The 115,383-nt window shown below is 45.9% G+C and overlaps 2 protein-coding genes across 2 annotated transcripts; one reads left to right on the top strand and one right to left on the bottom strand.

The window, feature by feature from the left end:
- Nucleotides 1–22,083: 22,083 nt before the first annotated feature.
- SMCO4 (single-pass membrane protein with coiled-coil domains 4) lies at nucleotides 22,084–92,048 on the bottom strand. The gene is made up of 3 exons (XM_082845226.1): nucleotides 91,974–92,048; nucleotides 41,946–42,016; nucleotides 22,084–22,863 (listed from the first exon to the last, which is right to left on the bottom strand). The coding sequence occupies exon 3, from the start codon at nucleotides 22,777–22,779 to the stop codon at nucleotides 22,600–22,602; it is 180 nt and encodes a 59-aa protein (XP_082701352.1). The 5' UTR covers nucleotides 22,780–22,863; nucleotides 41,946–42,016; nucleotides 91,974–92,048; the 3' UTR covers nucleotides 22,084–22,599.
- A 21,028-nt stretch (nucleotides 92,049–113,076) lies between these two features.
- LOC309964763 (germ cell-less protein-like 1) lies at nucleotides 113,077–114,401 on the top strand (the record flags this gene model as incomplete). Its single annotated transcript, XM_082843917.1, is given in 3 exon segments — nucleotides 113,077–113,709; nucleotides 113,711–113,916; nucleotides 114,095–114,401. Coding segments are annotated over 3 exon segments (1,146 nt in total).
- Nucleotides 114,402–115,383: the final 982 nt, after the last annotated feature.

Raw genomic sequence — 115,383 nt, 5'->3', positions numbered from 1 at the left:
GACTGTGATTTTGGCATCAGAGCTAAGAAATATTTGCTTGACTCAACGTCACAAATATTTTCTGCTACATTTTCTTCTAAAAGTTTTACAGTTGCAGGTTTTACATCAGGTTTATGATCCACTCTTAGTTAACATTTTTGTATAGTGTAAGGATCTAGATTCATTCTTTTACATGCAGATGGATACCCCATTGTCCTAGACCACTGTTTGAAGACTATTCTTTACCCCCATTGAATTATCTTGGTACTTTTTGTTGAAAAATCAACTGACCATAAATATAAGGCTTTATTTCTAGACTCAGTTATTTTCCATTGATCTATATATTTATCCTTATGCCACTACCACAGTCTTTTTTTTTGAAAACTTGAATTTTATTTTTTTATACAGGAGGTTCTTAATAGTTATCTATTTTATACATATTACTGTATATATGTCAATCTCAATATCCCAATTCATCACAATACCACCACCCTCCTGCCGCCACTTTCCCCCTTGGTATCCATTCGTTTCTTCTCTACATCTGCATCTCTATTTCTTCCCTGCAAACCGGTTCATCTGTACCATTTTTCTAGGTTCCACATACATGCATTAATATACGATATTTGTTTTTCTCTTTCTGACTTACTTCACTCTGTATGACAATCTCTAGATCCATTAACGCCTCTACAAATGACCCAATTTCATTCCTTTTTATGTCTGAGTAATATTCCATTGTATATATGTAGCACATCTTCTTTATCCATTCATCTGTCGATGGGCATTTAGGTTGCTTCCATGACCTGGCTATTGTAAATAGTGCTGCAATGAACACTGGGGTACATGCGTCTTTTTGAATTATGGTTTTCTCTGGGTATATGCCCAGTAGTGGGATTGCTGGATCATATCGTAATTCTATTTTTAGATTTTTAAGGACCCTCCATACTGTTATCCATAGTGGCTGTATCAATTTACATCCCACCAACAGTGCAAGAGGGTTCCCTTTTCTCCACACCCTCTCCAGCGTTTCTTGTTTGTAGATATTCTGATGATGCCCATTCTAACTGGTGTGAGGTGATACCTCACTGTAGTTTTGATCTGCATTTCTCTAATAATTAGTGATGTTGAGCAGCTTTTCATGTGCTTCTTGGCCATTTGTGTGTCTTCTTCGGAGAAATGTCTATTGAGGTCTTCTGCCCATTTTTGGATTGGGTTGTTTTTTCTTTAATATCGAGCTGCATGAGCTGTTTATATATTTTGGAGATTACTCCTTTGTCCATTGATTCATTTGCAAATATTTTCTCCCATTCTGAGGGTTGTCTTTTCGTCTTGTTTGTAGTTTCCTTTGCTTTGCAAAAGCTTTTAAGTTTCATTAGGTCCCATTTGTGTATTTTTGTTTTTATTTCCATACTCTAGGAGGTGGGTCAAAAAAGATCTTGCTGTGATTTATGTCAAAGAGTGTCCTTCCTATGTTTTCCTCTAAGAGTTTTATAGTGTCCAATCTTACATTTAAGTCTGTAATCCATTTAGAGTTTATTTTTGTGTACGGTGTTAGGGAGTGTTCTAATTTCATTCTTTTATATGTAGCTGTCCAGTTTTCCCAGCACCACTTATTGAAGAGACTGTCTTTTCTCCATTGTATATCCTTGCCTCCTTTGTCATAGATTAGTTGACCATAGGTGCGTGGGTTTATCTCTGGGCTTTCTATCCTGTTCCATTGATCTATATATCTGCTTTTGTGCCAGTATCATACTGTCTTGGTTACTGTAGCTTTATAGTATAGTCTGAAGTCAGGGAGCCTGATTCCGCCAGCTCCGTTTTTTCCCCTCAAGACTGCTTGAGGCTATTCGGGGTCTTTTGTGTCTCCATAAAAATTTTAAGATTTTTTGTTCTAGTTCTGTAAAAAATGCCATTGGTAATTTGATAGGGATTGCATTGAATCTGTAGATTGCTTTGGGTAGTAGAGTCATTTTCACAATATTGATTCTTCCAAACCAAGAACATGATATATCTCTCCATTTGTTTGTATTGTCTTTAATTTCTTTCATCAGTGTCTTATAGTTTTCTGCATATAGGTCTTTGGCTCCCTAGGTAGGTTTATTCCTAGGTATTTTATTCTTTTTGTTGCAGTGGTAAATGGGAGTGTTTCCTTAATTCCTCTTTCAGATTTTTCATCATTCGTGTATAGGAATGCAAGAGATTTCTGTGCATTAATTTTGTATCCTGCAACTTTACCAAATTCATTGATTAGCTCTAGTAGTTTTCTGGTAGCATCTTTAGGATTCTCTATGTATAGTATCATGTCATCTGCAAACAGTGACAGTTTTGCTTCTTTTCCAATTTGTATTCCTTTTAATTCTTTTTCTTCTCTGACTGCTGTGGCTAGGACTTTCTAAACTACGCTGAATAATAGTGGCGAGAGTGGACATCCTTGTCTTGTTCTTGATCTTAGAGAAAATGCTTTCAGTTTTTTCCCATTGAGAATGATGTTTGCTGTGGGTTTGTTGTAAATGGCCTTTATTATCTTGAGGTAGGTTTCCTCTATGCCCACTTTCTGGAGAGTTTTTATCATAAAGGGGTGTTAAATTTTGTCAAAAGCTTTTTCTGCATCTTTTGAGACGATCATATGGTTTTTATTCTTCAATTTGTTAATATGGTGTATCACATTGATTGATTTGCATATATTGAAGAATCCTTGCATCCCTGGGATAAATCCCACTTGGTCACAGTGTATGAACCTTTTAATGTGTTGTTGGATTGTTTGCTGGTATTTTGTTGAGGATTTTTGCATCTATAGCCATCAGTGATATTGGTCTGTAATTTTCTTTTATTGTAGTATCTTCATCTGGTTTTGGTATCAGGCCTCATAGAATGGCCTCATAGAATGAGTTTGGGAATGTTCCTTCCTCTTCAATTTTTTGGAAGAGTTTGAGAAGGACGGGTGTTAGCTCTTCTCTAAATGTTTGATAGAATTCACCTGTGAAGCCATCTGGTCCTGGACTTCTGTTTGCTGGAAGATTTTTAATCACAGTTTCAATTTCATTACTTGTGATTGGTCTGTTCATATTTTCTATTTCTTCCTGGTTCAGGCTTGAAGGTTATACCTTTCTAAGAATTTGTCCATTTCTTCCAGGTTGTCCATTTTAGTTGCATACAGTTGCTTGTAGTAGTCTCTAGGACGCTTTGTATTTCTGTGGTGTCTGTTGTAACTTCTCCTTTTTCATTTCTAATTGTATTGATTTGAGTCCTCTCCCTCTTTTTCTTGATGAGTCTGGCTAAAGGTTTATCAATTTTTTTTATCTTCTCAAAGAACCAGCTTTTAGCTTTACTGATCTTTCCTATTGTTTTCTTTGTTTCTATTTCATTTATTTCTGCTCTGATCTTTATGATTTCTTCCCTTCTACTAACTTTGGGTTTTGTTTGTTCTTCTTTCTCTAGTTCCTTTAAGTCTAAGATTAGATTGTTTATTGGAGATTTTTCTTGTTTCTTGACGTAGGCTTGTATTGCTATAAACTTCCCTCTTAGAAGTGATTTTACTGCATCCCATAGGTTTTCGACCATCGTGTTTTCGTTGTAATTTGTCTCTGGGTATTTTCTGATTTCTTCTTTGATTTCTTCAGTGATTTCTTGGCTATTTAGTAACATATTGTTTAGCCTCCATGTGTTTGTGTTTTTTTAAGTTTTTTTCCCTGTAATTCATTTCTAATCTCATAGCATTGTGGTCAGGACAGATGCTTGATATGATTTCAATTTTCTTAAATTTATGGAGGCTTGATTTGTGACCCAAGATGTGATCTATCCTGGAGGCACACTTGAGAAGAAAGTGTAATCTGCTGTTTTTGGATGGCATGTCCCTATAAATATCAATTAAATCTGTCTGGTCTATTGCATCATTTAAAGCTTGTGTTTCCTTATTAATTTTCTGTTTGGTTGATCTATCCATTGGTGTAAGTGAGGTGTTAAACTCCCCCACTATTATTGTGTTACTGTCAATTTCCTCTTTTATAGCTGTTAGCAGTTACCTTATGTATTGAGGTGCTCCTATGTTGGGTGCATATATATTTGTAATTGTTATATCTTCTTCTTGGATTGATCCCTTGATCATTATGTAGTGTCCTTCCTTGTCTCTTGTAACATTCGTTATTTTAAAGTCTTTTATCTGATATGAGCATTGATACTCCAGCTTTCTTTTGATCTCCATTCATGGAATATGTTTTTCCATCCCCTCACTTTCAGTCTTTATGTGTCCCTAGGACAGAAGTGGGTCTCTTGTAGACAGCCTATGTACGGGTCTTGTTTATGTATCCATTCAGCGAGCCTGTGTTTTTTGGTTGGAGCATTTAATCCATTCACGTTTAAGGTAATTATCAATATGTATGGTCCTATTACCAGTTTCTTAATTGTTTTGAGTTTGTTTTTGTAGGTCCTTCTCTTCTCTTGTGTTTCCCACTTAGAGAAGTTCCTTTACCATTTGTTGTAGAGCTGGTTTGGTGGTGCTGAATTCTCTTAGCTTTTGCTTGTCTGTAAAGCTTTTGATTTCTCCATCGAATCTGAATGAGATACTTGCCGGGTAGTGTAATCTTTGTTGTAGGTTCTTCCCTTTCATCACTTTAAATATATTATGCCACTCCCTTCTGGCTTGCAGAGTTTCTGCTGAGAAATCAGCTATTAACCTTTTAGGAGTTCCCTTTTATGTTATTTGCCATTTTTCACTTGTTGCTTTCAATAATTTTTCTTTGCCTTTAATTTTTGTCAATTTGATTACTATGTGTCTCGGCACATTTTTCCTTGGGTTTATCCTGCCTGGGACTCTCTGCACTTCCTGGACTTGGGTGGCTATTTCCTGTCCCATGTTAGGGAAGTTTTCAACTATAATCTCTTCAAATATTTTCTCGGGTCCTTTCTCTCTCTCTTCTCCTTCTGGGACCCCTATACTGCAAATGTTGTGTTTAATGTTGTCCCAGAAAAACTGCAGAAGGTAGTGGAACAAAAGGATGAATACGTTGTTCAATCAAGTACTTGGTGAAAATGAAAAATGTGCCTTTTATTTTTACTTAAAAACTGAAGGCACTTTTAGCCAGCCCAAATATAATCAATTTCTGTACATTGGTCTTGTCATCTGTGACTTTGCTGAGCTCATTTATTCTGGGCGGTGGGGGTTGGATGTGATGAACTGGCAGATTGGGATTGACATGTATACACTAATATGTATAAAATAGATAACTAATAAGAACCTGCTGTATAAAGAAATGAAATAAAATTCCAATATTCAGAAAAAAAGACTGCGGTGATGGCATAAGGATAAACATATAGATCAATGGGAAAGAATTAAGAGTCCAGAAATAAAGCTTTATATTTATGGTCAGTTGATTTTTCAACAAAAAGTACCAAGGTAATTCAATGGGGTAATGAATAGTCTTCAACAAATGGTCTGGGACAATGGGGTATCCATCTGCATGTAAAAGGATGAATCTAGATCCTTACACTATACAAAAATATTAACTAAGAGTGGATCATAAACCTGATGTAAAACCTGAAACTGTAAAACTTTTAGAAGAAAATGTAGGAGAAAATATTTGTGATGTTGAGTCAAGCAAATATTTCTTAGCTATGATGCCAAAATCACAGTCCGTAAAAGAGAAAATTTTCTACATAAGGATCATGTTGTCTTTAAATAAAGACAGCTTTTACATCTTCCTTTCCATTCTGGGTGCACTGTCTTTTTTTTTTCTTTCATACCTGATTGCACTAGCTGGAAACTCCAGTACAATATCAACTTGAAGTAGTGAAAGCAACCATGTTTTCCTTGTGCCTGATCTTATGGAAAATGTTTCAGTCTTTCACCATTAAGCATGATGTTAGCTGTAGGTTTTTTTGTATATGCTTTTTATCAGGTTAAGGAAGTTCTCATCTATTCCGAATTTGTTGAAAGCTTTTATGATTGGCTGTTAGATTTTGTCAAATGCTTTTTTTGCATCTATTGAGGTGATCATGTGGTTTTTGTTCTTTATTAATATAGTATATTATATAAACTTATTTTTAGGATGAACCAATCTTGCATTCTTGGGACAAATCCTGCTTAATCATAATGTATAATCCTTTCTTACATGCTGTTGGATTTGGTTTACTAACATTTTGTTGAGGATTTTGTGTCTATATTCATAAGCAATAATGGTTTGTAGTTTTCTTGTCATGTCGTATCTGGCTTTGGTATCAGGGCAATTTTTATTTTATTTTATCTTTTTAATTTTTTTAAAAAATTACTTATTTATTTTCGGCTGTGTTGGGTCTTCACTGCTGCATGTGGGCTTTCTTTAGTTGCCTCGAGCAGGGGCTACTCTTTGTTGCAGCACGCGGGCTTCTCATTGTGGTGGCTTCTCTTGTTGTTGATCATGGGCTCTAGGCACACAGGCTTCAGTGGTTGTGGCACATGGGCTCAGTAGTTGTGGCATGCAGGCTCTAGAGCACAGGCTCAGGAGTTGTGGCACACGGGCTTAGTTGCTCTGCCGCATGTGGGATCTTCCTGAACCAGGGCTCTAACCCGTGTCTCCTGCATTAGCAGGCAGATTCTTAACCACTGTGTCACCAGGGGAACCCCAATTTTTACATCATAGAACAAACTGGGAAGTTTCCCTTACTCCTCTATTTTCTGGAAGAGTTTGTAAAGGACTAGCATTATTTCTTCAAATATCTGATGGAGTTCACTAGTGAAGCTATCTGGGCCTGGGTTTTTCTTTGTGGGAAAATTTTAGTTATTAATTCAATTTTTCTCCTTGTTATAGATCCATTAAGGTTTTCTATTTCTTCTTGAGTCAATTTTGATGATTGGTGACTTTTACATTAAATGTAATCTTTATAATAATCCCTCAAAATAATAATTAGGCCCATGTTATTTTGAGACTTAAAAGATTGAGTGATTTATCTCAAGGTAAGATATCTGGAAAATGTCCAGTCAGTGGGACTGCAAAGTCCATGCTGCTTCTACCAGGTCACACTGCCTCTAAACAGACATGGGGCTTTATAAGGTGACCCCCAACCCCCAGAGTCACCACTAAAAACAACCCTTTTGTGTGGATGCCTTAATCTATCCACGTTTGGGGTTTTTTTTAAATCAAAGACTTGTGACTCCCTGCAGTACGAGTTGCTGGCAGCAGGGATGCCCCCCACAGCCCAGGGTTCTCCCTTCTTTAAAGCCCCATGGAGAATCACTGCCTTAGGAATCCCACTCAGCAGGATACAGGTAAACCCTCTTGGGAAGGCACCCAATGGCAGAGGCTGCACTTAACAGTTTAAACGGATACACCTTCCTCCCCTGCCTGCCAAGGAGGGGAAAAACAAAATATGCCCAAGGACATAAGTGGTTAGACTGATCCACACTTGTTTTGACAATGACAGCTGACAACTGATAATCAAGACTGCTTCTAGATTAAGAGAAGCCTGATGTGTGACTCCCTAAATTTTGTTTACTCACACAGAAATGATACGGTTGCTCCCTCAACAGGAAGAACCATCAGCGATAAAATTTATTGGCTCTGTGTGCTTCACATGAAATAAAGAACTAGGCTTCTCACTTATCGGGTCAACACACCTTTTGTCAGGGATGGTGAACCGCCTAAAGATTATTATATAAGATGAGGCCAAAGGGCCCATACTAAGTTGATGCTATGCTGTACTTGAGGTGTGCATAACAGATCTATATCAGAAAATTTTATACATTAAAGTGACAAAATAGAAAAGAACTGAGCTGGCCTTCCCTGGTGGTGCAGCGGTTGATGGTCCGCCTGCCGATGCAGCGGACACGGGTTCGTGCCCCGATCCGGGAAGATCCCACGTGCCGCGGAGCGGCTGGGCCCATGAGCCATGGCCGCTGAGCCTGCGCGTCCGGAGCCTGTGCTCCGCAACGGGAGAGGCCACAGCAGTGAGAGGCCTGCGTACCGCAAAAAAAAAAAAAAAGAACTGAGCTAACATTCTTCCCATTTTGGTATGATTTCTTTTTTGTTTGTTTGTTTCTGAAAATCAGAACAGCTTTGAAATTCCTCATTTTCATCAGCTTGAGGAAAATCTTCCAAAAGTCAGTACTGTTTCAGTTCAAACCATTTCCAATCCCAAACATATCTCTCAGCTGAGATAAATTATTTGATGAGTCACTCCCAAATGACTCTGATGGATAAAATGATGAGTAACCAAATTAAAACAGCTCTTTGGCTTCATTTGCTGCATTAAAAGTTTAGCTTATAATAAAAGGTTTTTATATTAACAAGAGTTGCACCCAAGAATTTCAGGAAAATAAATATATACATATATATGTATATATATGTATACACACAAATGTGTGTATATGTACATAGACATGTATGTATATGTAAGCAACGTATACACATACATACATATATACACACAATGTTCTGAAAATAATCATCAATAAAATAATAAATAAAGAGAGGGAGGAAACTTTTGAAGTTGATAGATAAGTTAATGGCACAGATGATTTCACAGATGTATACTTATCTCTAAACTCATCAAGTTGTATACATTAAATATGCACAGCTTTTTAATATGTCAATTATATCTCAATACAGTAGTTTACAAAAACAAGCACGAATCAAGAACAGTCTCAGTGGGACTTCCCTGGTGGCGCAGTGGTTAAGAATCTGCCTGTCAATGCAGGGGACATGGGTTTGAGCCCTTGTCCAGGAAGATCCCACATGCCACTGAGCAATTAAGCCTGTGCGCCACAACTACTGGGCCTGTGCTCTAGAGCCCGCAGGCCACAAGTAATGAGCCCGCGTGCCACAATTACTGAAGCCCGCGTGCGTAGGACCTGTGCTCCACAACAAGAGAAGCCACCGCCATGAGAAGCCCGCTCACCACGAGTAGCCCCTGCTCGCCACAACTAGAGAAATCCCGCATGTAGCAACAAACACCCAATGCAGCCAAAATGAATAAATAAATTAATTAATTAATTAATTTTAAAAACAGTCTCAGGGCTTCCCTGGTGGCGCAGTGGTTAAGAATCCGCCTGCCAATGCAGGGGACATGGGTTCGAGCCCTGGTCCTTGAAGATCCCACATGCCACGGAGCAACTAAGCCCGTGTGCCACAACTACTGAGCCTGCGCTCTAGAGCCCGTGAGCCACAACTACTGAAGCCCGCGTGCCTAGAGCCCATGTTCCGCAACAAGAGAAGCCACTGCAATGAGAAGCCTGTGCACCAAAATGAAGAGTAGCCCCCACTAGCTGCAACTGGAGAAATCCCGCGTGCAGCAACAAAGACCCAACGCAGCCAAAAATAAATAAAAATAAAATAAATTAAAAAAATAAGTCTCAGAGCTTAGAAAATAAAAACTTAGTTTAGACACTACTTGAATATTAAAAATATGAGGGCTTCCCTGGTGGCACAGTGGTTGAGAGTCCGCCTGCCGATGCAGGGGACACGGGTTTGTGCCCTGGTCCGGGAGGATCCCACATGCCGCAGAGCGGCTGGGCCCGTGAGCCATGGCCGCTGAGCCTGCGCGTCCGGAGCCTGTGCTCCACAGCGGGAGAGGCCACAGCAGTGAGAGGCCCGCGCACCGCAAAAAAAAAAAAAAAAAAAAAAAAAAAAAGAGTATTTTAGGAAATAAAGAATTTAATGGCCAAACATAATAGCTTCATTTTGGAGAAAATGCATTTATTTAATTGAAGACACTATGCTAGATGTATAAGGCACTCCAAATTTTGCGTCTATTATTTAAGCCACCCAGTTTGTAGTACTTTGTTACAGGAGCCCAGGCAAACTAATCCACTTATATATCCCAGACTTGGAGCTGAAAACGCTGACAACCTTGAAAGGGCAATGGGCCCAAACAAAAAAGCCCCCGCAGAGTCTGCTCTCTCTAGACAAAAGACAAGGAAAGGGGCAGCAGAGCAAGGCAGAAAACGTCTAGACAACAACCACTCTAATTGAGCCAAACACCACAGAGCAAACAGGAGCCCCTCTCCCACCACACCAGCAAAGGTAGGCGGATCACCTAGATTTCCACCCTCAACCCAAATCCCCCACCAAAGTGGTGTCAAGAAGGCTAAGTAGGGCAGCAGAACAGCAGCACTTTCATCCCCACCAGCAGGTAAGGAGGCATCACCTCAGCAGTACCAGTGGAGACTAATGTGGGGAGCCCCCAGGAGGCAGTAACAAAGCATCCTTACCCTTCTCCACTAGGGGCATCAGTGAGGTCTAGTGGAGAGTCAGGATATTAACCACAGCTGGGTGGTAATGAGGCCACCCTCCTATGCCCCACAGTGAGACTGGAGTCCATGTCAGAAGCAGTAATGAGGAACCCCTGCCCCTCTCAGCCAGGGTGGTATCAGTAACAGACTACCAGGGGGCCAGAACTCCCACCCATCCAGCAGTAACAAGGAGCCCCTCTCCCCAGGTGTCAATAGAAGCTGAGTCAAAAACTGGGGTTTCCACTACCATCTGACGGGAATGACGCTGCACCCCATCTGTGCTCTAACATTGTCAGAATAGGCCCACTGAAACACAAGCTTTAATTAAGATCCAGAATCTCATTATATAATGCCCGAAATATCCAGGTTTCAGTCAACTGTCATACCAAGAACCAGGAAGATCTCAACCTGAATGAGAAAAGACAATCAATGAGGGACAACACGGAGATGACACAGATGTTAGAATGAGCCAACGAAGATTTCAAGCAGCCACCATAAAATGCTTCAGCAAGCAATCAGAAACATAACAGGAAAAAATGAAAATAAGGGAAGTTTCAGCAGAGAAATAGAAGATGTAAAGTAAAACCAAATGGAAATCTTAGAACTGAAAAATACCATATCAAATAAAAACTCAGCAGAGGGGCTCAAGCAGAATGGAGGAGATGCAAGGAACAATCAGTGAACAATAGAAATTACCCAACTTGCACAACATGGAGAAAACAAGGAAAATTAAAATCATCAGACTCTCAGGAACATGTGAAACTACAACAAGGGACGCAACAACTGTGTCACTGGAGTCTTGGAAGGAGAGGAGAGAAAGGGCAGGGCTAAAAAAGTACTCAAAGAAATCATGCCTGAAAATTTCCCAAGAGGCTGAGCGAACCCCAAACGGGATAAACCCAAGGAAATCCACACCGTGACATACAGGTGTCTCCTGCTTTTCGCAAGTTTGCTTTAAACCACTTTGCTTCTACAAAAGACCTATGCTAGTACCTATGCTAGAAAATCTTTGCTTTTATGAAAAAAAGAATTGCTTCTTTGCTTTACACCATTTCGGCTTACAAAAGGCTTCATAGGAACGCTCTACTTTCAGGTAACAGGGGAAGCCTATATTATAGTCAAACTTCTGAAAACAAAACAAAACAATCTTGGAAGCATCAAGAGAGAAACAACACCTTAGCTATAAAGAGAAAACAATTTTAATTAAAGCAAATTTCTAATCAGAAATCATGGAGACCAGAAGTAACTGGCACAATATTTTTGAGGGCTGAAAGAAAAGAACTATTAACCCAGTATCTTATACACAGTGAAAAAGTCCTTCAGGAATGAGGGCGAAGTCAAGACGCTCTCAGCTGAAGGAAAACCAAGAGAATTTGTCATGCTTTATACAATAATTAACTTTTTTGGTAATTAAAAAATTATAAAATTAATTATACAAAAATGGATGATGGACTTAAATGTAAAACTATAAAAGTTTTGGAACAAAACATACGAGAAAAGCTATGAGACCTAGGGCTAGGCGAAGAGTTCTTAGATGTAAAGGAAAAGCACATTCCATAAAAGGGAAAATTGATAAATTGGAAGTCATCAAAATTTAAAACTTTTGCTCTGCTAAAGGCCCTATTAAGAGAATGAAAAAAGCTACCACCAGGAGAAAATATTTGCAAAACACACATCTGAAAAAGAGCTAGCATCTGAATGTATACAAATCTCTCAAAACTCAACAGCAAAAAAACAAATAATCCAATTAGAATATGGGTAAAAAAATGAAGACACATTTCACTGAAGAGGATATACAGGTTACAAATAAGCACATAAAACGATGTTCAACATGTTTAGTCGTTAGGGAAATGCAAATTAAAACCACAGTAGGATATCACTACAGATCTATCAGAATAGCTAAAATTTTAAAATAGTGACAACACGAAATGCTGGCAAGAACACAGAGAAATTGGACTGTATTGCTGGTAGGAATGTAAAGTGGTACCGCCGCAACTCTAGAAAACCGTTTGGTAGCTACCACATGACCCAGCAATTGCACTCCTTGGCATTTATCCCAGAGAAGTAAAGACTTATGTTCACACACAAAAAGTTATACATGAATGTTCATAGCAGCCTTATTCATAACAGCCCCAAACTGGAAACAACACGGATGTCCTTCAACAGGTGAATAGTTTAATGGGGGGAGTGGTACAGGGTACATCCTTATCATGAAATAACCACACAGCAATTAAAAAAAAAAACTGATTTATATAAAACCTAGAGGACTCTCCAGAGAATTATGCTGAGCAAAAAAGTCAATCCTAAATGGCTACATTTTGTTATATAACAAATATATACATAACAAAGCCATTGAAATAGAGACCAGGTTAGTGGTCACCACGGGACAATGGAGGGAGTGGGGCAAGAGGGAAGTCGGTGGAGCTATAAAAGGGGAACAGAGCATCCTTGTGGCCTCTGTTGACTGTGCCAGTGTCAATATCCTGGTGGTACTAGGTCATTGTACTACAGGTTTGAAGAAGTTAATATTGGGGAGAACTAGGTAGAGGAAACATAGGATCGCTCTGTATTACTTTTTACAACTGCATTTGAATCTACAATTATCTCAAAATAAAAGGCTTAATTTTTAAAAAAGTAACTATTCTTAGCTCTCCATCTGTTCAAAAACAGGTGGTAGGCTGAATTTGGCCCGCAGGCTGTAGTAGTTTATAGAGCTTAATGCAAACAACAAGAAACACTACATGTTCATTCAATGCTGTCTTAGATGCTAAAACTTTAGAGAAATCTAGACACAATCAGAGGTCTTAAGATGTGTTTACAGTAGTTAGTTCTTACACTTTTTGCAGTGGTATCCTAGGTGGCAAGTGTCCATTCCCAAAGCTAACTTGGAAGGGGATAAGAGCAGTGGGTATGTAACCCCCTCTGGATTTGGAATCTTCAAAATCCTCTTTCTCTTATCGTTGCTCTCATATCAGTATTGTGAGCGCATCTTCTCCAGTTATATGCTACCCCTACTTTCCTACATCCTGGATTTTCACTGCATCATGGACGCTAGTTGTTTGTTTTATTCAACTGTGTTGTGGTCCATGTAAATATGATTGCTCTCTGAACAGGAGTTCTGTTTGAATTGCATGGACTGGTATTAACTTTCTCAGTCTTTCCGTTAACGATCTCAGTTTTGTCCACTGTGCAGCACACAAAACAAATTTAACACCATATTTAAAGCAGCCGTATTCACATTCATGTTAGGAAATCTTTCATCCAATACAGCAGTCATTACCCAGCCATTCGGTGTGGCCTCTGTTTCCGCTGCATTGCTTTGTAATTGTTTATTTTGGCCTCTTAGCAATTGTATTGTGATCCTTAGCTGTCTGATTGTATTTAAGGGTGAGGCACTAAAAAGCTCTGTGTCCATGGGTGAGGCTTGGTAGAGCTTACTGAAGCCCAGGGCTCTACTGAAGGCTGATCCAAATAGATCGCTTCTTTGGGGAGCCCACAACATTAGTCCTTAGGTCTTTTCTCCTGGGTCTATTAAATTACCTGGAGAAGACACTCTTCTTTCTGAAGTTTATGATCCTCCTTGACGCATTCTGGGGGCTAGATGTGGGAATCCTGGGAATTTAGTTCCTTTTCCTTCACTGTTGTTTTATCATCAGGAGGGAGCATGTGTTTGACTCGCCTTCATTAACCAGAGGTCTTTATTTAAATAATCATAGACTGAGCCAACACATGAGGAATGAAAGTGGTTGTAAGGGTTTAACATGACATCTGGGTTTGTCTTCATTCTTGTGCCCCAGCCCCATGGTTACTTCAAGCACATGGACTCACATTACCACTGTGGATGTAGCTGAGATGAGCTCTCATCATAACTGGAGGTGGTTAGACAAGAAGGCAGGAGGTCAAATCCCAAGCCTAACTTGAAGGAGGAAGTATTTGGATGTGGAATCTTCTTCAACATCCTTTCTCCTGCTTTTTATTTTGTTTCATTAATACAAGCATTTGGGGCCCATCCTCTCCATTGTAGGCTCTCCTAATCCTAGATACCTAATCAGAATCTATCAGGGTGATACAGGAAGAAGTAAGTAGGCGATTAAACCAGTCATTTCTATAGAGCTTTCAGCTCTAAGGTTCTAAAATTCAAACAGTTTTTTGTGGGCCAGTCTGGAAACGTAACCATGAAATATGCACCTTTATTGCTATGTGGAAATGCACTCTGAGTTTCATGTAGCAAATTTACACGTCAGCTATAGGCTAAACGTCAGCCTGGGGTAGATACTCCCTTGGGGGAGAGCACCAGAGCGGGGCAGACTCACAGTGACGGGCAAGAGCAGCTAAGCAGAGAGTTCCTGGGCGCTGTTCGGGAATGGGTCGACCTCAGCTCTGGGCCTATCAGGATGAGATGCCATCCTGCCTGTGGCCACGCCACCCACTGAAATAAAGGGAAAGTTAGAATGTGACCTAACACAAGTGGTACATTTCCTCAAGGTCATGGCTCACCTTGGACGTTTGCGTGAGAGGATCTGGAACTGGGAAGAACCGTGTGTGTTACCTGTTCTGCTTGACATTTTGCAGAGCTGACACAGTATCTAGGTATGCATTTATATATATAAAGCAAGGATTTAGAGCATGTTTTTTTTTTTTAAGCTTTGCCAACTTGATAGGTAAAATGATATTCTTTTGATATCTGAATAGAAATAACTTTGGTTATAAAGTTGTGCTTTTTTTCCCCCATGAGCTTATTGACCATTTATGTTTTTCTTTTGTGCATTGTTCTTCCACTTACTCAAAAATATTTATTGGTCACCTCTGTTACTTCCTGGGATAAAGGGTTAACAAGACAGACAATTTCCCTTTTCATCTCATCATTTACAGGAAGTAGACAAACATAAGTAACAATTTTTGTAAATATTTCTGGAACTTGAAAAGACATAGCCTCTATCTTTAGGACAGAATTTGCTATATATGAGTCAGGTCTATTTTATTATGTCGTTTAGGTCTTATAAACCCTTATCTTTTACTTACTTGCTCTGTCATGGGCTGAAAATGGTGAACTAAAGTCTCCATTTACTGATATGCTTCTATTGCTCTTTGTAGTTCCTGTAATTTTTGTTGAGAAAAATGTGATTTTTATACATCTCCATAATCTTTAGATCTTCGTCATGAATTATATACTTTATCATCATGTGTCCTTTCTCCCTCTTATATTTTGTTCCCATTCAACTTTAACAGTGAGGCTGTGAACACTTCTTCTCTGACAGTGTCATTTTTTCATGTTTACAGATATAAGTATTTAAAGCTGTGAATGTTCCTCTCAGCACTCCTTTAGTGGTATTGTTATTTTCCACATGTATCACTGCCACACATTTTGCCCATCCTTTTACTCTCAGCTGTTCTGAATCACTTCAAGGTGTATCTTTTTTTATATAGCATATACTTGGGTTTTCCTTATAATCCAATCTGAGCCTTTTTCTTTAAGTATATCTGGACCGTTTACATTTACAGATAGGATGGCTGTTTGGTCTTGTTTCTGTCATCATGTTTTACATTACACGAACTATTTCCATTGATGCTTTAAAATAACTTCCAATATATGGCTTGTTTCCTTTGCTCATTTATGTGTTCTGATCATTCAAAAAATTTTTACGTTGTCTTACCTTTCAGCGGTTATCTTATTGATGAACCCTCTATTTCTTAGCTTCTATCTACTGACACCATATATAAAAAATAAAATAATAGTATGCTTTTACTTCCTCATACTCTCCTCTCCGCTAAATTAGCTGATTATTTCTATTTATTCTTTCAGTACTTACCTTTATACTTTAAAGTATATTACTGGATTTTCCTGGTGGCGCAGTGGTTAAGAATCCGCCTGCCAATGCAGGGGACACAGGTTTGAGCCCTGATCCGGGAAGATGCCACATGCCGCAGAGCAACTAAGCCCGTGAGCCACAACTACTGACCCTGCGCTCTAGAGCCCGCGTGCCACAACTACTGAGCCCGCGTGCTGCAACCACTGAAACCCGCACGCCTAGAGCCTGTGTTCCACAACAAGAGAAGCCACTGCAATGAGAAGCATGCACATCCCGCTTGCTGCAACTAGAGAAAGCCCACGTGCAGCAACGAAGAAACAATGCAGACAAAAATAAATAAATTGAAAAAGTATATTATGACCTTTTTTACTCCTAATAATAAAAGAGTAAGAAATCAGAATACTTATGCCATCTCTTACCTTCTCTTACTTCCAACTTTTGTAACTGTAACTTCCACTGTGGATCCTGTCTTCATCCTATAGCAAATTCCTTTGCCGTGATTTCTCATTTACCGCTTGTTTGGAGCTTATCCTCTCGCAGTTTTTTCATAAAATGCTCATAAGAAATACAGTCCTTAATTTTCCCATGTTTATAAACGTCGATGTATTACACTCAAACATAAGTGGCAGTCTGACATATTCCCTCACTAGAGTATACACTACACAGGCAGGAACGTGTGTCTGTTTTGCTCACTGGTGTATCTCCGATGCCAAGAACAAGAGCTGGCACATAGTTGCACTATAAATATTTGTTAAATGAACAATATACAAAGGAAAATTACAAAAAAGGTTTGGGGTTGGGCTTTTTCCTTCTGAGAATTTTGTCAGCATGGCTTTTCTAGTGCCAAATGCTAAAAGAGAGAAGTTTGAGGCCTCTCTGATTTCTACCCCAGTACAATTTAGTTTTGGTTTTCAGCAATTTGACCTTGAGGTGCCTAAGTGTCATTTTCTTTGTGTTTAATCTTACTTGAAATTGTTATACATCTTGAATCTATGGGTTTATATTTTTCATCAAATTTGAAAATGTTTAAGCTAGTTTTTATTTCTGTACCATGTGTGCTCTTAAAAAAATCTTTATTCTCTCTTGAGTGAAAAGATCCATATCTACTAGATCAAGTTCATTAATTTTACAATTCAAATCTATATCTCTGCTCTTTTCAGCTTTTGATCTATCCATTTCTGCACGGTATATCTTAAAATCTTCAACTAAAACTTTCTAGTCTGGTGATAGTCACTTGCTTTATATATTTTGAGGCTATATTGTTAGCAACATACATATCCACGATAAAATATCATTTGTTACTACTAATATATGACATCCTTTGCCCCTTATGGCATATTCATCTTATAATTGTTTTGCTCATGTTAAAATTGCTGCCATGGCTTTTGTTCAATCTGCCTGACATATATTTTTTCCATCTTTTAAATTTTCAATCTTTAGTATACTTTTGCTTTAAATATATCTTTTGTAGATATTGCTACATCTTTTAAAACCCAACCTGGGAGGACTGTGTGAGGCAGGGAATTACAATGTCTCTGGAGAATGTGGGTGGATGAACTAAATGGAAGACTTGCAATGAACCAGTAATGCAGTAAGAGGCAGAAGTAACTCCAGGTGGAGGGCCTTGCAGCAGGAGTTCATCGTGGGCTTTCTTAATTTATTCCAATCCAAACGAGTTGATGCCTTGGGAGTTGGGCCTTATCCCAAAGAGTTCACTGTGCTTTCTGAAAGAGTGGCTGTGATCCGTGTGGCCAGCTGTGCTTTGTTTCAGTTGGAAAACGAACAGTCACAGGTTGGAGAAGTTTCCCTCCTGGGAGGGTTCAAAGAGACAACCTTCACGCAATGATTAGGAAGTGAACAAAAGAAGGAGAGAGACCCTGAACCGTGGCATCACTGAGCACCCAAAGCTCACTCTGGTCTACCTTCCTGAAGTTATTACTCAACAGCTCAAGTGATTAAAAGCTTTCTGAAAAGACTGGCTCCTTTCCACAGAACTGGCAGGCGGGGGGATAATACAGATGACCCAACTGACATACTCCGAAGTCAGAAACCTTTGCCTTGTAGAGTAATGAGAAAATACTCAGAACAGAAGAGGACAGCCCGGCTACTGCACGACATAGACTCATAAGGAAAAATTAAGCCTGATGCAGTGGGTGAGGCAGAACATATGTGCACAACTGCTCTTCCCTGATCTCTGAAGCACAGGGGCAGGTGGGACAGGCCTCCGAGGATGTGCAAGCCCCTACCCAATCCTAGTACAGATGTTCTGGAAGGGTTGAGGAAGGTACTCATCTATCTCCTTGATCCAAAGATTCTGTATCTGATTTTTAATGCTTAAGCAAGTCCATGACAAATATTGTCGAGCAGGGGTCTCCAACCCCAGGGCCTCAGACCACTACCGGTCCACGGCCTGTTAGGAACCAGGCCACACAGCAGGAGGTGAGCAGTGAGGGAGCGAAGCTTCATCTGTATTTACAGCCGCTCCCCATCGCTCCCATTACCGCCTGAACCATCCCCCCACCCCCAGTCCACGGAAAAATTGTCTTCCACGAAACCAGTCCCTGGTGCCAAAAAGGTTGGGGACCGCTGTTGTAGAGAACACAGAATTAAAGGTGGTTCCCGAAAAAGAAATTGCATTCAAAGTAAGGCAGACATCTTCCGATGACAGAGCATGTGGGGCATTTTCAACACGGAGCTATAAAAGATAAATATATTCATGTATATGCACACACACAAATACATACACACACACATATATGTGATGGCAGCCTTCCAAAACGAAATCCAAGAGCCATAATTGACTTCCTTCTTTTTCTACCTCTAGCAAGTAAATAATGATGTAAGATCCTTTGGGGGAAAAGGGAAAGACAATCATCTCTTTAAATCTTCCTAAACAAACCTGAGGCAGGTGTTAAAAACCATCTCCAATTTACAGATGAGTCTGGCTACAGGTTTCCTTCCTGTTACCTCACGAAGGATGCAGGAAGGAAAGACGGGAGTGTGCTGCTCTGCCTTTGAACCGACTGAGAAGGAATTAAAGCTGGTGGTTTTAGAACCAGCAGATACACAAATACATCTTGGTATGATTTTCTTAAAAGACAACAAGTGACGCCTTTCAAACCGATGACAATGGTTTCTATTCCTGTTTCTAATCTGATCCCTCTTTTGGAATTTGCCCTTCGAGAAATGTTAGGCTTTGAAATGAGGACCCCGAAAGCCAAGAGCCCCAGATCCTGCTGCAGAACCCCAGCAAGAACTGTGAAACTCCTAATAAATCACTCGGTTTTGCCTTGAAGCCATTGAATAACTGAGCACAATTTGGAAGCTGGTGTCTCAAATCATCACCCAGTGCCTCCACATGAGAGTACCATTTACCCTGAGAATTGTTCAATTCCACCCAGCAAGTCCACAGTAAATTGGCACCTCGTTCCTGCCAGGAGGGGGCTCACATCAAAGTTATGTTAACTTTCAGAAGTCCATCTTCAGCCTGCTTTCACCAAGCCTGCCTGGTAATTGCCTTCACCTGAAAATCCAGTGCAACTCCACCAGGCTTCCCGATGGACAACAAAGAGAAAAACAGTGGGAGAAAATAAGGGCCAGAAGCACCTCAGGATCTGTCATCCAGTGTGAGGTCTTGTGTCAGTCTGGCAAGCGACACCCTGGGAGGCTGGCCTTCCTTCATGCATGTCCTGTGAGGTTTGAACGCACTGACAAACAGAGAATGGCTATTTATTGAGCATCTACAATGTCCTAGGAACAATGCCACACCCCTTTTTTATTTCCATTTATCCTCCCAACATCCTCTACATAGTTAAAATGAACCTTACCTGACAGATGTGGGGCAACTACAGCTCAGGTCATGGGACCTGACTGAGGTCATCTGGTTAGCAAGTGGTGGGGTGAGGATTCACACGTGTCTTTGCTTCCCAAACCTCATGCTCTTTTCACATCACACCCGAAATGTCCTAAGCACGAATACTGAGATGCTTTTCTAAGGAGCCCACGAAACAGGTATTTCTCCTTGATCACTACAGGGTGAGAGATTGAGCAGGGTGTCAGACACTCAGTGGGTAAAGCTAAACTATGGCCTGTTGGTCCAAAGATGGCATCTAAGGTTGTTCACGGCAGCTGTGGGCAAGTGAGGGCTGTTCACACACCTGGGCAGGAAAGCTTACTTTAGGCTGGGAGAGTGGAGAGGGGGAAATTAGTGTTTATTAAGAGGTAACAGGTCTTCATAATGAAGAGCATGGACTCTGGAGCCAGACTGCCCACGTTTAAATCCCATCTCCTGTTCTGCTGCAGAATAATCCGGTGTGCGTGTGCCCAGGAAGGTGTCTGGGTGTGAGGGGCAGTGGAAATGGGTGAGAGGAGTGGCCATGTGTTGCGGTTTGCTGAAGCTGGTCGAGGTGTACGTGAGGTATATTGTATTACTGTTCTATTTTTGTGTATGTGCGAAACTTCCCATAACAAAAGCATTAAAATAAACAAACCTGGGTTCCTCCGCTGACTAGCTGTATGACATCAACAAGTCCTTTGGCCCACCTCAGTTTCCTCAGCAGTAACACTGAGCGCTAACAGTACCTACTCCTAGGGCTATATGAGAAATAAATGAGTTAATACGTGGAAAACTGCATATATACATTACCTGACTACATGAATACATGTCAAATGCTAGAAATTACTACAGAGTAACTACTACATCCCAGGTGTTAGACTTGGCATCACAAATGTATTATTTCAATTGATTCCTCCCAACAATCCTACGAGGCAAGAGAGCCTCCATTTTCACAGGAGGAAGTGGACTGAGAGGGGCTCTGGCAGCAAAACCTGCATAAAAAGTCAGGTTGGCTCTAAAAGCCTTGTTTCCCCTAGAGGCCCACTTCCCTGAAAGTGCCTGGACTGCCTATTACACATGGGGAAACTGAGCTCCGGGGGTTTGGGAAATCCACAGCTCTGAGGGGTAGGCTGGAAACTGAACACAGATGAGGCCAGGACCCAGCACAGCCTGGGCTCTTCCTTCTGGAGCGGACAGGCTGTCCTCACACAGGCTGTCCTTGGGGAGGGAGGGGGCGGAGCTCTGCATTTCATGGCTAAGTGGCCATCGTGAGGGCGGGGATGGTGCAGAAGCCCCGCCCCCTCCTTCACCCCAATGAGCCGTCCTGGGGGCAGCAGGCTCCAGGCTTTCTCAGACCAGCAAGCACTAAGGCTCCTCAGAGAACCAAATAAGGGGGAGGAAAACAGAAACCTAAGAGGAACTTGATGCTAGCAGCCTCTGCATTTGATAAATGTTTCAGCGAATCTCTTTCCAGGGCCACAGGCACTGGAGTGAACGTGGGGCAGCACAGGGTCTCCCTCGGAGGCCCGCAGAGCTCCGTCGGCCCTGCCCAGCCCGGCATCCAAGCTTCAGCTGGAGCCCTTCCTTGCAGCAGCTGCTTCGTCTTCTTAGAGACTCACTCTAAGACGCTCCATACCCCCAGAACACACCTGTGCAATCAGTGAGCGAGTCATGCAGCCACCGAGATTAGACAAGCACTTGTCTCCCCACAGATCTCCCCCTAATCAGCAATGACAGAGGAGCAGACACCCTCAGAGCAGTTACCATGAATCTGACTTCCAAAAGGGGCCCACTCCACCAGCCACCAGGATGGCTAACGATGCCCTAAAATACAATGAAGCAACCCTTCCAGCACAGCCAATTTGCATCCCAAACTCAGCTGGACTGTTGACAATTTGTACCCCTGCAGGAACTGAACCAAGCCTGACCTTTACCTCCAGGACCACGTCTGTGCTGCTGCTGTTCGCTAAAAGCAGTTGTGGTCTCATTCCAATTAGAACTCTTATTTTTGCTGAAATGGACCAATTCATGCATCCTTTCTGGCTCTCTCAAGAGTCTCTCAAACTTACAATGAGCCAGTCAAAAAACACAATGTTACCGGAAGTGATTCAAAGCAGGGAGTGAAGGGGGAGACGGAGAAAGCCCAGAGGACTTTAGGTGAGAGGGACATACCTCCCAGCCAGGGGACCCGCACGGACAGCACCTTCCTGTGCTCCCGGGAGAGCAAGGCCACCTCCTGGCAAAACAAGATAAACATCCAGTTTAAGGCTATTATCTCCTTTATTCAAAAAATAAATATTTCACTTTTGAGTCGACATATTTCAAATCACATGAAGCACAGAGAAGAAATACAGTCCCTTTGGAAATCATGAACACGTGTAGCAAAGAGTCATGTTCAAAGCAAAGGGGATGGGGTGAGCACTGATTCCAACTGATCCATGACCCAGAGATTCCTCCTCTCACCAGGTGGAGCTACATATCGATTGTAAGCGAGAAACACACACACACGCGCGCGCGCACACACACACACACACACACACACACACGGCTTTGAAGTCTGAAAGGCACATGAAGTGGACCATAAGGTGTGTGGCACATTCACTGATAAAGCGTTCCCTATTCCCTCCCAAGAAAAGTGGAGAAACTTTAATCAAGTCACAGACCAGAGAAGACGAGGTCCTCTGGCTCAGAGCTCAGCATCACGAAAATCTCTGTGGATGAAAGCCATTCTTCTTCTGCTCTCCCCTCCCGTGCCTCCGCTCTGGGGGGGAGGTCCCTCACTCGGTGATGGCGGGGCGCGTGGCCACGTACACGAACACCACGATCAGCAGCACGACCACAGCCAGCGTGGGCAGCACCACCGTAGTGATCTGCTGCCGGGCCTCCTGCATGGCCTGCTTTCGCTCCTTCTTATCCTTGGACGTCTCCTTCTTGGGCTTCCCCTTGAGCTGCCGCATCTTTCCTAGGGGATGCTAGGAGGGTGCGTCCGGAGAGGGATTTGAAGGAAGGGTCACGCTCCTCTGGTCAAGGTGCAGAATCTCCTGTAGAGAGAACCATGATCAAGAATGAACGGAGTGAAAGGAAAAGGAATCGCAAAGGCAAAGGCAAACGCTAAACCAGGAAGAGTATCTGCAACTTAGCAGCCCAAGGAGTAAGGACAGAAGAGGTCTTGTAGCCCCTCTGAGTGGTGGGTGGTGGAGCTAAGCAGGATGCTCCTGGGGCTCTATCACCGTCAGCGCTTCTGCAGGTGTGCTGTGCACAGGTGACCGGCACACTGAGACAGGGCCTCTCAGCTCCAGGGGCAGCTGGCCAGGCGCTGGGCACCAGATGAACAAGACTGCTTTCATGACACGAAGGGACTGGGAAGCACTAACTATGCCGCCTCCACTCAGCGGAAAGGGGGGCACCCTTCTCCGTTCCAAGGCTCCACCTATTTACTTCACTGTTCTAAATCCTACCATCTCCCCAGCTAACCTCCAGCGCTGAGCCGCCGGCAGCCTGCAGATCCCAGGACCGTGGCTCCCTTCCTGCCCGAGCCCAGGGCCCGATCGCAGGCTGTGGCAGCCTCACTGGGGCGGAAGAGAGCCCGGAGGCACCGACTTTTCTGATCTCCATTTGATCCTTTACCCATCCACCCAAACCTTCCTGAGCACCTCCTATGTACCAGGCTCTGCTCGAGGCGGGGAGGAAGAGGTGGAACACGCGGGGCTGTGCTCACAGAGCCCACGGTCTAGGGGTGCACCCTAGGTTGCGAGCAGAGTCGAGAGCTGGGTCAGACAGACGATAAAGAGAGACCAGCTGAGCCTTCGGTCCAGCCACCCACTCAGCCTAGGATCTCGTAAATTCTGTGCCCCGTGGAGGTGCTCAGGCGGTGAAGCGGTGCTGTCAGGGGCCTGGGGGATGAATCGAAGGCCGTGGGTAACTATAGAGCAACAGCTCCATACGAGTCCGATTCTGAGCTTTACGCAACAGAAACAGACTGGCTGATTCAAGTTGAGATGGAGTTTACACAGAGGCCTTTGGCACCTCGTAGGATCCCCAGAAAAGAGGACCTGGCTCAGGAAATGAGCAGGGCAAGGAGCTGTGCAGCCGTCACCTGAGCCCCACTCACACCACGAGCCTGGAGGAGGCCTCAGGCTGTATCATCACCTGGACACTGCCGCTGGAGCGGGGGGCACTGAGGCCACCACTACTGCCCCTGGAAACCAGACGGAGCTGCTGTCACTGCCTTCAGGACGAATTCTCCAGGGCCCTGGCTTCTCTGTGTCACCAGGTGCATGTGACCAGCCCAGCTGAGACCCAATATACCCGCAGCCTAGCCTTCCAACCTCTATAAGCAGGGGGAGTGTTTCTAAACACAGTGAAGGAGTGGGGGGGGGGGTTGGCTACTGGGCAGGGAAATGAAAAAGACAAATGTCCTTCATAAAACATCCTGGGGGACTGGTAGAGAGGCGCTCTCTGAGGCAGACGAGCAGTGTACACCAATATTCCTCTAACAGAGAGACTTTTGTATCATGACACTGTGTACCCAGTTTTGCCCCAGGACAGTGGGTGGCCTGTCACCACCCTGATGAGGAAGATGACATTTACACCTAAGTGAACGTGTCAAGTGGCAGGCAGGACGTGGAATGTGGGTTCCGAGGCGGGAAAAGTCTTGTGCGAATCTCCCTGTCGGTAGAGGGATCCTAATCTCACCACTCCTCTCATCCCCGATTGGACCCCGGAAATTTTTTCCTATTCTCCATAATCAGGTGGAGTTCCTCCTGGTGCAAGAGGGCTGAAATTATTGCCCTGGAATGACATGATGCCAGCCAAAAGCAAATATTAAAGTTCTGGAGAGCCCCATTTAGGCAAATTTACGCCTTCCATCAGGCTTTTGAAAACAGCCACTCTTAACTTCCTTAAGACCTGACAGGTGTAGGAACCCCCGGCTTTACAAATTCTCCTTTTCAAATCTTTCAGAGAACTTGCAGGCAGGCCTGGGTTCAAACTAAGGACATACAACTTCCGGGCTGAACGGCTTTGGGCTTCAGGAGGCCTCAATGTCATCATGTGAACAATGAGGACAATTTCTCTCTCGGAAGGAGTGACTGAGGATTTGAAAAGGAAACACTCCTCATGGTCCTTGGCCCGCCCACACCTGGCAGGACGGGCCGGACAGCCGGACGCAGCCGCTTCCTCCCTCCCCACCACTTGCCCGCTCCGCTCCGGGGCCCTGGTCAGAGCTCACGGAGCTCACCGGCCTGAGCCGCCCCCCCGGGGAGGTGGCATAATAGCAGTACCCCGCCCGCAGGGCCGTGGTGAGGAGGAGACAAGAATCCCGGTAACACAGCACCTGGCACGGAGAAGGCACCGGATCCACGTGAGCTGACGCTCCCGAAGCCCACCCAACAGACAGCCTGCGGGGAGACGGGCAGGCTCATTACCCCCGCTCAGAGATGAGGACACCAAGGGGCGAGAGGAAAAACGTCTTGCGCACAGTCAGCTGGTCTGTAAAGAGTATCTAACAGAGAAGTGGATGGCATCCCTCGTCCAAAGCTATGAGCCATGGTCTGTTCTCTCCCTGACACAGCTGCACGAGATTGTCTAAAAAGAGGCCATTGGCAGCACCCTGATTTGTAGCCATTTCCCTGTGGACCTAATGGCCTGTGAAAAGAGGAGGACCCCGCTGTGGCCCGTCGCCCAGCCCCCCACAGGGCCCCTCACAGGACCCCTCGCTGGACTCTTCCACAGGACCCTTCACAGGATTCTCCCACAGGACCCTCACAGGGCACCCCCCCCCGCCCCCGCCGAGGACTGGCCACAGGCAGGTAGCCCCAGAGGCCCAGAGTTAACAAGGGCCCCAGCCCCGCTCCTTCGGCTGCTGGCTGCATCCTCCCACAGAGGTGTGGTGGACATACATGGGCAGCAGCCCCCGTGACGACCAGCTCTTGACACCTGTGAGATGCATTCAGAAGTTCTCCAAGGCTTAAAAAAAGGCCTCGTCACTGGGGACAGTGCCGGTCTGGTCAGGATTTAAAGGACAAACACGCCAGCCTGAAGTCTGGGGTCTTGGTCAGGCTCCAGTGGGTGGCCTCCCTGATCTCACTCACCTGTGCTGTGGGCCTCAAACCGCAGCCCCGCACTTTCCCTGGGGCTGAAGAGAGAGTGGTGACGATGGAGGGAAAACACCTCTGAGATGACAGCTGAGGCGAGGGAAAAGGGCCCAGCAGGACACAGGCTGGGGAAGAGCCGCAGGCAGAGGGAGTGGAAGGAACCAGAAGGGTGACAGGAGGGGAAGTGCAGAGGGCGCAGAGGCCAGGCCATCCTTAGGCTGGCGGGCCACCGTGAGGAGTCGGGTTTCACTCCGAAAGCAGCACGAGGCCCTGAAGGGCTTCACACGGGGAGGTGCAAGTTTCAAAAAGCTCCTCTGGCCGGTCTCTGGAGACTGGGGTACAGGGGAATGAAAAGGGAGGCCCTTAGAGCAGGGCAGGCAGGGCCCGTGGTGATGGACAGGAGGATGGAGTGGGCTTTTATTTGGGGGGTACCTAATGGCAGATGAGACATGGCGTGTGAGGGAAAGAGAATAACGGGTGGACCTAAGGTCTGGAGCTTGGGCACCTGGCTGCATGGTGATCCGGCCTTATGAGGTGAAGGGAGAATGGCAGGAAGGGGCGATGGATTTGAGAAAGGACATTAAGTGCTCTGTTCACATCTATCCATGTGTGAGGATGCCTATTAGACATCACCATGGCAATATCAAGGAGGCGGTTGAGGACATGAGTCAAGAGCTCGGTCTGAGCTGAAGATCTATATTTGGAAGTCATCAGCCACGGATGAGGTGAGCTCACCAAGGACAAGGTAGATGGAGATGAGGGCCAGGCCCGAGCCCTGAGCATGTGACAGTCAGAGAACAGGAGGGGAAGGGCAAGCAAAGGAGCCTGTGGAGAAGACGCAAGTGAAGAGAGAACAGAAGTGTGGACCCAGGGACCAAGAGTGAAGAAGAGAGCACGGCTTCCAAACGCCGCCGAGACAAAGTGAAGGTAAGGCAGCGGCCATTGGATCCGGCGGCTTGGAGAACTGACCAGAGGAACTTCAGTGGAGTGGGCCAATCAGCCTCTATCTCAGACATCTAAACCAAGAAACATGAAGGCACACAAGCTGGAAAATCCTGCAGATGGGGGCCATCCGATGCCACGTGCGGAAGACAACAGAGGAAGCCAAGCTGGGGAGAGGAGACGGGAGGCGAGGGGAGCGCTCTGAGAGCTGGACACTGGGGACTCTGCTCTTACCTTTCCAGCACAGCCCCGGCAAGGCCCAGCTCTATACAGGCTCCTGAGTTGAGTTATGCTGACCTGTTTCTGACTCTTAGGATAGACATCTCTTTGAACTTGAGCTGGCTCCAGTGAGTCTCTGTACCTTCCAGTGAAGGAGCCCCGGCTAAAATGATTACTCCAGTTTTGCAAATGAGGAGTCCAAAGCCTTGCCACCGTCACAGAATTAGGGGTGTCAGAGTCAAAAGTCAAACACACATCAGCCTGACCCCGAAGCCTGAAGAGTCAGCATCCTCCAGTGCCTTCCCCACGTACCTTCCCGGCCCTTTACCCACTCTGGGGCCACGTCATTGCTCACCAGCCCCTTGCAGAGAGGAAATCAGAGATGAAGCTTGTAAGGTGCAGTCTGGCTCTTTCCCAGCAAGCAGCCCAGGCAGGACAGAGAAGCCGCTAGCCGAGTTCCAGCTTCACAACCTGACCACGACTGCCACCTGGCCACCCCCTGCCTCTGGCTCCCCTAACCAAGGGATCGGAAACTTCACAAACACTTGAGTTCCACCAGTGCCCCTCCCCCACCAACAAGCCCATGGCAACTGGTCAGCACTGGAATGTTCCAACCGGTCCCCAGGGTGCGTGGGCAGGGGGGCGGGGGGGGGGGCAGAGAGGAAGGGGAAACACATCCTTTCCGACAGAATCATTTTATGATTTTTTGGCTCAGCCTTCCAGTCTTTTTTCTATATACATATATATATACGTATACTGTGCACACACATGCTTATTAAAATCCTTATGTATATTTCTTCCTACTTAGAAATCATAATGTACATGACAGCCTTAGAACCTATTAGGGAAACAGCCAGGAGCAGAGGTAAGAACGTGGGTTTGAAACCAGGTTTGAGCCTCAGCTCTGCCATGTCTAGTTATACAACCCCGGGCAATGTACTTAATCTCTCATGTCCTAACTTTCCTCCTCTGTAAAATGGGATAAGGAAACCTGCTTTGTAGAGTCATCGGGAGAGAAAGGCTGAAGTATTATCTGAGGTATTGATTAACAGGCCAAACCAGATGCTCAGTAAATGATACAGAGTAACTCCCTTTCCAGGGAGGTTTTTCCAGTGCAGATGCACGTACGGAGGGAGGTACCAGGGAATGCTGCCCTTTTTCTGGTTTTGAATCATATAACCCCTGGGTGATGGAACCCCCCCAGTTTCTCTCTCTTCCCTGCTGAAAACCACCGGTTACCAGTCTGCTGCTGGGCAGGTTTTCCCAGAGGCTTGATGGGAGAAGAAGCTTGGCTTGGGCAATTGAGGGAAGGTTCAGAATCACAGCGACCACCCCCAGCTCCCGGATCCCAGACAGGCTGATGCTGCACTGCCCAGTATGGCAGCCACTCGTCACATGCGGCTACTAGCGCTGGAAACGTGGCTGTGGGCCAAGCTGAGCTGTAGTGTGAAATACACACCGGAGTTTGAAGACTCCATACCAAAAGAGAGAATATAAACTGTCTCATTAAAATCTTCCATACTAATTGCGAGAAATGATACCATTTTGGATATACTGGGTTCGATAAAACGTATTATTAAATTAATTTCCCCTGGTTTTTCTTCACTGTCTTAATGTGGGCGACTCAAAAGCTTCAAATTCCATGAGTGGCTCACATGACACTTCAACTGGGCAGTGCTGTGCCTGCCCCATGTAATAAGCACCAGGTCCAGCCCCCTGATAAGCTTCCCACATCACAGCCTCAACTCACAGCGGTGAGGACGCCGGGGCCCTCACAGCCACGCCCTAATGGATCTCTCCAGCCTCATCATACCTCACATGACCATGGCTACCAACACGCCTGAGTGCCCACCCCACACGCTCACATCCCATGCCCGTGCCCTCCCCCATGCACCAGCATCCTCCTGGTATAGACGCTCGTCCTTGGTCACCCCTGTGCCTGGCCTTCAGCACTCCCTCCTCAGTGCCGTCTCGGCACTTGGTTTATGCCTTTATTGCAGCACTGACCGGTGGCCGCCGCCTAACTGGCTGGGCCCCTGATGTCCCCACTGGACTAAGTACTCCTCTGGGAGCAAACGTGTCTTGCTAGGAATAATACTGCCCTGGGCTGGCAGGACGCCTCTCACATAACAGGTGCTCAGCAAGCATCTCTGGATCGAACACCAAAGCTGGAGGACAAGCAGTCACCTTATGTACTAAGCACAGAGTTACAGCAGAAAATTCTACAGAAGAGGAGAAAAGGTTATAGCAGAAGATAATAAACCAGCTAGCTACCACTTAGAAATGTGCATTTCATTCTCAACACAAGACTGGTATTCTCACTCCCATTTTACGTGAAGAAGATGAGATTCAGAAAAGTATGGGGACCTCCCTGGTGGTGTAGTGGTTAAGAATCCGCCTGCCAATGCAGGCGACACAGGTTTGATCCCTGCTCTGGAAAGACTCCACACGCCACGGAGCGATGAAGCTCATGCACCACAACTACTGAGCCTGTGCTCCAGAGCCCGTGAGCCACAACTACTGAGACCGCATGCCACAACTACTGAAGCCCACATGCCTAGAGCCCGTGCGCCACAACAAGAGAAGGTACCGCAATGAGAAGCCCGCGCACTGCAACAAAGAGTAGCCCCCGCTCGCCGCAACTAGAGAAAGCCCGCACGCAGCAACAAAGACCCAACACAGCCAAAAATAAATAAATAAAATAAATAAATTTATGAAAAAATAAAAAAAGTAAAGTATGGTGACTTGCCCAAGATCAAAGACCATTAGGAAACCAGCACAGTCTCAACCCTAGTATAAAATCCATAACAATCACTCATTAAATATTGAGGGAATGAATGGACTGAGGATCTGAACTCAGACCTAATTCCAAAGTGCACCCATCCTCTCTGCATGACCCCACAGTGACAGTGCCTCCAGGTCAACCCACAATTAGGAACAGTAGCTATCACATCCCGAAGGCTCACTGCCTGTCAGGCTACCGCACTAAAGCCCTCTACAAACACGCAAACCGCACTGCGGCTTTTATCCCATTTTCAGACAAGGGAACTGAGGCTCAGAGAAGGGAAGGGCCCAGGTAGTAAGTCAGAGTGCATCTGGGATTCAGACCCAGCTCTGTCTGCCTCCCATCCAACCCAGCTGCCTCCCGGTAGCCGGGCCATCCCATGGAGTCACGGGACACAGGGTCAAGAGTCCACGGCGGGTTCCTGCCCGTCAACTCTGGAGGCTGAGGACACGAGGAGGGAGGGTATGTGAGCACAAGCACAGGCCCTCCAGGTGCTTGTCTCACTTGGCAGCGGATAGAGCCTGTTCCTTACTTGCTCTGACTCCCAGAAGCTGTCCTGGGCTTAAAGACGTACTGCAGGTTGCTTGAACTCTCATGGTGGGCCAGGCTGCTCAGTAGGAAGGCCCCCAGGATGTCCCAGGCTGTTGCAGGCCCGCCCATTAAGTGGCTGCAGACTGTGTCGGCTGCCCCCGCTCCTCCCCACACAGTCAATGCAAGGACAGACACCCGGCCCAGGTGGCGGCCCGCCTGGAGGGCCGCTCCCAGGGATGGAGGCCAGAGACTGCCCGCCCATCCTCCACGCTGTCCACCTTTTCAAAACCCTGCAGCAATCCTGTCTCCAGAAAAGGCGGTGTGAGACGCTCACTGAGAAAATGGCTGCGTTTTTCTCCTACTGCAAAATCAGGAACACAAATGAATAAACAACACGTAAGAAGGGTGTATGTGGGGCAGATCTCCACCAGCTCTTCTCCTGGCTGCGTCATTATAAACATGAGGCGTCAGGAGGGCTGCACCACTCCATGCTCTACGCCGTGAGCCCAGGGAAGCCGCCCTGAGTTCAGGGAAACCTAAATTGCGCGCCGAGAACAGCAGCTCTGTGGCTCATGGAGCGTGCTCACTTCACTGTACGTCCCTGGGGTTTAGCCGTAATGGGCCGTGATCACCTCACTTCTGTCTGCCGCAGAGACGGGGACAGGGGTTGGGTAGGCCGCCAGGAGAACTGAGCGGGATGGGGCTCCCGACACCCGCTAGGCACCAGCTGATAATACAAGCACCTTCCCGGGAACACAGACGTGAGCAGTGACAGCCACGCACGCTGGCTCCGGCGCCCCGCTGCCGAGCGGCCTCAGAGGTCGGGGAGCTCCCGATCGGCCGGCCTGTGGGGAGGGTCAGAGCCACAGACGGAAGCTGACAGGCACAAACACGTGTACATACTTCTCTCACCGAGGGTGAAGGAAGAAGAAACTATGTAATTCGGTGGCAGTGTCAGCTACTCCTAAATAAAAACCCGAGAACACAAAAGAACTTTGGGGTGGGTTGCTGAATAACACAGACATAAAGAGCTAGGGTTCTCAATAAATCAGATAAGTAACATTCCTGCAAAGTGCTTTCCTGTGCAGTAATCCTTTCCTCCTCATGGTAACTCTTTATCTTACCTATTATTGTCCTCTTTCACAAGAAAAAGAGCAGACAGAGCAATTAAGCTCACGTCTGGGTGTTAATCCCCATCCTGGCTCTTCTGGGGTCTGTGGCCCTTAGACCTTCAATTACTCTGTCTGTAAAACAGGGATAAAAATACCTAGCATTTAAATATTTTTTGAGCATCAACTGTATGTCGGGAGACATGCTGGGTAGTTTACAGGGAATGTGGGAGACAGACAACCAACAAATGAACAGAATATGTGTCAGATGATGCTACGTGTTTTAGAGAAAATAAAGGTTGGGGGAACAGAGGCTGCAAAATTAGAGAAATCAATCAAGGAAGGCTTCATGAGAAAGTGACACCGGACCAGAGGCTCAAAGGAGGTGAGGAAGTGACCTGTGCGAGACGGGGGCCACCGGGGGGCTCTGCGCGTGCTAAGGAAAAGCACTGCTGGACGACTGACTGCAGGGGGCAAGGGCTGAGGCCAGGAGCTCGGTGAGGACATGAGTGAATTATTCAGGAGGTACGTGGTGGCTTGGTCCCAGGGAGGGGCAGATGTGGGGAAAAGTGGTCGGGTACTTTGAGGGGACAGCCAACAAGATTCACCAGCAGATTGGAACTGGAGTGTGAAAACATGAAATGATGAAAGGCTCTATGGCCCAAGGAAGTGCAGGAATGGCGGCGCCACGTAGGGGTGTGGGGACAAAGGGATGCGTCAAGTCTGAGACGCAATTAGCTGTCCCCAGTGGACACACTGAGCAGGCAGCTGGATGCATGAGGCTGTGCTTGGGGAGAGAGCTGGGCTGGAGACAGGAGCGTGGCAGCTGTCAGCACTGCAAGCCGCCAGGCTGGGGAGCGAGCACAGTCAGAGAAGGGCCAGTGCGCTCTGAGGTTTAGGACTTGCAGAGTTGAAGAGCAACGAGTAAGAGACTAAAAAGGTATGAAAGGAAGAAAACTGGAAGCGTAAGGTGTCTTGGAAGGCAAGTGCAGAAAGTGTTCCAGGAAGAAGGAGCCGCTTATCAGGCTTGGTCACGTATAGGTAATCGGTGACCTGAGGGGAGAGTTTTGGTGGGGTGGCGAGGTGGGGAGGGGGCCCGGATCTGAGGGGGTCGCAGGGAGGGAGGGAGCAGGCTAGAGAACGGAGACCAGGAGTCGCCAACGCTTCTCAAGGCAGGACCCGGGGGCTGAGTGTCTGCACTGCAATCCCAGTCCTGCCGTTTATCAGCCCTGTGACCTCGGGCAAGCTCCTTAATCTTTCCGTGCCTCACATTTCTCATCTGAAAAATGGGGAGAATAATCCCTTAAGGAACTGGTATATGAGAAGAATGCCTGGCCCGTAGTATTTACTATGTAAGTATCGTCATCCATCAGCAACGTCATCCTCATCGTCACTATGAAAATAGGGTCAGAATCAGAAGGGGATATAAGGACAAGAGTTTTGTTCTACTTGTTTGTTTTTTAAGGCACTTATAGAATGTTTGTGTCACAGGAGAAGATGGATCAGGAGAAGGAAGGAAAAAGAAGTGCTGGCGAGCCGCCCAGGGGAGCTGGAGCACCAGCTGGGCTGGCCCCGGATGGGCCCAAGGTGACGGTGGGAGTCTGCGCAGGTTCTCGCAGGGCTATTGCTGGTTCTCGGTGAAATGGGAAGAAGGTCATCAGCTTGGGAGGCAGGAAGAGGGAGGAGATGCTGGAGTCTGAAGAGAGAGAAGCTGTGAAACAGCGGGCAAGCGGGACGGATGCATCGGAGCACGACGGGTGACCACCAGCCTGCAGTCAGAGGCCTCAGCTTAGAGCAAGGCGGTTGGGGGCTGGCACCAACGCGCAGGTGCAGGTGCAGGGGATGGAGTCGGGGGATGTTAGACTTAACCAGGACAGGATTTTGTCAGGCCACTATGACACAAGGTGAGGGTTACATGAGATTGCAAAAGAAAAGCACCTGGCCCAGGACCTGGCATCTGAAGCGCTGCCACTGTTCAGGCTTCAGTGGCCTGTCCAAGGAGCCCCGCTCCCTCCACGTGAGCCTCCCTGACCCCCAACACACACAGAGCTCAGGAGCGGAAAACTCTGCAGGAGCCTCAATTCTGTTCGTTCCACTAAGCCCATTCCCTCCCTTTTCTGTTCAAGCTACTGTCACATTTCCCAGGCCTCTCCTGCTGGTCTCAGAGAACAAAGAAGGTCATGTGAGGGCAGACTAGTCCCCGCACGCTTCTTCCAAGAACCAGAGGTGAAGAGGCTCTCCCAGCCTTGGGGAAATATTGGCTTTCCGGGACCTGCCTTGCAATTCCACCAAGCTCTGCAGGTGCGGCTCAACCATCAGTTCCTCCCACTGAAGACGGGTGGGCAAAAAAGCCTTTGACGGATCTCGTTATGTAACCCAGACAAGTTAGAGTTAAATTCACAGCGATCAGCAACTTCAAGCACAGTAATTTGTTTTCACTCGTTGACCTGAAGCAAACTCAACCACGAAAAGGACAAAGGAGATGACTAAACAGAAACGAAGTTAAGTGAAATTCCCGTAAGAAGGTACAAAGCAATGCTTTGAAACGGTTAAGATGCACAGAAAGAAATACAATTAACAGCACAAACTAAAACCAAAGTTTTATGCCATGGCATGTAAGCTTATTATGTGCAACACACTCGGAAATTTTCTACTTTGTTTCATTTCATTAGAAAAAAATGTCAGTTTAATCCCATGGAAAGTGACTTGCCTTCGAAAAACACTGGATGGAGAAGACCTCAAGGCAGGAAGGGCTGGTAAGTGTTTCAATCCCATTCCCAGGAGAAGTCACTGAAACACCCTGACAGTCTTTCTACCTTGATGAATAATAAGCTCCTATGAGAACGAAAGGAAGTAATGAACGAGAAAATTTACAAGCTCTTCTAGGTGTGGTCATTCCTTAAATAGCAATTCTTTATCCAAACCTGCAGCTTCTCTCGATTTCATGTGCTACTCAATTAGGTACTTTAAGACAGCAGGTACTAAAAGCAAGAGTCACTAATTTATCCCTTTGTTATTGACAGCTCAACTCTGTGGCAGCTCAAGGCTAAGGCGAGGTTGGGGGGAAATTCATGAAGACATGCACACCAGCCAATTGTATGCACCGTTTTGGATTTTTTTTTTCAGGCAGTGCTTCTCTAACTTTTCCATCTCAAATATGGAGAGGGGACATTCATTCCTGGAGGCCAAGTCTGGGGCAAAGCCACTGCAAGAATAAAATTTTAATTGTGTCTTATTTTAAATGTCAAGCGATCATATATAGCATTATCCCCTGCTGTTTACTCGTAACGGGCATGGCACTGTGATAAGAGCCTGCCGTGGCTCTCACTGTGTCCCAGGCTCCCATCTTAGAGGCGAGAAATGGGGTTTTGAGAGGTTATGTAACTTACCCAGGACCACGAAGCAAATAAGTGGTGGGACAGATTCAAACGCACCCAGCCTGGTTCCAGAGCCCTGCTTGTAACCACAAAGCTATGTTGAATTCTTCTCCAACAACCAACCATATTTGTTTTAATATTCTTTAAATGTTATTTCCCCCAAACCTGTGGGTAAACAGGACCCACGCGCACCCCAGGGCTCTGCCTACACGCTGGGGAACGCTTCCGGCATGCAGAGCCACAGGTCCGCCAGAACTCCTCTGCCTTCCTCACACTCCTGTGGCCGGGAGCGGGCTCACAGCCCTTCTCTCCCAGACGCGGAGCACCGTCCTCATGTTCTCTTAGGCATGAGCTTCATTAACAACCAACATATCACAAGCACCAGTTGTTTATGGCATTTTTAAAATGAAAAATTCATCCCTAAGCTAAATTACAGCAAGTTAATTACAGCGCCTGGCTGATGGCACACATACTGAGAGACAGTGAGGGACTGGCGGAAGCGTCAAATGCAAACAGCAGCCGCAACTAACATGCGCCCAAGGCTGCACGCCTGGGCCTTCCTCAGATACAGAGACTGGGGCTCACCCCGCCCAGAGGGCCAGCTTCAGAAAGAGACGGGCAAGCTCTCACATCCATTCATTTATTCCACAGACACCTGCTGGGCACCTAAGTGTTGGGGACGAGCCAATCACACACAGAGTCACTCACTCACCAATTCATTCCATCAAACACTTAGCGGGCACCTACCACAGGCCAGGCACTGCTCAACTGCTGTGCATATACAGACGGATGAACTGACTGGTCCATCTCATCAGGTACTGATTCACCTCGATGCGCTAGGCACTGTCCGGGCAGCGGGGATGGAATAATGAACACCACAAAGTTCTGGCTCTGACGGAATGTACATTCCAGGAAAAGGAGGCAGACGAGAGACAAATAAATATGTAGTGTGTCAAGGAGTGAAGTGCTATGAAGGAAGACAAAGCAGCGTAAGGTGACAGAGAGCGGGGGACGTGCTGTAGTACAGACAGCATTACAAGGGGCTGCACCTCTGATTAGAGAGCAGAGGCCACAAAAAAAGGTGGGAGCAAGCCTCGAGCAGAACTAGGGCAGGAGGACGCCTGAAACGAGTGTGCCTTTGCAGCACCGCGATGCGGGGTCACGGGGGCCTGCGGCTGACAGCCGGTGAGCCAGAGGAGGAGCAGAGGCGAGCAGATCACTCCAAAGAGGACGCTACAGACCCGCTGGCGAAGGCTCCAAGCCCATCATCTGTGCTTCACTGCAGGCCCTGACCGCTGCCAAAATCCAAATACTCTGCAAAAGGCAGGCGGTAAACTGGGCTGCTATCCAATATTTACCCGGTGGCATGCCAGGTGTTCTCTGGAGTCTCCAAAGGGTCAGCTTGGGGTCGGGGGAGGAGAAGGACCCCATCAGACAATGAACTCGGGCTGCTGAAGTGGGGTCTGCCACTAACAAAGTGATACATATTTGATCTTTAATTTGAAGGCCGCCTTGTTTGCTGAACCTTAAGCCTGTTTACCAACCTGAACGGTTGATGAGGACGGTTTGGGCAAAGGGCACAGAACAAGAGGCCCTGGAGCGCTGAAGACGAAATCGGCCTTGCTGATTCTGCCTGTGGCCCATCTGCAGGCGCCACAGAGACCCCGCTGACCACGGTGAGGCTGCTTCCTAAGGCAGCCCTGGTCTCCTTCACCTCCGCTTCCCCCCGCCGCCCTCACCAGGGCCTGATTATTCTCCTCCTGCCCCGACTCTAGATCCCACCCCCCACCTCCGAGTGAAATCAACGCTGCACCCATACCCAGAGCCCGTCTGTCCTCCCCGCCCTCACCGAGGCCTCACCCCGCACGTCTTCCTGCTTCCAGCCTCCCCATTCCTCAGTGCAGCCGTTACTCCTGTCCCGCTGCACGTGGTACAGAACAAGCCAACGTGCATTTATGCCTGGGGCTTCTCGTCTTGGCCTGCATCACACACTCTCTCTGCTGAGAAAACTTGTCTGATCCCCTTAGTCAAAATTAGGTGCCCTTTCACCTACTTCTACACCTTTAAAATAACCCTTCTTCCGTTCCACCTTTTCTTTTCAGAGTTCATCATTTCTGTCCACCTCCCCCACCAGGGGTTCAGTAAGTATTTCATGAATGATCTAAGCCTGTTCCTCTTGCTAATGATGCCCAGGCCAGAGGTTTGGGGGTTTTCCTCGATGTCTCCCCTCCCCCCATCCCCTGTATCAAATTGTCCCCCAAGACCTACCAACCCCTCTTCCTAAACATCTCCCAGCACATCCTCCCGCTTCATCCCCACTACCAGTAGGCCCTCGTCTGGTTCATGCGGATTTCTGCAACAGCCTAACCTGTGTTTCCCTGCCTTACCTCGCCGCTTTCTCAAGCCCTAACTAGGACAAACACTTCTAAATCCCTCTAAAATCACTGCCCGTGGATGGGTGTGGACCCGCCCCACACACTTTCCCCTTCCCAGCAAAACATATGCGGTGGTTAACTGTGAAGAATCACCGTAGAAGCAAATGCAGGAGAGGTGCACGTCTGCTTCAGGAAAGGGGTATGAATGACTCGTTTAAATCTCACACGTGTTTTAAAGTCCAGTTGTTGGAAACCTGTTAGCCAAAACACATCCCTGGTGTAAATATGCACCACTTCCCTCTTCAAGGTAAACAACCAACCAAATGGTGCTAAACTAATAATGAGAAAGCTGAGCTAACAGTGATTGACAATTAAACATCTAGATTCCTAGCAATTAAAAACTGTCACAAATTCAAGACGGTGGTGACAGTGCACTCTTAGGGTACTGTTTCCAAATTCTACGGGAAATCCAAGGGCCTGTGTAAGTCCACGCTCCATGGGAGCCTGGAACACACCGCTGCGTGCGTGGCGAGGCAGCCAGACTCCTAGTGGAGGATGAGGCAGTCATCCAGAAACTCCAGCCTGCAGTACAGTCATCCCTCGGGATCCGCAGGCGGTGGGTTCCAGGACCCCGCCTCCCCCATGTACCCAAGTCCCTTCTATAAAATGGCATAGTATTTGCATATAAGCTACGGCACATCCTCCCATATACTTTAAATCATCTCTAGATTACTTGTAATACCTAATACAATGTAAATGCTATGTGAATAGGCTGGTATGTGGCAAATTCAACTTTTGCTTTTCGGAACTTTCTGGCGTTTTTTTTTCCCAAATATTTTCTATCCATGGTTGGTTGAATCCCCCAGTGCAGAACCTGCATGGAGGATGGACTGTAATTTAACATCAATCACATTTTTTTGTGTGTGGTTTTATCTAGATGAAATTTATTCAAGATAACCTTAATCTTGAGATTTATTCTTAAGATTATGTACAACTTTATGAATTATTGAAAGTTCATGAAAATAGAAAAGTTCAGCATTAGCAAACAGTACATAGTATTACGTATTAAATTCTCATTAAATTTAAGTAAGTTGCACTTTGCCATTTATTTTATATTGGAAGTAGTTTTGAAGATGACCCATTGAACCCTATTTAGGAGGTTGAGAACCCTGTGACTGACCTTGGTGGGCTTCCACTTTAGATGCAGGTGGGTTTTGCCTCTTCTGAGGGAGGAAGGCATCTTGTAAGTTAGAGACAGTGGCCATCGCATCATATCCAATCCTTGAAATCGCACCATTACCCTGTTTGTTTGTTTTTTTTCCAGTAACTTTTAATGACATCCCTGTGATTACTAGTAGATAGCCTGCAGTCATGCCTTAAACTTGGGAGTCTGTGCAATTTTGAGTCCCACACCTGTGGGAATTGATGAAAGGACTTGCGTGTCTGAATCAGATCACCGCCATCCAGGAGGGAGCCTCAGAAGTAGAGACCCAGCCTACAGAATCCCTACTGTAAAATCAAACGTCCAGGATCTCCCCAGTGTAAAGTCCCCCGGGAGCATTCCACTGCATGGAATGTGACTTGGAAAATCAGTCACTGCGATCTGCCGAGGAAGTCAAAAGTGAAAGGGCAAAGCATCTCACAAGTTACTTCAACATGATGGCAACAATGCTGTGGGATCTCCAGCCAGGCCCGGAGCCCAGATCGCACAGTCCCCTCTGTGGGCCATGCTGGGCACGTGGGATCCATCCCAGTGCGGGAGGAGGTCACTGACAGCTTTGAGCAAGGGAGTGAAATGATATGACAAGCATTGTTAAAGCTCCCCTGGGCCCAACATGGTGAGCAGAATGGAGGGAAAGTGGAAGCAGGGCAACCGTTCAAAGGCCTTTGCAGTGACTCAGGCAAATGACGATGTCACTGGACTTGGGAGACGGATGTGGAAGGGCAGCCAGAAGAATTCAAGATCTGCTTCAGAAGCACCACTAGGACTTGGTGATTTGGAGGAAGAGAAAGGTGAGAGATAACAGATGACTCCCCAGTTTCTGGCTTGAGAAAGTGAATTAACAGCTGTGCATCTTAATGAAATGGGGGGAAGGGAGGTCTGGAAAGGGTCTGTGATAGGAGAGCAAGAGTTGAAATTGAGGTGCCCATGACCTATCCAAGTTCACTAGCTGCTATCAAAGGTATAAAAGGAGCTACAAAGCACAGAGGAGTCGTGTGGAGTGATGGACGCCTGGGGCCGTTCTCACAGGTGATCCTTCCCACCTTCCTCTCGGGGTGCTCGTGTGTTCACCACTGTGCCAGCTGAAGGTGGGGGGGGGTGCACCACACAGGGAGCTCATGGGGCCAAACTCGGCCAGGACATGTGCAAGCTGCTTCTAAGATGATCTCCAGTAGTAAAGCAGATACCACCAGGTTTGGGGCTGAGAAAACAGTGCTGTTAACAGTAAAATGGGATTTGCATCACACCACAATGGGAAGTAAAGTATGTAGCCTGATAATTCTTCAATTACAAGCATCATAACAGGTCTGCTGATTTCTTGACACTGATGTTTTCAAGGAGTCCCGGCAGAAGGGTTTCGGTATCTAGCCCTGTGCCCTGACAGTTCCGCTGCTGGGTTGTACCATCCTGTTTGGGGGATTCCAAGTAGAATCTCCCCCAGGAAAATGTTAATCTAAGGCGGTACAGATGTAGAGGAAGGTCTCTCTCTCAAAAAAACACCGGAGAAGACGGCCTATTTTAGGAAAACAATGACTCACTGAAATCACATCCTGCTCTTAAGTTAACATGCTCCCTTCTGGACCGGAACCTGGTTTCCTATCATGATGGGTCTATTTTCCAATCTCTTTGACAATCTGCTTTCTAATTAAAAGTTGAGCCATTTTTTTAAAAATCACAGTTAACTAAACAATTCTACATGGCAATAAAGCAGTGTGCTCTGCCACCCTGACTGATGGTACCATCTGCAATTATTTAGAGGAGAAGGCAAGGGAAGAAAATCATTAGATACAGCTAGATTAAGCTGCTCTAGCCCCTGTGAGTGTCTTCCTATGTATTCCTAGAGTAAGACAGCACAGCATTCACGTAAACTAATTAAAAGTTCCTGCATTTAAATAAACCCCAACCAAAATAAAACTTATAAGACTGATTGGAAGGTCTCGGGAGGAAGAGACCTACTTTTTCAAGAAAGCGGCCTGGCTGGCGGTAGAGGAAACACCAGGGTCAGACGGCATCTCTCCACAGCAGGCCAAAGCTCCCCCCACTGAGAGGAACACTGGAGTGGGTGAGACAGAGCCCCTGGGTTCTGTGAGAGCAGCGGCTGCTTCCAAGGGGAATGCGCAAGGTGGCGCAGGGGAGAGAAAAACCAGATGCCATTCGCATTGGCGACGTGGCTTCACGCAGGACGCCTACCTGCTCTGAGCCTGTTTACTGAAATGGGAAGTTACCGTTTGCCCCTGTCTGTTTCCTAGAATTGGTAGGAGAAGAAACGCTGGTGCTGTGTATAGAAGCACCCTCTAAAAGGAGAAGAACTCCTCACATGGAAGAGACAACGGCTGGTTACTGTCAGGTGGGAAAGGCTGGGACAAGTCCTCTTAAGAGGATGGTGACCAGCAAAACAGATAACATTACATGACATTCCTACATTAGTGAGGAACGTCTTCGGGATATTCAGCAGGTGCAGTAAAAGCAGGTGAGAAAAGGAATCCGCTGACTCAATGATTTAAAGCAAAAAAGGTTTGGAGCAGGGAGGTGGGTTCAGGTGCAACTGTCTGTTGATTGAGGTAGCTCGGAAGATCATACAGATGGATGGATTGATGGATGGATGGATGGATGGGTGGATGGATGGGGGAGGGCATCTGCCATCCAGCAGACAAGAGGGGCATGACCAAACCCCACCTCGAGTAATCCCATTCAACCACAGGGAGGCAGAGGCAGGGTGGGGAGCCATGCTCCCACCGTCACTGGTTCCCTGACCCGCCTGTCACCTCCCTTCCCCTCCCGCTTCTGGATTACTCCTCTTAACATGGACCCAAATTGCCCATGGAAAATAAAAACTAGATATAAAAGCTTTGCTTCATTTCACCACCAGCCAAAACACAAAGGACAACTAGAGAAGATTAACAATTTCTGATGCATGCTCAAAGAACAGAATCGATTTGAGAAGGATTTATAGTACAGGCCCTACAAGGGTGTAGTGGTGGAGGTACAAAGCGAATCCGCCTGGGAGCTGACCGTCTAGAGTGGAGGCCAATTCACTGTGAATTCAATAAACGTTTACGGAGCATCTACTATGTCCAAGGCCCAATTCAGATATGTCTCGAGGAAGTAACTGGGGAAAACAGGCAACTACAATCAAGTGTGGAAGTGCTACGACGGGGTGGGGGTCACAGAGAAGGAGCGCCTGCATTCCATACAGCCACAAGAGAACGGTCAGAGGAGGGGCACGAATGGTAACGTAAAGCCCGTTGGGATACGTGTCAGTTAGAAGGAGAGAGTATTGTGGGGTTCAAAAGAGGCAGCACTTGATAAAGGCCTTGAGGGATGACTAGGAACTTGGCCAGGCAGAGGAAGGTAAAATAATACATACAGAACTGGGTGTGTTTAAGGAACGACAGGGACGGTCAACCCTCCAAACATGGTTTCCCTCTTAAGAGAATTTCAGTAGGACACAGATTCACTTCTATTTACCTTTTCTTCAAGAACTGCTGTTTCAATAGTTTCAGCAAACTGATTTCCAGGAAAGGTGACTTGGGTTATTCCTGTTGAGAAATCAGAAAAAGAGGTATAATAGGTTTGGTGGGACTACCCTCCACAGACCTCTTTTTTGTGACACCCCCGCCAAGCCCGTTCGCGTCAGTCACCCCCCTCCCCCGAGGGACTGGCGTGTTGCAGCAGCCACACTGCCTCCCTCCCTTCCTTCTTTCCTCATTTGAGAAAAAGACATGCAAACTTAGGCAGGCAGCAGTGAGCCCTGATCCAGAGAAACACACACACACACACACACACACACAAACACACACGCACACACGCACGAGATGAACAGGACCGCACAGCCCCTGAACCAGAGGAGCCTTCCTGCTCCAGCCTGCTCCCTGCATTCCTGAGATTCCTGCAACAGACCCTCTGCTAACTACAGCTGACACGAGAGCATTTCTGTTCCTTGCAAACAAAAATTACTTATTTAAAAAGAAGAGATCCAGGGTTGGGACTAAAAAAACAAACACAAGCAGAGGGTGAAGAAATAAAGGCTTCTGAAACAAAGCCTTGGGAAAAATAAAAGATGAGAGAGAGTGACCCGGGCCTCTGAACTACTGTCCCATAACACCTGAGAGGAAAGGAGGAGAGAGATGTGGGAAACCCAGAGAGTAGATCCCACAAATAATTCATAAAGTCCCGGTAGTATTAAATATTAAGATGGAGACCCAGATACTGGGGAAAAGGGGCTCTTAATATGGGTACTATCCATAACAAAACAAAATAAGAATTTCAATGAAATACAAAGGTGGGAGACTCTGAAAGTGTCTATAGCAAGTAAGGAATAATTGAGTAACTATACAATGCCTATCATTACTAAAAAGAGAAATGTAATAACTCAAGGATAAGTCTTGATTTACTGCACTGTGCTTTTTTTTGTCTTAAACAATCAACATTTTATTTACTCATGGTTTGTGGGTCAGCAATTAGTGCTGGGCTCAGCGGGGTGGTTTTTCTTCTGGTCTACTCATGTGGCTATAGTCATGTGGTGGCTCAACGGAGCCGGATGGTAGACCAGATGACTTAGCTCATATGCTAGTGATTGGTACTAGCTGTTTGCGCTGCCTTTAGAGTCTACTTTAGTAAATGTGAACTTTTTTTTTTCCTGAGATCTTGAAAGATTTATGCCCTCTAACCCCTTGACCTACTTTTCCATTGGTTCTTGAGTTGGTCAACCATGAACTCACCTACTGTAGGGCTTCAAGACTCTTAACACCTTCTAGTCCCCTCTACTAGGGAGCATGGTTTTTGTGAAGTTCAAAGATGAGGGTGTGTGAAACAGAGGGCTGGGAGGCAGGGCTGGAGAGTAGAAGGGTCTTCAGGGGGTCTGAATGCCAGGTTAAGTTGGACGGACTTTATTCAAGCAGCATTAAGAGTCTAGATGACTGTAGTCTAATCCCATATTCTCTAAGAGATAATTACCCCTCCGAAAATGTAGAATGTTAAAATTGGGCTACAGAGAGAAAATATGACCCAAACCACAAAGACAGCAGACAGCTAGAAATTAAGTCGACAGCGAGCTGTGACTTCTACCCTTGACAGGGTGCTTCGCCTGCTACTCTCAGCTCATTAGCTGCAGCAAAGGCTTCACAAGTACCTCCTGGCTTCTGGGCCTTCTAGGCAGCTCAGTGCTCCAGGGGCTCATTGGAGCATCAACTTTCACTCTGCAGGGTGCAGAACAGCGACAGGGACACCAGCGGGCCTGCAGGACAGGCTGAAGGGCAGCAATCCTGTCCGCTCACCCCAGACCTGGCCCCCGGGAGGCTGGTGCCACATCCTATCTGTCCATTCCCAGCAGCAGAGGCACCTGTGCTCTAAACTCAGCCCCACTTTCTCCCCTCCGGGCCTGTTTCCTTGTCCACAAAACCAGGGAGGGAGACAAGACCTGTGGCACTCAGAGGGTGGTCTGCAAACCAGTGCCATCCACCACCTCTTTGCTGTTGGCTCACAATAAGTACAGAAATTAAGAGCAGCTTTGAAGCTTTTACTGTTTATGACATTGCTACACAGCCAAGCACGCGATCAGTGGAAATGTCTTGTTGAACAGATCACAGACTGGTGTACAAGTTTCCTGCAGATGCCATGATACATTACCACAAACTGGGTGGCATAACACAACAGACATTTATTCTGTCACAGTTCTGGGGGTCAGAAGCCTGAAATCAAGGCGTCGGCCGGGCCACACTCCCTCCAGAGACTCTAGGGAAGAAGAAAATGCTCCCTGTCTCTTCCAGCTTCTGGTGTCTGCTGGCTTTCCTTGGCTTGGGGCCACATCGCTCCTCCGCTTCACTGCCTTCTCTGTGTGTGTGTGCGTGTGTGCATGTGTGTGTGTGTGTAAAATCTCTTTCTTCCTCTCTGTTATAAGGACACTTGTCATTGCATTTAGGGCCCACTAGAGAAGTCATCCAAGATGACTTCATCTCAAAAATCCTTATCTTGGGACTTCCCTGGCAGTTCAGTGCTTAAGACTCCGAGCTTCCACTGCAGGGGGCACGGGTTCCATCCCTGGTCAGGGAACTAAGATCTCACAGGCCGCATGGCGGGGCCAAAGAAAAAACAAAGGACAACAAGATTTAAGCAATGTTAATTAAATCATGTCACTCCTTGGGTAGAAATCTTGGTGGACTCTCATTAGAATAAAATCTAAATTTCTTTAAAAAAAAATCCTTATCTTAGTTACATCTACAAAGACCGTTTTTCCAAATAAGGTCACATTACTTGGACCTTATTTGGAAAAGCTTATACAACTTTTTCTGAAAAGAAAAGCATAGCAAATAGCAGTTGCTAAGGCAACGTAATGACGTGGTTTAAGGGAGATCACCCTGGAGGGAGGGAGCAACAGGGTATACTACACTTCCTAACACAGGTGTACAAAAGACATAAGCTGCTTCTCAATTCCTGCCTTCCAGGGCCCTGATATGAGTAGGGACACACATAAAAGAGTAAATGAAGCCAGTGTAACATCTCCTCATTCTCAAGAGTTCTGATCAAATACTCAACAAGATACTCACAAACCGAATTCAACAGCATATTAGAACCAAACTTAAATATACAACAATAATATAAGAAAATGTAAAGAGCTAAACCCATCTGGGCCACCATACCGCCGACTACAACTGCTTTGGATATTGTGGAATTCATGCGTGACCAGTTGTACCTGTTGTGCACTGTACACTCATATCAGTTCACTGCTGGAGAAAAAAAACGTTGCCCTGCCTCTCACTCAGTTGTGACCCCAGCTCTTCCTCTGCAGCCCAGGAGCCCGGGCAAGACCAGACGGCAACGGACACCCCTGGTAAAGGAAAGGAGGCTGCCGGGTGGCAGGGCGGTGAGGGGCAGGTGCACACTGTTCCCTCAGCCCTTCCCAAGGCTGGTCTCCCACCTTGCCTTGCAGGCAGTGCAGGAGCCGCTCCCTCCCTGCCCCATCCTCCCGTCCCTCAAATGGCTTCAGTTGTAAAGTGATTAAATTTATCAGGGTTTTTTGTTCAAGTGTGCCTCCCTCATCCTATCAAATGCTCAGAGTTTTCAATGTCCAACTTTGAGAACAGAAACAAAACTGGTTTATTAAAATCCCTGTGTACCTGTCCTGCTGCTGTCATATCCTCTCCCCCAACATCATGCCCTGTAACCTCAGAAAACACTCAGGAAGTTTCCAGACTTCATAACAGGATGGAGGCAGCGCTTGGAAATTTGACAAAGCAAGGATTTCATTTCTCATTAGAAGTTTTCTTGCCTTGCAAGAACACTCCTTATCAAAGGAACTACTATGTTGACTCCTTTTGCTATGTTACATTTCAGCCTTAAGGGGCAGACCATGTCAAAATACCAGAGAATGTTTAAAATGATAACACTTGATGCAGGTCTGGCCACAGCAAAGCGGGCACTCTCATCATTCAACTACTGGTAGGAGTGTGACAGGCACAATCTTCCTGGAAGCAATTTGACAAATTCTTATTAAATGGCTTAAAATTGTATGCACCCTTTAATGATGTAATTCCATTTTCAGACCTCTACCCTAGGGAAAGAATCTGAAATGGGGACAAAACTTAATGCTCAAAGATATCCATGGCAGGGTTATATATGAGATTTAAAAAATTAGAGATGAAGTTAATAGCCAAGAAAAGGAAATGATTAGACAAATTATGGTAGATTCATGAATCAAGTTTTACGCAGCCATAGACATGACATTTTACAAAGTATTTCTAATAAAAGTAACAACTACAATAATAACAGTTCATCCTTACATGGGCCAGGAACTGTCCTAAGCTTATCAGGCGCTTTACATATATGAACCTTCTTAATCTACTTAGGTAGATACTGTTATTTTTATTTTTAGGCTGCGCTGCAGGCATGCAGGATCTTAAGTTCCCTGACCAGAGATGGAACCCGTTCCCCCTGCAATGGAAGAACACATCCCTAACCACTGGACCACCAGGGAATTCCCAGTAGGTACTGTTATTATTCCCACTTTACAGATCAGAAAATGGAGGCACCAAGTGTTAAGACACTTGTTCAAGATCATCCTTCTAGTAAGAGACCACACAGGGATTTGAGCCCACACAATCTGACTCAAAAGTCCATGCTCTTACATACAGATGGTCAAGAAGCACATGAAAAGATGTTCAACACTGCTAAGTATTAGAGAAATGCAAATCAAAACTACAATGAGATATCACCTCACACCAGCCAGAATGGCTATCATCAAAAAATCCACAAACAGGGCTTCCCTGGTGGCGCAGTGGTTGGGAGTCCGCCTGCCGATGCAGGGGACGCGGGTTCATGTCCCGGTCCGGGAGGATCCCACATGCCGCGGAGCGGCTGGTCCCGTGAGCTGTGGCCACTGAGCCTGCGCATCCGGAGCCTGTGCCCCGCAACGGGAGAGGCCACAACAGCTAGAGGCCCGCGTACCGCAAAAAAAAAAAAAAAAAAAAATCCACAAACAACAAATGCTGGAGAGGGTGTAGAGAGAAGGGAACCTTCCCTCCTACACTGTTGGTGGGAATGTAAATTGGTACAGCCAATATGGAAAACAGTATGGAGGTTCCTTAAAAAAACTAAAAATAGAGCTACCATATGATCCTGCAATCCCACTCCTGGGCTTATATCTGGAAAAAACATGGTCCGAAAGGATACATGCACCCCAATGTTCACTGCAGCACTGTTTACAATAGACAAGACATGGAAGCAACCTAAATGTCCATCAGCAGAGGAATGGATGAAGGAGATGTGGGACATATATACAATGGAGTATTACTCAGCCATTAAAAAGAATGAAATAATGCCATTTGCAGCAATATGGATGGACCCAGAGATTATCATACTGAGTGAAGTAAGTCAGACAGAGAAAGAGAAATATCATATGGTATCACTTATATGTGGAATCTATAAAGAAATGATACAAATGAACTTGTTTACAAAACAGAAACAGACTCACAGAATTAGAGAACGAACTTATGGTTACCAGGTAGGAACGGTGGGGGGAAGAGATAGTTAGGGAGTGTGGGATTGACATGTACACACTGCTATATTTAAAATGGATAACCAACAAGGACCTACTGTAGAGCACAGGGAACTCTGCTCAATATTATGTAACAACCTAAATGGGAAAAGAATTTGAAAAATAAAAAAATATATATCCATTGAAGAAAACATACATTAACATGATATTAAATAAAGCAGACCATCATAAGCTAAAAAAAAAAAAAAGTCCATACTCTTAAATCCTGTGATAGTCTGAATACAGTGATGGCCCCAAAGGTCCTAACCCTAGAACCTGTATGTGCTACCTTAGCTAGAGAAAGCATCTCCGCAGATGAAGAATCTTAAGATGGAGAGATATCCTCGATCATTGGGTGGGCCCTAGATGCCATCACAAATGCTCTCAAAGAGAGACAGAGGGAGATCTCACACACACACACACACACACATACACACACACACACACACACAAGAAAGGCATGTGAAAACAGAGGCAGGTATTGAAGAGATAGGGCCACAAGCCAAGGAATGCCAGCAGCCGCCAGAAACTGAGAGGGTCAAGGAATGGATTCTCCCCTAGAGCCTCCACAGGGAGTACAATCCTTATACCTTGGTTCAGACTTCTGGTCTCCAGAACTGAGTGAATAAATTTCTGTGGTTTTAAGCCAACCAGTTTGTGGAAATGTGCAGTCACAGGAAACTAACACAAGCTCCCATGCTGTACTGCTCTCAACGCAAGATAAAATATTCATATGTTAAATGGGAAAAGTAGAAATCAAAATTTATACACAATGATCTTAATTATGCATATAAAAATGCATGCAAATACAACAGGACGTTTTGTAGTGATTATCTCTGAATACTAGAATTATGGGTAATTTTCAGCATTATGCCTTTTGGTATTTTTCCAAATTTCTACAATTAATGTGAATTCCTTTTACAAAGAAACGAAGAAAAAAATTTTTTTAATTAGCAACTCATCATACTTCTGCAACTCTAACTCAATCATAAAAATCAGAAATCAAGAAAACTCCTTGAGAATTTTCTTAATTCAGTTTCAGAACAAAACCTGAAAAATCAGCCACCCAGGTGCATTCCATTCCCTAAGTGACTCCACTCAACCCTCAGCCTCTCTAAAGCCTATTTGTTTTCAGACGCTGGCAGGAACATGACGTGGCTGAAGAAGTTTCAGGCTTTGAAACAAGAGGATAATCTGAGCTGCTGCATGTTTTCCTGTCTCTCTATCCACACGTGGCAGTGGGGAGGAGGGACCAGACGGAGGTCTTTACGCATTCCCAGAGCTCAGCCAGCCCAAAGTGGTGTGGGCCACACACCAAAAACCAAGAGCTCTGGTTAATAAGCATGGAAATGTTTGATTTCTCTGTAGGTGACTTCACAGAATGAATCATCACATTAAACACCGGCTTAATCTTCTTACCGAAGTTCCGGAATCCAATCCTATTGTGTTGCAAAACCCTCCTGCTATCATCTGTCCAGGCCGTCAGAGGACCAAAGCCCAATTTTCCTGTATCAACATCACATCCTCTGATTAAATATTTTCATATAAAGAGTGTATTAACATTTTCCCGCAATATATGGGCAGAACTGGATCAAAACAGAAAGGAGGATGTGCTTCGTGTGTTGTTTTTTGGGGCAGAGAAGGTAAAAGTCACTGGTTCCCTCCAACATGGGCCAGGTCAGAGCCGCGAGGCATGAAAAGCATATATACGGCTTTATTCAGCCCACCCTGTACGGCGCAGCAAGCTCGGGCACTGGAGTAATGGGACCACAGCGTGGGGTTTATCCTTTAGTCTCTGAGCACATTTATTCGCTCTTTGTCCAGCCAATCAACATATAAAAGCACCTACTATGTGCCAGGCACTAAGAAGAGGTTGGCTCACATTTTAAAAGACCCTATCTCCAACACGCTATACTCTCAGATGATACGGCTGGGCAAACGGCCCCCGTCATTACTGAGCTTCTTCATCAGTCTTTTGGATCACAGGGACGCCAGCAGCAGCAAAATGCTGGGAGGGATACCTAAACAGGACCGGCAGAGCTTTGAAAATGAAAACAACAGAAAGCAAATGGTTTAGCACTGTGTACAGTCCACCCTCTGTGTCTGCAGGTTCCACATCCACCGATTCGACAACCACAGACCAAAAATATTCGAAAAAAGAAAAAAAATTTCCAGAATGTTCCAAAACGCAAAACAAATTTCCCACACACTGGCAACTATTTACATAGCATTTACATTGTATTTACGACTACTTACGTAGCATTTACATTGTATTAGGTATTATAAGTAATCTAGAGATGATTTAAAGTATACAGGAGGATGGGTAGAGGTTATATGCAAATATTACGCCATTTTATACAAGGAACTTGAGCATTTGGGGATTTTGGTATCTGCGGGAGTCCTGGAACCAATCTCCCCTGGATACCAACAGACAGCTGTACCTTCCAACATACTATCAACACAACACTTGTAATTTCGGGGGATCAGTTGATGATCCTTGAATCTCCCACTTAACCATCTACTTCACACAAATAGTGTATTACCATTTTCTCAAAGTCTGTTTTTTTCTTTTTGCTTGCCACTGTATGCCTAAACCTACCAGCGTCTAACCTTCAGAAGTACTCGTTAAATACCTGAGGTATAAATTAATGCATGAATAAACATGGGTGATCAATTTAATAATCTGTAAAAACGGAAAAGCCAGTCTACGAAATTATTTCCCAAAGAAAATTCCAAGGAAACTAATCCTATGAGATATACCAAGAAAAGAAGGTTCACGTGCTATTCAACAGGAGAAATATTACATTCTGTAGCCTCCCATCTCCCTTAAAAATTCACAATGCATATTATATAATAAAGAATATGGGAAAGCTTTCAATTAAATACCTATTTGAACTTCCCAAATCAACTTAACCACAGAAGCCCTTTCATGATTAACACTTACTGATATCAGAGAACGAATGTTCTAAGGTAACCCTGGGAAAATACTAACACAAATTCTTCATTTGTTCAAAGACCATTTATTAAGCCCTTGAAATGATAATAATATGATGTTGATGAAGACAGGCAACATAAAACAAGTTAACATTTAATAGGCATGGTACCTGGTGCTACTGCCACCCAAGATAAATACGAAACCTGGCTCACAGTCTACCGTCTACTGGAAGAGACCCACGAGCACATGATGAGTACAACCAGTATTAACTGAAGTGACAGACAGACACATGCACATATATGCATGTATACATACATATATACATACATATGTGAATATCTGCACTCTTAGACACAAGAAGGGAGAGAGTGTTCCAGGCAGACGGGAAGCAAGAGCGTCCAATGTGTGCAGAGGAATGAAGACAGTTTGTTCTTCTCCAGTGGTTTTCAAAGTATGGTCCAAGACCCTCTCGGAGGGTGCTGCCAGGTCAAGACTAACTTCAACGGTGTGATATTTTCACTGATGGTGCGAAAACAATGGTGGGGAAAACTGCTGGTGCCGTAGCAAGAATCAGGGCAGTGGCATCTGACTGTATTAGTGGTCATTGTGTTCTCTACTGCCATACTTCCACGGTTTAAAAAAAAAAAAAAGGTCAATTTCAACTAAGAATATCCTAATGAAGCAGTAAAAATTATTAATTTCATTAAATATTAACCTCGAGTACACATCTTTTTAAAATCCCTTGTGACAAAATGAGAAGCACTCATAAAGCACTTCTGCTACAAGCCAAAGTATGGTGGTTGGTTTTCGGGAAGACAAAGCACTCGTACAACTGAGCTGCAAGCTGAATTAGCCACTCCTTTCCACCAAACACCATTTTAAACTGAAAGAATGACTGACAGAAAAACTACGGTGACTCAGATTTGGGTATTTTTAGAAGGAATAAAGTGAGCTTGTTATTTCAAGGAAAACTGACAGTATCTGTTGCTAAAGAAAAATTTGAGCTTTCAAGCAAACATTAAAATTTGGAAAAACTTGTATTGGCCACTGTGAGCTTTAGAGCATCTCAGTACTTGGCTTTTCAGATGACAGCAGCAGTGACATTAACAAACGTGATATTATCCAAATAAGTCATGCATGATGTTACAAAATGCATAAAAGATCCTTTTAAAGTGCAAGACAGACCAAAAGATTTTAATGTAACAGAATATGAGAAGTTCACTGATACATGGTTTCAGATTCTATACTGCAACAAACCTTTAAGAAACTATCCCTTGTCAAGCTCCGATGTAGTTTCAAAGACTCTCCACAATTAACTGAAAAGGTTATTAACCATGCCTCCCTTTTCCAACTACATTCCATGTAAGGCTGTATTTTCCTCATACAGTTCAACCAACACAACATACTGCAACAGAATGAAGGCAAAAGCATTGATGAGAATCCAGCTGTCTTCCATTAAGGCAGACAGTAAAGATACCTGGAAAAGAGTAAAACAATGGCGCCCTTCTCATTAAATGTTTTTTGCTTTAGAAATAGTTATTTTTCATTAAAAGTGCTATTTGTGTTATGTAATGCGTTTATTATTGCTGTATTTAAACTAATTTAATGAATACTTTAAAATCTTTTCAATTTTGATTGCTAATATTGTAAATATTGCTAAATATAATCCACATAACTGAAAGCTCTTTGAGGGTCTCACTAGTTTTTAAGAATCTTTAAAGGGGTCCTGAAACGAAAAGTTGGCGAGCTGCCGGTCATGGGTGGTGAGGAGGGAAGGGTGAAGAGGCAGCAGGAGAGGGCTAGCAGTGGCCTCCCGCACTGTGATGAGGGGTTCAGAACTGATCAGACAAGAACCAGAGAAGGGGTGTAGTGCACCAAAGTGACACGGGCAGATCTGCCTTCTAAAGAAAGAGCAAGGACAACATAAAGCTGCCCTCTGCTCCATGAACTTATGATTCTAAAAGCAAGTCAGTCTGATGGGAAGTCAAACTGTAGCACACTGAAGGTCCATTACTACAATCTAAAAAATGAAATATAAATTTCTATAAAAGAGTAGGAACAGAAATGTATTAAAATTTAATGATGGAAGCGAAAGAAGCAGGGTCTTGCAAAATAGACTTGCAACCAACTAGAATACTGCAAAATGAGGGAAATCATCAGTAACAGAGTCCAGGGCTTTAAAAATCGAAAGAGACCAAAATCAAGATGCATTTGGGGCAAGTCTGAAGAATAAAAATAAAGGAGCCAGTAAGAGCAATAAACCGCAGCAGTAAAGAGGGAAAATGGATGCAGCCCAGAGAAGACAAACAGAAGCCTTTAGAAATAAACAGAAGTCGGGAGGAGGGAAAATCAGCTCCTATTTCCAGAGCGTGCAATCTCTCCACTCCACCACAGGGCAGGGGGCAAAGGGTGCAGGAAGCACCTGGAGAGGAAGGCGGCCCGTGCAGAGTCCACCACTGGAACGGAAATGCTCGCCGGGACGACAAGAGTCTCACCCAGGAAAAGGTGGATTTCGCCAATCGAGAACACAGACCACAGAGAAGAGACAAACGGCAGCTATTAAAATTTGCTCTCGAGGAGCTTAGAGTCATTATTTTCTAAGTCAAGAAAACAAAAACAAAACAAAAAATCAATAGGATAGTTATAACTAAAATGAGAATGGTGTGCTCTAAAGAACTCAACTAGAAGAGCTTGGCAAGTTTCTCGAACTTGGCCTCAGTTTCCTCTTCAGCAAGACTGGGAGTCCACCACGGACTCCCCAAAGTTGGTGGGAGAAGAGGGAAGTGAGCGTGCAGCTGGCATGTGACAGGTGCTCAGTAAACGCAAGCTGTAATTATTCTCACTGTAGGTATGATTTCAGGGCCCATGTAGAATACAGAGTTGACACTACGCTACTCTAAGCCAGAAAGCTCCCAAGGTCAAAGATGATGGTTTGAAAAATTACCAATATGTGAGCTTCAAGAAGGAATTTGAATGGCTTTGGCCCAGGGCTACACTCACTCAACAGATGAGAGAACTGCCCTTGACCTTGTGGGCCTGTTACCACCGGGCCCCGAGGGCGTCTCCAATCTCAAAGGGACATGCCAAGCACTAGAAGTCCCAAGTAAGAAGGGAGAAAAAGTCAAACCACCACCTTCCGAAACAGCCAACGCCGCTGTCATGTAACTTTCATGCACAATTTATCTCCCCTGATAGTCATAATCAGCCAGGATATGGATGGGTACAGTGTCATCACCCCATTTTACATCTCAGGGCTGAAATGCAAAGAAGTGGTGTAGCCAGGACCCCTATCTCTCTTTTTTTTTTTTTTTTTTTTTTGTGGTACGCGGGCCCCTCACTGTTGTGGCCTCTCCCATTGCGGAGCACAGGCTCCGGACGCACAGGCTCAGCGGCCATGGCTCACGGGCCCAGCCACTCGGCGGCATGTGGGATCCTCCTGGACCCGGGCATGAACCCGTGTCCCCTGCATCGGTGCCACCAGGGAAGCCCCGACCCCTATCTCTTGATGTGAGGCCCAGGACTCTTTCACTCGACCACACTGCCCACCCTCACGGGGATTTGAGAGCCCACCCAACAGACGTGGACCAACAGCTCTTCAAGCCAAACACGAGGCTCCACCTTTCTTCACCACCCATAGCTAATGGAACACCAGCCTCTGCACCCCTGGACCCCAGACAGACATCAAGTGAACAAGGAACTATTTCTTTATAGAGGTAGTAGGTGCTGGGAACTTGCAGTCCAGGGTACCATGGGGGCAGGTCATGCAGGGCCTGAGTCTGAGAGGTCATGGGAGCACAGGCAGGGGTCCCGGCGGTTCTCAAAGCCTTCCTTCGAGCCAGGAAGAGCTGCGAGGCTCAGGAGGTCAGCAGGACCAGGCTGCGCAGGCAGGCCTTGTGACCACATAGATTGCACACCCTCCTAAAAGCGTAGGGCCTTGCTACAGAGAAGCAGCAGCATCCAATCTGCAATGTAGAGTACTGGGGCTGCAGCTTGGAGAGGCGGAGAGGATAAGAGTAAAGGTACAGATGTCTGTCAAACAGAAACTTTCCAACTTTTGTTTCTACCACAACTTGCAGAGTGAGAAAGACCCTTTACTGTGTAACCCAGTATGTGTCCACACACACAGGGTCTGAGAGGCAGGCTACCAGCCTGACCTGGCTAGTTTCCCTGAGCCTCAGTTCCTCTCCTGTGAGGCAGAGATGACAACAACGATACCACTGCATCAGCTGTTGCAGGGAGAAGTAAGTCAGTGTATGAAAAGCCCTTCACAACGTTAACCTTTTTCTGTAAAACTCTTATTATACACAAACACAACTTTCACAAAATAAAACTCAACCTTACTATGTGTACTCCACTCTCATGCTTTCCATTCTACTTTTTTTTTTTTTTTAACGCTGGTAAAGACCCTCTAAATTAATTTCAGAACCCAGTCACTGGGGTCATGACCTCCAATTGGAGATGATGGCTTGGACCTGGGTGATGACAATGGAGGAGAGAGAACTGATAGGATTGGGGAATGATTAGTCAGTTACAGGGGAGAGAGGGAGGTGTCAGGTGACTCTCAAGCCTCTGGATTGATGATGGTACCATTTGACATGGGAACCTGGCGGTGGCGGGGCGGGAGGGAGAACCAGGTGTACGTCTGTGGGAGGAGATGGAAAGATCAGACCCTACGTTCTAAACTTCCTTCCAGGAGGATTTGGGTGAGGTGACAAAGGGAGCCTTCACTTAAACGCTTTCCACCAAGCAGGGAACCACGTAGAGAGATCTCACACCAGAACCACAGCTACTGATACAGAATGCGTTTTTCCAGACTGTGCTGGGGAGGTGGACAGCCTTTGTGAACCATGCCCAGAAGTCAGTGAGTGACTGATGGAGGACCCGGGGACTTGGGGCTCCCGCCAAATGTCTTTCCTTATCTGACCAACATCCAGCACTAAACACGTTTAATTAGAGTCCGTCTGCCCAACTGTTTCCTCTACTAAGTGAGCTGCTTTAGGGCAGGGACCACCCTGGCTCACCCCACCATCTTTCTGCTCGCCAGGCCTCCCCAGCACGCTGCCCTACCCACTGCCTCTGGTAGGTGCTCAATTCAGCGATGCAACAGGATAAAACTCCCGAAAAGGCCACTTACAGTTCAGGAAACTGAGACAAGGCACGGCAGATGGGAGTGGGGAGGCAGAATCTGCCAGGAGAATTCTGGTCACTTAAGGGTGTGAGCCAACAAAAGGCCAACTGTTCACAGAGAAAACGAGTCTTCAAAAAATGTTAAGACTCTGGAATGCACGATGGGTGTGGGGATCTTCATCATAATGATGAGAAACACTAAGCGGGTCTGGGAGAGAATCAGGAAGACCAAATATAAGACAGGAAACGTCCAAAGGTCATGCTGGATGTTTAACTCTTTACATCACTTCGCTTGCTACATTCTTCCATCGGCTCAAGGCCTTCTATGGCATGCCTCTCTGTTTCCAATCCTCTGCCATCTCCAAAGCCCAGTTCCTTGTATGTCACCTGTTTTTCCTACATATACATGACCTATACCCCCAACAGACAGGAACGGTATTACACGCCTTCTTATTCATCCACCCCCATCCCTTGCACAGACAAGGCACCCCATAGTAGTTGACTGATTTTTATACTGATTAATTTATTTTGGCATTAGATTCCAAATAGATTCATGTTTTCTAGTCTTACCCCCTTTAGTTGCAACTGTTACTAAAGCTGTCATTTTTAATAGTAACAGTTGTATTTATTAAGTACCTACCACATACAATGCACAACTAAGGACCTTAACTACATCTCCTACAATCCTCAATCTGCAGGGTTGGGATTATTATTTCCATTTTACAGATGACAAGATTGAGACTCAAAAAGACAACATAGTTTAGTAAGTGGCAACACTGGGATTCAAACCCAAGGCTGCTCAACTCCAAAGTCAAATAAGCACGCAATCACTCTAGAATTTTAGCACTATTTTCCCTGGCACAGAGGCTGGAAAACAGCCCATCTGATATGAAGTCCACACTCCATACTCACCAAAGACATAAACGGGGCTCAACTCGGAGAAAGCTTTTTTAGGCTTGAGAAGGCCACAATTTAACAAGACCCATTCATTCACTTCCTACAAATGCATAGGTCAAGATTATTTTAACTCCATGACTTCAACAAATGGAACGTGCTAAAGGCATCACTTGTTTCTGAAAGAGTGTTTAGGGAATGCCCTGGCATCCCAGTGGTTAGAACCCCGCACTTCCACTGCAGCGGCCCCCGGTACTAGGATCCCACAAGCGGGGCCAAAAAAAAATAAAAATAAACTTTTCAAAAACAAGAATGTTTAACTTCAACTAAGAAACAAACAACGCTCAGAATAATCAAATCATTAGTGTCAAGTAGTTAATAAAATAATCACAAAACTCGTAACGGCTTATCTCCTATTATCACTCTGCCCAACGCTCTCACATACGTTATTTGAACATCTCAGTAACAGGCAATTATGGTTACCTGCTGCACACGTGAGAGAAAACCAGGCTGAGAGAAGTTCAGTGAGTCGCTGAGGGTCACCGTGCCTATTACTCAGAACTCTGTTATAAGCAACAAAAGAAAGCACCTGCGAGTGGTGCGGGCACAAGAGAAAACTAGCTGTAGCGACGGGATCGTGGGGCAACTAGGGACTCCCAGCGACCCCGTCCCTCTCCCGGCCTCTCTCTGCCTGCAGCTTCCTCCCACCCCCGGGCAGCCCAGCTTTCTCCTCCAGACAGGAAACCAGGGCCACTGGAGTGCCAGACCCCCATGTCCCTGGCCTCACCACCCCAGACGAAGAGGCTCGTGGGCCTCGAGTTCAAAACTCCAGGGAGATGCGTTTGAAATGATGTCCTAGGACATCCCTCCATCAAATCCTCTCCCCTCTCCACAGTCTGCACCGCCTCCCCTTAATTTCTTTGATCTGGCTGAGGGCTCCCAAAGTGGTAAAACCGGTTTTACGCTTTTCCTTTGTAATCTCCACATAGGAGGCTGCCTCACATTCCCTTTGGTACAGGATAGCCCTGCACTGGCAGCTCTGTAGAAACAGGCGGGGTCAAGCCCCATTTTAACCTCCTTATCACATGGCTGAAATTACTGCCTTGGAGTCTCTGAGATACCTGGGGCCTCATAGTAAATTCTTCCCTTTTACAAAAAAAAAAAAAAAAAGATTCGAGGAGGGCCCCGACTGGCCCAGCCGGGTCAGTGGTCCACAGATGGCACAGGGGACCAATCAGGAACCACACCTGGCAGGTCCCAAGAGTAGGCAGAAGAGAAGCACTTCTCCAGAAGGGGGAAGAAGTATCAGTTCCAAATGAAAGAAGAAGGCTTATTTAAGGCAGATTAAATAATAAAAAGAAGTAGAAATCCTGCACACACAACTGCTAAGCCACTGCTCTTCAGACCCCAAGTCCAGTGACCTCGCTCGTTCTACACCACAGCTGATGTTACTTGGCACTAAAATGTGAAGCAACCGCAGTAAAGAACAGCCAGTGCATAATACGGTGCTAATCGCGCGGTAAAGACGCTTAGTACAAACAGAATTAGAAAAGAGAGATCAACGTACCCATCTACATCTGAGTAATATCCTAAAGCTAGAGATCTCCACGCCAGAATTTTGTGCTGGGAAGAAATACACATTGTGTTTCTTCATCAGTGAAAGTCAGACTTTCCTCCCCTCCTCCCTTCTCCGTTCTTACAACTGAGTGAAGGGGGTCTCTCCTTAGGTCCACGTCTTCTTAGTCCTCTACTCTGCACAGAGGACTGCTAAAGTCCCTTCTGAGGAAGGAACCAGGAATCAGAAACACAAACCCAAGTCCACCGAGCTGAAGGCGGGAGCGCAATTCTCTGCAGAGACTGACGGGCTAACGCACTCAGCCCCCAGAGGGGCCCCGCGTAAGGGAAAGGAGTGGGCAGGAGGCACGGACCCGGCCGCTGCCTCGTTAGCACGGCTACAACCCACCCGGGGTTTTCTTCCTTCTCCTTTTTTTTTTTTTTAAGAGATCTACGTGTCTCTCTTTTTATTTATTTATTATTATTATTATTTTTGGCTGCATTGGGTCTTCGTTGCTGCGCACGGGCTCTAGTTGCGGCGAGCGAGGGCTACTCTTCGTTGCACTGCGCGGGCTTCTCATTGCAGCGGCTTCTCTTGTAGCGGAGCACGGGCTCTAGGCACTCGGGCTTCAGTAGTTGTGGAGCACGGGCTCAGTAGTTGTGGCTCGCGGGCTCAAGAGCACAGGCTCAGTAGTTGGGGCACACAGGCTTCGTTGCTTTGCAGCACGTGGGATCTTCCCGGACCAGGGCGCAAACCCGTGTCCCCTGAATTGGCAGGCGGATTCTTAACCACTGCGCCACCAGGGGAGTCCTCTTTTTATTTATTTATTTGGTTGTGCCGGGTCTCTTAGTTGCGACAGGCAGGCTCCTAGTTGCAGCTTGCGGACTCCTCTGTTGTGGCTCGCTGGCTACCTAGTTGTGGCGTGTGGGCTCCTTAGTTGTGTCATGCAAACTCTTAGTTGTGGCATGCATATGGGATCTAGTTCCCTGACCAGGGATCGAACCCGGGCCCCCTGCATTCAGAGTGCAGAGTCTTAAACACTGCACCACCGGGGAAGTCCCTCTTCTCCTTTAATTTAATCAAACACTTCTCTCGCCCTCGCTACCTGCCAGGCACAGTTCTTCGTGCTCTACAAATATTCTTTGTTGTCGCTGGCTCCCCTGGACGCACGTGGTTATGGTGACTTCTAAAAGGAATCTAAGAAGTGGGAGTTTTTGATACTTTTCTCAAAGGTCTAACCTAAACCTAGATGACTGAAATCACCCCCATTTCTCTAGTTCCAACATTTTGCTTCTCTCCCTGAGCTGAGTCCACTTCATTGTCTCCTTCCACAGACCAGAGACAAAGGTTGGTATTTACTGACCACTTACAGGGTGCCAAGCTCTTCCTCCCTTGTCTCATCTGATGCTCACGGCAAGCCCTCTTTACAGAAGAGGGAAAAGGCTGAGAGGAGCAGGGGAGGGCAGGCAGCCCTCTGGACTAACTCCCTGCTGGTGATCAGCTGAGGCTAGGAGCGAGGCCCAGCCCAGCCCCAGAAGGGGGGCCGCACACTCCCTGCTGCACCCGCACTGAAGAGCCTCACTGGAGAGCGACTCTTGTGTGTTGGCACTGGAAAAGCCACCCTTGGCAAGGACACATATGGGCTGGCCCTCCAAAGATTTTTTCACCTGTGGTGAAGTTCACATAACATAAATTAACCGTGGTTAAGTGTCCGATTCAGTGGCATTTAGGACATTCCCAATGCCATGCAACTACCGCCTCTATCTAGTTCCAAAGCATTCTCATCACCCCAAAAGAAAACTTGTACCATTAAATGGTCAATCCCCATGCTCCCCTCGCCCCAGCCCCTAGCAACCACCTGCTTCCTCTTTGTCTATAGATTTACCTACGCTGGATATTTCATATAAATGGGATCATACAACATGTGGCCTTTTGTGGCTTCTTTCACCTACAGCATAACGTTTTCCAGGTTTATCCATGTTGCAGTATCTTCCTGTACTCCATTCCCTTGCATGGCTGAGTAAGAGTCCATTGTATGGATATACCACAGTTGGTTTCCCCATCTGTCCACTGATGGGCATCGGGGTTGTATCCATTTGGGTATTGTCAACAGTGCTTTTATGGACATGTGTATAAAGATTTGAATCTCTGTTTTCAATTCTTTCACATATATACCGAGGGTGGAACTATTGTATCCTACGGTAATTCTACATTTAACTTTTTGAGGAACCCTTTAAAATATTTTGAAAATATGAAATACTACAAAAAGCCAAAAGGACACTGAAAGCAAAATGCCAAACCTCAGTGAGATCAAAGAAGTTTTTTAAAAAAATGTTTTTCTAGTCTCACCCCTTCTTTCTATAAGTTTGAATCTGGGCAGAAGGAACCCAAACGGTACACTTCTTTTTAAAAGGCCAAAAACACTAAGAAGAGAAAGTTAAGAAATGCAGTTCTAGCAAATAATTAACAAGGGTTGCAGTGTCTCCACAATATTTTTAACAACAAAATCACACGTAAGCCAAGGGTCCACTCAAAACCACGAGGTGGGCTCTGAGACTTCTGAACCAAAGAAAACAGCTGAGAGGACCCAGCACAGGCCCTAAACTGGGAAGGCTTCCTGTTATCAGGGAACACTGGATTCTCTGCTCTGGCTCTCATTTTTAGTAAAACCATTTTTCTTTTGGGAAAGACAAACCCTTGGTGCCAAAAAACCCCCCCCAAAAAACCCCCCAGCACCCTTTAAAAAACCATCTTGCCACATCATTTGTCATCAGAAAAATGCAAACTAAAACAACAAGATTCTACTACACACCTATTAAAACGGCCAAAACCCAGCACACTGATAATAACACCAAATGCTAGCGAGGATGTGGGACCATAGGAACTCTCATTCACTGCCGGTGGAAATATAAAGCAGTTTGGATTGGAAGACAGCTTGGCAGTTTCTAACAAAACTACACACATTCTACCAGCAATCCAGCAATCACACTGCTTGGCATTCACCCAAAAGATGTGAAAACTTATGTCCATACAAAACCTGCACTTGGATGATTATAACAGCTCTATTCACGACTGCCAAAAATTGGGAGCCACCAAGACGTCCTTCAGTAGGTGAATGGATAAACTGTGATACATCCAGACGATGGAGTATTATTCAGCTCTAAAAAGATATCAGCTATCAAGCCATGGACAGACATGAAGGAACTTTAAGTTCATATTACTAAGTGAAAGAAGCCAATCTGAGATGGCTACATACTGTATATTCCAACCATACGACATTGTGGGAAAGGCAAAACTATGGAGATGGTAAAAAGATCAGTGGTTGGGCTTCCCTGGTGGCGCAGTGGTTGGGAGTCCGCCTGCTGATGCAGGGGACGCGGGTTCGTGCCCCAGTCCGGGAAGATCCCACATACAGCAAAGCAGCTGGGCCCGTGAGCCATGGCCACTGGGCCTGCGCGTCTGGAGCCTGTGCTCCGCAACAGGAGGGTCCACAACAGTGAGAGGCCCGCGTACCGCAAAAAAAAAAAAAAGGTCAGTGGTTGCCAGGGGTTAGTGGGGAAGGAAGGACGAACAGGCAGAGCACAGAGGATTTTCAGGGCAATGAAAACATTCTGTATGATACCGTAATGATGGATACATGTCATTACTCATTTGTCCAAACCCAGTGAATGTACAGCACCAAGAGTGGATCCTAAGGGAAACTATGAACTCTGGGTAACTACGATGTGTCAACATAGGGTCGTCAATTGTAACCACCGTGCCACTCTGGTGGGGGAGGCTGATAATGGGGGGATTATGTATGTGGTGGGGACAGGCAGGTAGAATGTGGGAAATCACTGTGCCTCCTGCTCAAGATTGCTGTGAACCAGAAACTGCGCTAAAAAGGTAAAGTCTTAATAAAATAAATTGTACGTCCTGTCCCTTAAAGTAATATTTTGAATCAGCTCTAAACCACGAGCACCACTTTAAGAATGACTCGCTTGAAACTTAGTCTGGGACCAAGGGAGAGTGAAGCGAGCCTGAGAAGCAGCCCAGGGTGCACATATACCCCCTCTCTACATCTGCTTCCAGAAGCTTTTATGACGCTGATAATCACCAATGATTTTAGCTGGGAGGACAGTAGCAAGATGGGAACGCAGAGGGACTGTACCAAAAGAGGACACGTCGACACCTTTAAATTAAGTGAAGAAGAAAATAGCTCTCTGAAGGCACAGTCAGCTAACCACAAATGACAAAACCAACTCTTCTGATACAAGCAAGACACCGACATGACTGGGACGGCTGGCAAGTCAGGAAACAGGCAGGCGTGCTGGTGGCATTCGCTGGGCAGGTGTTCGATTAGGAAGCGGGCTGACAACAACTCAATTAATTCACTGTGCACGCCTGTCCCAGAGAACACAAAGATACACCTGAAATACCAGCGGCAGGCCAGAGATTAACTCCACAGCTCCACTTTTGGCAAAAGCAGAGTCTAGCAAAGATGCAGTTGCAAAAGATAAAATCACACCCAGATTAGTTCTAGTAAGCCCTTTGAAGTTCGAACTAAACCCAGGAAGGAAACAAAGCGAGAAGGTAGCTTATTTTGAATCAAACAAGTCATGCTTTTCTTGTGAGTGGCTTTCCCTGGTTGCTTCAGATACAGGCAGCCCTGGTGCTTGGACAGGGGAATGTGATAAAGACAAACACAGACGTGATTTAAAAACCAACAGCAGTGATGGGATCGCCCTTACAGCAAAGTGATGGGATCGCCCTTATCTGTAACAACCCTTACATGCAAGGCTCTGTCAAACTGAGACTTGAGAATTCCAGCCCACCAGGCATATGTATGGTCTGAATACACTGGAAGGAATATAGAAAAGCACAAGGAGTCATTTGACAGAAGCTAGCGGAAGAGATATTCGCTGAGAATATAAAATCTAGGAAAGAAAAACAAAGGTTATCAGGACCAACAGCTGGCAGAGAGCTACAGTTCCTTCACAGAAAATGGGATCCTCCTGGCAACCAGCATCACATCACTCGGGCCCAAGAAAAAACAGAATGCTTGGCATGCAAAGCCGAGTATTAGAGCCAGAAGGAGTGTGAGGCATCCGTGCCACTCCTTTGTTTTAGAGAAAACAATACCGAGGTACAGAGAGGTTCAGCAACATATCCAGGACCAACCGTTAACAATGGCAAAGCCAGGTCTATAATCCTGGTCTCCTGGAAGGCCTTCCTCTAAACAATATTCATGACGATGATGATGATGATGACGATGACGACGACGATAGCACCCATGTGCTGAAGAGTTTACGAGCAGACATTACAATGAGGGCTTCACATATATTATCCCATTCAGTCCTCAACAAACTATAAGGCAGTAGTACTATCATTAGCCCATTTCACAGATGAGGTACAGAGAGGTTAAGCTACTTGTCCAAAGTCACACAGCTTGTTAGAAGCACAGGCAGACTTGCAACAGCATAGATGAACCTGGATAGCATTATGTTAAGTGAAATAATCCTGACACAGAGAAACAAATACTGTATGATCTCACTTATATGTGGAATCTAAAAAAGTCAAAACTCATAGAGAAGCAGAGAACAGAATGGTGCTTGCTGGGGGAGCGGGGAGACAAGGAGATGATGGTCAAAGAGTACAAACTTTCAGTTATAAGATGAATAAATTCTAGGGGTGTAATGTACAACATGGAGACTAATTAATAATACTGTGTTGTATGTTTAAAATTTGCTACGTAGATCTTAAACGTTCTCGCCACACACACAGAAAAGTGGTAACTATGTGAGGAGATGGATGTGTCAATGTACTTAACTGTGACGATCATTTCACAATGTATATGTATATCAAATCATCTCACTGTATTCTTTAAAAATATACACTTTTTATTTGTTAATTATGCCTTAATGAAGCAGGAAAAAATAAGAGGGAAAAAAGGCTACACAGGCAGGATGGAAAGCTAGGTCTAGCTGAAATCCGTGCTCTTAACATTTATACTTGACTGCTTTCAAGCAAGGGAGGAAATCACATTTTCAACTAAAGTATACACCAGAAACTTTCTTTCACCAGATAATTTTTAGTGTCTATCACCTTTCCCTCCAAGACATAAAAAAAAACCAATTAACACTAAGGGATAAAAAGAACAAAAATATTTTTAACTATGGGGAGAAAGAAGGCTCAAGGCTCTCCAGCCCAGACAACAGAACTGATCAGACTCAGACCTGAAAACTTAGAAGCTGAAGCCAAAATCGCGTCCCTTTGGGATTTTGCCCAGTGTCTTACACCTTCAACAAGTCACATATTTATTTTCACATAGTTAATTCTGACTGGACGGTGGTGCTGCCAGGCCCAGGTGGCGATTTCAGAAATCAGTATGTACCAGATCTTGGAGCTTCGAATATGACAAAGTGAGAGAGAGGCATGGACATATATACACTATGAAACGTAAAACAGATAGCTAGTGGGAAGCAGCCGCATAGCACAGGGAGATCAGCTCGGTGCTTTGTGACCACCTAGAGGGGTGGGATAGGGAGGGTGCGAGGGAGGGAGATGCAAGAGGGAAGAGATATGGGGACATATGTATATGTATAACTGATTCACTCTGTTATAAAGCAGAAACTAACACACCATCGTAAAGCAATTATACTCCAATAAAGATAAAAAAAAATTACAAAATCACCAGTTTAATCATATACATGGCTATGTTCAGTTTCAGAAAACAGTTACTTTTTGAAAATTGTGGTTTAAAAAAAATAACATTACGTTGAAACTGATGCCTTTTGATTAAATAAAAAGCACCTGACTTTTCTAAGAAACGCCATTATATTCTCAGATTTTACAACAATAGTGCCATCCCATTGTATGCGGAAGATGCTTTGTTCTCTCGAAACTATGAAACCAGAACATCTCCCTGCACAGACACCTGCTCCACTGCAACAACCACGTCCTTTTACTACACAACCAAACCACAGGGTTGGGCTGCTAGTTCCGTTCAAGATCCACAACCATCACAGAACTGGAGCCCTAAAAAGGGGCCACCTGCAGTAGGTCCAGCATGAGTCACTTAATCTCTCTTAATATGAATCATAGAAACAAGAGCAGCAGATAAGGCTTCCTGCCACTCAACAGATGCCAAGCACTGTACTAAAGGCCCTCAGCTCAAGTTCTCTCTTCTCATCCTCACCATACTCTGCGGTAGGTGCCCTCGTTACTACGCCCAGCTTAAACACAGAGGAAGTGAAGCTTAGTAAGAGAAGCTAAGAGAGTGACCCAGGGCCACACACCTGGGCGTTGCCCACACAATACGAACCCAGGTTGCTCGGACTTCAGAGCCGAGCTCTAAACGATCACACACTGGGTGGCTCTCTGCTCTCCTCACACACAAAGCCCAGGAAGAACCGCCACTGTCATCTCTTCCTGAGGAGAGTGCAGGGCGGGTTCTGACTTCTTCCAGTTTGAAGGGAAAATTCTAACGAGTTCTCCCAGACAGACCAACTGACCAACTATGTACCCAGCACTGGGTCAAGGATGGTGGGAGCATAAAAAGGAAGAGGAAGCAGATCCCTACCCCCAAGGACTTTACCATCTAACCTATACTGATCTAAATGAATCCCTATCTCTCTAGGGCATTTCTGGCCATGAAATGTATTTCCAGTCAGAAATGTATTTCCATCACAATCTGGGACACATTCACATATACTAAGCCTTACCATGTGTGAGGCACTGATATTTTTAATTCTTTCCTTTTCTTTTTTTAATTGAAGTACAGTTGATTTACAATATTACAGTTTCAGGTGTACAACATAATGATTCAATATTTTTATAGATTCTACTCCATTGAAAATTATTATAAAATATTGGCTATATTCCCTGTGTTGTACAGAATATCCTTGTTGCTTATTAATTTTATACATAGCAGCTTGTATCTCTTAATCTCCTACCCCTAGGTCCCTTTCCTTTTTTTTTTTAATGTGTCAACCCACTAAACTCATTCTGTGACTATGGATTCTGGATGACAGCTTGAAAAGTCCTGCTCTAGAATGCCCCATTAACTCTAAGTTTTTTTTTACAAAAGGCAAAAAATATCAGAAAGTTCTCCCTTACGTCTAATTTAAGTTTCTTGGGCTGTCAGGTTAATTAAATATGTATGGTTGGATATGCCTCCAGGGCAGAGGCAGCAGCGTGTCATGTTAGTTAAGGGCCTGGGATCTGGAATCTGTAGACCTGCCTGCATATTAGCTGGGTGAGTCCTCCAGATCTTGGCCTATAAAATAGGAGATAATACTACTCACCCCTTGGGCTTGTTATAAGACACCTGCCTGGTACCTGGTTCCACGTTCCGCAACAGAGGTGCTATGGGCATGGGGTGGGGAAGGGAGACAAGCCTCTTCTGTGGGACTGGCCTGAACATCAGAGGACTGTCAGCCTCTCTGGGCCCACACAGCTCCCAACGCCCCCTGGTGGTTGACAGCCAATTCTGCAAAATAAACGGCTGCGGTTGACGACTCCCCCGACAGCCTCTCCGCCATGTCAAGTGATCCCAACGCCTTCAAATCTTTTCTGTAGGTAACTGTTGTGTCCCACGTGAAAGCGTGACATGTAAGCTGTAACAGGGCCGAGGCCAAGTGCCTGCCCCTGCAGAGCTTGCCGTCAAGCTGGGCAGACGGAAAGGTAAACAGGTGACTGTAACCCACTGTGCCAGGCGGTGTAACTGAAGCCCAGGAGCCCAAGGAGAGAGCAGCTCATGCTGAAAAGTCCACTCCACAATCCTATTTATAATTCTTGTAGTAGAAAAAAACAAAGCTAACAAATTGCTCATGTATTAAGAATTAGAAACCACCACCACCAAGCCAAGACTCAAGCCTGGAAGAAAAGCATCCTTGTCTGCACCCACAGCAATATCAGGACCGTCACAACTCCAGGGCTGCCCCCCGATGAGACGACAAGTTCCTTAGGCTGGACGTAAGGTGAACTGCTCAAGATCACATGACAAGTACTCACAAAATTGGAATCACCAATGATCGAAAATTGCTGACCACTCTTCCAGTTCCTCTGGAACTTGCTCTATACTTGTCTAGACTCAAACTTACAAGAGGTAGGGAGGGTAAGTAGGATGAAAGGCCTCCCATTAGATGGTCAAAAATGTGAGACTGGGGCTTCCCTGGTGGCGCAGTGGTTGAGAGTCCGCCTGCCGATGCAGGGGACACGGGTTCGCGCCCCGGTCCGGGAGGATCCCACGTGCCACGGAGCGGCTGGGCCCGTTAGCCACGGCCATTGAGCCTGCGCGTCCAGAGCCTGTGCTCCGCAACGGGAGAGGCCACAACAGTGAGAGGCCCACATATCGCAAAAAAAAAAAAAAAAATGTGAGACTGAATCTGCTAGATGCTTAAGTAGGCCTTCTGAGAGGCAAGTCCAGAGGCCGCAAATTTAGACTTTAAAAATCATCTCTAGGAACTTCAAGATGGCGGAAGAGTAAGACGTGGAGATCACCTTCCTCCACACAAATACATCAGAAATACACCTACACGTGGAACAACTCCTACAGACACCTACTGAACGCTGGCAGAAGACCTCAGACCTCCCAAGAGGCAAGAAACTCCCCATGTACCTGGGTAGGGCAAAAGAAAAAAGAAAAAACAGGACAAAAGAATAGGGATGGGACCTGCACCAGTGGGAGGGAGCTGTGAAGGAGGAAAGGTTTCCACACACTAGAAGCCCCTTCGTGGGCGGAGACTGCGGGTGGCGGAGGCGGGAAGCTTCGGAGCCACGGAGGAGAGCACAGCAACAGGGGTGCAGAGGGCAAGGCAGAGAGATTCCCGCACAGAGGATCAGGGCCGACCAGCACTCACCAGCCCGAGAGGCTTGTCTGCTCACCCGCCGGGGCGGGCAGGGGCTGGGAGCTGAGGCTCGGGCTTCGGAGGTCATATTCCAGGGAGAGGACTGGGGTTGGCGGCGTGAACACAGCCTGAAGGGGTTAGTGCGCCGCGGCTGGCCAGGAGGGAGTCCAGGAAGAAGTCAGGAGCTGCCAAAGAGGCAAGAGACTTTTTCTTCCCTCTTTGTTTCCTGGTGCGTGAGGAGAGGGGATTAAGAGCGCCGCTTAAAGGAGCTCCAGAGACGGGCGCGAGCCGCAGCTATCAGCGCGGACCCCAGAGACGGGCATGAGACGCTAAGGCTGCTGCTGCCGCCACCAAGAAGCCTGTGTGCGAGCACAGGTCACTCTCCACACCCCGCTTCCGGGGAGCCTGTGCAACCCTCCACTGCCAGAGTCCCGGGATCCAGGGACAACTTCCCCGGGAGAACGCACAGCGTGCCTCAGGCTGGTGCAACGTCACGCCGGCCTCTGCCTCCGCAGCCTCGCCCCGCACTCCGTGCCCCTCCCTCCGCCCGGCCTGAGTGAGCCAGAGCCCCGAATCAGCTGCTCCTTTAGCCCGTCCTGTCTGAGCGAAGAACAGACGCCCTCAGGCGACCTGCACGCAGAGGTGGGTCCAGTTCCAAAGCTGAACCCCGGGAGCTGTGCGAACAAAGAAGAGAAAGGGAAATCTCCGCTAACAAACTCAGGAGCGGCGGATTAAATCTCCACAATCAACATGATGTACCTGCATCTGTGGAATACCTGAATAGACAACGAATCATCCCAAATTGAGGAGGTGGACTTTGGGAGCAACGATATATATATATTTTTCCCTTTTTGTGAGTGTGTATGTGTATATTTCTGTATGTGATTCTGCCTGTATAGCTTTGCTTTCACCATTTGTCCTAGGGTTGTCTCGGTCTGTTTATTTTTACTTAAAATTTTTTTTTCTTAATAATTATTTTTTATTTTAATAACTTTATTTTATTTTATTTTATCTTCTTCTTTCTTTCTTTCTTTCTTTTTTTCTCTCCCTTTTATTCTGAGCCATGTGGAGGACAGGCTCTTGGTGCTCCAGCCAGGCATCAGGGCTGTGCCACTGATGTGGGAGAGCCAAGTTCAGGACACTGGTCCACAAGAGACCTCCCAGCTCCTCGTACTATCAAATGGCGAAAATCTCCCAGAGATCTCTATCTCAACGCCAAGACCCAGCTCCACTCAATGACCAGCAAGCTACAGGGCAGGACACCCTATGCCAAACAACTAGCAAGACAGGAACACAACCCCACCCATTAGAAGAGAGGCTGCCTAAAATCATAATAAGGCCACAGACACCCCAAAACACACCACCAGACATGGACCTGCCCACCAGAAAGATAAGATCCAGCCTCATCCACCAGAACACAGGCACTAGTCCCCTCCACCAGGAAGCCTACACAACCCACTAAAACAACCTTAGCCACTGGGGACAGACACCAAAAACAACAGAAGCTACGAACCTGCAACCTGCAAAAAGGAGACCACAAACACAGTAAGTTAAGCAAAATGAGGAGACAGGGAAACACACTGCAGATGAAGGAGCAAGATAAAAACCCACCAGACCTAACAAATGAAGAGGAAATAGGCAGTCTACCTGAAAAAGAATTCAGAATAATGATAGTAAAGATGATCCAAAATCTTGGAAATAGAATGGAGAAATTACAAGAAACGTTTAACAAGGACCTAGAAGAACTAAAGAGTAAACAAACAATGATGAACAACACAATAAATGAATTTAAAAATTCTCTAGAAGGGATCAATAGCAGCATAACTGAGGCAGAAGAACGGATAAGTGACCTGGAAGATAAAATAGTGGAAATAACTACTGCAGAGCAGAATAAAGAAAAAAGAATGAAAAGAATTGACGACAGTCTCAGAGACCTCTGGGACAACATTTGAATTATAGGGGTCCCAGAAGAATAAGGGAAAAAGAAAGGGACTGAGAAAATATTTGAAGAGATTATAGTTGAAAACTTCCCTAATATGGGAAAGGAAATAGTTAAGTCCAGGAAGCACAGAGAGTCCCATGCAGGTTAAATCCAAGGAGAAACACACCAAGACACATATTAATCAAACTGTCAAAAATTAAATACAAAGAAAACATATTAAAAGCAGCAAGGGAAAAACAAAAAATAACACATAAGGGAATCCCCATAAGGTTAACAGCTGATCTTTCTGCAGAAACTCTGCAAGCCAGAAGGGAGGGCAGGACATATTTAAAGTGATGAAGGAGAAAAAACTACAACCAAGATTACTCTACCCAGCAAGGATCTCATTCAGATTTGACGGAGAAATTAAAAGCTTTACAGACAAGCAAAAGCCAAGAGAATTCAGCACCACCAAAGCAGCTTTACAACAAATGCTAAAGGAACTTCTCTAGGCAGGAAACACAAGAGAAGGAAAAGACCTACAAAAACAAACCCAAAACAATTCAGAAAATGATAATAGGAACATACATATCGATAATTACCTTAACTGTAAATGGATTAAATGCTCCAACCAAAAGACACAGACTGGCTGAATGGATACAAAAAAAAGACCCGTACATATGCTGTCTACAAGAGACCCACTTCAGACCTAGGGACACATACAGACTGAAAGTGAGGGGATGGAAAAAGATACTCCATGCAAATGGAAATCAAAAGAAAGCTGGAGTAGCAATTCTCATATCAGACAAAATAGACTTTAAAATAAAGACTATTAGAAGAGACAAAGAAGGACACTACATAATGATCAAGGGATCCATCCAAGAAGAAGATATAACAACTGTAAATATGTATGCACCCATCATAGGAGCACCTCAATACATAAGGCAAATACTAACAGCCATAAAAGGGGAAATCGACAGTAACACAATCATAGTAGGGGACTCTAACACCCCACTTTCACCAATGGACAGATCATCCAAAATGAAAATAAATAAGGAAACACAAGCTTTAAGTGACACATTAAACAAGATGGACTTAATTGATATTTATAGGACATTCCATCCCAAAACAACAGAATACACATTTTTCTCAAGTGCTCATGAAACATTCTCCAGGATAGATCATATCTCGGGTCACAAATCAAGCCTTGGTAAATTTAAGAAAATTGAAATCATATCAAGTATCTTTTCCGACCACAACGCTATGAGACTAGATTTCAATTACAGGACAAAATCTGTAAGAAATACAAACACATGGAGGCTAAACAACACACTACTTAATAACCAAGAGATCACTGAAGAAATCAAAGAGGAAATCAAAAAAATACCTAGAAACAAATGACAATGAAAACACAATGACCCAAAACCTATGGGATGCAGCAAAAGCAGTTCTAAGAGGGAAGTTTACAGCTATACAAGCCTACCTTAAGAAACAAGAAACATCTCAAATAAACAACCTAACCTTACACCTAAAGTAATTAGAGAAAGAAGAACAAAAAAAACCCAGAGTTAGCAGAAGGAAAGAAATCATAAAGATCAGATCAGAAATAAATGAAAAAGAAATGAAGGAAACGAGAGCAAAGATCAATAAAACTAAAAGCTGGTTCTCTGAGAAGATAAACGAAATTGATAAACCAATAGCCAGACTCATCAAGAAAAAAAGGGAGAAGACTCAAATCAATAGAATTAGAAATGAAAAAGCAGAAGTAACAACTGACACTGCAGAAATACAAAGGATCATGAGAGATTACTACAAGCAACTATATGCCAATAAAATGGACAACTTGGAAGAAATGGACAAATTCTTAGAAATGCACAACATTCCGAGACTGAACCAGGAAGAAATAGGAAATATGAACAGACCAAGCACTGAAATTGAAACTGTGATTAAAAATTTTCCAACAAACAAAAGCCCAGGACAAGATGGCTTCACAGGCGAATTCTATCAAACATTTAGAGAAGAGCTAACATCTATCCTTCTCAAACTCTTCCAAAATACAGCAGAGGGAGGAACACTCCCAAACTCATTCTATGAGGCCACCATCACTCTGATACCAAAACCAGACAAAGATGTCACAAAGAAAGAAAACTACAGGCCAATATCACTGTGAACATAGATGCAAAAATCCTCAACACAATACTAGCAAACAGAATCCAACAGCACATTAAAAGGTTCATACACTATGATCAAGGAGGGTTTATCCCAGGAATGCAAGGATTCTTCAATACACGCAGATCAATCAACGTGTTACACCACATTAACAAATTGAAGGAGAAAAGCCATATGATCATCTCAATAGATGCAGAGAAAGCTTTCGACAAAATTCAACACCCATTTATGATAAAACCCCCCAGAAAGTAGGCATAGAGGGAACTTTTCTCAACATAATAAAGGCCATATATGACAAACCCACAGCCAACATCGTCCTCAATGGTGAAAAACTGAAACCATTTCCACTAAGATCAGGAATAAGACAAGGTTGCCCACTCTCACCACTACTATTCAACATAGTTTTGGAACTTTTAGCCACAGCAATCAGAGAAGAAAAATAAATAAAAGGAATCCAAATTGGAAAAGAAGAAGTAAAGCTGTAACTGTTTGCAGATGGCATGATACTATACATAGAGAATCCTAAAGATGCTACCAGAAAACTACTAGAGCTAATCAATGAATTTGGTAAAGTAGCAGCATACAAAATTAATGCACAGAAATCTCTTGCATTCCTATGCACTAATGATGAAAACTCTGAAAGAGAAATTAAGAAAACACTCCCATTTACCATTGCAACAAAAAGAATAAAATATCTAGGAATAAACCTACCTAAGGAGACAAAAGACCTGTATGCAGAAAATTATAAGACACTGATGAAAGAAATTAAAGATGATACAAATAGATGGAGAGATATACCATGTTTTTGGATTGGAAGAATCAACATTGTGAAAATGACTCTACTACCCAAAGCAATCTACAGGTTCAATGCAATCCCTATCAAACGACCACTGGCATTTTTCACAGAACTAGAACAAAAAATTTCACAATTTGTATGGAGACACAAAAGACCCCGAATAGCCAAAAAAATCTTGAGAAAGAAAAACGGAGCTGGAGGAATCAGGCTCCCTGACTTCAGACTATACTACAAAGCTACAGTAATCAAGACAGTATGGTACTGGCACCAAAAGAGAAATATAGATCAATGGAAAAGGATAGAAAGCCCAGAGATAAACCCACGTACATGTGGTCACCTTATCTTTGATAAAGAAGGCAAGAATATACAGTGGAGAAAAGACAGCTCTTCAATAAGTGGTGCTGGGAAAACTGGACAGCTATATGTAAAAGAATGAAGTCAGAACACTCCCTAACACCATACACAAAAATAAACTCAAGATGGATTAGAGACCTAAATGTAAGGCCAGACACCATCAAACTCTTAGAGGAAAACACAGGCAGAACACTCTATGACATAAATCACAGCAAGATCCTTTTTGACCCACCTCCTAGAGAAATGGAAATAAAACCAAAAATAAACAAATGGGACCTAATGAAACTTAAAATCTTTTGCACAGCAAAGGGAAGAAACCATAACAAGACAAAAGACAACCCTCAGAATGGGAGAAAATATTTTCAAATGAAGCAAATGACAAAGGATTAATCTCCAAAATTTACAAGTAGCTCATGCAGCTCAACATTAAAAACACAAACAACCCAATCCAAAAATGGGCAGAAGACCTACATAGACATTTTTCCAAAGAAGATATACAGATTGCCAACAAACACATGAAAGAATGTTCAACATCATTAATCATTAGAGAAATGCAAATCAAAACTACAATGAGAAATCATCTTACACCCGTCAGAATGGCCATCATCAAAAAATCTAGAAACAATAAATGCTGGAGAGGGTGTGGAGAAAAGGGAACCCTCTTGTACTGTTGGTGGGAATGTAAATTGATACAGCCACTATGGAGAACAGTATGGAGGTTCCTTAGAAAACTAAAAATAGAACTACCATACGACCCAGCAATCCCACTATTGGGCATATACCCTGAGAAAACCATAATTCAAAAAGATTCATGTACCAAAATGTTCACTGCAGCTCTATTTACAATAGCCAGGACATGGAAGCAACCTAAGTGTCCCTCGACAGATGAATGGATAAAGAAGATGTGGCACATATATACAATGGAATATTACTCAGCCATAAAAAGGAACGAAACTGAGTTATTTGTAGTGAGGTGGATGGACTTAGAGGCTGTCATACAGAGTGACGTAAGTCAGAAAGAGAAAAACAAATACCGTATGCTAACACATATATATGGAATGTAAAAAAAGAAAAAAAAAATGGTCAGAAGAACCTAGGGGCAAGATGGGAAGAAAGATGCAGACCTACTAGAGAATGGACTTGAGGATACGGGGAGGCGGAAGGGTAAGATGGGCCAAAGTGAGAGAGTGACATGGACATATACACACTACCAAACGTAAAATATAGCTAGTAGGAAGCAGCCGCATAGCACACGGAGATCAGCTCAGCGCTTTGTGACCACCTAGAGGGGTGGGATAGGGAGGGTGGGAGGGAGGGAGATGCAAGAGGGAAGAGATATGGGGACATATGTATAACTGATTCACTCTGTTATAAAGCAGAAACTAACACACCATTATAAAGCAATTATACTCTAATAAAGATGTTAAAAAAAATCATCTCAAGATAATTATACAGTCATTGCATGTGTGTAGGCTAAAAGTATTAATGTGTCCAGGGTGTAAATTTAAAATACCTGTTTCTAAAATCCTGTTTCAGCATCTCTTCATTTTTTACAATACTGGGCCAGGGCACTTGAGAGTGGCCATGTGGTTATTAATAAGGACTCCTCAGAGCTCTGGTCCCAGCAAATGAAGCATACATCAGCTACTCCACTGCAAAACCAAAAAGAATAGGAAAATCTTGGAAAAATTCTAGTTAAAATTAGGGTCCTTATAGTTCATCCTCTCCCTCTTGCTTTGGAGGAGGGAGTTTACAGGAGAGGTCAGTTACTAAGACTCTTAGGGAGGGGACAGTTTCCCAGGTCGCTGCTCCTATAGCTGAGGACTGATTTCTCCAAGTCATGCTGGTTTAAAACAAAGACGGAACATGTGTAGAACATGGGTTTAATATTATAATAGATTGCTTATGGTGTCACATAGTTTATATATCTGCTCAGAATTCTGTAAGAATGAGATCCAATAATTGTCTTACTGGTTGCTTCTGAATTGAATTTCAGGTCTAGAATGCCATTTTCCTTTCTCTCTCTTTTTTTAAGAGTGTCATTTTCTACATAATGAAGGTAAATTAAAACCCAAATTAACTATAAAATAAAATAAAGACAGAAAATAATAACCTGTTCATTGAGTTCTGGGTGATTTCATGTATACTGTGTCATTTACATCTCACCCAGCTCTTTTAGATATTATTATTATGCCCAATTTATAGGATACAGACTCAGAGGTTAAGTAAAAAGCTAGGAAATGACTGGGAGGGAAACTAGGTTGGGTCCAGCATCCAACTAGGTTGCTGCCCCCAAGCCCCACTGCATACCTGCCAGCGGGGACAGCACTTGAAGGGGGCATGCTTTCACTTTCAGAAGACAACTGATTTTATTTTTATTTATTTATTTAAATTTAGTTATCTATTTATTTTGGCTGTGTTGGGTCTTCGTTGCTGCCCTAGTTGCTGCGAGCAGGGGGCTACTCTTTGTGGCGGTGCTCGGGCTTCTCATTGCGGTGGTTTCTCTTTGTTGCGGAGCATGGGCTCTAGTTGCGCGGGCTTCAGCAGTTGTGGCGCGTGGGCTCAGTAGTTGTGGCTCACGGGTTCTAGAGCGCAGGCTCAGTAGTTGTGGCACACGGGCTTAGTTGCTCCGCGGCACGTGGGATCTTCCCGGACCAGGGCTCGAACCCGTGTCCCCTGCCTTGGCAGGCGGATTCTGAAGCACTGCGCCACCAGGGAAGTCCCCAGACAACTGATTTTAAATAAACTCCTCCTCTGATGTGTCCGATACTTTCAGAGGAGGCTATGGCGTATGCTACCTCAAAGTCTCAGGTCTGTGATGTCCCTTGAGAATCCCTGTCTGTGAACTGGGGGTGATGAAGGCTCGCTGGGAACATCAGGTGAGGCCATGTCTCTGCAAAGCACCCAAAACTCCAACACATCTACAAATATAAACAACCTCGAGCAGCGGCATTGCTGCTGGGACTCTGTAAGCAGCTCGGGGGAAGAAACTGCAGAGCAAGACAAAGCAAACGCATACCCAAAAGCTTGTGTTTCCTTCTCAGAAATGTAGGGAAGATAGAGGGATATTCAGGTGGACAGCCCGTGCACGCAGGGGAGGAGGTTGAAATGACTCCATCACCACCTACATTTTCTCACGGACCTCACCCCCTCACTGCACTCACTCTAGGTCTTAGGCAAGAACACCTAGAGCAAAAGAGTGAAACGGAAGACAAATCCAACCAAGAGTAAAAATTCTGAGGATTCTGTGGTCCAGTTATAGCAGAGCGATAGCTTAAAACATAACTCCATTTGCACACAGAAGCCCCCTTGAGTTGGGGGGTCTGCAACCTCAACACCCACGGCTGGCCCCTCCTGGGAGGAAGGTCACACCTTGCCTCACAACAGGCCCAGGAGCTGCTACCACACTCCCCACTCCCAACTGGGCACGTCTTCCATTCCCAGGGCTCCCAAGACCAGTGTGGCGTGGTACAAAAGGCCAGACTCTGGTCAGAAGGACCTGGGTTCAAATCTCTGGCCCTGTTACTTACACAACAGGTCTGTTGGCAAATTACTGCATCACTCTGGTTCTGTTTCTTGGCCTACAAAACGGGGACAGTAATCCCCATTTTCGAAAGTTGTTGTGAGGATTAAAAAAAAAATAATGTACATAAAAGGTCCAATCAGCAACTAGCAGCTCTTACTAATATAAACAGAAGCCAACCGGCTCTGGGTACTAACTAAATTTCATTCTTTAAAAGAAAAAGGTTTCATGAAGTTAGTGAGGACCGAGCATTTTCACAAAATTCAAGGAAGCAGCGTGGGAAGACTACACTCCCCTGGCTTCTGGAAGGTTTCTGAAACCTCTCCACCACCGGCGCACCTACAGGAACGGAGAAGTGGCTGGCATGTCTCCCTACCTCCAGACTCTTCACACTTTATAAATATACAACACGACTGACCAGAGAATGCCCGTTGCCAACCTCCTGGGCAAACAAGTCCAACAGGATTTGATCCGGAAATTAAATGTCCAGGCAGCCCAGCCACGCTCAGTTCAAAATAGATCTCCGTGACCTACTTAGTCTTCTAGTACCATTCCCAAAGCCAAAAGCAAGCAGGCGGTGAGATGGGACCACTGACTTCCGCAGGGCCCTACACAGAATCCTTGGCTTTCCTGTCATTTGAAATGTGCACTGAAACAGTGATGGCTCAAAAAATTATCTTGGGGGTAGCCAGACAGAAGCCCTAGCTTTAAAACAGCTGATTCAAGTGGTTGTTAAAAAGCAAAGAGTCCCAAAGTCATGCTGACGATTCACCCCCCTGACCAGCCCCTATGATGCATTTTCATTCATTTAGACAAAGGGCTACCACCTCTCTTGACAGTTGCTTTGCAAGCTACCTAGCCCTCACCCTCCTAGATGTTTCTGGAGTAGCCGCGTCTTCTCCAGGACACAGTGGGCTCTTTGAGAGCTGAGACCCTGTCTTCTTTATTGTGATATTCCACAGTGTCTTGCATAGCACGGTGTCTTGGTGCAGAAAGACGCAAGCACTGCATCCACCGTAAGATGGGGAGAGCCTTCCCTCACCAGCCACAATCCTCCAGGCCCCACCCACTCCTGTGTTTGTCTCCTCAAGATTAGGGAATAGAAAGAGACAGACTGGTACTTGCTGTAAAGACGAGGAAGACAGACAAAACTAGGGAAAGTTGCTGCATAGTTTCAACCACCATGTGGCTACAAAATGACCTCCTCCATTACAATTCATTTCACTAGGCGGATGTGAGTCTTGGGGAGGTTGGGGGGTGGGGGGCGTGGACCAAGGACCTTGGCAGAGTCACATGCCAGTAAAATCCCAGAGCATCCCAACATACAGGCAGGCAACGGGACCCTATATATCACCAACTAAGCGATGGTGGAGGAAGCACGCTGATGGCCCCAACCAAAGAAAACAAGCCAAAGCAAAGCTGCCACTCTTCACAGCCAAATCCTCCCTTCTCAAGTCTCTGGGGTCAGCCACAGACACTCCTCCCCCCACCACTGAGCACTCAAAATTCCCATCTTAGACATTTCCTTGGTAGGCCTTTAGTTTACTTAGCGCTTTTCCCCCATCATGACATTTAATCCTCTGCAATCACGGGAGGCAAGCAGAACAAGCATTTTTATCACCCACTTAGAAATATGGAAATTGAGGCCAAAGCGTGTCAACCACGTGGTAAAATCAGGACTGCAGCACAGAACTTGTAACTCCAAGTGCAATCCCTTTCTCTAAAATCACCCCGCGCCATGCGCCCAGACCCGAGGAAGCCAGGTACCTAAGCTCTAGGCCACTGCTCCTTCCACTGTCCCCTACGGCTGAGCACCTGCTGGAGACAGAACTCTTAACACACAGGCCTCGCCACCCTGCCACCCCACGTACACACACGCTTCCACGGGTCGAACAAAGACAAACAGGATTACGGAAATCATCAACCCTGGTGTCACTTATGTCAGCCACTCGTGCCCCGAGCCAGGCTCACCACGCTCCTCCCTGTAAAAACGCAAAGCCCAACCCTAGAGCTGTCAAAGGAGACACACACACGAGACACACACAGGCTCTCTGCGATCAAGCGGCGATCGTGGGGCAGGGTAAGTAATTACAGACTCCAACAGCCACAAACCAGAGATCCCAGACCTCCGAGTATCATCGCCCTACATCCACATCCCGCCTCTGGAACTCCTTACTCTCTGTGACCTTAAGCAGCTGTGTTTCTCCAAATCTCAGCTTCCTCGTTTATAAAATAAGGAGTTTAAAGAAAGGATCTCACGCTGAATGTACTTCATGCCACAGAGCTTAAAAATGGTTAAAAAGGTAAGTTTTATAGATTTCGCCACAATAAAATAAAATATGTCAGCATTTGTATTTTTTTAAAAAGAGAACCTTACAGGTTCATAGTGAGGGTCAAATAAGAGTGTAATGGCAAGTTCTTACAGTGTACAGCACATACTGGATCCTAATAAACAGCTATTTATTATTTGTAGCAATTTTTATAGCTCTTATTATCTAGACAATACATGCTCAACATGGAAAATGCCAAAAAACAGAAAGATAAAAAACCTCCTGTAATACCAAAATCCAGACACAACCACTGAAATTAAATTCTTTGTAGTATTTTTCTAATGCAGAGACTTTTCTTAAATTTGGAATATATAGACAACTCTGTCGTCATGATCCATTCTTTTCTGCCTCACCAATAATTGCAAAAACAACTCTCATGACAACATCCAAAAATAAAGGCACTTTGTTTAGCACAAGGATCAAAAGTTGCATGAAACTTGAGACGGGAACAAGGAGCTCACGCTGAACAGCTGGGGACGCCTGCCCCCAGAGCCAGGAGGGGGGTTCACATCAAATCCCCCCACCTGTTCCTCCTTCCACCTCAACGCTCACCCAGAAAGCAAGACACTGGGGATCTGGCCAAGCAGGACAAGGGCCGCAGGGAAGCTCCTGGAAGCTCCGCATGTGCCAGGCTCCCACTGCCCTCAGGGAGCTCCCACCATAGGTGCAGGCGAATCACCCCAGGACCTGTGCAAAGGGCTGCGAGGAGCACAAGGAAGGAGACACGTGTGACAACCATGTCATCCAACCCCCAGGTTAAAGATGCCCCAAGGCTGCAGGGATGAGACCAGTCTCGCTGCGGGGCCAGGAGACTGAGCTCTCAGGGTCCTGAGCTAACTCACAGATGCCCAGTTTAAAAAACCAAAACCAAAACCAAACAAACAAAAATCAGGGCCCATATCTTGTACTTACGTACAAGCACTTCTTTACCAAGTGCTTGAGATCCATCAGCACAGAGACAAAGGCCACCTGGGCACAGTACAAGTAGCCTGTTCTACGAGAACCCTTGGGGCCCTGCCTGGCTCCCACTCTTGGACATGGCCTCCCTGCCTCTAATGCGGAATCGAGGCCAGACTCCACAGACTCCTGGGGACGCTACCTGATTCAAAGTTTCCTGTAGCGTCTGGCAAACAAGGAAGCTCTTCTGCTGTACTGGGGAAGCACCCTCAGAAAAGACTCTGGAGAGGAACTACAGTCCCACAAAACACACTCTAACGCTCTGTCTCTAGCCAGGCACAGTCTGCCTCACTTTCATTTGGCGTGGGTGTGTGTTTTGCTGGGAGGCAGGGGTTAGTGAGTGACTGGTGCCCAAAGGCAGCTCCTGAAATCCTACAGAGGAGCAGCTGCTCCTAGCGCCGGGGAATTCTATTTCCATCTCCGCTTACACGGAACTATCTTCTAAAGCGGTGCTCCCTGGAGGGCGGCGGCACCAGGGGCCTCCCGGATCACCTCCCTGGACGGGCTGCTCCTGGCACCGCCCTCGCAGGCGGAGGCCGGGAAGAGCGCCTGAAATCAAGGCCACCCGTGGCCCGCTCCTCCGGAGCCCCAGTCACAGACATGCCAGGCCCTTTCCTTTGGAGGCCTAGGGAGGAAATTAAATGTGAGCCAGATAAGGAGATTCCCTTCAGCTCTGACGCCAGGGAATCCAAAGTTATGATTCCCCCCAGGACCACGCAAACCAAACTGGCACGGGCCCCGGACCACGGGGCCAGCCACACCTGGAGTGCCTTCTTCTCTGTAATGACGGCACTCGCATCGCAGGCCTGAGTGTTTTTATAGCAAATGTGAATGAGAATGTAAAACTCTGCAGGCCAGTGACAAAGTGGGTGGCAGTGAGGGCCCCGGGCCGAGTGAGTGCAGTGACTGCCCGACAGGCTCCTGGGCTCTCCACAGGTGCTTCTGCAAGTCCCTCCCTGCCCTGTATTTTCCAGGCCAAGGGAGGCCGCTGCCCGAGGCGGCTGACTCACCTCTTTTCACGGCATAGTGACTTGATCCACAGATGGATGTGGGGAGCTGAGCGCCCTGAGCTCGCACTGACCTCGCACTGACCTCAGCAGTTTCTAAATCTGCCAGGGCGAGGAACACCTTCACCATGGGCACAGCGTTCACCAGATGGCCCGGGGCTGGCGGGCAGGCGCAGCTCCCACCAGGGCTGCCACGCGTGCCGGGCTTCCCAGCAGCCCTGGCCACCCCCAGCCTTGTCTACTTTCTCTTCTTCATGCTTGTGGTTTCAGTGTGGGGAAGCGGGTGGGTGGAAAGGCATCCAGAAGGAACAGAGAACCGACTGGAAAGGGCGGTGGATCAAGGGTCAACAGAGCACTGACGTTTCAAAAAGAAACTGCCGAGTAACAATCACTGCAAAACATCTCGGCGCACGGACGAGGCGCTGCGATGGCCGTCTGAACTTGGAAAAACCCTTGACGAGCTGGTCCACACGCCAACACTGCTGTCGGCATGCTCGCAGACTCAACAGTGGCTCCCGTCTCGCGGGGGCAAAAGGCCAAAGCCTCACGAACACACACGCGTGCGTACGTGCATGCACACACACACACGACTTCCACGTCACTGTCCCCATACCAGTCTGGCAGGCGCACATGCCCACCTCAAGGCCTCCGTGTTTGCTGTTCCCTCGGCCTGGACCACATCCCCTCCATACCTCAGCTCCTCCACCCCTCCCCCCTCCTCCACGTGGAAGCTCAAACACTACCTGCTCAGCAAGGCCTGCCTGCACCACCTTTCAGCACCTCACTGACCCCCTGCCCCAGGCACTGCCCGGACTTTTCAGCAGCCATTACTACCTCGCATACCGTTCTGGGTCGGACAGCGTCCCCTCAAATCCACGTCCATCTGGAACCTCAGAATGTGACCTCATTTGCAGAGAGGGTCTTCCCAGAAGTACGTAGTTAGGATGAGGACACACTGGAGGGGGGTGGGCCCTCATAAGAAAAGAGGGGCCACAGACCCGGGAAAGAGGCCGTGTGGTAAGGGAGGCAAGAGAGCAGAGCTGTGCAGCCACAAGATCCAGGCACCAGGCATGCCGGCACCACCAGACGCTGGGGCAGAAGCAGGGAACAGGTCCTCCCTCAGAGCCCCAGGGCACAAGGGGGTAAGGTCCTGAGGTTTACGCCATCCGGCTTGTGGTCCTTTGTCACAGCACCCTAAGAAACTAGGACACGTACCATCAACTATAACCAGCTACTGTCTGCTGCCCCTCAGGAGAAAATAAGCTCCAGGAGAACAAGATTTTGACATCCTTTGCTTGGTGCAAAACGCCCGACACACAGAATAGCATCCAGCTGAATAAAAGAATGTATTTGCCGAACAGCTCTTGAGTGAACAAAGACAAGCCTAGAAGGGAGACAGGGGTGCTATACCCACCCTACAAGAGGGCAAAACTGAGGGGCTAACGTCCCAGCTCTGCTCAGAGACAGCAGAGCCAGGACCAGAACTGAACTGGGACCCAGCCTGCTCCTTTGAGAAGTAACCCTGAGCAACTCCAGGTGCCGAGCAAACAGCTGCTATATGCGGCACTCCGTGAGCACACGTGTGGAGCGGAGGGCAGGCAGGGCAGGCTCCAGGCTCGCCTGTCCTCGTTAGGGCTGTGACCCCGAACCAGGGAGCTCACCGGGTCTCAGGGTCTGCATCTGCGAATTGAGGGTGGATCACAAGCCAGGGCGACTTGCTCTCCAAGGAGCAAGCAAGGCTTGTTTTAATCTGTGCCGCTTCTGAGAGGCCCTCTCAGACCCCGGGAGCCAAGGTGACATCTCCGTGCCACTGATGCCCACTTAGGGCAGCACCTCCGGCACGCACCACGCGCTACTCTGAAACCTCTCTCACACCGCAGGCCACTTGATCTTGCTTTCGTAGTTCCCTTCCACACACACTACTGGACTCACGTCTCGGGCCTCTGCACCTGGCATTCTGTAAGCCCTGCAGTCTGCCCAGGCCCTGCCTGTGTCCTCGCCAGCCAGCTCTGGTCCTCCCAGGCCCGCAGACACCAGGCTCCTCCACCGAGCTCCACTCCCAGGAGTGAGGTTTCCTTTTGCCCACCTGCGCCTGGGCGGCCTGGGCGGCTCTGCAGCCTTGAGTACAGTCCTCCCCACACTCAACCGCAGGTCTCTCCAGTTTGGGTGAACCATCAGCAAACAAATCAGGGACTTCAGACGAACCTGCCGTCGTACACGCACAGGCACACGTGCGTGGTCGGGGGTATGAAGCAAGCACAGACAGCATCCCAGGGCCAGCACTGTTAGGGCTGTGACGAGGCAGAAGGTAAAGCGTGAGCCAGGCAGACCCAGGCGTGAGCCCCAGCCCCGCCCCACTATGGGTTACGCTTCCGTTACCTTCCCTGCACTTGAGCGACCTCAGCTCACAGCGAACTCAGTAGCAGCAGACAGCAGGCTCTGCAAAGCGCCCAACGCCGTGTGCTTCTCTTTTCCTGCATCTTGAAATGGGCAGCACGTGGCCCATTCACCCTGCGTGGAGAGCAGGGTAAGGAGCCTCAACCTCCCAGGGCTTGGAGACCTGGTCCCACCTCTGCTCTGAACGACCAGGCCCGTAGCTGCACCTCACCTCTCAGGGCCTGGCTCGGCCTCCTCCAGAACAAAAGGGAGAGGCAGCACGAAGGATCGCCAGCACCCAATCTACTTAAGGAAAGGGAAGGCCTCTGCTCTGGGGCCTCGGCGTCTCACAGCAGGACTGGTGTCGGAAGAGGACATCCAGTGTGCTCTCCTGCCCAACCTGCTACCTTCGCCGGCTACCCTCCCACAACCCCAGCTGATCCAGGTCTGCCTCTGCCCTCCTTGACATTCGTTACTAGAGGATGTGCATTTTTACATTTAGCAAATGTGACGCTCATTCATGCATTTAAAAAACACTTATTAAGGACAGGAGGACACAAACAAGCGTAGTAGTTGCTTGCAACTGCTGAGTACTCACTGGGTAATAGGCTCAGAGCTTTACAAACATTATGTTCTGAATCCCCGCAACAACCCTGTGAGGTGGGTACTGATACTATTCCTGGTTTACAGGTGAGGAAACCGAGGCCCAGGGAGAAAGGATAACCGTGCTTAAGTCACACAGCCATAAACGACGGAGTGGGAGCTGGAAATGATCCTAGAGTCTCTTCACCACCCCGGGCTGCCCCTCCATCACTCCTTCTCCCTGGCCCTCTTTGAACCACAGGTAAAGGACGCTGTCATTCAGTAAGTCAGAGCCTCCCAAAACCCACTGGGCTGCTCAGCCTGCAGGGACGGCCCAGGTGACGGCCTCCAGATGTGTCCTCTACCAGATCAGGCCCCTGGAACACCTTCTAAGGAACCCTGCTCAGAGACAAACCATCACAATATTCCCATAGCAAACCAGGGAAGTGGGGCACGGATCACCACACTGCTGGAAGGAAAGCCCCATCACACGCAGAATCACGCTTCACTACATGCATGGAGGCTATTTCAGAAGCAAGAGAGTCTGATTTTCCACCATGTGATCCTTATACGTTCCCCCAGTTCAGCTCACCAGCCTGGAATCCCTGCCTTGGCTGTGCAGAACACAACTGGTATCAATGTGCTGCTTATAAGCACTTGCTTCCTCGGGGAGAGGCTCGCAGAAAGACTCTGGCAAGTGACACCAAAATTACAGTGCTCTATTACAGTGCCCAGCCTCTGGGAAAAGCGGAGAGAACGTGAAACCAGGAGCGCTGGCTTCCAGGGCCACGTTGCCACCCCTGGCGGCAGGACACCCTGAGCAGAGCCTTGGTCCTCGGGGGCTCAGCTCCCTCATCCTCCATGGTTATGATAGACACCTCCCCCCCCAATTAAGATCCGGAAGCCAAACGAGTCTCATAGCCATACCAGTGATGGGTGAAAGGCCTACTAAACACTGTCCATTTCTATCACCTAGCAGAATGGCAGCCTGTGGGAAAATGGGCAGCCTCATACACTATTGGTAGTTTAAACCAGTACAGCCCTGGCGAGCACAGTGTCGGGATTTGCTGTAACAGTTTAAATGAGTAGAACCTGTGGCATACTGATTCCACTCTTAGAGAAACACACGCATGTGTGCATAACAGCATGTATGTATGAAGATATAATAGCAAAACTAATGAGTCCCTTCATATGCCTATCAATGGGGGACTGACTCATAAATTATGATATATCTATACTATAAAATGTTTTGTAGACAAATTAAAAGAGAGAAGAACTACATGCAAGAAAAGATCTACAAGATCCATTATGTGAAAAGATAAAATAATGAAACGATATATATCATGCAATCAGATTTATGCTTACAAAAGAAACAAAACTGTATGTGTTTGCGTCTGTATAGGCTGATGGAAATTACAATGAGTTAGTGCTGAGGACCCAGCAGGGAGGCGGCACGGGGGGAAGGGTGCCAGAGGAGGGAGGACTCTACATCTGCTGTTCACTTCTCCACTATTTGGATGGGAGGGTGAGGTGCACGAGCATAATATATTCATGTATCACCTATATCATTTAGAAAAAAGCCATCGAACTGATTTCAAAATAGCACCACAGCCACCGAAACAGGGTTTCGTGTTCTGGTGTGAAACTGACAGAGCAATCTGGACAAGTTTTGGTGCCACACTCCAAGGTCTTCCCAAGAGTGACTGATAGAGTTCAAGTGCAGTCTCTAAGCCACAGATGACAAGACTGGATCGGGATCAACAGGGAAGAAGGGAAATGCCGGGTGCAAGGAAAACTTTGGGGTAAGCTCTGTGGAAGCTGCAAACCTGTCCTGCCCTGAACCCGCTTGGCTCCAGGACGCACTTTTCTGAGACTCTCTTCCCTCTCACCTCCATAGGATGAGAAGAAAGTAAAAACCAGATGAAGAGAGAATTCCCTTTCCCGCAGCAGAGAGGAGGCCACCTGCTGTCGCCAGCAGAGCTGCTCCCAGGAGGAACCAAAGAAAAAGCCTGGCCAAACTCCACCTTCCCGACAGAGGCACTGCGTGTCAGGCTCCTGGGGCTGCAGGGACAGCCAAGGCTGGCAGCCTGAAGCCCACCCATTCGAGTCCCTCCACTTCAGCAGACAACCAGGCCAGCCGCTATTCACATTCAACAGTAAAATCCAAACTGAACCAGGATACAAATCAGAGGGTTCTTCCAACAAAACAGCAACAAGGTGGAATAAGGAGAGAGAAATCAGTGGTATCCTGGATAAACATATAGCTACTATTTCTGCTTGTCCATAGTAACACTTCTGTAAATTCAAACATTTGATAAATACCTTTTTTGGCTTCCTAGTAATAATTAAAACAAACACGCAGCCCAAACACACACACGCAGCTAAACATGGAGCAAAAAAGGAAAACAGAGGGGCTTTGCTTAGGACATACTGCTCAGGAGGCAGCCTGACAGTTGACATCCCCACACAAAACGCTCTCCTCCCATTAAATAGGTACCCTGTTAGTGCGCCACACTCACTGGGCACTTCAACAGTCCACGGCTGGGGGCTACCCACAGGACAAGGAAAAGAAGTCCCATCTCGGAGGGAAAGGGGTGACCATCGAACAGTAGGGGAGCGGAGTCCTTGTGCAGTGACTCACCGCAGAGATGGCCGTGACTATGGACACCAGGAAGCAGGCAGACCAATAAAGTAACTCTCAGCCGCCTCTCCATGAGGACGCAGCCCAAGCAAAGCCAGAACCCGACCAACTGGCCAGAGCCCAGCAAGAACAAACTATCTGAAGGGCACGGCTATTATGCACTCTGGAAAACGGACGCCTGGGCAAGTTTCTTACAGACTCTGGCACTGACTAGGGGAGAGGGCACGGCACCAGCATATTTCTGATGCGGCAGTGGTGCGTCCTATGATGGGGACATGCGGACGCTAGCAACCAGGACCAACCGTGTCCCCTCGCTCTGACTCCGGTTCTCCTGAGTATGGCTCAGCTCCCCACCGAGGCTGCATCCTTCAGGGGAGGGTGTTCTTCCCTCCTTGCAGGGCTGGCCACCACTGAGAACTCGCCCACCTCCACTCCCCGTTCCCGACCAGCCCCTGCATGCTTGGTGACCACAAGTCACCCCCGCCTAGAGGCACATCAGCCCTTGGGGAACAGCCCGAACTGAGGACCACAGCCACTGTGGTCCACTGGGTCCACCAGGGAACTGTGGGGTGCCGACTGCACCCCAGGGAGACTTCCTCCTTTGGGGGCTTTTCCCCTTCAACAGTTTCACTATACATTTGAATGTTCAAACCAGCACTTCTCTGAATGGGGCCTGAGAACCTGACTTCCATCCTGAGATGCTCCAGAAAAGGCAGAAACTAAGGCCAGGGTGGGTGTGCAAAGACAGGGGAAGGCGCTTTGGGGTTTTCCTCAGGCACCTTTCTCTGGCTGTCATGAGAGACCAAAGGAGGCAAATTTGAGTTTCTACAGAGATGCTTGCAGTCTACAGACAGTGTCTCCACTACCCAGCTTGTGAGGATGAGAGGGGCAACAGGGAAGGGGTGAGGAGAGAAAAGAGGGCTTGACTGCTCGTTCTCTCAACCCCAGTCCAGAGCACTGAGCACCATCCATGCTGGCCCGTTCCCTCTGCTGCATCACCCCTGCCACCATCTTAACGTCTTGAGCTCAAGCCCTCATCCTCTCTCATGCCCATTGTCTCTCTTCAGGGCATTTCATAGTCCACACAGCCTACGGAGCCACCCTTCTAAACCACAGCCTCCGGACGGAGTCCAACCTTGGCAGGGTGGGCGCGACTTCTGCCTGCCCAGGCTGTGCCGTCACAGAGATCACAGCTGCTGCTCGGACTGTGACACATGCCACCCCGCCCCCAACTATGAGGATGCGCAGGCTTCTGTTTCCTCATCTGTGCAACGGGAGTAACAGGATCGCCCTCCAGAGCTTCTACGGGGGTTAATCCAAGCTGAGGAGAGCCCGGCTCTCCAAGAATGACCACGACTCTCCCTGTCCCCAAGCTGGCTCCAGCCTCTCTGCTCTTCACCACCTCGCGGTGCTACCTCCTCGTAGCGAATGAATACGAGTAAACGCAGAAGACGGTATATCCGAGATCTAAAAATGAAGGGGCGTCCACATTAGGCTACCAAGATGTAGAGGACCCCAAAATTAACTCATTATCAAAATAATGTGAGAGGAATGAAGGGATGGGAAGAGAAGGAAACATTACTTTGGAGGGACTGCTTTTAAAATAGACAGCTCTGTGATTTTTTTTTAAAGACTTCATTCTTTCCAAAGATTTAGGAAGATTACATTTCAAAAGCTCACAAAGGAGACCCTTCTGTTTTTTTTAAAAAAACTATTTCTTAATTAATACCTTCAGAGAACTAAGAAGTACTTTTATAGACTGACTGAATCTTAATAAAATTCTCAGAGAAATTCTGGCATCAGTCACAACAAACACCCTCCTGGAATTTAATTTCCTTTTCCGCATACAACTTACTATGGCAACTCATTTATGATGCCACCGCAACCAGTCAAACTCTGCTTGGAGCATAAGAACTTCCAAGCCCCACAAGACAGCCTATAGCACTCGATACAAATTGGCCCCATATTTAGCCAAATCCTACATCTAAAACAGACTTCCCCCACACCAAACTGTCCAGGTTTTACTGGCAAAGTCAACTCTTCCATCTCCTTCCCAGACCACATCTGCACTGCCCTCCCACCTTATACTATAGCTCTAACAATGCCTCCTACCAGCTCGAAGTCCCAAAACTCAGTATCTTTTCCCTGTCCCACAAAATGAATAAAAGAGGAGAGAAGGGCACACAATGGGCAAAGGGGAAACTAGCTACATCCATCTTCAGCCTCCTACCAAAGACATGTCCCTTCTGGCTTCTGGCTTGGTTTAAGTCCCTCCTTTTCTTTTTTTTTTCTTTTTTTAAAATTTTTATTGAAGTATACAGTTGATTCACAATGCTGTGCCAGTCCCAGCAATTCCCTCCTTTTAGATGACGGTAGGTCCTAGAATATCCACTGCATGTGCTGAGGATGGAGTGGGCAGCTAAAAGCTAAAAGAATTATTTATAAGTACAAAAATGTACTTTAAAAGCCTTTCTCCCTCGAGGACAATTCCTACTGGAAGACTTAATCCCATTATCCCAAGTGCCCATGGGCGAGGGGAGAGAAAGGGCTGGATGCCAACCGTCACTGAGCACCCACTGCAACTCACAAGCGCATCACATTTAATGCAAGGCAGATACTATCATCCTGATTTTACACACGGGGAAATCGGGCTCAGAGGGATCAGGCAATGGGCTCAGCATGTACACCAGGCCCATCAGACATCCAGACTCATGGACTCATAAGCTTTACCCTAAGCACCTGGGTGTCCCCAGGTGCTTAGGGTAAAACACTGTCCTAGGTTGGAGGGCACTTTACAAGTTTCCACATTGCTTTTCATATACGAGATCTCATTCAATATCACAGCCCTGTAGGATAGTTAAGAATTACTTTTCCACTATTGTAAAACACTGTTTGGTTTCAAAGATCACCGGTAACTTGTGAAAGCCAGTGGTAGCACTTAGAGTTGTACCCTGTCTAAGCTTTGTTTCCACACCTCACAGCGCCAGATCAATGGTAGGGGCTCAAATGACAACTATTATTAGCAACACGATTTTTATTCATTTAATAGCCCTCAGCTAAAGTAAAATTTATACACACACATATAAACTACAGATATTTTAAAGATTCAACTTAATTACCTGCTAGAGAGGATATAATTTTACCACTACCTCAAACTTAGAGATAACCACTAACTGCTGCTGCCAAGAAACTGACACAAAAGGATTACTGAACGTGATGTGGTCAAACCCAATACGGACTTTGACAGCTACGAATGGAAGAGAACACGGCAGGAGCATTCAGTTATGATAAAACACACAGAAAATCCTCCTCTCCCTCCAGCATCATGGCTTGATCATGAATGTGCTGTGTGACCCAACCATGTCATTTCAGCTCTGTGATGACCCTCAATGTCCAAAACGAGATGGCCGTCAAGTGACACGGATGTTCTAGTGAGAGGCCACCCAGGAGGTCTGGGGAATAGGGGTGGGGCAGATACATTATTACCTTGAGCTATTTTTAATGTGCTGCATCTAATGCATTGTTTGCCTCACTTAATTTTACTCACTTGGAAAGAAACCTGGGAAGTTCAGAAATGCCAGATGCAACAGGGATCAGCTCCCCACTTCTCAAGCTAAAACGGAAAAGATGACAGAAGTGTGTTGGTACAAGGAAGGCAGCATCAGTCAGACAGGAGGAAATCTAGGCTACTATGGCAATGAGAGATCCTGGGGAGGTTCTTCGAGAAAGGCTGAGCCAAGACCCATCCAACTGAGCATCTACTCCAGGCTTGAAGGTTCAAACAAAAGAATAAAATTCAGGTCCACAGATGAAACATACGTAATTTTTTTAAGCACAGTTAACAGCTTTATGGTAATGACAACTGGACAGCCATGTACACTAATTGCCTACATGAGAGCAATGTCCATACTGTAAATCTAATACCAATTATTATTAGTTTTGGGGTTTGTTTTACTTTATGCAGCCTTTCTTGCTTCTTAGCTGTGTTCAGTCCACCCTAATTTCTTTGTAATAGGCTGAGTTTGATTTTGTGTGGCCGATCTCGACCTACAAGGAAAAAGATGTCAGTCTCCCTCAGACACCTTCTCCTGCGCCATCAGACTGTCTAGCTCTTTATTTATACACTATTTTGCAGATAAGGAAACTGAGTTCCAGAGAGGGGAAGTGATGCATCCAAGGCCATAATCCTTGCTAATATATCTAGGACTAGCACAAGGGCTCAAGGCCTACAATGTAGATCTCCAGCTCTATCACTGTTGCAAATGACCTGGCATACTTGTGTCGTGAATATGAAGTTTATTTGGAAGGGGAAGAAAAAAAAAAAAAAAAGCTAACATGAGTCATCTCCTTTGTCAAGGGGCACCACACAGATTGTTCTAATAAAGCATCCAGCATCTCCAGAACCACTTGTTTCTGAAACAGCCAACCTCAGTCCCAGAGAATAAAAGGCCATGTCTTATGCCCCTTTTGGATACCCACGATCCTGTGAGCAGATGCGCTGCAGGGCTTTGGGGATCTGCTAGCCCAGCCCAGGGAATCCAGACATTGCCGGTACTGGAGAGGGAATGGGGGGGGGGGGCTAGGGGAGGGTCAGAGTTGCGTTTTCTCCCGGCAACAGTTATGATTTCATGCAGCCCAATCTTACTCCCCTGGGAACATCTAAATATCCCATCCACTCAGGGGTCCCTCCTCAACTTCCCCAGGACAAAAGCACTGCAGTCTGGGAGGTGAATCTGGCAGACCAGGAGGGACGGTATTTGACCCAAGCCTTAGAGGAAGCACCGCTCCGCTCCCTCCTCCACCAGTTACTGGAACTCCCTACCGGATCTTCAGACGCCAAGAGGCGTCCCCCACTCTGAGCCCGACCCCTCTTTCAGCGTCTGCCCCAACAGAGGCGCGAGGAGGCAAAGCCCACTGCCCATCGCTCTACCCCACCACCCACTCGCCTCCGGTCCCCCCAGTGGCCGCCCCCCGTGGGCCTCCCTCCCTCCTCACTCGCGGGGTCCCCGCCGGACACTTGCCTGCTCCAGCCCGAGAATCTGAGCGCACCCCTTTCTCTCCGCCCGCAGAGGACCCGCGTCTCCTGCCTCCGGCCCAGACCCCCTTATCCCCGCGTCCCTCCGCGCCCCGGGTGTCAGCCGTGCACCCGCACTTCCCGCCCGGCCCGTTCTGGCTCTGTCCGCCCCAACTTTTCCCGGCCGCGGCGCCGGCCCCGCAGCGGCGGGGATCCCGCGTCCCGCGCCGCGAATGGCGCGCGGGCTCGTGTCCCCTCGGCCCCGGCCCGCCCCGCCGGCACGAGTTGCGCTCGGGACTCGCTCGGCGCCCGGGCCTCGGCTGTCCGCCCGGCGCAGAGGAGGAGCCGGCGTGGCGGGAACCGCGCTGTCCCGGCGCCGGCACGCTCGCCCGGTGCCCGGTGCCCGCCCGCGGCGCTCCCTGCCCACCTGCCCGCCCGCGCCGCCGCCGCTCACCTCCTCCCGCGCCGCCGCCGCCACTGCCGGGAAGACGTGGCAGTGGCCGCCGCTCGAGCTCCCCGCCTCGCCTCTTCTCTCGGCGTCCGCGCGGGCGGCTCCGGCGCGCCGGACCGCAGCGCCAGGCGCCCTCTGCCGCCGGGAAGGCGAATCCTCTCGCCCTAACCCTAACTCGCCGGCCGCCCCCGCCCCAGGGCTCGCTCCCAGCCCGGTTCCGCTCTGCCGGAGACCCTCCCTTGTGGCGGCCCCGGCCCCGCCGCTGCCTCCGGGGAGCCTGCCCTGACCAGCCAGCCTCTCGGCGCCCTTCCTCCGTGCCCCACCTGGGTCGATACATTTCCTGCTTCTCTAAATCTGAATGCCTCGCCTACGAAAAAGTAAAATAGGGTTGGGGAACAAACACCACGTCTCTCGTGTTCGTCATTCTCTCTCCTAGGGCTAGGTTAGCGCCCTGCCTGGAGTACCCAAGGGCGCAACAAATACTTCCTGAAGCAGTGAAAGGGTGAATGAAGGAGTAGATTTTGGCCGCTCTCCACCCACGTAGGCTTCTAAACCTCCAGAGGACAGATATCCCCACCTGGATTTTTTGTTGTTGTTGTAAATTACACACACACACACACACACACACACACACACACACACACACACACACTTGAGCAGTGTTGCATGAATAAATAGGATTCACAATTCCCCACCTCACACTAGCACCAAAGTTGCACAAGGCCCGCAGCTCAAAGTTACTCAGGGCCTTTAGTCAAACAGACTTAGGTTTTACATAGATCTACCACTTAAAAGCTGGGAACTCTCGGGAAAGCTAATCTCCCTGGGCAGTTACCTCATCTATAAATTAAGAGTAATAAAATCTACTTCATGGAGTTGTTGTGAGGATTAATTGAGATCCTGCACTCTGTGTAAAGCACTTTGCTCAACCCCTCCACCCCACCTATACTGTATCTAAGTGGTAGCTGCGGTTACTATTATTACTAATCTAGTAGGTAATAAAACTACAGGCAAAAATTAAAATAATGGCTACCTTTCCATCTGGGGACACCTTAATACCCTTGTATGTGGGGTATTGTCACCTACCCAGGAGAGCCAGCCCCGGGAGCAAGGCCTTTCCAGTCACTCTTCTTCCCCACCCCAAAGAATTAACGGGTCTTGGGTTTTAAGACCAGTTATGAGCTGGTCTTAAGAGCTGTAGAACTGGCTCTCCTGTAGGTTTTCCCCCGGGGTTTCGGTGGCCAATCTCTTAATGAACAAGTGTTTATTTTATTGCAAAGGCAGTCAATGTTTAAGGGCCCCTGTGGTCTACAGATTCTTCCTGTTTTCTCCTTGCCCTCTCTCAACACCTTGAGGCTGTCTTTTCATTTTTAACAGTCTCCTTCCTGCTCTGCACATAAAACAGCAGTGAGTGCAATGAAGTGGCATCAGACAGGACTGGGCTGGAATCCCAGCCCATCCGCCTTGGGCTTTCTGCACCTCAGTCCCCTCAATTGTAAATTGTGGAGAATGATGCTTATCTGTGACATTGAGAGAATTGGTGATCCAGTCTGTGAGTGAAGTCCCTGGAACATATAGGGTTTAATAAAAGGCAACTATCGATTCATTTATTTAACAAGCATTTAGGGAGCATCCACTGAGTGTTGTAGGTGCTGGAAGAGTGAGGGAAACAAACATTGGTGAGGTACGATTCTTGCCCTCAAAGGAGTCTGAGGTCTAGTGGATGAGACAGGCACCCACACGCTAGGGCAGAGGGGTTGGAAGGATATACACGCTGCTAATATGAAATTAGCAAGCCTCAGTTCCAAATTGGGGCAGTGTTTCTGCAATATGGATTGCTTTAATTCATTATAATTGTAAATGCCATTTTCCTCTAAATATGGACATAACTTTCCAAGACCACTGCAAAAAATTAATGGATAATTTTGTGAGGCAAACAGAACCATTTGATGTAGGGTTCAGTCCCTTAATAAGGTGACTCCAAATGCTTCCTTATACTAGAAATAACATGTACATTGTGTTTTTGTGAGAGTACCAGAATTTATAAGTTAAAGTTGCATATCTTGCAATGCATATCTAAGAGGGAAAGTCCACATACTGTGGACCTCTAATGTATCACACCGCCTACCCATGCCCATGATGTAGCCCCCTCCCGTATTAACCCTGGGCTTGGCCACACGACGTGTTTTGGCCACTGGGACATCAACAAACATGGCAAACGCAGGGATGTTTGATGAGCACGTGTGCCTCACTCCTTGCCTTCTTGAAACACTGTGAAGAAAGTGAAGAAATCTGGTCCAACCTCCTTAAAAATGAAAGACTCAGGCAGAGAGAGGCTCACCATCCCAGCTGTAGCAAACCCCAGCCAACCCACCAGCTGAATGTAGCCACATGAGTGAGCCTAGGCGCTGCTAGCCAAAATGACCCAGGCAACCCAATAGTTGTGAGAAATAAAATGGGGGTTGCTTTAATCCACTAAGTGCTGGCAGCAATAGATAACTGATAGACACATCACACACAGGCGTTTCGACAGGTGCAAGGTCTCGGTGAAATTCGGCCAAGAGTCAATACTCTCACTAGTGCTTTCTGTCATGAAGCATTCAATTGAAGTTAATGTGTCTCCGCTTAGCAGAGTATCACACTTTAAGTCATTCCTTCTTTCAAAGTTCTTCATTGAATGGCTACTGAGCCTAGTACCGGTTAAAATCCTTTTGCAGCCAACAGGACAATAAGCTGGCAAAATCAGCTTAAAAACCACGTTAAACATTATAACTCCTTGGAGCACAGCAGGTGTTACAGAGGTTGGGTATTTATCTCTCTCTCTTTTTTTTTTTTTTTTGGCTGCATCGGGTCTTAGTTGCGGCATGTGGGATCTTTTGTTGCGGGGCGCAGGCTCTTCGTTGCGGGCGCGGGCTTCTCTCTAGTTGTGGTGCGTGGACTCCAGAGCGCGTGGGCTCTGTAGTTTGCGGCACGTGGGCTCTCTCGTTGAGGCATGTGAGCTCAGTAGTTGTGGTGTGCAGGCTCAGTTTCCCCGTGGCATGTGGGATCTCAGCTCCCCTACCAGGGATGGAACCCGCATCCCCTGCATTGGAAGGTGGATTCTTTACCACTGGACCACCAGGGAAGTCCTTATCTCTCTATTTTATTATTAACTTCTTGATAATGGACACCCTGTCCAATTTGACAAGGTTTGACTATAGATCATGAACATCAGAGAAGGAAGGGAAGTTAGATCCGCTAATCTACCACCTCATTTTATAGATAAAGACACTGGGGCTAAGTGAGATTAGAAGAGCCTTACAAATTCCTAGCGTCCTGGAGCTGGCTCAGAGCAAAACTGAGATGACCAACTCAAAGATCTTTACACTGTTTCTTGAATTGGATTGTTTGGTGGGTTGTTTTTTCTTTGTGACATTGGTTGCTACTAAAAATATCCTCCCCATGCTCAAAAGAGCTTTACAACTTTCCTTTGCATTTAGGATAAAATCCAAAGTCTTCATCTTGCCCCACAGGGTCTGGTGCAGCTAGCCCTCCAGAGGCATTCGTTTGGCAAACCCATCCCTCAGAACACTCTGCCCACTCCAATTTTTTTCTGTCCTCGCATCACTCCACACAAGATTCCAAGCCCTGAATGAAAGCCAGCTTGACCTGGCTTGGTCACATGACCTAGCTTGATCACAACCCCAACCCAAGAAGAATGGGGCTCCCCGAATGAAATCCCCCAAAATTAATCATCAGGTGTTGTTACCAAAGGAAGAGAAAGTGGATGGAAGGTGACCAACGCCAATGAACGTCCACTATGTTATCTCTCAGGCCTCAGCTTAAATGTCATTTTCTCAGGGAAGCTTTTCTTAACTACTCCATCTGTGATACTCTTTCATGACACTCCTGATTTTTCACTGTTCTCATCACATTTTATAAATATACATTTATTTGTTTGTTTGTTTCTGTCATGGTCTCCCTCCACGAGAGAAGGGACTGTGCTTGTTTACCCACTACTATATCCCCAACACCTGGTGTGGAGCCTAGGGCATAATCGGCTCTCAATATTTATTAAATGAATGAATGAATGAATAATATGGGCCTTATGATTCTTCTGACTCAGTCCGCATGACATTAGCTTTGTAAGAATGGTGAAAAAAACAAAGAGAACATGAGGGTATAGGTCTGTGGAAGACACACCTTGTTGTGACACTGTGGAGAGGACAGGAACTCACACTCAGGATGAAGGAGGAAACACTACCTTGTGCATTAGATGTGCCATGTTGCGCTGGGCTGTGCCAGTCTTGAGAGATAAATTATAGAAGCAGTGAAGTAAGAAAGGGGAGGTCTAGAATGGTGAAGGCAGCGTGCCTCAGAGTGTGTTTGCAGAAGTAGGAAGCCTCAAAGCTAAAACTGGGTTCGTGGCCTGGCTGCAGCTGCCAGGAGCACAGGTTAGCCGCGTATGTTCATAAAATTGCTCCCTCGGCCCCTTCCGTACCCGGCTGTGTAGCTTCTACAGCAGGGTTCCAGGCTCATCTGCTGACGGCCGCAGGTCCTTGGAGATGTTTTTACTACTCAGGGGCAAAACAAGATCTTATTAGAGCAATGTAAAGCTAAATGCATTCCATTTTTGTATCAATGAATATGAGACTTGTGATAGCTTGGGGTTTTGTCTTCAGCCATTTTTCAGCAAAATAAAAAGTTGGCAATCTCAGTACCCCCCTAAACGTCTTTGTAATGTTACAGGGCCATGCAATCTGAAAGCCTTGGACGTTACTACCTTACAATCTCAGAGACCTGGGTGACCCCTGCAAAGGCTCAGCAGACTCAATAGACCATCACTCATTCAACTGTTGTCGTTTGAATCGTGCCTCTGTTTCCTTTCCTGCCTGTCGCCTACATGGCAGACACATTAGCTGGTTAGAATTAGCTGGTTAGAAGCCTAAAGAGGCTTCACTCCCAGGACCACGTCTGTGGCCGTGGGTCAGGAGGAGATTGGTGGTGGCTCCGGAGATGTCCGGTCAGGAATGAGGCTCTGGGCTTGGGGTCTGGTCAATGACAGAGTACGTGTGTATGTGCGTGTGCACGTGTGTATGCATGCAGGCATGTAGGTGTGTGCTTGTGACAAAGGGAGTCCTCCTTAGGTCACCAACACTGTTCCAACAGAGGGGGGCTACTTACTCCTAAGAGGAGATATTGTTTTTAATCCCTGTGTTACAAAGGGGAAAACTGAGACCTAGCACACTTAAGTAATTCACCTAAAGCCCAACTGAATACAGACGTCAAACAGTTAACACCTTTGGCAATGTTTCCCTCCGCAGGTACACAACTGGTGTTAAAGTTAAATCCAATAAGAATTCCCAGAAGCTGACATTCTGGAAAGACTCTTCTAGAACTAGAGAAGGGGTGAAATTTATCTTCCCTAAACTGAGGAAAATACCCAATTTCTTGTATTTGACAAGTGGTGTAGCATTAAGTCCCCTACATTTACATTTCCACCAGAAGCTAGCCTACCCATTTCATACTCTTAGCTGGAATTTGAATTCCTCAGAGAAGACTACTGCATAAGTATCAAGTATTATAATAAAAATGTCTTGGGGGCTTCCCTGGTGGCACAGTGGTTGAGAGTCCGCCTGCCGATGCAGGGGACACGGGTTCGTGCCCCGGTCTGGGAGGATCCCACACGCGATGGAGCGGCTAGGCCCGTGAGCCATGGCCGCTGAGCCTGCGCGTCCAGAGCCTGTGCTCTGCAACGGGAGAAGCCACAGCAGTGAGAGACCCGCGTACCGCAAAAAAAAAAAAAAAAAAAAAAAAAAAAAAAGTCTTTTTCTCACTGGTAGTAATATCATACATATATACCTTTTTTAAAAAATATAGACTTGAAACCAAATTTTATACCTATTCAATTCTACAGTAAAGGGAGACTTGCCCATTTTCATAAAGCTGTAAAATCCCATATAAGGAAAGTTTTAGGATCTCTGCTTTCATTTGTACAAAGACATTGGAGCAGTAATGAAAAGTTCAACCAAGATCTTCATGCTCACTGCTTCTGGGTTTCTGAAATTTAAGTCTTCAGCTAAAGAATGGAAAGGAATCCCTACTCCACCCCACCGCTAGCAACCAAAGCAAACTCTCAAGCCAGCAACACCAGTGGATTCTTTCAACTTAATTTCTTCACAACTTTCTCCCTGCTGACAAGTGTTAAGTTTCTATTTCAACAGAAATAAGAGCTTCATTAACTTGCCTGTCTTCATGGTCATCTAATTCCTTTCAGGGTTTCATGGCATTTTTTTGGGGGGGGGGGGGGCTCGGGAAAGTAAGACCACAGTAACACACAACTCCCCAGAGCCCCGTTAAAGGCAGAACGGTTGGAATGGTTGGCGTGGGTGGAACAGAGCAGGAGACCCCACCTTTATTGCATAGGTTGTAAGTATTTCACCACAGGTTTTCAATTCCAAACCAAAAAGCAATGTTTCTTAACTACCTTAACTCTCAGACTCATAACCCTTAAGATGTTCATCAATGACTCATATACCAGCTGCCCCTTTGGTCTGGCACATTTTTTAACATCAAACGGCGTTTCCTATCAACTGTGCGCTTGTCCTCAAAGGAGCTTCATCAACAGCAGAAAGCACTGATGCGGTTTCTAGCCTTTACTTAACTCTCCCATCACTCCACGCGTATTTCCTGAGCACTTCGTATGTGCAGGCACTGCTGTTGAGTTTCGTGAATGCAGAGGCAAGCAAAAAAGACACAGTCCTTTCCCTCCCTAGAAAAGCTCACAGACCAGTGGAGAGAAAAATAAACATGTAATTACAAATGACTTTAAGTGTTTTGAAGAAAAAGAACAAGGCACCTTGAGAAAGTTTAATAACAGGACCTAATTCTAAATTGAGAGGTGTGGGAGGACCTTTCTGGAAGTGACCTTAAAGCAGAGACCTGCGAGATGAATGGGGGTGACTCCATGGGGAGCCCATGCTGGGGTACGTGGTCCTCCTCACCCAGGGAGTCTGTATTTCTTAGATGATGGCCAGGACAAGGAGTGCAACTCCACGGTACCTCATTGCTTTCAGAGAGGGGTCCTGGGAGACATGTGGCCTCACAGGTACAGACACAGGACAGGGATGGTCTTCCTTCACTACTCAACCCACACTCCGCTCTCTCAACTCCTGATTCCCGGCGGCGGCACTTGGGTGAACACATCAAGTGAGGATCACTTAGGTTACCAGTCCAGGTGAGTGCTTTACCTGGTTCCTGTGTGTGTGCAGCCTCTACACCTAAGCTGTAAGCTCTTGGAGAGCAGGTGACTCTGTTTTATTCTCCTTGAGCGATGCTCACAGTGCCTAGAAAAGAGCTTGCCTCGTAGCTGCTGTTCAGTGAACACCTGCTTAATTGAATTGGATTTCATCTCAGCGTTTACTTGTGTGGTAAACATCTGATACAAAAGAAGAGCCACACTAGACAAAGTAAGTATGCTTTAGAAGAGCAGAGATTAAAAGAAAACGGCGGGCTTCCCTGGTGGCGCAGTGGTTGGGAGTCCGCCTGCCCATGCAGAGAACATGGGTTCGTGTCCCAGTCCGGGAGGATCCCACGTGCCGCGGAGCGGCTGGGCCCGTGAGCCATGGCCGCTGGGTCTGCGCGTCCGGACCCTGTGCTCCGCAACGGGAGAGGCCACAGCGGCGAGAGGCCCGCGTACCGCAAAAAGAAAAAAAAAAAAAAAAGAAAATGGCATGAAGAGTATAGGAATGGAAGCACTTTCTGAAGCTTCAGGAAATCTGGCCTGTATGGCTTTGATTGAATCTGAAAGACCACAGTTCCCCGGTTCTAAGACTCAGCTGTAAGATGCAACGCTGATTTGATTGAACAACAGTTTACTTCTCTGGGCATTGGGAGGAGAGAGCTGCTTTCAGTGTATACACATATTGAGAGTGATATCCTGATTTCAGAAACATCAACATGCTACCAAAAAGTATGTCTTATAATAATAATTTAAAAAATCAGTACTCATCAGTAGTTTTCATGGGAGTTAAAATTTATCTTCTCTTTTGCCTGCCTTATAGCCACAGTAATTTTTTTTCTTTTCTGTTTTCTTCCTTTCTTTTTTGATAATAGTGCCTCAACTTCCTCTGAGAAATTATTCTTCCTCACTAGATACAGTCTGCTGAGGTATTTGATCAAGGTGCCCAGCTCTCCTCTAGTGCAGAGATGGGCACCTGACCTGAGCTAGGCCCACTCAGACATTGGAACAATGATCAAGGGTTGAAAACCTGGCCCCAGATGGAACTTACTTATTCTAGACATGGGATACAGATAAGACTGTCCAGAAGCTTCTGCTACAGAGGTCCTCTAAAACTGCCTGGCTCCAGAGTTAGTTTCTGTTATTTACAGCTAAGAAATGCTAAATCATACACTGCCCTTGACTGCTGGTACATGTAGAATTGGAGTTCTTAACCGGGGGTCCATGGTTGGAAATGGTCCATGGATGTCCATTAGGAGTTCCACAAATATGATATAATTTTTATACCTGTAGATAATGCATTTTGGGGGTGAGATGGCCTACAGATAGCTTTCAATAGATTCTCAAAGAATCCGTGGCTGAAAATAGGTTAGAAACCGCTGATTCCAGAACAAGGATTCTTAAGCAAAGTCTGTGGATAAATCTGGTTGGGGGAAAATGATATCTTTGCTTTCACTAGCTTCCATACATGTTCCTTTCCATTATGAATATAAGCAACAAACCACAGTATTATTAGCAATACCTGTGACTTTGGCATCAATAGAACTCAGATATTTTCATATCACATTATAGTGTTGCAGATATCTCAAAATATAATTTACACCTCTCACTACTTTAAAATTACAGTGTTATTAGATCCACAGCTAGGTTTCATTAGTCAATGTATTAACGAGGTATACATAACACTCGATCACCAAATACTTTAATATTTTATAACTGCATCTCAGTATAATTGGCTTCCTTTGTAATCCTCTATGCTTTATTTCATCTAAATTATTATCTTAAGAAAAGGTCCAAGAGCTTCATCAGACTGCCAAGAGGCTGATAATACAAAAAGGTTACTAGCCCCCTTGGGAAAAATTTGGTAGGACTGTCTCCTAGCCTTACGGGTATTGGTTCTACAGCCTTACCTGTATACCTTCTATCCTGTAGTTCCTCTCCTTTCAACAACCTGACATATTGGCTCCCAGCATTGCTACCTCTGAATTTCTCCAAAGCAGCAGGCATTATTGCCTGTGACCCAGAGAGACACACACACACTTCTATGAATCATAAGACAGAAAAAAGCAAAAAATTAATAATAAATTTTAAAATTAAAGAGAGAGATCTGGAATAGTTAAATCCATGGAGACAGAAAGCAGATGAGTGGTTGCCATGTGCCAGAGGGAGGAGGAAAGGAGAGGTAACTGCTTAATGGATGCAGGGTTTCCTCTTGGGGTGATGGAAATGTTATGGAACTAGAAAGAGATGATGGATGCAGAGCATAGCCCTGTGCATGTACTAAATGCCACTGAATTATCCACTGTAAAAGGGCTAATTCTATATTATGTGAATTCTATCTCAGTAAAACATACGGTAAAATAATCAATCAGGGTTTCCCTGGCAGCACAGTGGTTAAGAATCTGCCTGCCAATTCAGGGAACATGGGTTTGAGTGCTGGTCCGGGAAGAGCCCACATGCCGCACAGCAACTAAGCCCATGTGCCACAACTACTGAGCCTGCGCTCGAGAGCCCGAAGCCACTACTATTGAGCCCACGTGCCACAACTACTGAAACCTAAGCGCCTAGAGCCCATGCTCCACAGCAAGAGAAGACACTGCAATGAGAAGCCCACGCATCGCAACAAAGAGTAGCCCCCACTCGTTGCAACTAGAGAAAGCCTGCGCGCAGCAACGAAGACCCAATGCAGCCAAAAATAAATAAATTAAATAAATAAATCTTTTAAAAAGTCAATAAGTCAGAGGAAACTCCATTATAAAGTCACCTGGGAATTCAAGGGCCTACTTAGAGGAATGAAGAAAAAATATCCCTGTCACTTCACACCAGTTAGAATGGGCATCATCAGAAAATTTACAAACAACAAATGCTAGAGAGGGTGTGGAGAAAAGGGAACCCTCTTGCCCTCTTGGTGGGAATGTGCATTGATACGGCACTATGGAGAACAGTATGGAGGTTCCTTAAAAAACTACAAATAGAATTACCATATGACCCAGCAATCCCACTACTAGGCATATACCCTGAGAAAACCATAATTCAAAAAGAGTCATGTACCCCAATGTTCATTGCAGCTCTATTTACCATAGCCAGGAAATGGAAGCAACCTAAATGCCCATCGACAGACGAATGGATAAAGAAGATGTGCTACATACATACAACAGAATATTACTCAGCCATAAAAAGGAATGAAATTGGGTCATTTGTAGAGATGTGGATGGACCTAGAGACTGTCATACAGAGTGAAGTAAGAAAGAGAAAAACAAATATCGTATATTAACGCATATATGTGGAACCTAGAAAAATGGTACAGATGAACCAATTTGCAAGGCAGAAATTGAGACACAGATGTAGAGAACAAACGTATGGACACCAAGAGGGAAAAGCGGGGGTTGGTGGTGGTGGGATGAATTGGGAGATTGGGATTGACATGTATACACTAATATGTATAAAATAGATAACTAATAAGAACCTGCTGTATAAAAAATAAATAAATAAAATTAAATTTAAAAAAAAATAAATAATTAATTGGGATTGACATATACACACTAATGTGTATAAAATAGATAACTAATAAGAACCTCCTGTCTAAAAAATAAATAAATAAAATTTAATTAAAAAAATAAAATAAAATAAATAATAAAGAGAAAAAAAGATCCCGAAGTTTTATGCTATTTTATTTCCTCTCTCCCCTTCCCCCCACAGGCCCCCCGAGTTGCTCATGTACACTACAATTTCAGCTCACTTACGAAATTGCTAATGTGTACTTTAGCCTACACATTAAATTCCGGTTTGCACTTACGCATATTAAAACACACCACTAAATACTCATCTGACAAGCTGTATTTTAAACCTCAAACAAGGTTTTATTGTGCCTGGATGCATTTTAATATACCTGCTAAATTTCTGCTGGAGTGAAAAACGGCTGGCAGTGATGACTGATAAGGGAGGAGGGTCTCTCCTGTCCTATCCCTCACATGCTGCTTCTGCTTGGGAGAACTGGGGGTTGGCAGCCCCTACCGCCTGAGAGCTCTAGAGAGCTTTCGGGAAAAGATTTCCGACATGATCTGATGGCCTCAAGCAGGGTCTGAGAGATCACTGAAAGGCTTCCCATTCCGGTAACTCCAGGACCTCAGTGTCTCCCATCAGAGTTCTCGGTCTCTGCCAGCCTCCGTCAGAGCAGACAGGGATTAACCTTTCACAAGCCCCTCTCACATCCTTCATAATTCCCTCTCTGCCTGGGTTTTGAAATCCTTCTCCTGCTCAGCAGCCCTTGTGTCTCCACACAGCCTGCGGGATGACGCCCAAGCATCTCAGCCCAGCACTGCCGTTTTTTGAGGCCCCGGACAGTGGTGAGTGCTTGGTTAGGTTTCCCATCAAGTGCCTTAAATGATGCTTATGAGCATCATGGTCTTTTCACGGCCATTTGGAGATGGGGAAATCAGGCTCGAGGTCATTCAAAGTCGCACACTGGTCAAGCCCTCCCCACATTTCCCTGCCACCTTCCTTTCCATCCTTCCTCGGCCATTTCTGTACTCAGCTTCAGCCAGGCTTCTCCTCACCGTCCCCTGACTGTGTCACAAGGGACCTCCACCCAGAATGGCTTTCCCTTCTCGGTCCCAAATCCCCCCATTCCTCAGGGTATGGCTCCCTCTTCTCCAAGAAGCTTTCTCAGCCCCCAGTGCTCCGGCCTCCTCTGAATCCCCGTTTATTACACCACCCACTGCTCACTGACCATGTGCAGGGATCGCCTGGCAGAGAGGCTGTATCTTGCCTCCCTGCCGCCCCCAACCCCCATCCCCTTCAGCAAAAATCCTCTCTGAGGGCAGGGACTGTGTCCTTTTCCTCTTTGTATTTACTGCAGTACCTGATAGGATTGAGAGATGGAAAGTGCTTGATTCTCTCAATCAGCAGGAGATCGGTTTTTTTCAGGCCAAAGCATTGAGCCTATTGCCCAGCTTCTGTATCTCTCCTTCCTCCCGGGGAAGCCTGACAAGGTTGCAAGTCATTCTGCGCAGCCTGCCCCGCACAGGTGAGCCCGGCCTCGCTTGGGGCTTTTTTCCTGCTCTACCACCTCTTCCAGAGGCAGCCTGTTTCCTTTGTAGCTGGAAGATGAAAAGCGTTCTTTCTTCCCTTTACATGTCTAATGACATCATCCTTCTCAGGCGGGGACATTGGGAAATTCATGGCAATGAACTATGGCTGCTTATTCAGAGAATCAGCAGGCTGTGCCCTGTCTCCCAGTGACCGAAGGCTGCTGAGGAGGTGGTGTGTGGATCGTGTTGGCAGGAGGAAAGGGTTCAGTAGCATTAGGCACCCACAGGAGAGGACAGGGGCCTTGGGATGGGGGAATTGGATGAAAGCCATAGCTGCCTGTATCATGTGATTTCAGTGATGCTGTAAGACCCCAAGGGTCCCCTACCATGTTCCTTTGAGCTTGTGATGGTTTCTTCGTTCCTTCTGTGTTCAAAATTCCTATCATATCACTTCTTCTCTGTTTTAGATCATGTGGCTTCTTCCCTTCTACACTGTCTTGCCTTAGATGCACATGTTAGGAAGATTAATTAGGGGTGGGGTGGGTATGGGTGACACTGGTTTTCTGGGAAGATGGGCCCAGCTGGTGAAGGGTAAGAAACACCAGAATGAGTAGGCTTCACCCAATTTCTGCAGAGGACTAGTTGTCACTCTGGGGACACTTTGACAGGTACAGGCAGTCAGAAAAGCAGAACAGGTAAGTCAGGAGTAGGGTAGGAGAGTGAGGAAGTGTCTACGAGGGAAAGGGCATAAGGTGAGTGAGAGGAGGACACATAAAGCATTTGACTCAGGTCAGCCTGACCAGCTCCCTGAGATGGGGCCAGGCCAAGCTGGCCCAGCAACAGACTATGGAAATCCAGCCCGCAAAATGACAGGCCGAAGATGAGCGTTTAGACGGGCAGCAGATATCAGGTGGAACCAGAGAGATGTAGGAGCACCCAGCCAAAAGCGACAAGCAGGCAGGAAGTCAGAATGAGTGACGTCATAGGTCCCCCGCCCCCCAGGACAAAGCTCCAACCCGGCTGTTGCAGGAAGAGGAGAGACATGGAGGGGTGGCCTTAAAAAGCAAGGAGCCCCTGCAGTAGGGGGACTGGAAGACCAAGCAGTTTCTCCAGAGAGAAATCACTGTGAATCAGGGACGCAGCCGAAGCACATCCTGCTGTATGAGAATAACAAGGTCTTCAAAGATATATGTGCTGGTTTTTTAATTGTGGCAGGATACACAGAACATAAAATTTATCCTTTTAACTGATTTAAAGTGTACAATTCAGTAGCATTAATTACATTAACAGTGCTGTGCCACCAGCACTACTGTCGAGTTCCAGAACATTTTCATCACCCTCAACAGAAACCCATACCCATTAGGCAGTCACTCACATTCCACCTGCCCACCAGTTCCTGGCTGCCACTCATCTGCTTTCTGTTTCTCTGCATTTGTCTATTCTGGACATTTTATATAAATGGAATCATACAACAGGTAACCTTTTGTGTCTGGCTTCTTTCACTTGGCATAATGGTTTCAAGTTTCATCCATGGAGTAACCTGTGATGGTTAATTTCATGTGTCAACTTGACTGGGCCACGGGGTGCCCAGATATTTGGTTAAACATTAATTCTGGGTGTGTCTGTGAAGGTGTTTCTGGATGAGATGAACATCTGAACTGGTAGACTGAGTAAAGCTGACTGCCCTCCCCAGTGAGGGTGGGCCTCATGCAATCCATTGAGGGGCTGAGGAGAACCAAAATGCTGAGCAAGGGAAAATTTGCTCTCTGTCTCTCTGCCTGTTTTCAAGCATGAACTTGGACTTAGACTGGAGCTTACACCATTGGCTCTCCTAGTTCTCAGGCCTTTGGACTTGGACTGGAACTATACCATTGGCTCTCCTGAGTATTGGCTTGCAGGCTGAAGATCTTGGGACTTATTAGCCTCCATAACCATGTGAGCTAATTCCTTATTATGTGTGTATAATATATTAATTTATTTTATATGTCTCCTATTGGTAGAAGATATATAGGTATACCAATATTAATATATTTAATATATATTATAATATAGGTGTTATATATTTTATATATATATATATATATATATATATATACATATATATATACACATAACATGTATCAGTACTTCACTTTTTCAATGACTGCATACTATTCCATTGTACAGATATACCACATTTTGTTAACCCATTCACCAGTTGATGGGCATTTGGGTTGTTTCCACCATGCACCAGATTTTGAATCCTGGTTAAGTCAAGTCACTTAACCTCTCTAGGCACCTGTTTCATCACATGTGGCTTTCTTACGAAGAGTAAGTGAGATAAAGCATGTAGGAGCCTGACATAGATAAGGCAATCCATAACTTGTTTTCCTTACCTGGCATCAGGACCCAGATCAGTAGGCCCAACAGCAGAGCTAACCTGCAATGGATCTGGGTTCCTTAAATTCCCACTCAAACCAGAACTGGACCCAGAATCAGGGCAGAGGGGACACCTGCAGGTAGAGGACAAGAGGTCTTCGTTGTGAGGGAAGGAAATTGGACCCTCTCTTGCGCTCCTGCCTCTCCCTAGCGCACACACTTAGGGAATGGAGGTTCTGAATCAGGGCCCCAAAACACGCGTATGCCTCTGTTTCACAGCATCTTAGGCCAATAAATATCGTGAGGAAATATCTCACACTTAAACTGTCAGAAATGCCACACATTTTGCAAATGTTTGAAAGATAAGGCACACACTGCCATCATATCCTATCGTAGAAATAAGTACTCTTCAGGTTTATTTGCAACTGTTGTTCAGATTATTCTATAGCATGCACTCACAGTACATAAAGCTTGTGAAAAAATAACACCTATCATTCCCTAAATCACAGTAATTTCAGAAGGTTACATTTACATTCACTTTTTTTTTATGTTCTGTAACTGTAAATGTTGCTCTCCTAGATGTCATAAAAGGCAACTTGAAAAGTGAGTTTAAATGCACTGAGTCTTCTGTGCTACAGGCACACAGACAGAATAGCTTACTCCACATTCATACATGACCAATTCAATGGCCAACCTAAGAGCACTGACCTGGGTCTCAGGAGGCCCTGCATGCATGCTCCTGTGGGGCTGTGGACATGCCCCTTAACTGCTCAGAGCCCCAGTTTCCTCACCTGTGCCGTCCATTCACTCAGCAGCACTCTCTGAGGACCACAGTGAGCCACCCACTGGCCAGGCTCTGGGGTCACAGAGAAGAGTAAGACCTATACCACTTACTCTCAGAAACCCACAGTCAAGCAGGGAAGTAGCTAACACACTCAATGCCTTACTATGTGCCAGGGGTTGTTCTTGCATTTCATACATATTAGCTCATAAGATCCTTCCAACAACCCTACAAGTGGATAGTATTATTCATACTATTATTACCTTCATTTCACAAATGAGGAAACTAAAGCACAGGGTGGTTCAGTCACTTACCTGGCTAGTCAAGAGCAAACATAGGTAGTCTGGTTTAAGAGACCACCCTGCAGCCACTATAGAAAACAGTATGGAGGTTCCTTAAAAAATGAAAAATGGAACTACCATACGATCCAGCAATTCTACTCTTGGGTATAGATCCAGAAAAAATAAAGACACTAATTCGAAAAGATTGATGCAGCGCTATTTACAGTAGCCAAGACATGGAAGCAACACAAGTGCCCATCAACACACAACTGGATTAAGAAGATGTGGTACAGATACACAATGGAATATTACTCAGCCATAAAAAAGAATGATATACTGCCATTTGCAGCAAATTGGATGGACCTAGAGAATATTATCCTTGGTGAAATAAGTCTGACAAAGAAAGACAAATATCAATACTATATGATATCACTTATATGTGGAATCTAAAAATTAGTGCAAATAAATGTATATGCAAAACAGAAAGAGATTCACAGATATAGAAAACAAACTTCTGGTGACCAAAGGGGAAAGGGAAGGGGGGAGGGGCAAATTAGGACCATGATATCAACAGATATTATTATATAGAGAAAATAGGTAAGCAACAAGGATTTACTGTACAGTACAGGGAATTATACCCATTATCTTATAATAACCTATAATGAAATATAAGCTGCAAAAATATTGAATCACTATGCTGCACATCTGAAAGTCACACAATATTGTAAATCAACTAAACTTCAATTTAAAAAAGAGTCTACCCTGTTACTCACCACAGATTGTGCCCAGTGCATATTCACATAATAGACCTCGATGCAAATGACACAGGAGCATAGAGCAGAGCAATGGATTTCATCTGAATGAAAGTAAGGAAGGCATCAGACATGACTATGTATCTTGGCCAAGAAAAATGAGTAGGATCTCAGCCAGCAGGGATAGGGGAAAGAAACCATAGGGGGCAAAAATCTGGAGGTGGCAAGCATGTGACATAGTCAGGGAATGTGAAAAAAGCCCTGGTGAAAAGAGCAAGGCTAGGGCTTCCCTGGTGGCACAGTGGTTGAGAGTCCGCCTGACGATGCAGGGGACACGGGTTCGTGCCCCGGTCCTGGAAGATCCCACATGCCGCGGAGCGGCTGTGCCCGTGAGCCATGGCCGCTGAGCCTGCGCGTCCGGAGCCTGTGCTCCGCAACGGGAGAGGCCACAGCAGTGAGAGGCCCGCGTACCGCAAAAAAAAAAAGAGCAAGGCTACACAGGTGAGAATGAGAATAGGGCACAGGTCCACTCTGAGGCCCTTCTAGTTCTTAATGCTGTGCCTTACCTACAAATTGTATCTACAATCCTTCATTCAAGGACACACAATGCTTGTCTATACATTAACAGTCACACTGGGGTTAAAGAAGCATATGCCTCTCTATCGCACCACCCAGATTTCCTTTAACCAGTTCACATGATGTGTTGTATATTTCATCTTGCATATTTTGAACATCTGCCATTTACTGAGCAAACACTTTGAACATTAACTCAATGCCCAGCATCCTCTTCATTCTTACTGCACCACAGGCCTCATGTCTTGCCCACAGGCTCTGCTTTCTCTAATCCATGTTCCCTCACCTGTGTGGCATTAAACTAATCACTCTGATTTCCTAAGCTCTCTCCCACTTCCACGGCCAACCATGCTTCCAGCGCAAAGTTCGTCCTCTTTAGCATAGCATTCAGCACCCTTCTCCATGGTTTGTGGTCTAACCTTCAACCTAATCTCCTGCCACTCCTCACCCCTCCATCATTAACCCTCTATCCCAAGGCCCAGCCCACGCCAAACCACTCCCCAACAAAACAGCACGTACCAGCTGACTTTCTGACAGCCCCAGACAGCTCTCACTCCTTCCTCTCACAGGTCTCTGCTCTTAACTGCGTGGCAGTACTCACCTGATCATCCAGTTACATCTGAAACCCTTAGGTATGTTTCCCCAAGGTTCACCTGACCTGCTTTTTGTATGGCTACTCAGGCAACAAATGCATGCCTATCTAGTGACCGTACTAAAACCAGGCATGTTAAGTTACAAATATTGACATGGTTAGGTGGTCATTACTCACAAAGAAATGTATAGGATTTTTTTAGAATTTATTACTTAATATTCTTAAGATATCATTCACCAAATACATATTGAGCTTACCAGGGGGGAATGTGGGGAGGGATAAATGGGGGATTGGGATTGACATATACAGACTACTATATATAAAATAGATGACTAATAAGGACCTGCTGTACAGCAAAGGGAGCTCTACTCAATAGTCTGTAATGACCTATATGAGAAAAGAATCTAAAAAAGAGTGGATGTATGTATATGTGTAACTGATTCACTGTGCTGTACAGCAGAAAGTAACACAACATTGTAAGTCAACTATACTCCAATAAAAATTTTTTAAAATACATATTGAGCACTTCCTCTGTTCCTTGCACACACTAGGTATTGGTGATAGAGTAGCGGGCAAGACTGATGAGGAAACTGCCAAAAAGAGCTTACAAAATATTCTAGGTGGAGAGACCAATCCCAAGTAATGAAATTGAAACTGTGATTAAAAATCTCCCAACAAACAAAAGTCCAGGACCAGATGGCTTTACAGGTGAATTCTATCAAACATTTAGAGAAGAGCTAACACCTACCCTTCTCAAACTCTTCCAAAAAATTGCAGAGGAAGGAATACTCCCAAACTCAATCTACAAGTCCACCACCACCCTGATACCAAAACCAGACAAAGATACAACAAAAAAAGAAAATTACAGAACAATATAACTAATGACTATAGATGGAAAAATCCTCAACAAAATACCAGCGAACAGAATCCAACAACACATTAAAAGGATCATACACCGTGACCAAGTGGGATTTATCCCAGTGATGCAAGTATTCTTCAATATACACAAATCAATCAATGTGATTCTCCATATTAACAAAATGAAGAAGAAAAACCATATGATCGTCTCATAGATGCAGAAAAATCTTCTGACAAAATTCAACACCCATTTATGATAAAAACTCTCTAGAAAATGGGCATAGAGGAAACCTGCCTCAACATAATAAACGCCATATATGACAAACCCAAAGCAAACATCATTCTCAATGGTGAAACACTGAAAGCATTTCCTCTAAGATCAGGAACAAGACGAGAATGTCCACTCTCACCACTATTATTCAGCATAGTTTTGGAAGTCCTAGCCATGGCAAACAGAGACAAGAAATAAAAGGAATACAAATTGGAAAAGAAGAAGTAAAACTGTCACTGTTTGCAGATGACATGACACTATACATAGAGAATCCTAAAGATGCCACCAAAAAACTACTAGAGCTAATCGATGAATTTGGTAAAGTTGTAGGATACAAAATTAATGCACAGAAATCTCTTGCATACCTATATGCTAAAAATGAAAGATCAGAAAGAGAAATTAAGGAAACAATCCCATTCACCACTGCAACAAAAAGAATAAAATACCTGGGAATAAAACTACCTAAGGAGGTAAAAGACCTGTACTCAGAAAACTATAAGACACTGATGAAAGAAATCAAAGACAACACAAACAGATGGAGAGATATACCATGTTCTTGGATTGGAAGAATCAATATTGTGAAATGACTATACTACCCAAAGCAATCTACAGATTTGATGCAATCCCTATCAAATTACCAACAGCATGTTTTACAGAACTAGAACAAAAATATTAAAATTTGTATGGAGACACAAAAGACCCCAAATAGCCAAAGCAATCTTGGGGGAAAAAAAACAGAGCTGGAGGAATTACACTCCCTGACTTCAGACTATACTACAAAGCTACAGTAACCAAGAGAGTATGGTACTGGCACAAAAACAGAAATATAGATCAATGGAACAGGATAGAAAGCCCAGAGATAAACCCACGCACCTATGGTCACCTAATCTGTGACAAAGGAGACAAGGATATACAATGGAGAGAAGACAGTCTGTTCAATAAGTGGTGCTGGGAAAACTGGACAGCTACATGTAAAAGAATGAAATTAGAACACTCCCTAACACCATACACAAAAATAAACTCAAAATGGATGAGAGTCCTAAATGTAAGACTGGACACTATAAATCTCTTATAGGAAAACATAGGAAGAACTCTCTTTGACATAAATCACAGCAAGATCTTTTTTGACCCACCTCCTAGAGTAATGGAAATTAAAACAAATTAAACAAATGGGACCTAATGAAACTTAAAAGCTTTTGCACAGCAAAAGGAAACTATAAACAAAACAAGACAAAAAGACAACCCTCAGAATGGGAGAAAATATTTGCAAACAAAGCAACGGACAAAGGATTAATCTCCAAAATATATAAACAGCTCATGCAGCTCAGTATCAAAAAAACAAACAACCCGATCAAAAAGTGGGCAGAAGACCTAAATAGACATTTTTCCAAAGAAGACATACAGATGGCCAAGAGGCAAATGAATAGCTGCTCAACATCACTAATTATTAGAGAAATGCAAATAAAAACTACAATGAGTTAGTTATTACCTCACACCAGTCAGAATGGCCATCATCAGAAAATCTGCAAACAACAAACACTGGAGAGGGTGTGGAGAAAAGAGAACCCTCTTGCACTGTTGGTGGGATGTAAATTGATACAGCCACTATGGAGAACAGTATGGAGGTTCCTTAAAAAACTGCAAATAGAATTACCATATGACCCAGTAATCCCACTACTGGGTATATACCCTGAGAAAACCATAATTCAAAGACACACGCACCCCAGTGTTCATTGCAGCACTATTTACAATAGCCAGGTCATGGGGGCAACCTAAATGCCCATCAACAGACGAATGGATAAAGAAGTTGTGGTACATATATACAATGGAATATTACTCAGCCATAAAAAGGAATGAAATTGGGTCATTTGTAGAGATGTGGATGGACCTAGAGACTGTCATACAGAGTGAAGTAAGTCAGAAAGAAAAACAAATATCGTATATTAATGCATACATGTGGAATCTAGAAAAATGGTACAAATGAACCAGTTTGCAGGGCAGAAATAGAGATACAGATGTAGAGAACAAACATATGGGCACCAAGGGGGCAAAACATTGTGGGGGGGATGAATTGGGAGATAGGGTTGACATATATATACACTAATATGTATAAAGTAGATAACTAATAAGAACCTGCTGTATTAAAAAAATAAAATTCAAAAAAAAATGTTCACCTGCGGTCCGGGCGCGCGGCGCAGGCAGACGCGGGGAGCAGGGCGGAGGATGGAGGCAGCAGCGCCCTCTGCAACGGTCCGGGCTGCACATGAGAAGGTGGCGGTGTAGGCACGCGGGCTACGTGGAGGCCGGCGGTGGCGGCCGGGCCATGGCGGGAAACCGCCTTCGTCGGGCTCGCTGAGGTGCGCTCTCTGAAGTCCCTGCGAGCCGTGACCCATGCGCTCGCTGAGCAGCCGAGTGCTGCGCCACCAGGGGCGAGCCCAAGCCCAGCAGGAGCTGGGTTCTGGGGCTGGGGGCTCGGCCCGGAGGCCGGAGACTGGTGGCGACGCGGCCGCGCACGGCTTCTATTACTGTCCGGGCAGCCGCAAGTGCAAGCGGAGCAGCGGGGCCTTCTGCTACTGTCACCCCGGTTCCAAGACAGACGAGGATGAGCAGGAAGGGGACGGGCAGCAGCGACTCCTCAACACCCCTCGGAGGAAAACACTGAAGAGTACGTCCAAATATATTTATCAAACATTATTTTTAAATGGTGAAAACAGTGACATTAAGATTTGTGCTCTGGAAGAGTGGAGCTTACACAAAATGTATTTATGTCAATCTGGCTACTTTCCTAGTATGTTCAGTGGTTCATGGAAGGAGTCCAGCATGAATATTATTGAACTGGAGACTCCAGACCAGAATATTGATATAGAAGCACTGCAGGTGACATTTGGGTCATTGTATCGAGATGATGTCTTAATAAAGCCCAGTCGAGTTATTGCCATTTTGGCAGCAGCTCGTATGCTACAGTTGGATGGTTTAATACAGCAGTGTGGTGAGACAATGAAGGAAACAATTAATGTGAAAACCCGTATGTGGCTATTACATATCGGCAGGGACCTATGGACTGGATTCTGTAAAGAAAAAGTGCCTTGAATGGCTTCTAAACAATTTGATGACTCACCAGAATGTTGAACTTTTTAAAGAACTCAGTATAAATGTCATGAAACAACTCATTGGTTCATCTAACTTATTTGTGATGCAAATGGAGATGGATGTATACACAGCCCTTAAAAAGTGGATGTTCCTGGGCTTCCGTGGTGGTGCAGTGGTTGAGAGTCTGCCTGCCGATGCAGGGGACACGGACACGGTCCGGGAGGATCCCACCTGCCGCGGAGCGGCTGGGCCCGTGAGCCATGGCCGCTGAGCCTGCGCGTCCGGAGCCTGTGCTCGGCAACAGGAGAGGCCACAGCAGTGAGAGGCCCGCGTACCGCAAAAAAAAAAAGTGGATGTTCCTTCAACTTGTGCTTTCTTGGAATGGATCTTTAAAACAGCTTTTGACTGAAACAGATGTCTGGTTTTCTAAGAGGAGAAAAGATTTTGAAGGTATGACCTTCCTTGAAACTGAGCAAGGAAAACCATTTGTGTCAGTATTCAGACACTCAAGGTTACAGTATATTATCAGTGATTTGGCCTCTGCGAGAATTAACGAACAAGATTCTCTAGTACCTTCAGAATGGCTATCTTCTGTGTATAAACAGCAGTGGCTTGCTATGCTCTGAGAAGAACAAGACAGTGAGGTGCGGTAAGTATGGTGCATCACAGCATTGTTCATTAAATATACATATTTTTTTTTTTACTGAAATATAGTTAATTTACAATATTGTGTTAGTTTCAGGTGTACAGCAAAGAGATTCAGTTATATATTTTTTTTCAGATTATTTTCCATTATAGGTTATTATAAGATACTGAATATAGTTCCCTGTACTATATAATAAATCCTTGTTGCTTATCTGTTTTATGTATAGTAGTTTGTATCTGTTAATCTCATACTCCTAATTTATCCCACCACCCCTCCCTTTCCCCTTTGGGAGCCGTAAGTTTGTTTTCTTTGTCTGTGAGTTCTTCTGTTTTTTGTGTAGATTCATTTGTATTATTTTTTTGGATTCCACATATAAGTGAAATCTTTAATTGTCTTTTTCTGTTTGACTTATTTCACTTAGTGTGATATTCTCTGGGTCCATCCATGTTGCTGCACATGGCAATATTTAGTTCTTTTTTGTGACTGAGTAATACATATTCCATTGTATATAAATGTGCCACATCTTCCTAATCCAGTCATCTGTTGATGGGCCCTTGGGCTGCTTCAGTGTCTTGGTTCTTGTGGATGGTGCTGCTATGAACATTGGGGTGCATGTATCTTTTTGAATTAGAGTTTTCATCTTTTGGGGATGTATGCCAAGGTGTGGAATTGCTGGGTGTGGTGGCTCTAATTTTGTTTTTGGGGGGGATCTCCACGCAGTTTTCCATGAGGGCTGCACCAGTTTACATCCCCACCAGCAGTGTGGGAGGGTTCCCTTTTCCCCACACCCTGTCCAGATTTATTGTTTGTGGACTTTTTGATGGTGGCCATTTTGACTGGTGTGGGGCGATATCTCATGATGGTTTTGATTTGCATTTCTCTAATGGTTATTGATGTTGAGGATCTTTCCAGGTGCCTGTTGGCCATCTGTGTGTCATCTTTGGAGGGGTGTCTGTTTGGGT

This window comes from Leucopleurus acutus, assembly GCF_964270905.1.
Source record: "Leucopleurus acutus genome assembly, chromosome: 8".
NCBI classification, from domain to species: Eukaryota; Metazoa; Chordata; class Mammalia; order Artiodactyla; family Delphinidae; genus Leucopleurus; species Leucopleurus acutus.
This window is presented reverse-complemented; position numbering and strand designations above follow the sequence as displayed.

Excerpts from the sequence above, each read along its gene's own strand:
- SMCO4 (XM_082845226.1), bottom strand. The coding sequence starts at position 22,779 with ATGCGGCAGCTCAAGGGGAAGCCCAAGAAGGAGACGTCCAAGGATAAG.